Source organism: Callospermophilus lateralis (genome assembly GCF_048772815.1).
Source record: "Callospermophilus lateralis isolate mCalLat2 chromosome 11 unlocalized genomic scaffold, mCalLat2.hap1 SUPER_11_unloc_3, whole genome shotgun sequence".
NCBI classification, from domain to species: domain Eukaryota; kingdom Metazoa; phylum Chordata; class Mammalia; order Rodentia; family Sciuridae; genus Callospermophilus; species Callospermophilus lateralis.
The window spans coordinates 1,210,082-1,354,260 of record NW_027510155.1 but is presented as its reverse complement, the minus strand read 5'-3'; the positions used below and the strand labels follow the sequence as shown (position 1 = coordinate 1,354,260).

The 144,179-nt window shown below is 32.6% G+C and overlaps 1 pseudogene; it reads right to left on the bottom strand.

The window, feature by feature from the left end:
- Positions 1 to 40,882: 40,882 nt before the first annotated feature.
- Positions 40,883 to 119,715, bottom strand: LOC143385818 (cadherin-12-like; annotated as a pseudogene).
- Between the last annotated feature and the right edge of the window lie 24,464 nt (positions 119,716 to 144,179).

The following is a 144,179-nucleotide window of genomic DNA, read 5'->3' as shown; positions in this document are numbered from 1 at the left end:
GAAATACATAATTATTTATTTTTCTGTGGTGCTGACAATGGAACACAGTGCCTCACACATACTATGCAAGTGCTCCACCACTGAGCTTCAGTCCCAGCCCTTCAATGTAATACTGATGCTTACATTGGCCTCTGATAGTTCTTTCTTTTCCTCAACATACCTGTCATAAAAGGTTACATGGATTAATTTTATGTTCACATCCCCTCAGTCCCTAATGTTCTGACTGCCAAAAGCCCAGTTAGAAAGTTTTCAAAAAATAGATGTTTTGTCTTTCTCTTTGCACATCTATTTTAACAACTCTAGACATTTTCAAAGTACATCAATTTATTCATCTGAAAACAGAAGGAGCAAGATGTATGTAGGAAGCACAATGAATAATATTTCATATTTTTTTTGAATAATAGAATCTAAAAATATAAAATATAAATATTTTCCACACATTAATCTCACAATTCCAGTGGCTGCTGAACAGGTTTTAGTACCTGTTCTATATCATCTAAAGTAAAAGCTGTTCACAATGGTCCTTTGAACCAGGTGCTCTCCTGACTCCTGTTTCTTCTTCTATTTCTGTTTGCTCAGTCATTTTGGAAAACTGAGAGCCAAAATTTTCATTCCCATTGTTGCAGTAATTCCTTGCCTGTTCATTCAGTGGAATACTAAATCTTAATTCTGTCTGCACCTTTCCCGCCCTTATCTCTTCTGCTATTGTTTTACTACCCCATGAGTTCTAAGTATTGTCATAGGCATTTGGGCATCTTATAAAATAAATGGAATAGTTCTAAGGAGCTTATAATAAAGAGTATTAGCCACCACTCCACATATCATTTTCAGTTCTTTTTTTTTCAAATTCAGTGGTGTTCGTTTAGAAACAGAGCCATATTTAGAAATCACACTCAAACTTTTCTATAATAATCAATTTAAAATATAATTACTTGATTTTCCAGTAAACATAAATTTTTTTAGCAAATATTGAAGCTTCTCTCTCCTCTTCTTTTGAATCAATGAAAGTTACTAATTATTTTATGTATTGCCTTTTTACCTTTAAAATGTACACTGAATTTGAGGAAGAATTTAATTTGTGCTTTCTGTTTAAACAGTTTCTTGCTTTCTCCGCCCGGCAAACCTCCATAGCCCATTGCTGTTTTATTTGGGGCTACTTCTTTTTATTGCTTTCTCTCAATCTAAAATTACAAATACTTAAAACTCATAGAGATAGGTCCTCCAAAACAAACCTTTTAATTGGGAATACCAAAAGAATTATAACTTGAGAACTTCATACTGTGAAAATCACAGATATATCCTGAAGAGTGGGACGATGAAAACTCTAAATGACAAAAAAAGGAATCCAGCTAAGCTGCCTCAAAATTTGTTGTTCACAGAAACTTATACTGGGAATTTGCCTTTGTTCATTGATGCAGGCAGCCCTTGCTAGGCATCTGTCTTGGTACAGGTGACTTTTTGGATGTACTGCAGGCCCCAGGAACTGTCTATTATTATCTATGTAGTACCGTGAGTGGGACCCTTAGGAAGTATAGGAATTTCTTACAATATGGTGTGTTACAGGAATGCTAAGTGAAAGCTTTTTTTTTTTCTTTTTTTGTATGGTCTTCTGGTTCCACTTTGACAAAGTTTGACAATAATGACTCCATTCTGATACTGATAACATTTCTTTTATAGGAATACTGGCATACTGGCTCCCATATTTATCCCATTTTCAAGAAATTTGTGGAAATGTATTTTTCTCACTGAGGACACCCTGTTGTTATTTTTGTGATTGTTGTTTATTTTTGCATTTGTAGGATCATTCCTTTGAAATCATTTTACTGATGCTTTGGAGAACTTGAATTAAATTTCTTAAAATTAAAGCCCCAAACATTTCACTGTTCTGTCTTAATGCAACTTTTTGCATATAATTCCCTAATTTGTCATAGACTGTAACTATTAAATGTCAGACTCCCAAGAAAGTAAACTCAGAGATGGGGATTTGCATGCATTAACTATAAAATAACAGAAAAATCACAATTAAAGCAGCACTGGGGGTGGGTGTTTAATGGAGTTGGAAAGCCACTATAGAAGCAGCACTGACACATATTTCAAGTTGTAGTTTGGAAACATGAAGTCTGGTCATGTCCACCCTTAGACTACAGGCACTTAGAACTACTAGAATGACCACGTAATTAAATTGAGTTCTGAGACTCAAAATTAATGTCAGGATGTTATCAGACTCTTTTCTTATGAATCTTCTAAGTACATGTGTTTTTCTTAATCTTCTCTCAGTCTCCCAGTTCCTATTCTTTCTCAACTTTCATTAGAAGTTTCCTACAAAAGAATATTTACGTCTTTGCCACATACCAGCACAGTTTGCCATATAAATGCTCAATTTCTGTAGTTTCTTCAGAACACTGATTCAGAGGATTTTGAAATTGCATCTCTTGAATTTATGTGAAAACTGCAAATACAGTTATTTTACTTTTACAGTTTCTGAGTTTTAATTGAGATCAATTTACAAAAGTATATATTTGATCTCTGTATCTTCCCAGCTAAGTAAATAGAGGGTTGAAAATTTTATTCCAAACATCTGGGCTTCTGGAGAAGAAATAGGGTCTGGGAGTTAAATTAGTACTAATGGCTTATGATATCAGTAAAGTTCATAGATGGAGACTCTATAAACTTGAAAGGATGAGGCTTACACTAGTCCCATCGTGATAAGCACAGTAAGATGCCTGATGGGTGGGACAAGTGGAGAGATCATGGAATCTCTGAGACCTAACCACATATTTGGCCCTAAGATTCTCTCTCTTATTTGTTTCTGAGTTTTAGACTTTAAAATAAATAGATAAAAATAAGTAAAGTTATTTTCTAAGTTCTGTGAGCCATTCTCACAAATTATGGATGCCAAGGGGGGGAGAGGGTCATGAAACCTCTGATTTATAGCCAAGAGTTAGAAGCACAACTAATAAGCTAGACATGCAATTTGCTTCTGAAGTGGAGAGAGTAGATGGGATTTCATCCTTAAACCTGTGAGATCTGATGCTTTCTCCAGGTACATGGTGATATAATTTAGTGTCTGCAGAGAATTACAGAATTTTATGGTTTGGGAAACCCCCAAATAACTAACACTAGAAGTGAAGTGTTGAATAGTTGAGAGTACTGAGAAAATACAGTGTTTTTTGTCATTGCTGTTGTTTGCTTGTTTTGTTTTGGTAAAGCTAGTGTACATCATACAGCCAGCCGAGGTGGTGCATTCCTCTACTCCCAGTGGCTCTGGAGGCTAAGGCAGGAGGATCAGGAGTTCAAAGCCAGCCTCAGCAAAAGTCAGGTGCTAAGCAACTTAGTCAAACCATGCCTCTAAATAAACTGTAATATAGACTTGGTATGGCTCAATGGTCCAGTGTCCCTGAGTTCAATTCCCAGTACCATCTCATACCCCCCAAAAAAGTATATTTTACAAATTAGCAAGAGGCCCCGTATGCTCATTCTACCCAGAATCATACTTATGACAGAAACCTGAGATGTTAAACTTTTCAGTGTTCATACTCTGTCACCAGAATTTCAGGGTTCTCTGTTAATTCTCACATTGGCAGTGAGACTTTCACCAGGAGGCTTGGGGAACATGCAATTGGGAACAACAGGATTCAGTGAAGCAGAGACTTAGGAAGACTTTATAGATGACTCCAAAGGCTGCTTTGTTGTTCTTGTGCTGCTGTTGCCTTACTTTTTTCATGCAGGTGTTGGTTGCTTTTGTACTCCTGGTCATGACTAGACTAAGAAGATTGATCCAGTGGATACAGCTGCAAAAACAACAAAGGCAACTTTGTTGTTCTCACTTAAACTTATCTGTAGACTCTAAAAATATTTCTATCTTAAATTTTAAAAAGAAGGAGAAAACCACACAAGTAAAGTGGAACTACTCACTTCTGATGCTGAAAGTTCCAAATAAACTTTTCTTCCTTTCAGTTATTCCTAGTCATTTAAGTAACAGCAACACAAATGCTGACTAAAACAATGGATTATATAGTGTAAGTGTTTGGCATTTATGATATTAGCATGTTATAGCTATGTGGCCACTCATTTGTCACAATTTTGACTTGGAGTGTTTATTTTTGTTATCATACCATGAAAAGGTAGCATTTTTACCAATGCATGCACTAGATAATCATAGTTCATAAAAATTAGGTTACTTAAGTTCCTTACTGAACTCACCTGTTTCACTCTGTCACCTGCATAATTATGAGATTTTTTTAAAAAAGGGAAGAAAAGCATCAAATGAAGAGTGATAAATGTTGTAGAATAATTTGAAGAATATGTATAAATACATAAAATTAATTTATGTTACAGATTTTATAAGACCTTATTTTGTTTCATTCTTTATCCTTCTGTATTACTGTTATGCATGCTCTTGAAGTTCAACTTGTAACTCCTTGCAAGTTGAACTATAAAGAGAGCTCACTATCTGCCTTTACTTAGGACTTCTTTACAATATAATCTATACCCATTATCATTATTTACCCTTTGTAGCAATCAGTTTACATTAGTAGCTGTAACAGCTCACAATAAAAAAAAATTTTTGAGTGTCTTAAAAAAAAGCATAAATTAATTATTTTATAGTTCTGCAAACCCAACCCAAGGCTCACTGAGCCACAACCAATGTGCTGGCAGGAGTATCTTATCTTCTTTTCTCCAATGTTTATGTCATGTCAGTCACATGGTAGAATGTTTTCAAATGTGAAATAAAATAAATAGCTATTTCCACTGTACTCCAAATTTTGGTTTTAGTATATTTAGTAAAATTAAGATAAAATGAATGACAAGTATTACAATAAAGGAAAATAATACCATTCTTCTCACAAGGATGAACTATTTAACACTAAAGACATGATAATGCTTCTCCTGATGAACATAATAAACATATCTTTAAATTACAATTTAAATTAATTTAAGTGAAAATTGTATTTTTTTCAAACAAATCAGAAATTTGTTTGATTTGAACTCCCATCTCTGGAGTTAGTACTGTTCTGACAGAGGCACAGATGTCCAACCCTGCGCTCCCTCTAGTTTGTCTGATGAGGGATTTAATGGATAATGTGTCCTGGGCACTACCTTGATGGTGCTGCTGGGTTCCTCCATTGCCAGGTATATTTGTTGTTTGGGGCCCCCAAGCATTGGGCCCTCCAATCCATTTTTTGGCAATGGAGCCTGATGTCTTTTTCCACGATATCGTGGGTAAACACTTGGTCCTTGTCTGTTTTTTGATAAAGGAATACCCTCTTTGGTGGTTTGAGAATGGCATTCATTAGCCCAATGTCTCCCTCTATGGCATCGTGGGCAAATACCTGGTATTCTATTCCTTTGATACCTAGCTTTGTTAAACCCTCCTCCTATGGGGCAACTCCTTTTAAAATGTCCTGTTTGATCACAATTATAGCATGGTTTTGGCCTGGCATCTAAAGCCTGTTGTACTGCTGCTAAGACTTGTCCTTGTTCATTAATGTCTCTACATAATTTAATAAATGTGTTTAAATCTTTATGTCTCCATGGTCTAATGACCTCTTTGTGGCAACGATTTGCTTGGTCATAAGCCAGTTGTTTTATAAATGGCATTGCCTGTTCTGTATCTCCAAGTATTTTAGAAGCTGTTTGAATAAGCCTATCTACAAATTCAGTGTAAGGTTCATTAGTTCCTTGTATTACCTTAGATAATTGTCCTTGTAAATCTCCATGCCCCTGTAAAGTTTTTCATGCCCTAACCGCATCTACAGCAATTTGTGTGTATACACCAGGATCATATTTAATTTGTTATTGTTGACCCTCATAAGGTCCCTTTCCTAACAACATTTTTAGATTTTTTTTTTTGAGAGTAACCGGCTGCTGCATTTTGCCTAGCTGTCTCTGTGCAAAATTTTTCATTGGCAACCTTCTATAACAAATATTGTCCTCCATTTAGCACAGATCAAAACATGTTAGCCCAATCTGCTGGTGTCATGTCCAGGTTGGTAATAGATTCAACCATACTTATGGTGAAGGGTGCTTGCGGCCCATAGGTTGTTACAGCTTCCTTTAATTGCTTCACTGTTTTGAAATCTAAAGCATGGTGAATTTGTTGCCCTCCTGCCTGTTCAAGTACAGGGCATGCTAATCTTTGGGATCCTGCCTCAGGATTCCGTCCATCAACTACGGGAGTTGAGCACTGCTCAGCTGTAGATGGAGCTGTTGGTTGAATTATGCCCCCTGGTGATAGAACGGAGTTAGTAGCAGCCTCCTGTTGTAATTCCCTGCCTTATGGTTGTTTTTCCTCTAAGCTTTCTTTTTTCAAGTTTTCCTCTGTCTGACTAGCTCAAGAGACCTTCTCTTTTGCTTGACCTAACATGTTTTCTACCATAGTCTGGACCTCTAACAATTTACTTAACAGTCTTTTGTTTTGTTTTTTACTAGTTTCTAATCTACTATAAAGGTAACGCAACCCAATAAGATAGCATAAAACAAAACCGAAACACAATGAAACAAAAACAGAACAAAGAGTAGTTGTATCAATTTTCTCTTTCTCAGGGCCGAACAACTTCATACCTTGAGCCAACCATTTTTCCCAGTTTGCCTGAGAAAATTTTAGGGATAGGCAGCTTGAAACAAAAATAAAATGAATCAAAACAAGAACACACTGTTTTTTGAAATGGTCACCCATTCTTTCGCGTTCCCTCAGGGGCAAGCAATTTTATTCACCTCCAAGCTTCAGGCAGTCCCCATACGGGCCACCAATTGCCGCAGTCTAGCTGGGCACAAAATCACGAGCCACTCAAGCAGGAACAAACTTTATTTTTTGAAACTGCCACCAATGCTCCCTACGCGTCCGGGAAGATTCCCGATGGACCCACGCCATGTTCTTCCGGAACTCCAGAGGAAGGTCCTCCTCCGGAATTCCCTCCTACTGCACTTCCCCAACCAATGGGAACTCTCTAGGAGTCCTGTAACAGGCCGAGGTGGACAGCAGGAGTCCAATATCCATATAAATGCAAATCTTAACATAATCATATCATCTCAATGGCTTGCTGGTGTCACCTAAACCAAAAATGCCATGCATGATATTACTTGGCTGTGGCTCTTAGCAACCATTCACTTTTATCTTTGACTTATTTTATCATTCAGCTCTTGATTTAGGACACCATCTTCATATTTTTTTTTTTACTTTAACATATAACATGAATGTGGTAATAAAATTTCAACGGGAGTAAATTGATTTCCATTTTAATTTTCATTGCTTACTCAGTCAGGTAAAATAGTTTAAAAATTCCAATTATACCTTGAATTCAGTAGTTACTTCCCATTGGTTCTAGTAAGATATCTTCATAAAAATCAAGAAAATTTGCATTCTTTGAATTGAAATGATTCCTTTATCCTGTGTGCTCAAGAACTCCTAAGGCAATCATCTTCAAAGTCTTTTCTCTTTTGGGTGGCTATATACACAGCATTTTATAGAGTCTGTGTTCAGTCTTTCTACATGAACCTAACAAAGTACTTTTTGCAATTACAGCCTAAGGTCAGGCTCTGGCTTTCTATTTAAACTTCCTGGAAGTTAGATTTTTATGAAACAACAAATCACACAATTGCAACTCAATCTGAAATCAACTATTTTGTAAGTATAGGAAAAAAAATCAATTGCCCTGTAAGGGAGATGACAGAAAAAAGCTTGTATTTCTAATATAATGAAAACAATTATCATGATATGTCATAGAGTGAAATAAATACAATAAAATGTATCCCTCTAGATTTTCTGGGCATCTGTTAGAAGAATTTCTAGTCATGTGTAGTATTTCACTATAATAAAGTGGTTTTCTATTAAATAGTTATTTTCATCTCCTAAAGGCAGAATAATAAATATAATATACTATATATGTAACATAAGGTACATAAATCACATTTAAAATGGTACATAAGAATTTTGATATTAAAATGTATGTTAATATTTAAATATTTAATTTAAAATGCATGAGTTCGATTTATTTGTTTATTAAATAGTCATTTTTTAGTTGTAGCTGGATACAATACCTTTATTTTATTTATTTTTATGTGGTACTGAGGATCAAATCCAGGGCCTCACACATTCTAGGCAAATACTTTACTGCTTAGTCACAACTCCTGCCCAAGTTCAATTCATTTTTTTAGCTTGAAATAAATTTAGCATTTGTTTCTAAGAATACCCTACATAAAAAGTCATAGGTAAATAATTACTGGACAAAAAGCAAAGTAATAAAGAGCACATACAAACGCGAATTTTTAGGAAGACACTCTCTGGAGTGCTATTTATGGATTTTAGTCTGAATATATTTTGTGTGCCCTTTTAAATTAATGAATAATCATTAATTTTCACTTACTTTCTATAATTTGCAGGTATGGGATGGATTCTTTTGTCACAAACACCTTCGTTAGAATAAATGTTTCTCGAGGGTTTCCATGTAACCTCAATTTTAGAAAATATATTAAAAAATAAATGTGAAAAAATATTATCCTGCAATGGTTTGCTTTCTCTAACATAAACAATATTGAGTATTTACTATATGATACTTGAGACATGCCAACATAGACTAGATGAAGTTTTGTTTTCCACATAGATTATTTTTCCTCTGGAAAATATGGAGGAAATAAGAGCTGCCTTCAGGGACTCACAGTGCAGGAAGTTCTGACTCTTCTAGAGTACAGCTAGGACATAGGGCAGTTCCAGGAGAGGCAGAACAGGTGAGGTCACTAGAAGGAAAAGCACAAAGGGAAACCTAGAGGGAGGGTTATGGGAGAAGAAATCAAAAAAGAGCAAAGAGAGCAGCAGCCAGAGAGCTCTCTGAAGTCAAATTCTGCATAGCCTAAAGGAATTGGACAAATCTAGATATCTATATTTGCTAGAATCAACTTGTATTTGATGTTATCTAATAGTAATTTTTATGATAATGACAGTACCTAAATATTCTCTTAAACATTATGAAATTATTAAGGAATTGTGGAAAAGTGCCATAATATAGGGGGATACTGAATCATGACATTATTTCCACCTGCACTGAACTTACAGGCTTGGGGTTTCTCCAGTGAGCAATCTAGAAAAGACAGTGCTAAAAACTCTTAGTGGAACAAAGTTTCAATGGTGCTTACATTCTTATTCTCAGATGGAGGGTGAGTTGGAGGTGGTTACAATCAGTGTGCTACAGACAAGAAGGCATCAGGATATAGGAACTGATAATCTATCTAAAAGTTTGGTGATCGGCTTTTCTGTATAATTTTATCTTAAGTATTGTAGGAAGGAACACATGGAACTTGGTTAACATATCTCAATTGTCCAATATTGGATCACTAAATTTATCACAGAATTGTGCCTGGAAGAGCAATCTCTGGCTCTGCTTAGGCTCCCCCAGGCACCTGGGATAATCCAAGAGAGAGTCTAAAACCAGTAAATTTAAAAGGAACCTTGAGATAAACACTGTCAGACCATCTAGATTCTTCTGGGGATATAGAGTCGTTTTCAGAATTCAAAGTTAATAAAGAATAAACTGAAAGGAGTACAAATACCCATGTAGGAAAGAACCATAATATGAGAAGAGTTGTGTTATTCATTAGAAAATTCCAAAGTGAAGGATAATGTAGCAAAGGGAAACAAGTATAAGTCTAATTATAGGTATTATAGTAAAATTGGGAGATAAAAAAATAATTATTTGTGAACTGAACAGAATTATTTGTGAAGAAGCTGGACCATGCAGATCAGAGTAATAAAGATAATGGCCATCAGAGCTCCCCATCTTGTTCAAGAGATCATAAAGTGCCAAGTTAGCAAAACCTACAATACTTCGTATTAATCCTGAAAGTGTCAGAAACAATCATGCTGTAAAAGTGGTAAACTTTTTCATTATTATAGTTGCATTATAATTATATGTAATATAGTGGGATTCATTGTGACATATTCATTTACACATGTGACAATTTGGTCAAATTATCTCCTGTACCTTCAGTTTTCCTCCCCTCTTTCCTCCCTTCCAAATTCACTCTCTCTAGTTTACCTTAGTACTTTTAGTATTATTATTTTAATTAGTGCATTAGTGTTATATACAAAATATGAATTCCTTGTGATATATTTGCATGTGGACATAGTATAATTTCTTGGATTTTGTTCCCTAGTATTCCCCCATGCCCTAACTTCCTCATTTTCTCTGAATTCCTTCCTCTTCCTTCTATTTTTGTGAGCTCACTAACTGAAGTAACAACATTTCCAGATAATGCAATGTTTTTATCAGTAATATTGTTTCATATTTAGTGACAAGATACATATGAAAGTGTCTAATTGAATCAGATCCCTAAAGATAAGATTATATAAACAAATCCATTGTAAACTATTTGACCTATATGATTGAAGACTAGAATTTAGAGTACATAGTGAAGAGAGTTGCAAATCACTTCAGCAAGTTTTCAATTTTTATTATTGTTCATAAACCATAAGTAATGAGTCCACACTGATAATTAGATTGTCAGGAGAAATTTTTGCATTACAGTTTTTTTTCTGTCCATTGTAAATGTATAGCCTATTCTAAAGTGAATTAGTGAGACACAATCTTCACAACTTTAGTGGGATATATTGACATGCCATAGATTTTGTCCTCGTTTTAAATGCACTATTCAATAAGTTAAAGGCAATGCTATATTGCATTATGTGTCATTGAACTTTTTAAGAAAGTCTGGACATACACAGTTATTAATGAAAGAGGAGAATTATACCTTAATTGAAGATGTAAAATCTTCTTGTTATTGTTTGAAGTGCAGACTGGAGTCATTCTAATGCATTTTTTAATGTGGTACAATACTCTTCTTATTAAAAAGAATTAAGGAGAATCCTAAATCCTTTTTGCCCCAAGTTGGATCCACAATGATTTGTGATTTTACTCTCTGGTTTAGTGCCTGGTTATTGTGAAATTGAGTTGAATGCAGAACTATGAGTTTTAAAAGCCAAAGAAAAATCAATGGTAAGGTTAAATTTTTGTTATAAAATAGGACAAGTTGAATAATATTGTTCCTTCAATGGAAATTATTCTACTAGAGAATGATAACTGGGCAGAGTTAAGAGCAGACTTTGATCATTTCACTTAGAGAAATGGCAATTTCAAAGTGAAGTTTAAGGATTTAAGATATACATTGTGAAGCAGGTGCATGGTATTCTGGTTTGAGTCCAGTGAGACAGAATACACTTGTAGGTAGCAAGATACATTAAGTAGATTCATTACTTATAAAGAGGCTGCAAGGGACAACAGAAGTTTAGGATTTATTGCATTAATTTAAGGTAAAAAATGTATGTACATGTTTAAAGTATTACATATTTTCTTTGTGATTCCATGACTATCTACCAGTTTCATGATTTAATCAAAGTAGTCAAATGATTTACCCTAAGTCCATATTTACAGAAAAGATTTATGACAATAAAGTTAATAGGAAAAAAATTCAGGAAAACAATATATATATATATATATATATATATATATATATATATATATATATATATATATATGCAAAGTCATATATAAGTCAGAGAGGTCATATGCAGTTTCTTTGTCCCTACTCTTATAGAAGTTAAAAGAAAACATCCTTCTCACTTGTTCCAAATGGCAGGAGCATATAAGAGAAATTCCTGACCCTGAAAGTTCTTTTGAAAAAAAGTTGATAAAATGAACTAAGAATCATTTACTTTTACTAAAATGATACAAATATTTATATTTTTCTTAAAAATCAAGGGAAGAAATTGCAGGTTATTGTGGATAAAAGTAATTTATGTTCATTAGTAAATGAAGTATAATATTCTTTATAAAAATACAAGGCATCTCAAAAAAAAGTTGGAACACATTCAAAACCAATAGTCTTAGTCTATTATTTTAATTCTCAAATTAGTTAGAAATATTTACACATGTTTTTGTATAATGATGACCCTCTTCTTCCACCATCCTTGCTATTCCCCTTGTATCTCCCTTTCCATCCCACCCCTATTCCCTATCTAGAGATAATCTTCTTCCCATGCTCTCCCTCCCTACCCCACTTTGAGTCATACCCCCTTATATCAGAGAAAACATTCAGCATTTTTTTTGAGATTGGATAATTTAGCATAATCTTCATGTGAATTTGGTGTCAACATACCTTATATGCAAACAGAGATCTGATAAATTATGGTATAAAGGTCTATTAAAAATTGCAATGCAAAAAAATAAGAGAGCTCAGTATAATGGCATAATTTGGCATGAACATACTTTATATACAGAGTTATGAGAAACTGTGCTGTGAATGGATAATTATGAATGTAATACATTCCACTATTGTCATGTATGAAATAAATAAATAAAAAGAAAAAAATACTTACACATGTTCTATTCCCTATGTTTCATTTTCAAGAGTAAAGTTGACAAGTGAAAATATTTATCCAATGTCAAAATAAGATTTAAACCATTTTTCCAAATGTAATATGTTATGTTTAAGGCACTATTGTCGAACAAAATGCCTTTCAATAATTTTGTTCTCTAATACTCCTAGGTCTGAATAGCTATTGGCAAAGAGATGTATCACTGCTATGATGGACAAAACCCAATTTTTAATTTTATATTTTATTCATTTTAATTCAATTAGGCCCATGCAAATAATGCCCCCCATATGGGCAGCACAACTTGCAGTTATAGATATGGATATTCTTCTGGACAACCACTTTATCTGGAAACCTGTGGCACATGCTATCAGTGTCCACTCATAGAATATTGTTCATATTGTTCCTGCACTTTCTGTATACTCTCACCCACAAATAGGGAAAACTGTAGGGAAGTTTATTTTCATGAAATATAGCCTTCAGGAAAGAAGCAAGTGGATCGATAGGAAAAGACTATCATTCTCACACTGCAGTGTGTGTGGAGATATTCTGAGGACAATGCTATTACTGGTCTGAGGATCTGCAATAGGATTGAATCCAGTTGCTCACTCCAATTATTTATTTATTTATAGTCCTTATTCTTTTTTTTCCCTGGTATTCTTCCTTTTCTTAAATGAATTCACTCTTTCTTCTTACCAGTAATTCCTGGAATCATCTCTCATATAAATCCTTGCTTTAGGAATAACTTCTTTATTTACTCGAAACAGGATTAATAGACTGTCACTTCTATCTCTCTATATTCATGATATTCCTTCCTTTTCCCCTCACTAATACATTTGTGAGTCATGTCAATATTTTCATCACCATTGCTACTCAAATATTGATATACTGCCTGACAACATCAATGAATATAAATATTTAATGAATGATTGGTTGGGTAAGTGAATAAATAAATGTATGCATAATCAATAAAAAATTAAACAGAGTAAATTTCAAAACTCAGTGGTAGTTATCCACTTTTCTACTGCCTCTAAGCTGATGTCAGTTTTCCTTTTTCTTATGATTGCTAATTAATGTATTTGTTATCTACTTTTTATATTATTGGGTTTTGTGTTTTTATTTTCTTTTTTTCATATTTTCACTGTTATCTCAAGAGAGCTTATGCACATATTTTTTTTGCTAGATTAACATACTTAATCTAGGTCTTATATAGTGCTTTCTTCCAGTTTTATTCTCAGAATCTACCCTGTATGCACAACCTTCTGATTGTTTTGTTATCCAACACTTTTATCAGTGCACAGTTTTTAACAAGCACATAAGCTGGGAATTGTATTTCCTTAGTTTTGCAAATGAGGTTAAACAATAACAATTTTTAAATTAAATGTTGAGAAAAAATTCAGATATCCTAATGTATCTGAGTCCCAATAGGAAACACACAACACATTCTAATTTGAATAATATTACCAAGTGGTTAACTGCAGAAGCACCTCAAGAAATAATAGTGCATAAACCTGGACCTGATCAAAATTGCAATCAGTGTCCCTAGAGAACTTTTATTGAAGAAATCTAGTTTTCTGAGTTTCTCATACAGGCAGAACCAAGGAAAAGTTACTCTCCCTCTCATTTCTCTGCTTCCTTGCAAGGGCTCCTCATTGGCCAACCCCCGCAGAAACCAGAGGACCCAGGTCTATTCGTCCAAACTATTGAGATTGCTCTGTCAGGATGGTTGAATAGAGCAGGAGAAGTTACAGGGTAGACCTGGAGTAGCAATTAGAAGACCTAATACATACTCATGAATAGAAAGCTCAATTCAAAGCTCACTCCTATTCAGACAAGTTCTACACTTCCAGATCCCCTTTAGCGAATAAATAAAAATATTTTGTAGAACATCTTAATATTTTGATAATTAGTATAATGAAAAATGTGGTAATAATATCTTTCTATTCTGCTTCAATCACATTTAAGATATTATAAGGAAGCTTACAACTGCTAATAGCATGCTAATGCTTAAAAATAACAATACAGTTATGTGGCATTTTTAAAGTTTAGAATTAAAGCAGAATTAATAATTCAGGTATGCGATTGCTCAGTAGGGTGACTATATATAATAATAGCATATTGTGTATTTCAAATGGTAGAAGAAGAGGTTTCTTAAGTATTCATTACAAAGAAAAAATGATAAATATTGGAGAGGGAGGGATATGTTTAATGTGATTCTACAATGTGTACCTATTACAAAACATCACTTGCTGAAACATTAATTGTGTATTTTTGTCTTTTTTTATGTATCAGTTCAAGATAAATTTATTTTAAATAACAAAATTTAAGAATAGTAAAATATTTATGCCAAAGATCCAAAATCAGCATATTATAGTGATATAGTATTCATAACAGCACAATACACAATTGCAAATTTATGAAAGCACTCTATGTGCCCATGAAAGGCAAATGAATTAAGAAAATGTGGCATATAAACACAATGAAGTTGTACTTAACCATAAAGAAGAATGAAAAGATGGCATTTGCAGGTAAATTCATCAAACTGGATAATTTTGCTTAAAAAGTAAAGCAACACATATAATACCATGTGATAAAAACATTTTTCTACCTTCTCAATATCATATGAATATTTTTATTAAAAAATGTAAACTAATTCCCAAGTATGTAATATTTTTTATGTTTTTACTGTATTATTATATTTTTTGTTATGTAGTGAAAAATGAATGTATTTTTAAAAATCATTTTTGTGTTCCTGATATTAAAAAATTATAGTTAGTTTTTTGGCTCTTTTAATTGTCTACTCATTCAATATATTAATTTTTACTATGATCATTTCAGAAATTGAATTCTATACTAAATACATTCAAAGATTGAATACCATTTTTAGACATGGTAAAGGCGAGATTCAATCATGCTAATATAGTTTGTTTAGTAATGGTGATGTTTAACATCACTGTGAATTATCCTAAGGAAATGTTAGGATAATATCTGATGCTTTAACACCTGCAGCTAAAATTTCTAAGAACAAGGCCATTGTCTCTTTAAAGTTGAAAAATATTAACTTTTTCTCCATATAATCTTAAAAGTACATTTTCAAAAGCAATTTCAAATATTTGGACATACTTTTAAAATTTGTTGTAGTTGAGAAAATACTTGCCAGATTCCCACAACATAGTTTTAAGTAAAATATAGAATTTATTTTCTTTAAAATATTGACTCGTAGATAATATTTTTGAAATAAAGTTTTAAGAAATTTGATTTAAAAAATCCATGATTAAACAAATAAAACAAATAACAGTATCCTCAGAAAAATACAAAATAACTTATTTCTTAAAACATTAAATATATACTAACCTCAATATAAAAGTGTTGAGAATACACATTACTTTAAAAAAATTGAGTTTTATTTCTTGGAGAATAAGAAAGACAAAAATATGTTTGAATAAATCACACACTGATAGTAGACCTTGTGTTAAATCCAAAAGGAAACTGATTTCTTCTCATGATAAAGGTCCATGTAATATTTATAATTCTCATCCATTCCTCCTTCTTGCAATAATCCTTGGCATCACAGTCTTTCTCCAAATGACTAAATGGTGCTGCATCTACCCTGAAAACATTACTGGCTTCCAGTTCAGCTGCTTGCACTCTGTTGTATTACGTTTTTCACCTATAAAGTCTGAGTCAGTTAGCATCAAACACACAAATTTCCTCATTGAGAAGGAACATTTAAATGAGAAGTGTAAATATCCCTTTGAAGGAAGCTCTGATTAAGGCAAAGCTCTTGATTAGGACTTATTTTATTAGTATTAATTGATATTAATATTAGTATATTACAAAATATTTTTTATGCATTAATTGACTTACAATATAAAGATTATAGTATATGTTAATATGAAATAAAAGATAAAACAATACTATGCTTATTTAAATTTTGTTTACTGTGGTCTTATTTTGTAAATTCCTCCTACATGATGGTAAAACTCAATGTAAACACATTTGAACTGAACACAGATTATGGCTAACCATATAATCAGACTTCTGCAAAATGTGGGCGTGTGCTGTGATATGTCATATTGCTTTTCTTTCCTTTAATATGAAGATACTACAAAGGCTTTTCTATGAAAATATTTTATTATAGGATTCTGTTTCTCCTAATGTTAAGTAAACTGAACTTTTCTAAGGCTGTGTGGTTTCTTGGATGTCTTTGCAAGTTAAGTACATTCATTTAAAATGTTTTATAATTGTGTAAGTTATAGGCAATGAAAGGTTCTAAATTGTGCTATCTGTGTTTTCATTTAACCAGATATAAGTTGTAAGAAACTTTAGGAATATCAATAATTTTTTTGCACATCTGAGTCTCTCTTTGCCAAAATATCTATCATAACAAAAGCAAAATCTCTAAAACTTAGGTAAGTAAAATTGTTTCAGTTTTGAAACCTAAAAAGAGCTCAGAGAATTGCATATTCTGAACATGCATCCTTTTAGTATACTCTACCATGCTGGGTCAACAGGTGGAAAATGGCATGGACAACCAGAATTTTCTCTCTCACAAATCACATTAATTTTGCAATATGTCTCTTTTCCTACAAAAATATGGTTTATTAAATGTTCTGCTAATTTGATTGGGGAAAGATCTGTAATATTTATTTTCCTATATGTACCATTGGTAAAACCATGCTTTGTCCCTCAACAGTGCTTAATAAATAATTTGATAATATTTTGTAAAGTGAGATTGAATAATGTGATAAGGCCTAAGGAAGTTCAGACGTTGAAACAATTTAAGATAATCAATGATGAGAGAATCCCCCAATATATTTTATTACACACTTCATAAAGTTAAAAAAAATAGTTTATATATTTTTTCTGATGGAATCCAGATTCTAACACAAACATTTATTGAAATATATTTTCAAAATTCTAAATACTAAAAATTAACTCAGATATTGCTGTCACAAGTGAAATAAGAAGTCAATATTCTTACATGTGAATTTATTTTTTTAATTATGGTGCTTTTTTCAAAAATTGCACAATCTTAAATGATTTTATTTTTAGAATATTAAATATGAAGTACCCTTTGATATCCTTATTTTGGTAGAAAGATTCTTACTGTTATTTCTGACAAAAACACCCATTAGGCATTCCTCCTCACTTCTACTCTGGCTGGAATCCACATGAGCATTAAGTGGGCTCAGAACTTCTAGATAGCACCATGATACTTATAAACAGGCTGAACATGTCAAAGAGTTAAATACATCATACTCCAGAAGTTAGTCTATGTTCACAAAATAGTGTCTGGTACAAATACTGGGAACTGAGACTATTTCTTTTTTCTTTCTTTTTTTTTCTTTATTTAATTTATTTATTTACTTGTATTTATTTAAACTTCTTGTTGAACCTCCAGGGAAAATGAGGTCAAAAATGGTCTCTTTGAAGAATCTTTAATTTGATTACTTTTTTAAACTGAAATTTTCTAAGGCTGTGTATTATCTTGGATGTCTTAGCAAACTTCTTATTTTCTCTAAATTTCAGAACTAAAATTGTGTTGAAGAATAATTTCCTGAATGTATTTTGCAATACAACTTACTAAAGCTCCATTTTTCAGCATAATGTTCAGTTATAAACCATAAATAGAAAAGTTCTAACTGGAATTAGACTTAATATTCTCATTGCTTTGCTGAAATTTAAAGGCCCAGGTGCTGCTATTCTTAGATCCTATCACCTGAAAACCTATTTACCACTGCTGAAATCAAATGCAGAATACTTTTACTATCAAAATAGCACAGTTCATTAATAATTTTCTTTCAAATAAACTTCTGTCCCTGGGCTATTACTTAAATACCAAATAATCTTTATTCAGAGCTTTAAAAGGCAACAAAAACACATTGAGAAATGGTTTATTTAGCACAGGTTGTAATGGAACACATACAAATAAAGTCAGCCGCTGGTTCTCATGCATTGCAGTAAATCCCACTGTTTCTCCTCATTGCTCCTATTCAGAGATTACGAACATGTATAAACTATTTTCAACTAATAAGATATTCTCTCTGGAAATGCATTGACAATTACAATGAAACATAAATATTAAAAACAATTTTAAAAACAAGACATGATTATATAAAACAGAGACTTCAACCTTTGTGTTTTTCTCTAATCCTCACTGAAGTACTTTAATCACGCTTGTAATCAAATTGGATGCATAAATTTACTTTATCTATATACTCTATTTTCTATTCCACATCAAGTCACTCTTGTTTCTGGCATTTTCCTGCCGTTTACATCAATAAAAAGCCACACTCATCCCCACGGAGAGCATTTTATTACCAAATACATCTAATTTTCTAAAGTGTAAACAGCTTTGTATCAGTGTTATCCATGCTGTCAACAATTAGCCTGTGAAGCAGCACTATAAAGCACATAGGGCTGATGTTGATCAAATTTCAGTACTTTGACTCAGGATATAATTTTGGAACTAAGTGCCTGAATTGCACTGATAAAGAAACACTATCCTTATTTATCAATGTCTATCTGAGGGGTCAGAATTCCAAATATTCTCAGATGGGAAGTATAGTAGTTAAGACTGGGAAAAAAGGCTATCTTTACTAATAATGTTAAAAATAATATGAGTTTCTTGGAGGTGTTACTCAAAATGTGAGCCCTAATGAAAAGGAACTTATGCTATTTAGCTCTAGTTAATTTTTCACATATGGTGCTGGTAACCTACAGCAGCATCATTTTTTCATCTCTATGTATTTTTAGGAGTCAGAAAATTTAAATTCTTTTCTGACTTCTCCAATAGTTAAATGTTAGCAAAAATACTGACAGTTCTCACAAAAGACTAAACACTATATAACTACTCTTGTGAGCTCTCAAGTAGAATAATAGTTTATTATTTAATACAACACATGTCCTTAATTGAACACTGGTGGTACAACCAGTATGGAAAGTGGGATGGAGATTTCCCAAGAAACTTGGAATGGAACCACCACTGGCCCAGTTCTCCCACTCCTTAGTATATAGCCAAATAACTTAAAATCAGCATACTACAGTGATGCAGCCACATTGATGTTTAGAACAGCTCAATTCACAATAGCTAAATTATGGAGCCAAACTAGGTGCCCTTCAACAGATGAATGGTTAAGAAATGTGGAATATATATATATATATATATATATATATATATATATATATATATATAAATAATGGAAAATTACTCTGTCATAAAGAAGAGTGAAATTATAGCATCTCCCAATAAATGGATGGAAACAGATACTATCATGCTAAGTGAATAAGCCACTCATAAAAAATTCATAGGGCAAATGTTCTCTCTGATAATGAATGCTAACCCACAATAAGGCAAGGTGTGGTGAGATGAATGGAAACTCATTGGATTATATAAAGAAGGATAAAGGGAAGAGAAGAGGGATGGGAATAGGAAAGACAATAAATGAATCAGACATAACTTTCCTATGTTCATATATGAATACACACCAGTGAAACTCCACATCATGTACAACCATAAGAATGGGATCCTAATTTTATACTCCATGTATGTATAATTTGTCAAAATACATTCTACTGCCATGCATAAAGGGAAATTGCATGGAAATGGAAGGAGACCCTCAGTGTTATACAAAATTACATATAAGAGGTTGTGAGGGGAATGGGAAAAAAACAAGGAGAGAAATGAATTACAGTAGATGGGGTAGAGAGAGAAGATGGGAGGGGAGAGGAGGGGGGATAGTAGAGGATAGGAAAGGTAGCAGAATACCACAGTCACTAGAATGGCAATATGTAAAAATGTGGATGTGTAACTGATGTGATTCTGAAATCTGTATTTGGGGTAAAAATGGGAGTTCATAACCCACTTGAATTTAATGTATGAAATATCATATGTCAAGAGCTTTGTAATGTTTTGAACAACCAATAAAAAATAAAAAAATAAAATTAAATAGAAAAATTTAAAAATATATTTTAAATAACAAAATTAAAAAAAAAAACTTTAAATAATATTAGAAGTAACCTTGTGAGTTTCTCTTATTTTACATATAGTATGGATCTAATCTTGTAGGTTATTTGCCTTGAAGTCAAAAGAGTATATCAAATTATGCCCACCAGCAAGGGAAATGTCTCTCTTCCTTTCTCTCTAACTCTCTCTCTGATTTCATTAAAATGTGAACGAATTAAAACAATGAAAAACTTTCTTTGTTTTAATGAAAATGGGTAAATGTAATGCATTAAAAATAAAATTGAGCCTGGGGTTGTGGCTCTGTGGTAGAGTGTTTGCTTGCCTGGACCTACACATGCAAGGCACTGGGTTTGATCCTCAGAAGCACATACAAATAAATAAATAAAATTTAAGTATTAAAACAGTTTATTTTATTTTATTTTAATTCACATACATTTTTACATGAATCAATATTTTAGGAAAAGAGTAAGACAAAATAAAGCAATAATAAATTTTATAAACATCTTTTAATCAAATCAGTATTTGTAACAAAATTGATAGAATTCCTTTCACCATTCATATATAAAACATTTATATATTCATGCAACTAACATTGATATTTATAATTATGAACTTAGAAAGACCTAAAGAGAAACAGAAAATTTGACTAAAATCTCTATCCTTCACTGTTAAAGCACAAATAATTTAATGTGGTTAATCGAATGAATTTCTTATTGAAATGCAAATTTAAACTACATTGAGGACTGGTATTGTAGCTTCGCAATGGAATGCTTGCCTTGCAAGTATGAGGCACTGGTTTGATCCTCAGCATCATTCATAAAATAAATAAGATAATAAAATGTATTATATCCATCTACAACTAAAAGTATTAAAAACAAACAACAACAACAAAAACAAACTACACTGAGATTTTTATCATAATCCAGTCAGAAAGGCAATTATCAAGAATATAAGTAACAATAAATGTTGGCAAGGATGTGGGAAAAAAGATACATGCATACATTACTAGTGGGACTACAAATTTGTGCAAACACTCTAGAAAGCAGTATGGAGATACTTCAGAAAACTTGGAATGAAATCACATTTGACTCAGTTATCCCACTCCTCAGCATATCCCCAAAGGAATTAAAATCAGCATACTATAGTGACTCAGCCACATCAATGTTCATAGCACCTCAATTCATAATAGCTATGCTATGGAACCAACCGAGGTGCCATTCAATAGATGAATGGATAATGTGGTACATATATATAATTTAATATTACTCAGCCAGAAAGACAAATGAAATTATGACACATGTCAGTAAATGGATGGAACTGGAGACTATCATGCAAAGTGAAATAAGCCAATCCCTGGAAAACAAATGAGTGTTCTCTCTGGTAGGTGGATACTGACTTACAATAGATTTGGGGGTGGGCAGGGAGAGAGGAGTGAAGTTCATCAGATTACATGGGGGAGGGGGGATAGGAGGAATGGAAGATGGATAGGAATAGGAAAAACAATAGAATAAATCATACATAACTTTTCTATGTTCTTATATTATATACCACCATTGTAACTCCACATCATGTGCAACCACAAGAATGGGAAGTTATACTCCATGTATGTATGAGATGTCAAAATAACATTCTACTGTCATGTATAACTCAGAAGAACAAATGAATATTTTTCAACCACTGTAAATTCCTAAAAACTCAATTTCAACTTTTTTAAGAAAATAAGGGATTAGACTTTAACAAATTAAAAAATTCAAAAGCATGGCACTGAGATTTAGCTTTGCCCATTTTACTTCTGACTTTCCTCTCCCTTAGTTCTGTGAATAAATTCTTACACTCTATTGTGATCAAGTAGCTATTTGTTGCTTCCAAGTTCATCAAAGTAAAGGGATTTTTTTTCATCTACCAAGAATCTCAGTTTTTTTTCATGTATTTAGTCTTGTTTTCATATTTTAAGTGCTCTCTGTGGGGATCTGATTCACCAAACAAACAAAGCAAGGTTGTCACTGGTCTAGTGGGTGTGTTCGGTGACACCAGAATCAAAGGGCCAACAATGTGAACTGTATGTAATTCACAATTTCTTAGGAAGAATGAATGCTGACTGGGTGATAAACCCTTCTATATTGAAAATATCTTATGAATTGCATATTTGAATAATTTGATAGGGAAATGGAAACTGAATAAATAAAAAGCAGTGAATTATTTAAGTTTCTGAATAATTTAAATCCAAATACAAGTAAAATATGTCAGTCCTCCAATGAAAATTCATCATCTTCTTTTCACCTTCAAGCATGTTCAAAATGTCTTTGAAAGTCTATAGTCATGATACAGCTGTTATCAGTGGGTGGTGGGCTTACCACTGTAAATATGTCCCTACCTGCTGCTGCTTCTCATGGTGACTTTGATTTTTCTTTATTTTGGAGGTCATTTAAAATGTTAATTTAAAAGATATTTTAAATTTAATTTCTTGGTAAAATGTTGTTTTAATAATTTTCCATACATGCTATGAAAAATTACATTTGTTGGATTTGAACAACAGTAATTTATGTTTGCACAGGTCTGGAGGAAGAAGTTTGATATTAGTTCCAGTAGATCAAAACTGAAGTATTGGCAGAGCCACATGCCCCCCAGAGGAAAAGTTGCTCCATTCCTGTTTGCCTTCTGATGATTGGCAACGGTTTTGGTCTGTTGGCTCCGTGCAGCATTCAAGGAGAACATCTTCAGATTTTACCTTACTTTGTATTGACATCACCTTCTCTCCTCTGTTTATCAGACAACCTTTTTCCCTCTTTTATAAGGTCACATGTAATTGTATTTAGAAACCAAGCACAAGCTGAGATAATTTCTCTCAAAGTTCTTTTCCTTATCACATCATTTTGCAGGGAGACATTTTCTAGCATAGCACAATAAAATCTGATTTATCAAAGATCTGAATGTAAACCTTTGTAAGTATATTATTATTGTCTGTAGATTTAAACATTCAGATTTTCTTTTTTCTACTAAATACACTCAAGCACTATGATTTTGAGTTATTTGAATATATAATTACCTGATCAACTATATGAAATAAAATATATAATTTAATTGCATATAATTGTAATATTTGTTTTTTTTTTCAAGATTATCTTTTGTCTTTGATTCTGCTGATGGTCCACTGCTCATTAAACACTTTCTGGACCTTTGCCATATGCTACCCTTAGTTCCATAGGTATGTGGTATAGCAGAAAACAAATGAATAAAAACAATAAGAAAGAAATTTTAAAGCCATAAAAACTTAGAAGTCTGTAGGAACAAGCAAAAGAGTAACTGTGAAGGCATATTGCCTCTAAATTGCTATGCAGATATTATATATTATTTAATAAACCCCACACTAATCACATAGTCCCTATAGCTAGAACAATCTCAACATATATCTTTGTATCATGCTGTTATAGAAGAAAATTCTCTAAAATGTAGGGGTTTAAAAAAGCATTTCTTCTGTCAGTCAACAGTGTGCCTTGGGCCAACTTTTGTGGTTGTTTGCTGGTCTTCTATGATTACTCAAAAGGCTGTGATCAATAAACTTGGCTTGAGCTGTGTGATCATGAGGGCCACGTTTAGGATATTCATGATTTTTCTTCTGCCCATGTGTTTCCGTAGGATCAACATAGGCATTCTCATAAGGTGAATAAATCCAAAGCAAAAATGGAACAGAGCATGCCCCAGGTGCAGTCACTTTTAACTTTTTACACTGCAAGTTTTGGATCCCTATTTACCCAAATCATGTCACATGATGAGGTCCTCAGGCAATGTTCAGAGCATGGATATAAAGAAGCATGTATCATTGATTATTGGTGTTATAATATTCTCCCACATTTCTTGTTTTTTTTTTAAGCAATTTATGCAGTGTCATTAAAAATGCTTGATTATTCCATACCCGGGACCTAAGGGAATCTTTAATTATTTACAGGAAAGATTTTATGCCCTTGAAAATGCTCAATTTATTAGTGTCTACAGCTTCATACATGAAATATTATTACATTGTTTTAAATTAAAAAGGGTCTTCTGTTTACCCTTTGGAAATTCAATATTTCACTCAACAAAATATTTTGGAACAATGATATTACCACTGTACAAGAGTTACTAAGTTTCTTAGACATGTAAGCCAAAAGAAACCAGAAAATGTGGATAGAAAACATACTTGGATGAGACTGTAGAATGATATGCTTTCAAATAATGTACTTTCATAATATCTAACCAAATAGTTTCTTATTAAATCCTCCTCAAATTTCTCTCATATCTGAATGTTCTTGTTAAAATTAACTACCTGTTCATTATTTTCTAACATGCTAAATTTTGTGTTAAGCATAAAGAAAACAATTGAATAGTTTATTACTTCATTTATTCTTGTAAGAATTTGTTTCCTGCTTTATGGACAGAATACTAAGATAAGTCTATACATGCCATACTCTGAACGGAAAAGTAAAACAAATCCAAATGCGATTAGTTAAAGAGAATTAGGCTACATAATAAAGTGAAAGTGTCACCTCATTAATTTTACAAAGATAAAATTCATGAATAATAATTGTGTTTCATGACATTTATTGACTACTTTGCATGGATTTCAAGAAGGTACACTAAGCACTGGGAAAATGTGCAATTGATTAATCCACCATAAGATTAAAGAATAGAAACACAATTTCCTTCAGATATCTAGTATATATACATACAATCTGATGGAATTCTTTTATTTTAATAGAATGGAGAAAATAAGAATGAGCCACATGCGGTGGCTGGAATGCCAGTGGCTTGTAAGGCTGAGACAGGAGGATCCTGAGTTCAAAGCCAGCCAGCAAGAATGTGAGGTACTAAGTAACTCAGTGAAACCTTGTCTCTAAATAAAACGTAAAATAGGACTGGAGATGTGGTTAAGTGGTAGAGTGGTCCTGAGTTCAATCATCAGTATCAAAAAAAAAAAAAAGGAAGAAGAATGACTTTATAATTTTTACATTTCCTTGTATAATATAACATCTCAGCCTACTAAATTATCAATAAATATTTGTTGCAAAAATAAACAAAATGTTGAATTATTGAATATAAAGCTACCTGCCTATTTAATAAAATGCTAAAATTTATAAAAATTATGACTTGAAATAGTTTTATATTGTTGTAGGCTATTTTTAAAATGAACCTGTTATCTGATTGGATAAATGAGTTTTGGTACAGCTACTATGAAAAAAGTTATTTGTTTATCTGAAGCAAAACATTTCATATAAGCCCAAGAAAAAAATCATTCTTAAATACTTCAGTAACTTGTAGTGATAATCTTAGTAACCTGAGCCTGAAAACTCGCAAAAAAAGATGGCTCTATTAAAGAAGCTTTATACCATATATTTTTTTGTGTGTGTTATCTAAAGAAAAAACAATTGAATATTTGTTACTTATGTTATATGGATGTATTAAGACATGAACAGTTTTGTGTCCAAATTATTTATTGTTTATCTGGCCTAATTCATGTAAAGACATATAAAAATGCCATCATTTTGATTTTTCCAATGTAGCTTCTGTACTGACTGGCACAAAATAGATACACAAGAAATGGTATTTCTTGAAAGAATGAATAAATGACAATGACAGCACTCAAGAGAATATTAACATAATTCCGATAGTGATCTGAAAACCCTGACAACTTGATAATCAGCAAAATAAAAGATAGATAAATTCTTAGAAGAAAAAATATAAAAAAAAATGTATAGTGACTTGAAAAATATCTTCCTTAGAGCTTTATCCGTTAAAATAATTTTCAAGAGTACAAGCAGTATAGTATGCTTTGGCTCAGATACTATCAAATTGACACTACTGAAAATTGTGCAAATGCTATCTATAAGAGACAAGGGAAGAAGGATGAAGTGGGAAACTGTGGAACAAAGAGAATTACTAGTTACTCTATAAAGCTGCAAGTATGATTTTCTGCAGAGATTAACTAGAAGGGTGGGTGTGTGCCAGTGAACGTAAATGAAACCACCAGATAATTTTTAAACAACTTCTATAACAAGTGACAAGAGAAACCGGCCAGGGATAAGTAAGTGATTATCAAGCTTAGGCATGTCAAGAAGAGACAGAGAAATGAAACTGGAAGAGCTTAACTCCTGAAGAAAATTCAACAAAAGCTCCTATTAGAGTTTTCAAAATTATTAACTTTGAGGCCGTGGAAAATTGTATAACATCTAGTGTCTCAGTTTTCACACCTGAAAAAAAAAAATTAGACGTTCAAATCTGACCACAAACAAATTGACAAAACAGCATATTTTGCTTTTCCTTCAGAGTGAAAACTGAATCTTAAAACAAGACTTTTGTTAGGGAAGATGTTTGCCTGTCTAATTGTACTGATTGTCAATGAGAGTGGCTTCTTTTGACAGAAGGGTCCACTTCAGAAGTGAAATGCCTGAGAAGGAAAGGAACAGACATCAGAGCAGATGAACTTCTACATCTTTATGCAGAAACAATTCTTTGTGGAGTTTAAAACTGAGCATTTTTTTTTCTGATCTCATTTTTATCATTTCTGTTTTTGTAAAACTGGGCTTTTTTTCTGATCTTTGTTTTTACTGTTACTATTTTTATTTTACCTTTTTTTAAGAGAGAGAGAGAGAGAGAGAGAGAGAGAGAGAGAGAGAGAGAGAAGAATTTTTTAATATTTATTTTTTAGTTTTTTGGCGGACACAACATTTTGTTTGTATGTGGTGCTGAGGATTGAACCCGGGTCGCACCCGCACGCATGCCAGGTGAGCACACTACCACTTGAGCCACATCCCCAGCCCACTGTTATCATTTTTATTGGAAATACTTTTCTCCTCAGAAAACTTACATAAGAGTTATGTAAGAGTTATGTAACTGTAGGTGCATTTTAAACTCAAGCTGATAATAAGAGTTATGTAACTGTAGGTGCATTTTAAACTCAACCTGATAATTTCCATAAGGTTTTTGTGTAGATTAAATGAAAAGATGGCAGTAACTGAAACATGAATGTTATTGCTTAATATTCATTCAAATAATTATTCCAGTCGAAAATTACATGTCTATATTTTAAAATGCATTTCACTAAGTCCTAAATATTTTTAAATTATGAATTGTGCTATTGTTTCTTTATGAAGTTCTCTTAGAACTCTATAAATTAATCATATTATTTTAATATCTACAAGGTAGCATTCCTTGAGAGATAAATTCTCTGAAACAAAATACAGCATACTTATGAGAACAAAGTTTTAAGCATATCTCTAATTTGCTTTGTGAATTTGACTTAATCTTTTTTAGCCATTCAGAGATGCCATAATGAGGCTGGATTTTTAAGGGTAATAATTTCAGATTTTTTTCATTTTCTATCTACAGCTGGAACATTCATATGCTGTGTGCATGATGTATTTTTATCATTTTAGTTTGCATATTTAGTTTGCATTTTAGTTTGCATTTTTCAAGAATTTAAAGGAGTTTATAATAAATGCTCATTATTAACCACTAATGAGCAAAGCCTAAGGTTTTTCTCTGCTCATTCTTTGTGTCCATAGTTTAATAATTTGTTGAGAAATGGCATCTTCCATGTTTTATTCCTAAATAACAACTTGGTATGTGATATTGCCATAATTGAACAACTGTGTATAAAATAGCCAGCCATAATATACCAAACCCTACTTCCATTTCATAATGTTGCGGGGTTTAAGAACAGTACATCCAACATGTTTAATATTTAGAGGAATGTGTATATGTATACACACACACATAAACAATGATATTTCAAAAATCATCTGAACAGGCTATTATAATTGAATGTTCAGCAAATTTTACTTGTTTTTTTCTCATGTATCATCAGCAACTCACTTTTATTCTAGTATATATTTAGGCAGGTCTAATTTTCACTTTTTATTTTAACTTTGCATTTTTGTATAGAGAAAATTTAAGCAACAACTTATAAGAGTATATGTTGACAATGAATGAAAAAAACATTTCTGAAATACAAATAGAAAGAAAAATAGTTTGAAAACACTAAAGAGAGTAAACACCAGATAAGAAAATAAAATTCTTTGTCACAGAAAAGTACTTTAAAAAGTCATAGACTTGAGATATATTTTTAGTGAAACATTGATATTTAATCAGAAGAGTAGAGAAATCTCCTAGTCCCTCACACTCCCCAAATGCAAATGAACTGTAGTATAATATTTCATATAGCCAATTAAAAGTCATAGATTATCAGAGTAAAGAAAAAAGAAGTATTGATATTTTCTATATAAATACTGAGTATACAAAAATAAGAAATGGATGCAACAAGATGTGTTTCAGATTTTGGTTTATTTTTTGTATATTTGAATATTTGCACGTGCATAATGAGATATCTTGGGGATAGAACCCAAACCTAATCATAAAATGTTTCATTTGCAATTTATATTCATAATCTCTTGGTATTTTTGTACCATATTTTTAGAGTGCATATAATTTGACTGTGACTTCTTCCATGAAGCCTATTATGACATTTCAATTTGTGGTGTCATGATGGTAATCATAAGATTTTAGATTTTGAAGCATATTGAATTTGGCTTTTCAGATAACCTGCACTTGAAAATAGGTTTAAAATTATTAAGAGGTAAAAATAAAGAGGTAAATGTATGCAATGCTAGCATTAATCAAAAGAAAGCTGTATTAGCTATACAAAATTTAGAAAAAGCTAATTTCTAAACACAAATTTTCTGGCATAAAGAAGGACATTTATCAGGTGTTAGGAAGGTATCAACCCTCCAAGAAGAACCACAATTATAGATAAGTGAATGAGGCAAAAGAAACAGACATGGGAGAGATAGAAAAATCCAAAATTTTAATAGGAACTTCCACATCTATTTATTGGATAGATATTTACAAATCAAATTGGTAAAAAAGTCAGTGAAGATATGAATGAGATGTATCTACCTGTCCATTTTATGTAATTGACACTGAATATTCCATCCAAAGACAGTACCATGCACATTCTTTTTAAACAGGTATGGAACATTAACCAAAATAAACCATTTTCTTGGCTAAAAACTTGCCCGAGCAAACTTATAAAATTAAAAATAATACAAAATAAAATGCAGAAGTCAAACAAAATATTTTCTAGATTTTCAGTGGAATTAAAAGTATAAATCACTTGAATCAAAGAGTGAAATATGATATATCAAGAACTATGTAATGTTTTGAACAACCAACAATAAAAATTAATAAAAATAAATAAAAGTATAAATCAATAACAGAAACTTGGAAAAAAACTTAACTGTTTCTACATTAAAGATTCTTCTCTAAATAATACATAAACTAAGGAAGTTTTCAGAGAAGTTAAAAATATGTAGGACCCAATGGAAATTAAAATGTATCCTGTTAAAATTTCAGGGACACAGTGTAAATTCTCTCTTCAGAGAAAAGCATGTATGAAGTTGGACCACTGTGGAGTGTACCTGCAATCCCATCTCCACATAAACAGAGAAGGAGCATCAGGAATGCAGGAAAAGCCTGGAAAACATATAAAAACCCCACCTCAAAAATGCATATATTTAAAAACTAGTTAAACTGATGTTCTACCTAAAACATCATAGAAAAAAGATTAATATAAACCACATAAGGTAAAAGAAATAGTAACATTTAGAACAGAAGGTGGGAGTGGTTGCTCAAAACTGTAATGTAGCTACTAGGCATGATGAGGCAGGAGGTGCAGGAATTCAAAGTCAGCCTGGGCAACACAGTGAGACCCTGTCTTAAAATTTTGAAAAAAGGTGCCCAGGGATATCTCAGTGATAAAGTGCTGCTGAAGTCATTCCCAGCCCTGCAAAACAAAAACAACAACTATAAATAAAATAAAATAAAATAAAATAGAGCAGAAATAAATGAAAATAGGAAACAGTATAATAAAAAATCTGTTTCATTTAAAAATATAAATGACCAATTTATTTTTATTTAGCAATCAAACTAACCATGAATAAAAGTAATAAGACAAAGATTAGCAACACCAGAAACAAATTAAAATTGATCACCATTGTTGTGAATTTGAGAGGCATAGAAATTATAACTAGTGAATACTGTGACCAAGCCTAGGGTCACAAATTTTATATCCTTGATACCAGAGTCCTATTGTAAGACACAAATAAAAACAAAAACAAACAAAACCCCACCTCACACAAGGAGAAATAGATATCCCTGAACCTATTAAATCAATTAAACACACAATAAGTTTATACTAAAAATGTAACAGGTCCTGATTATATCACTTGGGATTTCTTCCAAACTTCAAGTAAGAATAATACCAATTCTAAATAATATGTTTCCAAAATATACAAAGATATATAATACTAGCTAATGTATTTTATGAAGCTAACATTACCCTAATATCAAAACTACAAGTGATATTCAAAGAAAGGAAATCCAGGTTATATGTATATAACAAACACAGGTGATTCATTTCAAGTCTGCTTCGATATTCAATATTTGTAAATGTTATCTACAATGCCAATTGATTTACCAAGAAAAATCATTATAATCATACAATGAATAGAAAAAAATATTGACAAAGTCCAACAATCATTCTCTATTTTTTAAAAAGTCTCAATAAATTAGGAATAGAAAGGAATATTCCTAACTTGATTTTACCTAAAAAAAAATTATCTAACATAAATCACAATACAGGAACATGACAAGAATATCTGCCATAACTATTTCTTCAACATTGCAGTGAAATTCTTACCTAGAACAATGAAATAAATAAAAGGATATATTGATTTTAAAGGAAGAAATAAATATTTGTTTATTTGAGTATGACATAAATGTCTATGTATATAATTTGCAATGTACAAAAATCTCAAATGATTAGCAAATATAGCAATATTACAGGATGCAAGTTTATTTAGAATGAGTCAATTGCTTTCCTATATACCAGTGAACAATTAAAATTTTTAAAGTTTTATATGCCATTTACAATACACACCAAAAAAGAACCATTTGTGTATAAATCTAATAAATTATATACAAGGTCTTTACACAGACTACAAAAACTATTAAATAAAGTAAGAGACATATAAATAAATTGAGAAGTAGTCAATGTTTAAGGATTAGGATATTCATTTTTGTTGAGAAGTGAATCCCTTCCAAATCAATTTAAAGATTTGAGTCATTACAATGAAATTCTAAGAAAATTACCTCCTGACTATCAACAAATTTGTTCAAAATGAGTATTAAAAAGCAAAAACCTTCAATGACCAACACAACATTGAAAAGAAAAACAGGAGTACTCACATTCTCTATCTCCAGACTTAAAGAAAGTGATGGTGATCAAAAGACTGTGGTTTTGTGAAGGAGTAGACACAAAGATCAATAGCACTGAACAGAAAGTCCAGAAATATACTCCTAAAAGCCACTGGACTTCTAAATATTTTCCCAAGTAATTTGAAAATGTGTGTTTACACAAAGACCTGTATGTGAATCTGTATAAATCTTTATTTACCATCTCTGAAAGCTAGAAGCAACCAAGGTGTCCTTCAGTAGCCAAATTGATAAACTGGTACATCCATACAGTGGAATGAATTCCATAAAAACAAATGCATTATCACATCACACAAAGTCAAAGATGACTCTTAAATTCATATTGCCAAGAAAAACATCCAGTGTACAAGGGCTACACAATGTATTATTCTATTTATATAACAGCATGGAAGTCAAAAACACAAAGATAGTTCATAATTTATGTTTCACAATAGTCTAGAGAAGTCTCTGGAGATTACGAAAGTGCAGCAGATTTTCTTTTTTAAAGCAGTAAAACTATTTTGTTGAGACTAAAATGGTAAACTAACAACACTATAAATATGTCAAAATCTATAGACCATTATATTACAAACAGTAACTTTTAATATGCAAACTAGAATTTTTATTTAGGAGATAAAATGATCTAAAAATTGAAAGAGAATGTGACAAAATAATCTCACTGTTTGACAAATGGTCAAAACTGCATTACTGGTAAAGTTATGATGAGTGACATTGAAAAATCTAAGACTGAAGGCTAAAGAATTCTGATAAAGTCATCTTATGGCTTAATAGTTCTTAAACACTATACTGGGATTGAAGAATTCCTAAATGGAGGACCGATGCTAAGAGGTAGTTTTCTCAGTAATGGAGTGAACGTTTTTCATAAACAAGAAAGACTACAAACAATGATGTAGGTGGTAAAGAATTATAGATGTGATGTTACCCTGACTCATTCTGAGCCTAATGAAGCCACCACAGATGGTTACACACTGCAACACTTACAGACAGATTCTGATCCTCACACATGTATTTTCTTGTTCTATTATCTGAAGACCTGAAACACACACCTGGTAATGAGAAGCACTTTTATCTTCCCACAAATTTGTAAGATAATTTCCAACAAAAAGAAATAAGCCTTTTTGAAAAAATGGCTAATTCCAGAACTCTGTCAAAATAGTTTATAAGACAAGACTGGAGATTGCAGTGGCAGACTGTAAGACAGTGTTCAGAATATACTAACAACCAAACACACACACACACACACACACACACACACAAAAAAAAAAAAACTATTGAGGACATGCAAAGGGCTATATGAATGAATGGAAATAGGTTTATGAATAAAGTAACATTGAATTATAGGCCAAAATATCAAATATCTATGAGTCCATTGTCATATAAATAGATGACTAAATATATAAATTGAGTATAGACACATATCTCATGCAAAATTAAAATGTTTTATGATGAAACTCTGCTCTTAAGTCACAGAACATAGCTCCATGCCTCTTACATGTGGTCAACATGAATAAACTCTCTTGCAAGAACTGCATAAGGATTTGGGGAAAAATAGCAATGTACAATAAGAAAACCTGAAAAACGAACTCAGCAAGAGGATAAAAGTTAATATCAACAGTGATGTCATTTGAATAGCATATCATTCTGATCTATGTGAAGAGAGTGGCACTTTATCTCTCTGTTCTTCCCCAGAACACATCCTCAGTCAAATCATGAAGTGAAAATATCTGACCAATACCCAGTGAGGGACAGTCCACAAAGCACCTGATCAGTAATCCTTCAGACTTCCAAGAACCTGTGAAGTAGAAATCTGAGAAACTGTCACAGCCATGAGAATCTTAGAGTGACCATATGCAATGACAACCCTGCATGGGATCCTGAACGGTGAAAGCACATTAGGTAAAAATAAGGAAAAATACATATTTTAATTGACTGAAAATTATCAGTACTGGTTCATGACTGTAATCCCAGCAGCCCAGGGAGCTGAGACAGAAGGATTTTGAGTTCAAATCCAGCCTCAACATAGTGAGGACTTAAGCAACTCAATGAGACCCTGTCTCTAAATAAAATACAAAATAGGGCTGTAGAAGTGGCTCAGTGGTCGAGTGCCCCTGAGTTCAATCTCTGGTACCCTAACAAAAAATTATGTAAGAGTAAGGGAAACTAAATATAGGGTATTTATATGTATATATACATATATGTTCATATTTATACATATATAAGTTTTCTGCACTTAGTAATTTTAAAAGTTTATTTTTAACAGTTGTTTTATTACTATAACAGCAATACAATGAGAGAGTGGCAATAGTATTGGAAATAAAGATTATTCATATCTCGGTGGAAGTATATTGACATAATAGGGCAAGTGATAGGAAGGTTTTTTTTTTGTGTGTGTGTGTGTGTGAAAGAGAGAGAGAGAGAGAGAGAGAGAGAGGGAGAAAACAAAGAGTTTAGAGTACATTAGAGTTCATTTAACAACAGAAATATTGCATTCAGAAAGTGGAATATATAGATTTGGATCTAATGAATTCAAAGCCAATGAATTGCCAGGAGTATATATTTAGAAAGTAGCAAATACTACTTACTTATGAATATGTTTTATATATAAATACATATATATATATATATATATATATATATATATATATATATATATATATATATGCTATAGGAATTATATGTATGTATGTTGTGTATACAGATATACACACGTAAATTTAAGAATTCTTTGAATGCTATTTTCTATAGAGATAAAAATTGCTTCATGAAAGAACTCCAAATGTTGATGATACCAAAAACAAAGAAAGAAATGAAAACAGAGTGAGCACTCAGTGGAATTACCTCTGTAGAACATGTGAGGGTATAAAATATTTTAAAAAAAGAATTAACCGAGGGGTGGAAGCAGAATTTGAAGATGAGAGATGACAATGTGCTTAAAACCATGGAAATCACAGGAAGATGAAAGGAAAGTTCGTTGGAGGGTTTCAATTTTGAAGTTACTAGTGAGCTTCAAAAGAGACAGACTTCAGGCTGTTAGTCATGAGTGAGTGAGGTAGGAGAGTACAGTACACTGTACCTCATTACTGACTGAAGTGTGCATTTCAGAATTCTGTTAGGGTCCTGGCTCTGCCACTTGCTTTTGTCTAAATAGAGGCCTTTCATTACATTTTTAAACCTGATATACTAATTTACAAAATAATAATGATAATTAGTGTCTCATCAATGTATTCTAATAATTAAATGTTTATAGTATAATTGTTAGCATAGTGTGTGCTCAGTAGAAACTCTATTTTAGTTGTTGCATTCTTTAAAAATGGTTACAGAGCAGAAATTTGGAAAGAAAAATTTGATAATTGTTACTGACCATCTTAAATCATTCAGTGACCATATATATATAGTAACTTTCAATCAGGTCAAGCATCATATTCAGTGAATGATGTATTGGGAGAAATATAAGGTAAGTAAATTACTTTTAGAATTTGTATCTTTAGAGTTCCTAAAGGTTAAGGTAGAAATGCACTCAAGGCAGCTAAAAAGAAATGATGTTGAACATAACTGCATTGAAAAATAAAGGCCAAGGTTGTATTTAGATGACTTATGTGAATGCAGTAAAAGGTATAATGCAAGGTGGTTTCATATATTTGGATTACTGGTAATACACACATGGATATCTTCAATTTTGTAATAGAGTTCTATTTGTACTGGGGAAAAATATTGTGTCATTCAGTCTTGACTCTTGGGTAAGATATTGCATATCAGAAATAATGATGTTATTTTCTTGATTAAGTATAATAATATGTTGTATTATGAACCATAATTCCAAGAAGTTCCTGTTGTTTTTATTTTTCATTGTAGAGTAGTAAATAACAGTGTTGTGGTTGGAAAACCAGTGAGAAAATACCAAGAATGGAAGTTAACATTAGATTTATTTAACTCTTCATGAATAAAGAACTTTATTTCCTATTCATTTTTTATTTCTCAACTTTGCACAAGTTGTTTGGGTATCAGTACATCCCATAACATTAATTTTAAAGTGAGACAATAAAAAATGTGATTAAACATAAATACCTAAGGAATTTAAGAACTTTGGAAAAAATGGAGATTCAGACTGACTGTTATAAAAATATGTGCACTAAGAATTTCAAGAAACTTGAACAACGTGGTGGTTCATAATAAAATTTAGACTTATTAACATGCAATGGCTAATATATAAGTGTATTATTTATATAGTGTAACATATATTGACCAACCATGAAGATTTAGTCTCACTGTTTTATAACAAATGTCAGAGACAAATTATTAAGGTTTTCCAAGTCTTTATATAATTGTGACTGTTTATATGTCTCTGCCATAATTAGACAGAGTGATGAAGATAAATAACATAATGTTAAGGAAACAAATATTTATGAATCATGTAGATCTGCTATTTTTATATTATTCGTATATGCACATCAGTGTATTTGTATTTTTACACAATAAAGAATGTGGCATATTGTCTAATAGCAGTCAAGAGTTTTGGGTAAATGACTGGAAGTTTGGTGGAACAGGGATGTGTGAAATTATAAACTCCAGAACTCATATTGCTGCTGTTTGAGATTCTATCTTCTCAACAGAACACTTAAAAGTTTCAGAATTTGTTCATATCATGTTTGGCAGAAAACTGAAATGAGATCTGAATTTGAAATGGAATACATTACAATTAAATCTATACTTCTTTTTCCTGTACTCATTTGAAGCTCATAATGTATGAAAGAATAAAAAAGTGTAACTGTTTTTAAAAAGAAGCTACAATTAACATCATCACAGAAAATGAAGACTCATTTAAATATGACTCATCTAAATATAAGAGCAGAGCAAGCAGGAAAAAAGAGAACTACCAAGAAAATTATTATCACAAAAATAGGATAAAATATTAAAAGATACAAAATTAAATATAAGACAATGAGCCATTACATCCAGACCACCAAACAAACAAACAAACAAAACAGCAACAAAATAATGAATACCAGAAAATCTGCCAGAAGGGAAGGTTCTGAGGCTGCATATTTACAGAAGCCCTCAAATATCTAGTCCTAAGAATTAGGAAATTCTCATCCTTGGCTCATTAGTATGAAATTTTGTAACTCCGAGGGTAAGAAAAAAATTTTAATATCATCCAACACAAACCATTTCACATACACATGAAAGAGTAGTGCAATCATGTTTGTCTCTTCAGCTGAGTTGTATGCCAGAATATGATAGAATACTTAAAATAATGAGGAAGGAACGATTACAACAAGAACTGAATATCCGGACAAGCTGCTGTAGTTGAGGAGGCAAAAATAGATATTTTCAAGCAGGGGTTGATTTATACAATGATCCATTGTACAGGCATACTCTTTGGAAGGATACTGAGACTGTTTACTGATTTTTTATCGCCTCGTTTTTATTTCTCGTCACAATTTGACCACCTCACATATAATACATACGCAGTTACATCTGTTATTAGTAATTCTCAGTTTTATACAATAGCTATTGAAAATTTTGCAAAGATTTCTATAGGGAATAGTGAATATCTTTTAATCTTTCCTTTCGATGATTCATTTTTCCTCTTTGCCTCAAGATCTGGGCTGTAGCTATTTTCATACTATTTTCTCTCTCTTCCTATGCACACCTAAAGAACTTCTGCATCTGTATTTTAAAAATGGCTCCTTTCTGTGATAGAAGTGGAAAATTTTAATGTATGATCAATCAACGACATACTTCAAAGATTTCTGTAATTTATGACTTAAAGATCTCTATGAGTCTCAAAATTTTTTTGTAATCCACAAATGATTTAATGGACTTGTGATTATAGCTAGAATTTAATAGCCAATAAATTTCAGAGGAAGCTTACAAAACATTAGGGTGCAACAAATTAAGTTTACCACAGTGACCACTAGAACATTGAGAGATGAAGAAGGAACTTGCCTCCTTGGACATTACTAGCCAGAGACAGAATTTGGTAAAAAAGCAATTTTATATTATTTCTAGTGTATCAATCACAAAGTTTCACTGCTGGATGTTGATAAATATTCTTTGAATAAAATCAAAGGTAGTATACTTAAAAATTTATAAGTAACATACTTACTTATATATAATATGTACATATATATTTCTATAAAGATACATATGCAAGACAATAAAATTATAGTTTAATTATAGTTAATAGTCAATATTTACCTATATAAATATAAATTATTAATAGTTTTATATTGCTTAAAGCTTGAATGAAGTTTTGTGATTGTTAATATAAATTTTTTAAAAAAATTGACTGGGTTTCTGGTTCAGTGAGAGAGTGTTTGCCTGCTACATTGAGGTACTGGGTTCTATATTCAGCAGCACATAAAAATAATTTAAAAATAAAGGTATTGTGTCCATCTACAACTAAAAAATATTTAAAAATAAAAATATTGATATATTAAATCTATTTTTTGTCATAGCATAAAAAGTATTCTGTAACACTTCTAATTAGTTAATACTAACAGATCTCTTTCCCCATATCGATTTTTCTAGTTTCCCATTGTAATGAAGATTATTTCCATCACTTTCTTTTGACATAATTGGGTGGTTGGCTATTATAAATCAAATGCTTTTTTGGTTGAAAAAAAGTTTGCTGTGATTATCTGTATTATTGTTATATGCCAAATCCCTATGCTGAAATCTATCTCCTAATTTGTCTTTGCGACTGCATTCAATGCTAGGGACCTAGAAGAGATAAGTAAGGTAAAAAAAAGGTTACATGACTAAGACCAAATCTAATATTCAGCAGGTTCTTTTAAAAAAGTAAATAAAAACATAAACACAGAGTGAAGACAATGTAAAAACACAGAACAAAGAATTTATCCTAAAGCAAAGAGAAATGCCTCAGAAGAAACCAACCCTCCAGAAGTGTAAGGAAAAGCACCTCTTGTTAAGCATTTCAATCTTTGATATTTTGTTAAAGTAGCCCTACCACACAAATAGTGTTGAAAATGTAAAAGAGATAGATGTCCTAAAAATAAAATTTATTAATATGATTAAAATAAGATCCACAAGTTTCATACTTTTGCTTAGTATTTTAGTCACATGGTTTCACATAATCTGCCCCTCCTAATTTTCTTCACGTCACATGGCTTCTGTTGAATGTAGATCCAATGATATTCCTTTACAAAATGTCAAATGCAATAATTTCTGCCAATAATAATCATTTCAAAAGGGAATAATATTGGACATTAACCTTCTTCAGGAGGTTTTTCTTCATTACATAGTGAATCATGTTGTGTGGGCAAATCTAGAAATTATCTTAATTTTTCTCTTGGGAAAGATGATGATATTATAAGCTTCCTAAAAAAGTATGTAAATATTTCCCAAAGTGTACTATATTAGAAAGTATTATACTACATGAATATTGTAGTTCTCAGGAATGAGACTGAAGTAAAAACTGGGTGATCAGTAGAGGAAAGCAAGTTCGTCAGTCATTCCTCAGAAGGAGAAAAGGAAACAATGCAACTGGTAGAAAGAGGAAAAAGATGGGAAATGCAGATTTAAAGGATCCCATTGCATAGCATCAATAATAGATAATTTTAAAGTAAGCATTTGTGTGTGCATATGGCTGAGTATAATTTACCAGTTATTCATATTTCCACGTGATTTTCCCATATGTGAATTCTTGGTTTTATGATCTTGTAAATGTTAAATATATTCATAGATATTTTAAAACTATAGTTAGATATTGATCTTAGATTTCATATGGAACTACAACAACTTTAATTTTCTAATTAAACATAGTGTTTATCTTTCAGAAGACACATGTATAGGTTTAATATTGAGAAATATACAACTTTAATTAGTTAATATCTCTTATGTGCATTTCTAAATAGTATACAATCCAGTTGAAATTAACATGAGTGAAGTTTACTAATATGCTCATTAAATTGAATATTTCTTAGGAACTTGTATCAAATTAAAAATCTATTTACAGGGAAGTTGTAAAGGATAATGAATCTGAGGATTGTTGTTTGTGAGATAGCAAAGAGTTAACTCTGAGCTGTAGTATAGAATGGCATTCACAAAGTACATGTTAGTAAGTGCATCAGCTGACTGATTTTGCATTTGTGTCCCTTTTAAGATTTAGTCATTGGATTCAACATTCTGAAGTCCCTGACTTATTTGTTCAATAACATAAAAAATATTTAGAGATGTATTGTACATCTAGCCTATGTTATTTGATATGTATTTTTTTCATTGGCCAAGAAAGAATCACTAGAATGTAATAAAAATCTAAGAAACTGTAATGAATTGCTCTTTCTCTATTTAAATTAATAGTTGTTGTTCCCTTTGAAAATATTCATAGAAATAGAAGCTGGTATTTTATCTACAACTGAGAGTTTAAATGATTTGGTGACTTTTTAAAACCAATTTCCACACACCACTACAGTATAAAACAAAACCAATATTTATTTTAATGTGGAATTTTAGCCCTGAGGCCTCCCTTTATAAAGAGGGATTTTTTTCCATTTCTTTTTTAAAATTTTATTTTTTTGGAAAAAACTAATATATTAATTAACATTCTTTAATATGAACTGATGTTACGATCAAACATTGCATTTCAAATTCATGGGTTACATATTTAATTTGATATTATTATATTTATTTCAATTTTCTGAAAGGGTAGGAAAAGCAAATATGTCTTGGCATACAGTTTTAAAAAGAAACACCTTTGAATTATAAGAAGATGGAGATCAGAGTTTCCTTTTTGTCTCAAAAGGAATGAGAAGAGTCAGCAGGGTGCTATTGCTCCTTGAAGATGTCTTTGTTTATTCCTCTTTATCACTGAATCCTGCAACCACATCACAGCAGAGTGTAGGGTACACCACTTTAAATGATAAGAGTTTCAATAGGCACTTTAGTGGAATTAAGAAAAATCTAACACTCTTCCACCGTGATGCCACATAGCTATCTTCGTTGTAGGTTGTCATGTCAGTAAATCGTATTTAATAGGCCTGAGCTTGTCTCAGCGTGTTTCTGAAATAACAAAACAAAACAAAGCAAGTACATATTATAGGATTTATCTTGTGACAACAGAATAAACCAAAACTGACAGTGTGATAAATACAGCCACTTGCTAGAAACCAGATCGTCAAAAGAATCCTGCATTATAAAGCCTGTGTGTGTGCGCGCATTGATGTCTACTTGTGTTGCTCCTGTTAAAAAATCTTTCCTCCTCTGCACCTAGCCTCCGCCTCTCCCTAAGTGACTTTGTCGGGGTTGTAGCTCTCTTCTTCATGGAACATGTCAGCAAGGACCTTGAAGCCCGCTCCCCAGTCCGCCGGGTAGTCGTAGTCCTGGTCAGCATCAGTGGCCAGCGAGTCAATGGAGCTGAGCGACCTGGCTAGCGACCCTGCCCCCTCGTAGGCGAAGGTGGCCAGCGAGTCATAGGGCGGGGCAGCAGGGTCCAGGTCGTGCTCCTGCAGCCTCTGATGGATGAAGTCCCTGATGTCCGTGCTGTCTTCCACCAGGGGCCTCTGGCGGGGCAGGCAAAGTGAGTCTGGCTTGATATCCCTGCAGATTTTGTTTTCTTCGACTGCTGTCGGGTTTCTCAGCGCCCCATGTCGAAGGCCTGCGTGTCCTCCTCTCCACCTCCTTCATCGTCATAGTGAATAACGTTGTCTCTTATGTCTTCCTTGGAGGTCATCAAGGTATCCTTCTTCCTCTGCCTGCACAATGCAATGTACAGCACAACTATGGCTGAGAGGAGACAAATTGCAATTGGGGAAAAGAAGGCAGATGAGCCATTTATCATTCCAAGAAAGTTAAAATTGATCAAGGCATGCTGTTTCCAATCTTAGATTAAAAACACTACAATCAATAGGAGCACGTATGTGTTTATGTTTTTCTCATTGTCTGAAGTCAACAACTTTATTTGGAAATGATAACAAGAAACCACAGAACAGTTATTCAAAATATCATTTTTGCCCTTATATTTCCATATTTTAGATTTCAGTTTGACAAAAATGCCGGGGTGGGTGGGGGTGGGGATGTTCTAACCATACAGAGTTGTAAGAATTGATACAAAAAAAAAAAAAAAAAAAACTTAAATATTATCATCATCTGCAAGATGTAATTATCATGGTTAATTTCCAAATTGTAGTATTCTCATTTGGAAATTGGAAATTTGTGTTTTTAATGAAATAAATAATTTTTGAGGTAATCAATTAAATATAATTAGGGGAGCAAAATCCTTTTGATTTACAATGGAAGAGTCTGGAAGACTCTTGTCATAAAACTAGAGAGTAGAGAAGAATACATCATGATGAAAGTAGGTTATTTCACTTTCTCCAAAATTAGAGTCAGGGCATTGGAAGAAGGGAGGGAACCTAGGGAGGACTTCTGTACACTGAGACTTTGAGAGAAGTTTAGCAGCTCTGCACTTTCCCTATGACTTAGAGAATCCCCAAACCTAAGAGACTGTTGTTTGATTGCCTGGGGAGTATGTGAGAGACTGAAAGCCTCATAGAGAATTCCTGAATGCAAACTGGTTTAGGAGTCATCATGGCAGTAAAGCAGACTATTATAGACTTCCCTGAAGTCCACCTAAAAGAAAATCAAGTAACACTGAATTCTTGGGCTTCCCATCAACTCACAAAGGAAATGAAAATGGCAGACCTAGTGAAGTCTGTGATTGGTTACAGAAGTCAAAGAATAGTGGATATTTAAGCAGACACCATGGAAAGATGAAGAGTGCCAATATTCACTACTCTGTTCGAGTGAATTCACAGCCTCTAGAATAGCACAGGTATTTTGCAGGCATTAGGAAGCATAGAATGAAGGAGTGCATGGTAGATTTCAGGGCTTTGTAATGATGAGCAGACATGTTACTTGCTACCCTGTTTCAAGGTAGCAATACAAATAGACCAATACACTCCCAATGTGCCTTCTCATTTTAATCAATTAAAAATAATTAGGGGAGCAAAATCCTTTTTACTTATATTGGAAGAGTTTGGAAGACTCTTGTCATAGAACTATAGAGTTCTTTCATCATGATGAAACTCGGTTTTTTCTCCCCAGGCAATCAAACAAGTCTCCTAGGTTTTGGGATTCCCTAAGTCATAGGGAAAGTGCAGAGCTGCTAAATTGCTATGGAATTACTCTGGCATTCCAGTAGTCACAAGACAAATGAGCAGAATGAGAAAGGAACACTTGATTTGAACTTAAACCTAATTGATTATGTTCAATTCCAGATGTTAGAATTTTTTTGAATGTGCTCTTTTAAGTTTTATATCAACAGCACAAATAGATACTAATAATTATTTATTATAAATTATAAGGACATAATATTTCATTATGCTTATGAAAGTTATTTAGATGTAATTAATAATACACATGTAAATTGGACTACAACTTTATCATTCAAGACAGCATGAACATTTGACTCAAGGCATGTTCCCACAAGGTATCATTGAATTTCTTACTCCATGTTCTACCTCCTACAAGTGGTTTAACAGTTTTGCTTTCTATCCTATAGTTACTAGAAAGTGTTCATCTTTTTCAGAATATTTTTTCCTGAATGGAAAATATGCATATACAAACTTATCCCACAGTGCCCAGCAGTGTATCTGTTGTAATTTGATTTTAAAGAGGTGATGCAAAATTGAAATCTCTCTGTACTAGTGTGAATATGGCAATAAATTAGAAAGTGAAATAGAAAAGCTGAACAGTTGATGGGAGAGGCAAAGCCCTGAAATTGGTTGACAGTCACTATCACAGAGATGGTGAACACATTTTACTTCAGTCCTTTTCCTTTGTTGTGTGCCTAGATATTTTAGTCAGTTTTCTTCAGAGTAGGAATAGTTAAAATTTTGATGTGAGGGGATGTGGGAAAGTTGGAAGAAGAATTGCTTCTGAAAGGCAGTTTTAACTGAAGAAAATAAAATTTGGGGATTCCTTTATATTCTATTTCTTTACTGCCCTTTTCTTTCTTCTCTTTTCAGAATTTGAGAGCTTTTGTTCACCTAGTACATTTCTTAGAAGACTATAGGATCTTTTATTCAATTGTAGTAATTACTAGAATATAAAATGAATTGAGAAATTGTTGCCAAAAAATAGATATTTTTAGAGAGAATCTCATTTTGCAAAGGCCACAAACTTGAAAATCCAGTTTTATATTTTAAATTATGTGACTTATGAGGGATTAAATAAAAAATATATCTCATAAAATATTATAATATAGATAAATTATAACAAGAAGTGACAGCTCACTGAACGAAAATCTATTTACATGATAAACTGAGAGGGAGAGCATGCCCGCTCAAGAAAGAGAGAGAGAGACAGACAGAGATAGAGACATAGGAGTGTGTGAGGGAGAACTTGATCAATGTTGAAACTAACCTAAAAGTATAACGATACATAGTAGGATTGCAATTAAAGTGCCAGTGCTCAATCCAACAGGCAGAAAAATTGCTTCCACATTACAAGACAGGATGGTACCGTCAGAGTCACACCTACAAACATGAATAGTCATTGTGTTTGTACTGCTCTGGACAGGGTAGCTGCTGTCTTCTATTACAACAGGGAGGAAATACAACTCTTACTGTCTGCGGCTGTATCCATTTCTTCTGGTTTCAATTCCAGCTGTGCTGTCTACAAAACAGGACATTCAGATAACATGGTTACTGTGAGTTTCACTTCAATTCTTTAAGTTGATATCCACTAAGTATAAGAAGACCTTCTTGAATTGGTAAAATGCAACCTTATATTACTTATGTCATATATCATCATGAAAGCTGCCAGAAAAATAATCCTTAAAGAAGGAGGAAACACTAATCTTGTCTGCTGCAAGAATTAGCTTTCGTATTTGGAAAAAAATACAGAATGTTTTATGAGAAAAGAAGTCGTTGGGTTACTCTTTTTTCTTTTCTTATATGAAAATATCATTGAGGAAAAGAATATTTCCACACATATTAGCATAACAAAAAAATTAAAGCATTAATCTGTTGAATATCTTATATAAGAATCTATTCTTTAAAATTCATTAAAAATCTATTGACGGAGGCTATGGTTGTAGCTCAGTGGTGGAGTTCTTGCTTGCCTAGCATGTGAGGCATTGGGTTCTATTTCAGAACCACATAAAAAAATAATTAATTAATTAAAGGTATTGTGTCCATCTGCAGCTAAAAAGAATATTTTTTAAAAAATCTATTGACTCTTTCAGATTAAACTTGTGATTTTTCCTGTGTTTTACATGGATCATTTATACATAAACAAATAAACATGTTTATATACGGACCCCCCATATTCACACATTCCATAGCCATGGATTGAAAATTTGAGAAAACAAGCAATGGAAAAAAATTTCCATTGCTATACATAAAGAGTAAAATTGACTGTTTATTTTTGTATCATTTACATTGTGTTAGGTATAATAAGTAACATAGAGATGATTTGAATTTTTCAGAAGGCTGTGCACAGATTATGTGTAAATACTATGAAATGCTTTATAAGAAATTTGTATTTCTGAAAACTTTGGACTCTATGGGTGTTACAGTCCTGGAATTAATCCTTAACATACCAACAGACAACTGCAGGTATGAGTGTGTGTGTGTGTGTGTGTGTGTGTGTGTGTGTGTGTGTGTGTATGCATGTGTAGGTATTTAAATGTTTTCACTCTTGCACATCAGAAAAAAAAAGAGAGATGGAAAAATACATTCCAATTATAAATGTAAAAATACATAACAATTTGTGAAAATCATGAACTATTACCACTTTAATGTAATTACAAAGGAAAATCATTTTAACTTGAATAAAATTAATAATAGTGATATTTGTAGAAATAAAAGACACCAAAATTCCATTTCATATAAATTTAATTAATGTTTCAATTGAAAATATTATTTTGCATTCATTTGCTCTTTTCTTATATGTTTCTATTCATGAAAGCATAAATTTTAGTTTATTTGAAAACTCTTCATTATTATTTCCAATAAACTCCCCCAAATGTTTTATTTTTACAAATAAATTGACATGTAGTTTATTATTTATCAATATATTAACATTCATAATTCCTACTTGAAAATAGATTTAAAAAATTAGAAAAATATATTACTCAATTAAATATAAGTCTGTTAAAAATGTTATCATTTCCATTATGTTACATTGTACTGTTTGTAGATACTCAATGGAGCCAACAGAAGTTACTGAAAAATGGAGTACCTTGATGAACAAAGTATACATGTGATAAGATCAGGGTTTGTTTTGGTATGATTACTTTGTTATTATTACACACATAACACTTTAAAATTGAGAAACAAAACTTTAAAATGCCAGGTGTCTACTAGGATACTCCCAATTAAATTTACGTGTCAAATGATTGTGGGGACAATAAGGATAGAAAAGTGGAGACTAGTCAAAGCAATGCTAAAATCTTCAGCACTTGATGTTTTTCTACATGAATCTGAGGAAAAGGAACAAAGATTAAGTGTTGTAACCTGAGTGAAAATAATTAATAGGTTTATTTGTGTAGCAGCACTGAGGATTGAACTCAGGAATGTTCTACCTCCCAGCTACTTCCCCAGCCTTTTATGTTTTTATTTTGACACGGGTCTCGCTAGTTTGCAGAAACTCAAACTTGTGATCTTTCTGTCTCATCCTCTTGAACAATTGGAATTACAGAAATGCACCACAGTGTCTAGAATCTTTTGGGATATTTAAAATATTTATTTTCAGTTTATTATTTTTTGAAAATAGATTGCATGAAAATTGTACATTGTCAATAGTGAGAAAAAAAAAGATACAGTAAACCTCATTTCCCCACTTAAAACATTTTCTGTACCCTAAAAAGTGTACAAATATAGCTTGCAATAAAGAAGAGCAATAATTGACATTAAATTCTGTAGCAGGTATATGTGCAGTCTATAAGCAAACACTGCTCCTGAGACCAGAGGGTCTGGTCCATATTATCATGATTATCTTGGTCTTCCAACAAAGATGAATTAGGGGGGCATAGCAGATACTCAGAGTGAGTAAGTGATATGAGCGTCAATCTTATGATCTAGAAATCTGATTTGTCTGCATTATATTCATGAATTAAACCAAGGGCATCCTGCATTGGGCTCTATGAATTCTTTCTCCATCCTCTTGTCTTCATCTTCACAGCCAGTCTCACACAATAATGCAAAGGTGCAAGGACTTATCTTTTCTCCCTCTCATGTCTTTTCCATATTACATAAGACTGAGCTTCCCAAAATGAAAATCTGAACATGTTGTACTGTTGCATAAACTTTTAAATGACTTATAAAATTACTCTATTTGAATTACTATACCTTTAGCTTATTTATAAATAGTGTGAACATAATGACCTGATTTGTTTTGGACAGCTCTATTTTAGATGGGTTGCTCTAACTGAAAACTATAAATATTGTCTACTTCTGTTCTCAGAAGTGTTACCATTTTCATGATAAAACATGTGGTTGTTTTATTCATAAAATCCTTCAACTTTGGGGTGCTGTTTCATGTACAGCTGTTCTTCAGTCATTCTCACTCAACTTTCTTTGGTGACAATACATGGGTACTCCAATTTCTTTTTCTAATTATTTAAAGCAAACCCAGTTTTCTCAAAACATCCTTGGGCGTCTACCAATAATCACCATCATTATCATCCCATATAATTTAAGTACTTAGTTCTAGAAACAGAATTTATTAAAACTTTAGCTTCTCACTACCCAATATTATAAAAATTGGCATTTTAATTCTTATTTTTTAGCATATAGAAATTTTGAAGCCAGGAGCAGTGTGGCACATACCTGTAATCCCAGTGGCTCAGGAGGCTGAGACAGGGGGATTACAAGTTCAAAGCCACCCGCAGCAAAGGCAAGGCTCAAAACAACACAGTAAGAACCTGTATCTAAATAAAATATAAAATAAGGTTGGGGATGTGGCTTAGTGGTCGAGTGCCCCTGAAGTTTAAACTCCAGTGGTCACTTTATTTATAAAATCAAAAAAAAAAATTAAGAGATAAAAATGTTAAAGCAAAAAACAAAAACAAACAAAAAGGCAAAAAGCAAAACTAAAATTTGCAATTACTTAATACAGAACACATAAACCTTAATATAGACAGTTCCCAACTTCATGGTTAAATATTTTTAGTCCATATGTTGTATGAAAGCATACCCATAGTATGAAATTGTTACCCTTTTCATATTTAGTATGATATTTAAAAATTTCATGATATATTCCAAACTTTATTCTAATATAGACAATCTGTTAGATGATTTTGACCAACTGCAGATTAACAAACTGTTCTAAACACATTTAAGATAGGATATGCTAATCCCTGATGTTTAGTAGGGTAGGTATATGATATGCAATGTCAATTTAGTATATTTTCAACTTTACGATGAGTTTATGGAGACATAATCCTATCATACATTGAGAAGCATCTGAAATCCAGTATTCTTTATGTTTTTTGTAGTGGATATAATAGTGTCACATGCAATAGTAATAGCAGAAGTAGTAGCAATGTTGGCCAGAATAGTTGTAGAAAGTAAGTGTAAACATGGTATATGAGGGGATAACTAAAATTATAGTGGCAGTAATATATTATAACCATTATGTTTTATACTTTGTATACATGAATTTAATACAAGTAGGGTGAAGTTCTCATCGTTTAGTACAATTTTCTGGGCGTCAACCATTTTGGTATGGCCTGGGAATCATTCTGATTACAATATCTACATTAGTAACCAGTGCTATACTGAGTGTTATTAAAATAAAACAGATACTATAGAGTTACTATTTGTATGTACAAGAAATATGCATGGGAGCCAAAGGATATATTTGATAGGGACAACTTTCAATTTGTCTGGTAGCTTTTTACATGCATGGCTCATTCAGAGACATTCCTTTGTATGGTGGAAATACATTGGCCTTCTAGATAGATCCATATAGATTAAATATTTAACTTATTACTATTTAGGCAATGTTGGATTTCTCATATGTGGATTTCTTTATTTTACAAAATTGAATGCTTTTAAGAAAAGTATTGATTCCTCTATGTGTGCCCTTTGAAAAAGCTACTTGAAAAAGGTAAATCTTTAAGTGTTTATACTTACTTCTGAAGTCACGGACTGTAAAATTTGGTTTGATGGCAGCCTCAGGGGATAATCTAAAGGAGAACTGCTGCCCAGCAGGTGAAAGATCTCGATCTGCAGCACTGACTGAATTATCTGAAACAAAGTTAAGATTAAACTTGAAGTCAATCAGTTTTGAAAGGAACTTTACATAACAGGTTTATAAATCCATTTAATAAAGTATGCTACAGAAATTATACTTTTTGAATTCATTTTAACAGGCCAATTACTCACACATAATTTTTTTAAACAATTTTCTAAATGTTTACAGGTTTTAATAGCAGGCTCAATTATAGGAAACAGCTTAATTCTAAATCAATATATGTGAAACTGAAAAGCTTAACAGCATTGAAAATTCTCACTAATAAGCAAAATGAAATTAAAATGTACTTGTTTGCATTTTAAATTAGATGAATTAAATTCTTTCCAGCCTAAACATGAAGCTGCTTACTGGAAACAAAATATTTGATTATCTAAAAGTGCTAGAAATAGCAAAATTTTATAACTGTTGTTTGTTAGAATGAGTTTTATTTTCATGTATAAAACAATGGGAAACAAAGAAAGAATGTGTATATTGTTTCTGTTGTTAAGTTAATTTTTCTTCATTGGTTAGGAACAAAAATATGTTTTAATATAGATTTCCATAATAAGCATTACAATCCCTATTTCAAAAAATGTTCTTCACTGTCACCAAAAGTAGCACATAGTCTAGTTAAATTCCTGATATTTCAGTAAGATGCTCTTAAATTTGAAAATAATCAAAAAGTAATTTCTCAGAGCCAAACTATTACATTCATAATTCACTACATAGATAAGCAAGTTACAATGGCTTTAAGTGATTAGACAGTCAGCTCAGTGGTAGAGTGCTTACTTAGCATGCACAAGAATATGGATTCCATTCCACCAAAAACAAAACAAAACAAAACAAAATCAGAATGGCTTCCAGGCACTTTTGAATCAACATATCCAATAGCTGTGTGCCAGAAAGACTAATTTCAGGAAGCATGTGTGGGAAAAGACAAAGGATGTGTGCTGATCAGAGGATCATGCTTTTGAACTAAATTTCAATCTGGCAGAGGAAGACGTTATATTCAATTATGGTAACCTGCCATAATTGTGAAAAATCTTCATCATATGGCCGATGCTATTAAACTGATGCTTTTGATTTTTGTTTTATTTCTGGTTTTTATTCCTGATTAAATCCAGTCTCCTGACTACATTTTACCTTCCCATATATTTGGGCACACAGAGAGATACCTAAATAATGGATAGATGAATCACAGTTGTTATTGGCATTTATGTATCAGTGCAGCATTAGTAACAAAATTAGGGATTTTGGATTCTGGATTTGAAATTTTAATTTCTTACCATAGTGCAAACTCTTTGCACAGAATTTATTTTCCTTGTATAATTGTCATAAATGAGACTTTTATAATTCATCATTAGACAATGGAATATGATAATTTAGAAAGAATCTTGATACATATCCTGAAAAATTAACTTTTTTGACTCAGACCAATGTACTCCAATCATAGAATTTCACCCCTAAAAGTTCTGTACATTACTTAGGGACCAATATTTGATTGTCAATTTTTATTTTGTTTTCTTAATGTTGTTAGCTAGTGCCACTATTAAATTAAAAAATATTTAACAACAAAATATCAAGAACATATTTTTGAAGAAAGAAAATCATCTTAGGACAGCATATAGAAACTATTAAAGACATTCATTTATCTGGAAACGTTATTTGAATAGCACTGCCCTGAAGAAAATAACTCTCACATAAATTTTCACAGGCTTACATAAGACCAACTTATTTCCTACTATTTCTCTCCTTTTTAGAAAAGTATATATATATATATATATATATATATATATATATATATATATATATCTCCATATATGTATTTTATATATATTCAAGAATAATCCAGAAGAGAGAGCTATTTGCTATGCATGGTTTGTAGGCCAGGGGCACTATAGTCGGGTACCCAAAGCAGAAAATGGCAATATATCACACACCCTGCAAACTCAAGGGACATTTCAGTACTGTGCTTTGAACATAAGTATTGAGGAGTAGGACACAAAAACCCAAAAGATATTTTTTGATATAGAGTTCGCAAGAACACAACAGATTTTTCACTACTTTGTCCACAAATAAGAAAATCTGGTTGATCTCTAGTAACATGGACTTGTATCAGTATTTTAAAACTTTTACTTTATTAGACAAATAGAGCTAAATAGAGCTCTGTTACCAGAGGCTAATTTCATTTGGAGCATTATAAGATTTTGATTAGTCTGATATTATTGATATTCCTAAGTATCCAGAAGACAAAAATGGCTTTTTTATATACTTTGGCACAGTGGAGCTCCTCAAAAGTGAAAAAATATTTAATTTGTAGAAGTTTTGTAAACTTCTTTTAATTTTCCAATTATCAAAAAAATTAATTTATGCTCAAATACTTATGTAGCATCTACTATTAAAAACACTGGAGCAGAACAAGCGAAACAGACATCCATATTGTGGATGCTTTCAAGGTGATAAGTTTTAATCCATTCTGTGACTATTATAAATTAATGATGCAGATTTCTTATTTGAGGTAACATGATGAAAATATGTAGTAATGTAATTCATTTAGTGATTTCCTCACATCATCTATGAATGATTGGGACAACACAGTCAATCTAGAAGTCTCCATGCTTATGAAAATGTAACTTTACTCACCAAAATGGTGTCTGCTTGACACATACAATTACTGAGCACTTGAAATGTTACTAGAGTGAACATGGGCTCTAAATTTTATTTAAATTTCATATAATAGTTATATTGATAGTACATATCACTGGTGCACAGCTTTTGGACAAATAATCTACTAAGTACTATTACATGCACAAATTGAAAGACAGTAAATTTTAAAGCGTGCCCTTTAAAAATATTGTTTCAAATGTAAAATTTATTTCAAGAATTAAAACTCATTCAATTTACCTAAGTAAGTGGTTATGTTATTTAAAAGTGATTGAAGTTCACATCAATATATCAGCATAGAGTGTTTGCTCACAGTTAAGTTCTTTAGAAAAGCCACAGTAAGAGAGTACAAAAATGGCAGAATGCATAATCCAAAGAACTTGCTAGGAAATCAAAACTTTATTTCCCATGGGATTATTTTCACATCCATATTCACCATAATCCACTCAAGTTTAATATCTCTTATGATTTATTTTATGAGGACTTGTTCTGAAATATGAGCATATGCACATGTATATATGTCTGGACTTAGAGTTGAAAATATACATATATGATGTGTCTTTAAACATTTTTTTTGGCATGGGGCAGTGGGTTCTGGGATTGAACCCGGGGTTTCTTTACCAATGAGTTACATTTCACTTTTCTCTTTTTGAAATAGGGTTTCACTAAATTTCTGAGGCTGACCTCAAACTTGTTATCTTCATTTTTCAGCCTCACAAGTCAATGAAATTACAAGTGTAATTGGTGTACCACCAATAGTTTTATATACTCTTGATTCACACTATTTGTAAGATACCTTTCCTGGTTTTGCATTTTAACAGACGGCTGTCTCCTATGGCACAGATATTTCTGGAGGAAATTCATTGACATCTAAGACATTAATTAGTATGTTGACTTTGTTGGTTAATAATGGATTACCTGTTGAAACATAAAAACATAAATTATGATTAAAATTGTTTTAGTTATTCTTTCTTCAATAAAGAACATCAGTGCAACACTGATGCTTAGGTGTCAGAACACAAACAAGGCATATTACCAGGGTTCATCCCTGAAACTCACCATTAGGTAAGACCAACCACTTAGCTGGCATTTTATAAGTTCAGGGCATTTCTGGTGGAATGACTTACCTATCTTACCAGGATTAGTTCACAAGAGTAATCTTTGTCATTAGCAATATTTTTTATTAGATTAAAAATATAGTTTTCTAAGTTTTACAAATGTAGTAAAAATTTTACTCTCTGCCATGTTTTACATCTTAAATTACCCTTTTTTTTCTGATTTGGGATGTAAATTAAAATTTTTAATATTTAAATGGTATCCTTGAGGAGCTGGCAGCACATTGAGAATAAAATATCCATCAAGTAGTTGAAAATGTGAATTAAAAAAAAAAACTATGAGGAAAAATGAAGTAGAGAGAGAGCTTGTAGCAATATTTCTGAGGAGGTATTTGATGAAGTCATGGAAATAGGTGAGATTTTAAGAGAGAGAGAGAGTGAGAGAGTGTTGAGAACAACATCAACAATAACAACAGCAAAAAATTGCACAATAGCCCTTTGCATGAAAAATAAAATACACAATAGTCCCCTTAAATCTTAAAGCCTTTCAGAACTTGGCAACAGACCTTTCAATTCAATCCAGTTCAACAATTGAGTGCTTATTATATCAACAAGAGAGAACAAGAAATAAAGACACATTTATTAGTCAGGGTCCTTGATTGCAAACAACAGAGACAAAGCTTGAGGCAATTAATCCGAAGAGGAATTTATTGGAAGGATACTGGCTAACTCCAAGAATAATTGGGAGATCTTAAGAACCGTTTGTAGCAAATGTGCAGGAGCTGAAGTAGATGAGTGAAAATTGTAAAAGAACCAAACGTTTTAGGAACTGATTTAACATATACTTGACCTGTACATAAAATGCATTTATCTTACACATTTTTGTATATTCCTGTATGATTCAAACGATATATAAATTGTAAAAATATAGCAACTGAGGTGGGAATCAGCCCTACTGGGCTACCCACTATTGAAACTCACTCCTTGGAGGCCAGCTATGTTTTCCCCAGATCCTGGAAGGAGTCCACAGGCACTTCATTGAAACTCAATGAATTGCACATTTTCCCTGGGACATTAATTGAGAGCCAATAAAGCAAAGACTCAGAGAGAAGATTAGAATGCATCTAGCCGTGGGGATGGCATGGCAAGCTGGCAACCGTGGCAGGGGTGACTTCTAATAATCAAGCCTGGTTTGGCAGGCCAGGTTCTTTCTGTGGCATCTTCTTAGATGTAATTCTGGCATGCTTCACTCATCTACTTAAATTACCCTTTTGAAATTAATCATCTCAGAAGTTTCTTCCTGAATAAAAAAATGATGAGTATGAAGAAGAAAGAGAAATTGATTTACATAAGTTATAATTAGAAAAAATAGCTTTAAGGGAGTAAAATCAAGGAATATCATAGAAAGCTAGGATATCTTGAAATTACTTGTTGATTATATGAAAGAAAAGAATAAGCAAACTTTTGTTAGAGAATAGGTTCTTTCTACAGTATCAAAATAAATCTCAACTGAAAAGGTATCAGTTAAAATCCCATCACAGGGTTTGGGATCAACCTAATAACTTACCCTTTGCTACCTGTCATTTGCTGAAGTATGCTCTAAATAATTTATTACAAAACATAAAAGTATTACTTACAAAACATAAAAGTATTATGTTATAAATAATTAGTTTAATAAATTATAACATAATACTTTAATATTTTGTAAGTTTTAGCTTATAACATACAAAATTTACCTTTAAGATTTTACAGATGAATCAGTTGTCTCAAATTTTTAAAGGCCTACCCAGATCACACAGCTAGAAGAATGGGGAGTTAAAAATGTAAGTCCAGGAGTATGAAAATTGAAAGACGTATATATTCTACCATGCATTCTGTCTTGATTCTTCTGTAGAAGAAGTTAAATTCTTCTATAGTGTTATTGAAAATTCAAAATATTCTTATACACCTCTATCTGGAAAGCTTTAAAGAAATGGGTACACAAATATTTTGAATGACTGATTGTCATAAGTCTATAAAATTCAGTAGAAAGAAATTTTAAAATGTTGAACGTTAACACAAAAAATATCTACACGTTGCCATATGTCACTGTGAAATCTACTCATGTATACCAGTATGGACAGAGAATATATGAAATGAGGATACTTGGTGTAATTATGAAATATATGTTGTTAATCTTGAAGAATGATTGTGAAAATACATATGATGTAGACATTGATATTGGTGAAAGCATACTAACTTATTTGATAAGAAAAACTTTGGCTTAGTTTTCAAAAGTTATTGAACCTTTCTTATTCAGTTATTTCACTGAGTTTCCCCATATAAAACACAGGATATCAATAAGTCCTACCTCATAGATTTGTTGTATTAAATAAGATGATGTTTTACATAACTTTCAATGTTTTGGTGAAATTCTTATTATTCTTATGACCAGTTATATTCTGTGGAGATTAGCTAGAGACAGTTATTTTATTAGTACTTACATTTATGTAGTGCAGAATAGGGATAAAAGTCAGTAAATTTGCTAAACTTGGTTTAAATTTCTAAAAAAAAAACTGTATATCAACAATAAAAATAAAACAAATGCTTAATACTTTAAAAAGTAAACAATGAATCAACAACATTCTAAAACACATTATACAGATTAACTCGTTTATGGTTCATGGTAACTATTATATAGACACTATCATCAACCCTATTATGCATATGGAACTCTTAAAAAAAATGGCGAGTTGTGACTTTTCCAAAAACCACAATTGAAGGTAAAAATGCTGACTTGGAATCAGATGTTCTGGCTCCTTAGTGCTTCTCAATTCTATTATTTATTATTATTTTTAAAAAGCACACTGATAATTATACGGCCACTTAAAATAGATAAATGATTTATATTATGTCTTAGATTTTGCTGTTAAGAAGAATGACAACCTGTTCAACATCTGGACAATGGGAAACAGTCTACTTCCTATTTTACATGCTAAAGTGGGTTCAAGTCCAGAGCCCACATGAAGAGGAGAATTTCTTTTCCACTTTTTTCTAGGGTAGGAGTTTTATTTCATTAGGTTAGAATGAGAGGGATTTTCTTCAAGAGGAGACAAGTCTTATCCCTCAATTGTATTTATCTTAACAATCTACTTTTATAATATATAAAAAGATTATCAAAATGAATTCAGGCCTACATTCATTTATCAAAAATTCTGGGTATTCTTTGAATTATTGAATTATTGCCCTAAAATGTCATTTTAGTTGATGTTTTCTATGAGTAAATTTTCACAAAAAAACATCAATACTGTAATAACTTATTATTAATACTGTTTCTCCAGGGGATGCTTTAAGCGTTTTAACTAAGACAAATCTTTGTTGTGTGAAACAATTCTGTGCACTGCAGGACACCTAGATTTCCTGAAATTAAATGTCAGAAACCAGCATTGCAAAGGCCATAAAATAAACATTCAATCAAGGATAGAGGAAAAACAATAAAAACAGCATGTTCATATTGCTGAAAATGAGTAATGGGTTTATGGATTTAATTCTGTTATTTTTTCTCTATTAAATACATTTTTAATTTTTCATAATTAAGGGCTTAAAAACAATATACTGAATTCCTTAGTGCCAAGCTAGGTAGGAAGAACATCTCTGTTTGAGAACTACTGAAGTCTAATAAGCCTTGAACTTTTTGCCATAGTATATAATTTATAAAAGTAATGCAGCATTCTTTCATTTAGGTATATAATTTACTAAAGTATGTTGACAAAGTAATGACATATATTCTTTCTGACCCATCTAATCTATATTTCACAGAGCAATAATGAAATTTCATTTAACTTTGATTCAGCAAGAGTATAATGACCAAATATTTGACAACAAAATTATACAGGGTTTAGTTATTATTTAATACTTAAAAAACAAATTCAATTGTTGGCTTAGTAAACATTAAACAACTGAGGTCACACATAATTGTGATGTTCCTAATAGACCATTTAAATTTCCATTATCATTAGTCTACTTTGTTTATATTTTAATTATCTGCTAATTAATAATTTGTGGTCCATTTATGATAACCAAGATATAATTCTGGTCAGGTGCAAGGTGCACATATGGCTGCTTTGAAGGCTAAGACAGGAGGGTCAAACAAGCCTCAGCAATAGCAAGGCACTAAGCAACTCAATGAGACCCTCTCTCTAAATAAAATACAAAATAGGGCTGGGGATGTGGCTCAGTGGTTGAGTGCCCCTGAGTTTAATACCTGGTACCAAAAAAAAAAAAAAAGAAAGAAAAAAAAAAGGAAAAGAAAGAAAGAAGAGAAATAAAAGAAAGTATTCTGTATTTGTCTCTCATGCCTTCAAAATATTTTGTCAGATGTTTGTCCAAATCCTAAACGATATTGCAGTCCGTTCTCATGCTCACTCAGTGAATGAGAATTAGAATTGCTTATTCATTTTTAAAGTACAACTTTAAAATAAGGAAAAAGAAAAAAAAAATTACCAAAATCAGAATAAAATAAGAAATATATTTTAATCATAAACAAAACAAAATATTCTAAAGAAATATGATGTTATTTTATTGCAAAAAATAGTAAAAAAAAATTATGGTCAAATTCCTATAAAGATTCAAATGATCAAAACTGACAGAAGAAATAGGAAACATTTGTGTTCCTAAAACAGGTATGAAAATTTAGGTATAATGAAAAATCTCTTCACAATTAAAAGCCTTTTTCCAGATGTCTTTACTAGAAATTCTATCAAACGTTTAAAAACCAAATAGTGTAAATTCTTCAAAATAGAGGAAACATTTATCACTTGATAACAAAGCCAAACAGAAACTTCACAAGAAAGCAAAAGTACAGATCAGTATATTTTATAAACAAAGGCCTTTACCCCCTAGCTCAGCAACAGAGCCCACTTCAAGCCCTACCTGGGCGTTACTTAAAGGGAATGGGCAAACCCCTAAAACCCAATCCTTGCCTTATTTGGGTGGAATATTCTTTAATATCTTTTCCCCAATAAGCAGAAAGTTTCTCCGTGTGCTCACTCTTTTGTCTTTCCAGGGCTGGAGCTGACCCTTGGGTTCACCGAGCTGAGCCATCCTGTCTTATGTTTCTGTACTGTGTGGTTAATTAACCATTTTCTTAGTTATTGATACAGTCAGCTCCTTTGATCCCTGCTCATCGCCAGTCCAGCTAGGTGGTGATAGGAAAGGGGAACATTCTCAAAGCAAAAGCTGGGTTGGTCCTCTCAGAGAATGAGAATATTTCCTTTCCTGTCTTTATTTTTATTGGGGATCCCAGGGAAGTTTCCAGAGAATCCTACCCAGGTCCACCTCTTGTCTTGACTGATAGCAGGATGACATTGGACTTTCAAGTCCTCACTGTCATCAAAACTGTAGGTCACTTTGGACCAAGCTGCCTGTACTCACAGGAAGCTGTTCTTATAGATTCTATGATTTGGGTGGATCATACTTTTCATCCTGAGTTACAGGATCTGGCATGTGTAAAAAGCCCACCTTTTCAGAGAGAATAATTTGCATTCTAATTGGCATTTGGGTCTGCATTTTTCCTTCATATAATAGATAGTGTGCTGAGGACTGTTAACATATTCTGTCAACTTAAGCCAGGCAGGACTGCAGGTAAATTGGTTTTTAAAAAAGAAAGCATGTGGGAATTAACACAATTAGTACATTTAATAAAATTATTCCCTTCATGTTCCCATAACTCTAGTCTGCCTGTTATCAATTGGAAATTAAATCAGAAATCTTTTTTAGAAACAGGTCACTAGTGACTATTCTTTATATATAACATTGATAATCCTAGATAAATAAGACTATTACCTAAAGAGAATGTAAAATTCATGTAACTGTACTATTCTCTCCCAGGTCTTCTCAGTGCCAAGTGGTTTCATAGAGAGCAAACCGAAGGCGATACATTTATGGAGAGCTCTCTTTTACATAGTACCTTGAGACTTTGTACCAGATTTAAATTTGCCATAGTGTCCTAGTGATCTACAAAATTTTAAAATTTTATATCTATGAATAGGTGAGAAAATGGGCAGAATCTTCCCTAAGATTTCTGCAGAAGCCAAAGCAGAATTCTGAGTCTCCTCAGTGTTTTTATCAAATCCTGAGATCTGAGATGTCTATGAAGGAACTGAAGAGCAAGAAGGCATGCTGCCTGAGATTGCCCAGGCAATTATCACCTCTCTTCCACAAGTCACCTCATAATGCACTCCAGCCACCATGCTATGGGGAAACCCCTTTCAGAGCCAAGAGAGAGTTTTGAGGTATTCAGCTCTGTAGATACTCAATAAATATAGTCAAATAATGCAACATTTCTTAGAACCAAGTGAGAAGTCTAATACAAAATGTTTTGAAAATTGTAAAGTTCTAACAAATACCAGGTTCTGGTTATATTAATAAACATGGGAGCTACTTTGCTTCCTTATTTAAAAATGACAAGAGCTTTAGAATAGCTATATCAGTGAAAATTCCATTTTGTGATTGTGTACTAAATTATAACTACAATAACTTCAAAATTGGAATTGTAGCCTTTTATACCAAAAACTGAATTATAATTGTACAAACTGAGTATGACACATGTAAATGAGTGAATAATAAAGGCTTTCTTTGGCTTTCCTCTTTAAACCAGTTCACTTCTAAATTGCAAGTCAAGTTAAACTATGTTTAATAATAGCTCTGTTTAGTGGTGTGATCTGCAACTAGACTGAGCAATCCATAAAAAGGATTTAAATTATTCATAGATGCCTATGGTAAAGTCAAATATTACCTTTTGTGCTTCTGGTTACAAAATGTGATCTCCAAAGGAAAAAAAAATCCCTAACAATACCACTAATCTTTTTATTTTTCATAATGAAAACTGTATGAAGAGTAAATTTTATATATATATATATATATATAAATTTAAAATAATATGAAGTATTAGATACTTTGAATTCCTTGAGGACAAGAACTGTGCCATATTTATCTTGACATTTAGAATATAACACAGTGCTACTACATGATACTCAATTAAATATACAAACAAATAAATATAGTATTAAAAACAGACTAGGCTGAAAAGCTAAAACAGTTTCTATGGAGTTGACAAGACAAGAAAACTGTATGGATCACGCCCCACTGATTGCTTGGTTCTTAGTGTATGTTCCCTGAATTAATCCATGCTTAATAAAATCTATACACCTATCAATTCTATTTTACTTTATGTAAAACCATTTGTAATATAAAAGGTTATTCTCAAATTACTGCCTCTATAATAATTACAACAACATTAGATTAATATTTTATGATCAACAAAGAATAAGAAAAAAATGCTAAACATCACTAATCATCAGGGAAAAAAATGAAAACCACAATGAGGCATTTCATCATCCCAGCAAGAATGCTGTCATCAAAAGACTAAAGATAACAAGTGCTGGGAGAAAATAGAAAAAAAGGACCCCATGCACATTGTTGGTGGGAATGTAAACTAGGTCAGCCATTTAGGAAAACAGAATAATAATTCCTCAGAAACTTCAAAATTGGGCTACCATATGATATAATATTTCCACTCCTGGGTATATACACAAAGGAAATGGAATAAGTATGTAAAAAAGAAAAAATACACTGCCACGTTTACTGTAGCCAAGAAAAGGAAACAACAGAAGTGCAACACTTGATAAATAAATAAAGAAAATTTGGTAGATATTTACAATGGAATATTATTCAGCCATGAAAACAAAATGAAATTCTATTACTTATGACAATAAAAATAGAAATAGAGATAATTATACTGTATACTTCAGAAAGCTAGAGAAAGGATTCTGTTTTCACCATAAAGAAATGATTAATGTCCAGGCAATAGATATAGTGATCCTGATATAGATACTACACAAGTTCAAAGATTTTGAGATATTACTTGTTATTCCACAAATATGTATACTTTTTAGACCTTAATGTATTAGTTAAAGATAAATGTAAATAAAATTAATAAATGAACAATAAATAATTGAAATATTTGAATTTTGAAAACACATAGAATTCACTAATATTAATTTTATAATAAAGATGATTTTATACCAAAATTAATGAACAAATGTCCTTTGGTAAGTAATTAAATTTCTGAAACACCCAGTTACAGAGATTTAATAAATCATTAATAGTTTATATTTCTATGTAGTTTTCTTTCATTATAATCAACTAAGATGCAAAAGCAATAAGAATATAATGCACAAAATAATCAGTTGTGTTTTAGCCTTCTATAATTTCTTGATTATTCAAAATGTGGTTTATAGCTCCTAAAAATATTTGTTCATTTCTATGCATTCATGTCTTGATTGTCCTTCTACCTCCTCATCATTTTTTTCTTCTATGGGCACATTTTCAGTTTACTTAACTTTTTTTTTCATACTCACTTATAATCTATTTTGCTGATAAACACATATATCTACTGAAATTGAGCACAGCACCTCATATATGCTAGGTGAGGGTTCACCACTGAGCCTCAACCCCAGCCCCACCAAATATATTTTTTAAAGCTAAACTGTTACTGAATTATGACAAGTATACACAAATGATGGCAATGATTTGTATGAGGAGCAAGCATATTCTACCCTTTATGTTCAAAACTAAGCTCAGAATTTGCAAAACACCGTTATTTCTGTTTCTCTGTTCTACATCAGTTTACTGCACCCCTTACTCTTATCTCCTACCTGAAACCTGACCCCTAATACTGATGTCTCACTCCAAACCCTGTATTTTAACATTAAATGAGTTTCAATTTTCATCATTTTAATCTTTCCATTTTCACCCACTGTCAACGCTTCATAGAACACTCAAGTTTTTGTCTTAAATTATAACAAAATTATTTATTAGCTTTTTCTACTGTTCTCCAAACCTGCTTTTCTTAAATCCTTTTAATTATTCTTCAATCAGCATACATTTTCAAAAATACAATTCATACTTCAATTTCATTTTTTCAGCTTTTACCTCTTCATAATAATATTGAAATATCACATAGGCTGGAACAGAACACAAACCTTATTTTTTTCTCACCTTGATTATCTTTATTATAGGGATGAGAAAAGTATAGGGAAAGAGACAAAGACAAATACAAAAGAGTGTCACCTTTTACTCACCCTAAATATTTTCCATATACTTATTTCTTTTATATTCAATTACTTTATTCTTAGTATCAGTTCTTTTTCCAATCAAGAATGAAATAGATGATATTTCTAGTATCCAATATACTAAAATTTTAATATCTTTTCCCTGACATTATAGTTAACATGCAGCAGTATTGTGGAGGTACTCCCTGATACCTTTCTCTCTGCTCCCACAGCACCCTCCTTCTTTGCTTTCTTTTGATTGACATTTTAACATGCTATTTTTTTACAGTATACTGTGCTTTATGGTCATTATTCCATAAGCCCATCTAATGAAGTTTTTTTTTGTTTTATAAACATTAAAAATGGCATGTTAAGATACACTAAGGAATAAATAAATGAAAAAATATTAAAATATTGCTGTTTTATTTATACTCATGATGAATAGTTTTGAGACTCTAATGAATAGAAGGTATAATGTAGTGTTGGTGACTTAAATTGTTAATATGTAATATATTTCAAGAAAGGTTGAACATACACAATATATTAATTACAAACATATCCATGTAGTTCATAATGAGTAATATACCTTGGAATCAAAGATGTATAAGATAAAGACATTTCTTCTAAAAGTTCATGCTAAATTGATAATATCACTCTACAAATATATTAGATATGATATATCATGTCAATGTAATAGTTTTGATATTTTTTTTCTATTCTTGAACTCTGTCAGGTTAAAGGAATATTTCTGTGTTAATGGATCTTTATCATATTTGTATAAATATATATTTGTATATGGATTTCAGCAATTAGGTGAAAAGTTCATCATGTAGTTTTTACTTCTTGAGAAAACTGATACTAATTAAGTAAAAAATAAGGCTGAAATTAATGTTGTACATGTGATTTTGTTGAAGCAATTATATTGATTTAAAGTACTCTTAAGCAGTTTGATTATGTTAGTATAATCATAAGCAGTTGAAGGTTTAAAATAAAATATAAGCTCTCACAACATAAATTTGGATTTCATTATATTTGCATAGCATATAATAGTTAGCAAAATGGAAACATTTCTAAATTAAGTTGATGATCGAGATAACATTAATGATTATTTTTTCCATGTTATATGATACACTGCAGAGCTTTATGAAATAGTTTGAAAACTTTACAAGTGATTCATTCTTCACAGTATCACTCTTAGAACTACTATTGAAATGTTGCCAATTCTAGTATAAATAAAATTTATTTTCATTTGAGAATACAAATTAGTTTCAAATAGTTACTTGGGGGAAGAAAAAAAGAAAATTAGAAAATGGTAGACAAACTACCTAGATTCTACCAGGAATCTATGAAAAGGCTTCTATGAAAAGTAAGAGAAGGTTAATTATCTGGGCAACTGAAAGAAGAAAAAATGACATGGGCTTATAATCATAAGCAATTGCTCCATGCCATCATCAAACCTCATCTATGCTGAGTAGTGACAGGTTTCACATTTTTATTTCCCTCAATTTGTGCTCATCTTTAGGACACTGGAGAGTTTGGCAACATTCCCTCTGTACATCCAACTGTCCCACAATGGTTGCAGTATCTGATCTCAACATGAACTTTGATGCCTCTATGACTTTGCTTAAGCAGTTTCCCCACCTGATGTTTGTTTAATGACATAGGGTGCTTGTTTCCAGTACAGGTTTCTTGACAATAATCCCAGAAATTCTGATCCAATGTGACTTGAATGTACCCAAACATCTGTCTAATAAAAAAATTATCCCAGATGACTGTGATACTTGTGATCATAGTTGGGGAGTAGAGGAACAATAGTAGGAAAAAAAGGCAACCCAAGGATATTAGTTTTCAACAGCATGCATAGAAATATTATAACTTTTTTGAAAAGTGATCCAATCAACGGGGGAAGGAGAGTAGGAGAGTACTGCTGGTCAGACACCACAAAGAATTCCAACTCACCCTTGTCACCAGCTCCCTGATCAATCACAATGAACCAGATAATACACTGTGAGGCAGTCAGTGCTGGATTAAAGAAATGCATTCCAAATCCACAAACAAAAAAAAGTTGGAGAAATACATGCCTTTTAGAAAGGTGTGAAGCAAAGGACATACAGGTAGAAACGACAAAATGAGGGTAGACTCAAACATATTGGAAAAACTAAATTCTCAGTGAAGCTTTAGATGGCTGAATGAGACTACAGACAATCTTTCCCCTCTATTCCCTCTGTACATCCAACTGTCCCACAAAGGTTGCAGGATCTGATCTCAACATGAACTTTGATACCTCTACGACTTTGCTTAAGCAGTTTCCCCACCTGTAATCCCCTCTTCTCCCTATGACAAGGTACATTTTTCTGTATGTTTCTTTAATCTTTAAAGTTTTATGTGGTGGTAGGACTTATTGTTCCTTGTTCTTACATGCACACAATGTATGTGTGTGTGTTTTAATGTTTTAAACACTCAGTTTAAATTAAAAGTTATATGGGATATAGTGAGAACACTTTTTATTTTGATTTGGCATTCAAATCATTTCACCAGATATTTGCTTCTCTAACAAAATTTTCAGGACTTAGAGGCCAGATAATATGGTTCCTAAATTTTCTTCTTTTTAAAATAACTTATTTAGTTGCCAAGAGTCACATAAAATAGTCAACCTTTTTAAAATGGTCTATAATTATCACTGCCTTCTTTTTACACACTTGCTTTACTCTCTGTTTTTACATGTTGTTTAGATTTAGTAGTTTGCCTCTACTGAACCAAAATGTGGCAAAAGTGATGTGATGCAATTTCTCAGAGTAGGTTATAGAAAGTTCAATTTCATGGATTTCAGGTTGAGGCTCAGTGGTAGAGCGCTTACCCAGTATATGTGAGGCACTGAGTTCGATTCTCAGCACCGCATATAAATAAATAACAAAATAAAGGCCCATCAATGTCTAAAAAAAATTACAAAAAGGATTAATTTTGATCTTTCACACATTCTCTGTCTTCTGTGTTTATTTTGATCGCACTGACTGAGAGTTGTAAACTGCCCTAGAAGCTCTCATTTACAGGAAACTGAGAACATCCTGGAAACAACAGCCTCTGAGATTCTAAGTCTCAAGTCCATCATCCTACAAGAAACTGAATCTTAATATCACCTATGGAGTGAACTTAATTAAGGTCTAATGAGAGAAAATTTAGAGGATTCATTTCACCCATGAATGAGTAAATGAGATAATAAATGTTGGTGTTCTATATGACCGAATTCTGATGCAATTGGTAACATAGCATAATTATCTAATATCCCAAAGTTAAGTAACACCACACCTTTAAGGAGAGGTCTCTTTTCTACTTTCTCATAGGCTTCCTCTGCAAAGACTGAGAACCTGCTGACAAACAGCAGTGATATGCTTGAGAACACATTTCAAATCTTCATCTCTTAATGTGTAAATATGATTCCCAGTCTCATGTCCATCTATTTTTGGAAAAAGTGTTACTGGTTTGTTTTTATAGCATAGCCAGCCCATTTACAGAACATCTGTACTATATTTTTTATTCAAAATGCATTTGAAAATTACCATGACTATTGTTATTACTCATTTAAAATAAAGGAAGGAAGCAGAAGTTAGTGGATACGCATCCCAAAATGCATTTTGGAGAGTCAAAGGGTCCAAACCCAGGTTTGTCCTCTTTAGCTGTGTGGTGCTGGGCTACGAAGAAATGTCTCAAAGCATTGATTTCTTAACTCCTACACCATGGATAGTAATACTAACCTTGAAGTATTATCAAAGGGGACCATATGAGTTAATGGGTACACAAGTATTAGAATAGTTTAACTATTTTATTATTACTTCACCTTGTCTGAGAATATAATTTCATCGCTAGTTTTTTGGCATACAGAGAATCATTTCAGAATATTCTGCCAGGGGCTGGGGCTCAGTGGTAGAGGACATATGAGGCACTGGGTTCAATCTTCAGCACCACATAAAAATAAATAAATAAAATAAAGATATTGTGTCCATCTACATCTAAAAAATGTTTTAAAAAAGAATATTCTGTCAAAAGGTCATTTATTTTTACTTAAATCCTTCATCACTTTAAAACAACATAGTGGTCAGTCAACCCTTTGCAACTTCTTTCTAGTGTTTACTTAAATATGAATTTTATGGAATTAAACACAATTTTAACATTTATAACTTATTTTAATTCATTAATTTGGTTAATTTCTATCTATACTTTCACTGCAATGTCCTTAAGAATTGACATTATTTATAGTTTTCTCATAACCTACAACAAATGATGTTTGCACAAATGGTTATTAATATAGTAAATAAAATAAATGCATAATTCATGTTGAGCTTGAATTATAGTAAAAAATCTTATAACTTGATTTTTCTGTACATATGTAAATCATATCACATGTTCTATATTAAGTAAAATAAGTTCTAACATAAAAATATCTTCATGCAGACACCTTAAAAATTGATTACCAAACAATTAAATTTAAACTCATGAACTTACACAAATATATAAAATATCACAAAAATAGCATTTAGGAAAAGAGTTCATTGATTTTTTTTTTACTTATTTCATAATAAATGAAACCAATCCATGTTATTATTTGAATATCAATAAGAAGAAAATTGTCTCTTATGTAATTTGTATATATTATAAATATGAAATCAATTATAGGACGTCAGTGTCATGGTCACTTACCCTCTTTAACTAAGGGCATTTGTTACATTAACACCAAAATATTTAGATACATTGGCCTTTTGAAATTTTCTGATAATTTGAATGAGGTGAAATTTTGAAGCTTCCCTCTCTTTTAAAATTCTTGAGAATTATTTGGACTTCTGACTATAGCAACACTGATAAATGATTGATTTTTAATTAATTTAAAGTTGTTCTGTCATTGTACCATTTCACTTCACCTGAGAGGTTTTAATAGAAGAGTCAGGTCAAAACATATACTAGTTCAACCTGCAGTTTGGTCTACTTAAACAATTTCATTCTTCATGCAAGAGCAAGTATTGGGTGTTTATTTCTCATCCATTCACTATGATAATAATATCTGATCAGTGGGATAGCTTGATCAACGAAGTCAGCTTAAGGAATTGGAATATGAATCATGTTTACTTTAAAAGTTCATTTGCAAAAAATAAAGACTCAAAATTAGCTTTTATTATGGAATCTCTAATTGTCATGTGATGATATTTTGGCATCTTTATTTTGTCCTAGAAGACTTCTTTGATGGGTCTAATATACAATCAATCGTCTTTGAACAGATACTGAATTCCTCAAAATGGAATTGATGGTCAGTCTGTTTTAGGAATATTAATTTGGCATCACTCTCATATTGTGTGTGTGTGTGTGTGTGTGTGTGTGTGTGTGAGAGAGAGAGAGAGAGAGAGAGAGAGAGAGAGAGAGAGAGAGAGAGGAGTATATATAACCCACGTAACTCTCATGAATAAGCATGGCTATACAACTGTTGGTACCCAATCCACAAAATCTACTTTGGTGAAGAGTCCAGGGCTCTAATCTTAGGTTTGTCATCATTAGCTGTGTGACACAGTGCTATAAACAATTTGAATTCCTTTACTCCTATACTGTAGATAGTAATACCTTGCAGGTTTATTGAGGAAATTGATTTCTTAGACACATGAGATACATATGTACAGATGTATCTTATATACCTAAGTTCCAGTGCTGACTATTAGGGCTAAGAAACTACTTGTTATCCATAAACTAGGATTTCCTTACTCGCATTTTGCTAAAATCTACAGCTTACAATTTTGGAGAGCATGTGCACTAATTATAGAGATAAGTAACCAAATATGGTTCTATAAATTTAGGAAATCTAATTTTTCAGTGACTGAAGACTTTTATTTTCACACAAGGGTTTATACTTTCTTCCCTGTTTCAAGCAGTTGAAGCTAAAGGCTCTAAAAGGAGGCCCTGGACATTATTTTTATGTCTATTCTCACACCATTACCATGGTTTTGTAGCTACTGGGAGAAAGAAAACTTTTATAGTATGGTAAAGATTACCAATGGATTATGCACAAACATTTAGCTTGAAGTAAGGCAGAGGTCTATTACTCCTACTTCAAAGTGATTTTAGCAAGACTCACAATGGCTTTGTATTAAATAGTTTAGGAAAATAATTTTCATAAATTAATTGTCCTCAAAATTCTATAGAAATTAATCATTGAAAGTTATCAAGAGGGAAGAATTAACCTATGCAAGTACAGCAGATACAGAACAGAAAGGAAGAAAGATGTCCCCCACAAGTGAGACTACAGCAAACAGTGTACAGAGAATGTAGGTGGAGGGTCCACCAAGACTAGCTGACTGGTATTCAACTCTACAATAGCACATTCGCTCAAGTAGTTCACTTCATACTCTGTGTCTGAGTCTAGCTGAGCAAGAAGGTCCAATCTGAACAAAAATGACAAGAAAAAGACATTGTGGTAGCACAGCCTGTAATTTACCTTGGCAAAAGTTTTTGAGTTTTCGTAGGGTACAGTGGACATAGCAGATAGGAACTGGCATGGAGAAATTATACTGTAATCAAGAATTATACTGTTATCAAGAAGGCTGCTTGACAATCAAGAGGAAATTAAGAAAGTTTAAGGTTTACCATTGTGTGGTGGTATCTGATTCCTATGCAAATGTCTCCAAAAGCCCCCAACATTAAAGGATCAAATCACACAAGAAAATAATTGGCCTTCAAACATTTACCTTTACTATCAGTGCAACTCAACGCTAAAAGTGGTGGGACAGATAAGAGGAATTCATGCATTTATATTTCCTTCACTCCCAACCCAAGAGACCTGAATGTCTATATCCTTATCCCCACATTCTCAAATATACAAATTATGGTTTCTTTGGAATCTTCAGTGATTTATTTCCATTTTACCAAAAAACAACCTTGACATGGAAAGTAAAAAATAACATTTTCATGTTTCTCACAATTCCATGAGTTAATATTAGTTTCACAAGGCAATGGGGAGTACACTGTGGTATTCATCTAGCAAGTGGAATTCATCTAGAAAGTAGATTGGATGAGGGGTTTCAAGACTGACATAACCATCAACTGACATGTAGTGTTGGAAGGCTGAACTGAGCCCCAGTTGTAATCTGAGCATCAACAGGCGATCTCTCTTTTATGGCAGCCTCAGAATAGCTAGACTTTCCACATGACAGGTTAAAATTTTAAGAGTTAAGTATTGAAACAAACAAGGCAGTAGTTATTTAGCAATCAAGAGTTACCTGAAAGTCGTGAAATTGGCTAACGATATTCTAAAAGCATGGGGTAAGGTATCTGACTGTTCATGTTGAGCCGCAGTTGTTACAGATAAAAAAATTGTTCCACATTTATGCCCCCACCGAGTTGAGACTGATCAAAACCCCTCCACAGAACTATTCATAGCTTCTCTCTGATCTGAAAGGTGAAATTAGCTGCAAAAGTGTTTTAAATTTACACCAGATGCACAAAACAAATGAGAAAACAAAATGAAAGATACTTAGGGATTTTCCAAAACTTTTAGGAAATCATAAGCAGAAGAACTAGGGGAATGCATTTCTGTTGAAAACAACCAAGTAAAAAGAGTCAAATGTCACATTTCCACTCTAATTGATTACTTAAAGAAATTTTTATCACATTCTCTATTATACTGTTAAACCATAATAACTACAATTAAGCTCAGTTGACAGGATTCTATTTTGGACCAAGCAGAAATGAACACAAGGAACAATTAAAAACAATTATAGGGATTCTCTGCAGCTCTTTGCAGAATCACACTTAAAAGTGTATTCCACAGTTACATTTATTAAAAATGTATTCTAGTTACAGGAAAGAGACAGGGAGATGATTTTTTAAATGCTCTTCTTGATTTCAAAAAATATTTTAGAGTGAGTAATTTTATTTGATTATTATTTCTTCTTGACCAGCCTATGAAACTCTTAGGATCATGCATGGCAGAAAAGCTGTCACTCTGGTGACTTTTTGAGAGTACAGAGTGAAAACGATGAGACCTCACAATGAAATGCTTTTCTAGGTATTCATGCGATAGTGCAAACAGGGCTCATTGGCAGCTGTCACAATATCTCTGGACTTATGCTAGGAGGAAAAGGAACAGGTTTCTGAGTTTCCCCGGGAGACCACTCAGCTGTTATTGCAAAAATGAAAAACATCTCAGCAGGTACTCATTTAAAAGTGTTAAATCCAAAGAACTGTGGTATAACATTGATTCTGTCCATGCCATACTTACTAACTTTACTCACAATTATGGAGAAATTATACTGTGCAGTGCTTTCTCTGTCTAGTAATTCATTAGTGGCGATGGTTTTTTCTGTTCCATCTATATTGTAAAGTAGCTGTCCCCATCACTCTTCCAATTTATGAAGTACCTGCATGTGAAAAGAGTAAATGCAAATGTGCAATGATTACACATTAATCATAATGGCAGTTAGGCTAACTTGACACAGTTCCTTATTTTTCTCCCTGTAGATATTACCCACCTTGCAATAAAGAAGAGTGTAAATGACAGCTTCTTTATTGCAAAGTCAGTATGCTCAAGGGGAAACTGGAAATAATGAAAGATTTAGTACTCCTGCTGTTCATATTATTTTAGGGTCTTGACACCTTGAAAGCTCAGCAGAGACTGAAATTCTAAAGCTGACCATGGATTTCCTTAACCTGCTGAATACTAAACTTTTTTGAGCAGTAAAAAAAAAATCCTTAACAGTGGCTGTGAAAGGGCTTTGGATGAGGGAGACTTCTGCAAACAATAACAAAAATCTATGCCAGAACTGAGGTAGAATCTTGATTTTAACACAGACAGGGGAAAAAATCACATTATGGAAAATGAAGGAAAAACTTTGACAATTTGGTGATTGTACAAAAATATTTGTCTTTACACAAACATAAAAGACCCATTGCTGTTTTATTATACTATATGTCAGGACAACTTTCAAAAAGAAGTGGTGACCTTTGCTAATGATGTCTTTTTTATCGTTTTTATTGTCTGACATATTTGGTAATAAATGTTGCTGACTTATGTGAAGCAATAGGAGTAGAACATCCAAGAAAATGAATAACAAAACAGAAATTTCATTCACTTAAGTCGTTAGGAAATGGTGAACACATGAACTGGTATGTTATCAATTATAATAACAAGAGTTAGCATTTTTAAAGCTTGCCATATTTCTCTCGATGTTGATAAATATTATCATTAATTCATACAGTAGCTCTAAAAATATATTATCAATCTCCCCACTTTACTTATGAAAGTATAGAAATGAAACCATAGAAACAAGGAAGAATTTGTCCAAGTTTCCATAGATTCAATGTTTTATCCTGATATTTGAACAAGTCAGTAATGATCCCCATATGATCATCACTCTGTATTATTACCAAATTGACAAGGGATATTATAAGGAAGAGCTCTGCTAATCATATGGTGTGATGCACAGAACATTTACAAACATTATGTTTCTGGCAGGGGAACAAAAGATAGGTTCATAACAGTGGCTGAGAGCAGGTGACATTATTGCAGCTGGCCCATTAAAATACCCATGCCACAAAAAGTGATCCTGTCTTCATCATGAAAATTCAGTTAAGGGAAGTGTATCTCCAAAGAGCAGGTTATTATTCTGGCAAGCTTGTTATTATTCTGATAAGTTTGTAGTTCTCATGTCACTGCAGTCAGAGATCAAAACTTGTTTGCCTTTACAAATGAGATTTATGAACTAAACTTGTCAATATTTGTTAGTAATTGATTTTCCCACCTGAAGTTACTGAATGTAATGGAACAGGGTATAAACCGTGCAATTAATCTTTTTATATCATGGCTGTTGATTTGAGGTGTGAGAATGCATTGAAGCCATGTGATTTCAATATAATAGCTTATCTTTTAGGAATGCTCTCAAAAATATAAATGAAGTTAAGTTACATTTAAAAGTCAGGAAGCATGAGGATATAATAAGTCTAATTCTCTCTGTAGCATGTTCTTTTTGGAACAAGAAAGAATTGTCTCACAATAGTCCTTTTAAGCACTTCTATTCAACTAAATATATGCCTAACTGAAGAAGAAAATTGCGACTGAATGTGTTTATCAGCTAGCATTTTGAAAAGAATTTTCAATGCATACTAGGTTCAATCAAGCAACTCATTATATTTGCTGAGTGTACATCATGCAGTAGACACCTTGCTAGAGCTGAAACATGAAAATTAAGTAAAATAAACAAGAATTGGGGTTACACATATCAACACATGATCTTAATGACTGATAGAGGGATAGGGAAGACCATAGGAGAGCCAAGAAAAGGCAACAATTGTAAAATCAAATGGTTCAGGCAAGACATCCTGTGCCTGATGTTTGGTGGCACTAGAAGGATATGGAGAAATGATCTTGAAAAAGAGACTGAAAATCCCAAAGTGAAAGGGAAAAGATGGTATTTTAGAGAGCAATGCAACTACACTATCAGACCTGTGAAAGTAGTATAGAGAATTATACATTGTTAGTAATTGCTACAGAAAATACTTGAGAGGAACAATAATGAGAAGATGAGTGATTTAGGTCAAAGAAGACCTTAGACATACTATTAAGGAAGTAGGCCACATGCTAAGGGAGATCAACACTGCTGAGCAGTGCCACAGGGGGCTTACATTTAACCCCTAGAAAAGTAACTTGTTGGATGTATTTGAAGAGGATGAGACTGTGAGCATTTCTGGATCTCCAAAATCTTGACAAAAGATGGAGAGTAAGCAGGGTTGTAAAGAGACTTGATTCAACAGGCTTTGAGGAGTGATGAGGAAAACTAGGGACACTTGCAGCCCAAAGAAGACACAAGATACATTAGCTGACTTTAAATTGGTAGAAATGGACACGTGCAGGGGTGACAGAATTACTTGTTATGTTTTGAGGGAATAGGTAGGACTGAAGAAGAGAACATATATAAACACAGATTTCAGATACTTAAAGCAAATATGTTTATATTAGAACTGTAAACATTTATAAGGGGTTTCCTCAGGAAATAGTACACACTGTGGGCGATTTTGGAACTGCTCCAGTAAGTTCCCACTTTGCTAAAATGTACTTCACCTTCCATAAACTTTATTGAGATATAATTTATATGCTAAAAATTTCACCCACTTCATCCGTAAAGTTCATTCATTTTAGGTATCATGAATTTTGTGCAAGAATGTGGTAGTTTTTAGAAAATATTTTAAATTTATTAACTCTATATGTATATATTGTTATGTGTTTAATTTTCTGGAAATTTCATTTTTATGGATAAAAATTGTGATGGGGTCAAGGAATAAAATAATTCTGTCCCTGAGAAGTTTTTAATGATAAAAGACATTCTCTTGCCTCCTGTTTAAAAGTCATTTGTTCTTGTGTAGGTAGACCTTGGTGCATGATTTATATTAGGTACTCTCCAACGTGACAGACAAGAACTGCTACTTTATGTTATTTTTAAATTTAAATTCATCATACATTTCTAAGAACATTTTAGAATACCTCTCCAATATATTACTTGATAATACTTTCCACATTCATTTTTAACTTCATGTACACACATGTATTAGTGTTTTAACAGACATATTTGAGAGTACCTTACAGGTTTTATATCCCCTGGATCCTAAATATTAACATGTTTCTCCAAAATCAAAGACAACTAATTTGTCCCAATATTGTTGAGGGTTAATGTTAACAATTTGGTTAGTCCAGAAATAAATACTTACTAATACACTTAATCTCAGAATAAAGTAAAAATAAACAGAGGTGAGTTCCCTGTAATTTTAGGCAATTCTGATGCCCAGCCTATGGGAAACTACAAGTCAAAATTAGTGGCTTTAACATTTTTATGGTTTAGATATTAGGTATCGCCCAAAATATTATGTGTGAAGCAATGCAAGAAGGTTTAGAGAAGAAATGATGAGGTTATAAGAGTCTGAACCTAATCAGTGAGTTAGTCCCCTGGTGGAATTGGCTAAGTGGTAACTAAAGGCAGGTAGGGTGTGTACGGAGGACACAGGATGTCTTTGGGGTATGTATTTTGTATTTGGTAAACGGAGTCTCTCTCTTTTCTTTTTCATCATCATGTGAGCTGCTTCCCACTGTCACACTCTTTCATATAATGTTCTACCTGACCTCGAGGCCTAAGGAATAGAACAGGCTGTCTATGGACAGGACCCCTGCAACTGTGAGTCCTCAAATAATCATTTTCTCCTATAAAATTGTTTTTTATCAGATATTTAAGTCACAGAAATGAAAAAGCTAACCTTTATTGAAATCCTATGCTAAGCGGCAGAAGGAGACCCTCTTACCAAGAAAGGTCACTGACTAAATGTTTTTTCAGGGTCAATTAATCTGTGTTTACAGACTGACTTCACTTCACCCACTTTCATATTGCCCCACACTCCATGGCAGGCCCAGTCTGATAGGCAGAAACTTTCTCAGCTCTCCAAGATCAATATCCCTGAGCCCTTCCCCTATCTATGATCTTTGAAGTCCCACAGTATCAGATTCACTGAGGAAAAGATGGGATATACTGCAAAATGATATAAGTGTGTTATCTATACAAAAAAGGGTTGAGACATTTGTGAGGCCCAAAGAAGTAAGGTTGCCTAGTGTAGTTACTTGCTACAAAATGTTGAAAAAAAATGCGTGGCCATTTGCACAGAACCAAGGACTCAAATTGGATAACTTTGCTACCAGAAATTTATAATCATACAAATTATGTTTCATCAGATTTTATGTAGTTTTATATTTTCTGCCTTTTGATTAGATTGTTTATTCCTTTTACATATAAGGTCTTTGAATTAATATTGAATCTGCGTTTGCCAGTTTTTTTTCCATAAGTTTTGTTTCTTTTTTCCTCTATTCCTTCTCTACCTTTTTTCTTTTTCATTAAGTGAATATTTTGCATTGTAATGTAAATCCTTATAATTTTTTTCATTGATTTATTTTTTCTTATATCTATTCTGAGGTTTGACCATATACACCTTATCAGATTCAAATTCCCTAACTGAATTCCAGTACTATCTAGAAATATTGCTCCTATATATCTATGTGTTTTTATTAAATATGGTATAAACATATTTACACCAACCTTTATGTATCTATGTCACAAGTCTAATAAAACATGGTAATAATTATGAAATATGTCTATTAAGGCTTAATAAAATCAAGTAATTGGAGAAGAGCTTCAGATCTCTGGGTTCTCAAGGACTCTGTTTCAGCCTGGGCAAATTCTTTGAGCCAGTGCTCTAGGCATTGGGTGTAGACAGCAGCCTGTGGACTTCCTGTTCTGCCTCTCATTGTTCAGGGTGTTTGGGCCCCACATTATTAGTCTCACTGGGGTAGAACCTCCTGCTGTGTGTGATACTGACTGGAGGAGAGATGCTACTGGTCCCTTAGTCACACTCACTAGAAATTTAGCTTCTGAAACCTGGAGGTGGAGGGGATGAGAAATATTGGCAGCCTGACCCTCCTAGCAAACCATTATCTCTTGATTGGCTACTGAAGAGAGGGAAGACATGTCTCTTCAACCACAAATACCCAGGGCAGGCATTTCTACCAAGGTAGCTGGGACATAATAAGGAGGGAGGTAGTGGCTTTGGGTCCACTGCCAAAGTCTGTTGCTTTTCACAAATTTTTGTTTACTTACTTGAGTAAATAGTTCTTCTTGTGCTGTTAGCCTTTAGAAAAGTTCTGAGAGACAGTAACTAATTGTTTTTTATTTTGATCATTTTTTTAAAATTTTAATTTGTTTATTTGTTTTACCAAGGAAGGCCTCTGCAGAGTTCCACATTGGCCATTCATTAAGTGGAATCTCCATCAATTCTTACAATTCTTTTCTTCCTTTATATTGCACTTAACCTGCATTTTATTTTTAAAATATTTCATTATTTGAGACTCTACCCATCTTGGAAATGTGAACATCTTTCTTCCATTTAATGTAATATGTTAGGGTCTGCAAACAAGTCAAGATGGCGCCTGGCATTTTGCCAGAGGGAGTGGTTTGTGAAGTAACGCCAGAGAGCTATTAAGTGTGGAGATTCCTTATTGGTTGACTGCTGTATCTAGTTTATGTTAATTAAGATACGCTGTGTGGAATGTATATATACCCCTCCTATTGTACAATAAACGTCTCCCACTCCTGCTGTATCAATCTACACAAGTCCCTTGTCACTCCCCGGTTATTTTGCTGCAGCCGGACCCCAGCAGATGGTGGCCCATATGGGGAGCCCCAGGACACTCTTGGGTAAGTGACAAAAAAAAAAGCTGCCCGTCCATAGATAGGAAGGGAGCAAATCTGCTCGTCCCTAGACAGATAGGGCGAGAGGACAAATGGCCATTTCGAGAAAATGGAGAAGATTGATACAGTATGTTTGTGTCTTGTTTTTTCTTGAAATGTTGTATTGTCTTTGTGATGAAAATATGGAAGGGGTGAGAAGTAAATTACTAAGAGAAGAAGGCACCCCAGTGGAACCAAGAGGAGTTAGGGCATGTGTTGATGGAAGTCCAGGAACTCTAGTCAGAAAGAAGATAGTTCAGAGGAGCAAGGATTATCAGGAAAAATGTTGCAGCAAAAGGCTATTACTGAATCTTTTCATTACTGGAGGGTGCGTGAATTGGCATGGCACGGTGGCTGCCATGTGCGTGAGCCAGTCATGGCACAGCAAGGACTTTCCAACCGGTGGCAGCAGGCTCTTCCCCGCCCCCCGCGCCCGGGGAGCAGGACGCCACTGCGAGAGCCCAAATCCAAACCTGACCCAGAGGCACAGTCTCACAGGCTCTTGCTCCCTGTGCCCAGTGGCAGTTTGAGTCTGGAACACTCCCGGACTCTCCCTGGGTCCATCTGGGGCTGCCCGGGATGCTGCAGGTGGAAGATGGCCCGCATCCCTGAAGTTTGATCATTTCCAAGGCTGGTAACTACAATGGTTCCCCCACACCTGGAAGCTAATGAGTAATGAGCAATATTAAGGCTTATTTCAAATGTTAAAAAAAACCTTGAGATAATGTACTAAATTGTTCAGAAGGTTGTTTTCTTAGTGCCTGCTGGAATACTACAGGATTTTCTTTAGCATCATTGCTGGAGTTCCTGCCTTTGTCCCAGGTGGACAAAGGGTCCACCTGGGACAAAGTTCCTGCCTTTGTCCCAGGAGGACGAGGGTGGAAGAATTTCCAGTGTTGCTGAGAACCAAACAAGACTTCGGATCAAGCTAGCTGCCTGCAGAACTTACCTGGACTGTGATTTAAGCTAGCTGCCTGCACAACTAACCTGGACTGTGATTTACCTGAACTGTGAGTTAATCTATTGAGACACTGCTTTACCTGGACTGAGACAACAAACTGTAATCTACAACAAATTGTAACTCGATATCTTTGCTAACAGTGTCATTGCTCGTATTATTTTTCCAAGGGCTCCTTGCATGGAGCCATCAATTGGCTTGGTATTGTGGCATTTTGTATCCTCCCCTTCTGCTTGTAGCAGATTATTTATGGTGTTTGTGTAAAAACCACTATGGTCATTATTTAAATTAAACAAAAGGGGGAAATGTTAGGGTCTGTAAACAAGTCAAGATGGTGCCTGGCATTTTGCCAGAGGGAGTGGTTTGTGAAGTAACTTCAGCGAGCCATTAAGTGTGGAGATTCCTTATTGGTTGACTGCTGTATCTAATTTATGTTAATTAAGATAAGCTGTGTGGAATGTGCATATACCGCTCCTATCCTACAATAAACAATGGCTCCCACTCCTGCTGTATCAGTCTACACAAGTTCCTTGTCACCCTCAGGTTATTTTGCTTCAGCCGAACCCCGGCAATAATATTCAATTAATACGGTAGATTCCAAATAAGATAACATAGCTTGTATATATTTCCTGTAGGTGATTCAATCTCTTTTCTTTCCCACTGCCTTTTAAATTATTTAAAAGTAGAGACTAGTTTTGTGCATCTTTCTGTTACCAACTGCCTGGGATAGTAATCTCCACAGACAACTTGCAACTTACATTTTGCACTTAATTTGATGCACAGAAACAATTATTCCAGTTTATATGACAGCTAAATATTTCCACTGGAAGGCAATAAGACATTTTAACATGTTTTATTCAGGAAAACCAATTTATTTTTCTGATTTGCAGAAGAATTTATTAGCTTTAATACTCAAATTCCTAAATCCCAGAAAGAACTTCACATTCCCAGACAAAATAAAAATTTACCATTTTACTTATACTTAATACTTGGAGACATTTCATAATTTACAAATTTGATTCAAACAGAAATACAACTTTGTGTAGTTAATTACATACATTTTAAGTTTTTTGACAACATATTAAATATTCAATGATTTGTATAATGTATGCATAAAATAATATGTCAGGCTGAGGACTTAACTCAGTAATATAGTACTTCCCTAGAATGCACAAGGCCTTAAATTCAGTCTACAAAACAAATAAAACCTCTAAATAAATAATAAATGTGTCTACAGCATCCTGTATCTTGTTACCATAGTAAGCAAATTTCATTTACTTTGCTCAGTTGACACTGACATATAAGTGCACTGCATAAATTGACTATTACTGAAATGCAATGAAATAGTTTGAAGAACACTTGTTTTCTGGACAGAATGAGTGATGTAAAATATCACTCATTCTTTTTACAGTTAGGTGTGGAATCTCTCTTTTTAATGCACACTATTCTTCATTTCTACAAAATTTGGAAAATAATATGTACCCGACTGTGTAACTGTCTTGTTAAAAAGATAAAATGTGTTGCTTAGACCCAGAATCACACGTGTTAACTTGCACTGTGTGTTTGTGTGTGTGTGTTTTCCCTTTCCTCTGTCTGTCAACATTATTTCATTTAATTTCCAGATAAAATATACTTCCATACCCACAAACTTATGCTTAGTTCTAGCATCAAGTTATGCTATACATTATCTTCAACTTTAAAATACCTGAACTACGAAGCTCCACACAAATCTCTCAAACACAAACCATGAGCACAGATTCTCAGGCTCTGTATTATAAATGGTTTCTGTGTTTGGCTCTCATTCACCATTTTATGTCACCCAGTTTTTAGATTGTCCCCTGGTGAGATTTGGTACCCTTTTCTCTGGATGTTCTCCTATGAGGAAGCCCCCTGACTTCTGGAATATGGCTGAAACTTATACAGACTAGTATTTTTCTGATGTCCTGCCTTCACATGACTGACTGAATCCAGTGCCCAATGAAAGAGTAAATGTTGAACAAGAGCTATCATTTTTTATTGTGATATTTTACCCAATATAACAATTGGGAGACCAGTAGCAGAAAAAAAAATTGCTATGATCTAACTGACAATGAAACCACAACTATAATTTTTGAACATTTCCAAGAAGACATGGCATAGTTTCTAAATATAGAAGGGCTTTTCAGGAGATACACGTTCCTAGAAACAACAATCACACACTTTGAGTTTCCTAGAGTCTTCATTAAAATCTAAGGATAGATTGATATTTACTTGCAACTAATCCCAGCAGTACCCTTTTCAATAAACAAGAGACATAACAATAAAGTATGTTTGTACCATCTTCTACTTACTCAGTAATAGTTGAGATTTAAATGAAAAACTAAATACTTATGATATATAAAACAATTCATACAATTATTCAATGACTATTGCAAAGAAAACTGGTTTAACAATTGAATAGAAATAAATTAAAAAAAAAAAAACTAAAACAGTAACCTGACCTGTGAAGGCTACCTGATAGAGTACAGTTTTTATTACTTCTCCGTAAATGAGTTTTGAGAAATGCCTCAAAAACTTTTATTCTCTTCATTAGGTAAGCATTCCCCTTAAAATTGTTTCTTTTAATTTACCTAAATAACTTCCTCTGAGTTAATGGAAATGCTAACTTTGACCCTGTCCTAATTCTCAAAACATTTTGTAAAAAGTACTTGATGGTATTGAACTATACTAAAACTATTACATCTTATACTTAGGTAATAAAATGTAAAAATAATAATTCAGGTCAATGTAGAAAACAGTCTTTTGTTTAGGTAATAATTATATATCAAAATCTCTTCATTGTTATCTCCTCTAAGTTGCTAATATTTGGTTGTTGTTGTTGTTGTTGTTGCTGCTGCTTTTGTGTTTGGGCAGCTAATGAAATGAAAGTCAATTGAATCTATTTGCAGAAACATTTTAATGAAAACTTCAGCCATATACATCAACACTCAGAGTGTAATTGCTTCCTTAACAATAACAATTAAGCTTTAAACTTTTTTCTTAGAGATCTCAGTGTTTATATGAACCTTTTTAGGCAAATATAAGTTTAAAAAGGTTCATATAAACACTGAGATCTTTATTTCTTTCATTTATTTATTTCTTTATCTCATATTTCTCCTTATTTTTAATTTTTTCTTAATAAATTCAAAGTTGTATCTCAGTTTGGATAGTTGATTGTTTGTTTTAGATGTTTAATGACAAACTAAACACATTATAAAGTTAGAATGGTTAAATAGTTAGCACTCTTGCTGGGACGTGGGACACAGTGAAAGGGGAGGCTAAGGAAGAAGGATTGTAAGTTTCAGGACAGCCCAGGAAGTTCATTGAAACCTTGTGTCAAAATAAAATAAAAAGAACTAGGGACATAGCTTAGTTGCAAAAACACCCTGGGTTCAAGAGAGTATTAGAGAGTAACACACACACACACACACACACAGAAATGTTTCACTTCTTTGTTTAAATATCTCATTTGGATATAAGTAATATGCTTAGAATAGGTGTCTAAAGAGGTATAAATATAAAATGTGTTAATAAAATTATATATATATATATATATATATATATATATATATATATATATATATATATATTAGAGAGAGAGAGAATTTTAATATTTATTTTTTAGTTTTCGGTGGACACAATATCTTTGTATGTGGTGCTGAGGATCGATCCCGGGCCGCACACATGCCAGGCGAGCGCGCTACCTCTTGAGCCACATCCCCAGCCCCTAAAATTATATTTGTTATGTATTCATTTTCCTTTAATTTTCTCATACTTTCCTTTTTTTTTGTTGTTTGGTATTGAGGATTGAACCCAGAGATGCTTTACCATTGAACTATATGAACTATATTTTCATTCCTTTTAAGTTAAGACAGAGTCTCACTAAGTTGTCCAGAATGGCTTTAAAATTGCCATCCTTCTGCCTCTGCCTCCTGAGTACCTGGGATTACAGCTGTGCACCAAAGTGACAGGCCTGTTTTTGTTGTTGTTGTTGTGGTTGTTTGTTGTTTGGTTTTTTCTTAAACAGTCACACATTGTATTCTAACTATGAATCTTTTGATACATGTGCATGTCAGTGTTCAGACTCCCCTGTACTCTGCCATTCTCTTGTTCTATGTGGACCATGTACTTTGTCTTTAGATACTCTCAGAGAAAGATTTTTTTTTCCTTTAAAGAAAACATCATCTGTTCCCAGAGCATTATATGTGACCTTTTGTTCAATTTGTTGAGACCTTGAAGCAGCTTGCTGTAATGGTGGAAAATGTGGTTTACACCAATACTAAGCTTGGGTTCTGAACTTGATGTCTTGAATATAAAACACAGATTCTCAGCTTTGTTATGTATTGAAACATACAGATAGCAGGGTTTGATAATACAAATAAAGAATGTGCTTAATAAATGTAGGCATTTCATCCCTAGAAATATTTCTGACTCTGGATCTTATGCGTCCTTCATTGTGCCGTGGTACTCAATTCAATCCAGCTATTTTCTGAATTCCCTGCAGCACTAAATACACGTTTTGCCTTTGCTCGTGTTGTTCCTATGAAGGGTCCTCAAGTCCTTATGAGTGACATCCATCACTTCTTTCCTACAAAATCCTCCTGTGTTATTTCTTTTGTCTAACCTACATGTTTGAATTGATGTTAATGGTGGTTTCTCAAAAATGAAAATAGCAAAACAAGAGTTTTGTATTTTGTTTTGTTGAGTACATAAGAAGTTCCTTTCATTAGAGTTTATCAGTGAGTTCCCTGTTCAGTCATAGGGCCTTGTACTTACATGGGTGCACTGTATTATTTTATAAGAATATCTGACTGCTCTTATTAACAATATCCAGGCTACAGGGTAGACATGGAATTTCTTAATTTATATCAATGAGTGTTAAACATACTTATCCTGAAGTACTTTCCAGATAGCTTCATCATAACTACTTCATATTAGTGCCTTGAAGTAGTATATGTTTGTTCAGGTCATCATTAATTTTATTTACTGTCTCTAGGAGCCACAGCAAAATGGTCTGAATCTGTTTGCTATTTTATCTAAAGCGATTTACCATTTGTGTCTTAAAAGCTTATATTATGTTTTAAATAATTTTTTATTTCTTTTATTTCTTCTAAGTAAGCTTGATTTCCTACAAAACTAGACATGTGTACTCTTTAGTTAATTTACACTAAAATTATTCACATTCTAATAATTCATTGAATGGTTTATGACAGATTATTTCATGGACTAATTTCTTTAATTTTCTAATGATTATTGACTGTTACCGTATTTTTTCAGGAAAATATATGATGATTATTTACTATGCATTTAAAATAACTAATTATTATAGGTCAAACACATACATACACAATTTCAAATTAGTGTGACAAAAGAATTATTCTCCAAAAGCAACTGAAGAAATTATAGAGAGAATAAATGGAGCCAAGTGTTGTGGTACACGCCCATAATCCCAGCAGCCCAGGAGGCTGAGGCAAGAGGAGCACAAAGTTAATGCCAGTCTCAGCAAAGGTGAGGCACTAAGCAACTCCTGTCTCTAAATAAAATACAAAATAGGGCAGGGGATGTGTCTCAGTGGTTGAGTACCTCTGAGTTCAATCCCTGTTACCATCACCCTGCACACACACACACACAAACACACACACACACACACACACACACACACACACACACACTCACACACACAAGATAGAAAAGAAAAGAAAGAGAATGGAAAGGGTTTTTTAAATGTTTGCTCCCTCAGCACTTGGAGATAAAGCAAGTAACCTGAACCACTAGCAAAAGGAAAGCATAGCAATTCAGGTCCATGATACATCCCATGTTCACCTGGGTGGTCAGAACTCCTGAGGAGTTACCTAAGGCAAAACAGGTTGGCCTCTGAAATAAATCACCATCCTTTCCATTACAGTGACACTGCGTAATTGAATGTATTACTAAACTAATATAAAATTTCTTTGTAAATTAAAGCTAATTCTTTGGCTATTTGTTCCAAGGCTTATAATAATGAGAACTTGGGGATCTAGCTGTATTTCTTCAAATCTTTTGCCATCCTTCCTGAAGACATGATTTGATCTTCTGGTATCTTGATTTCTCTCTCTGTAAAATAATATCAGCTATTCTATTGTGTGTGATTTGAGACATGTGCACATCCCAGAACTAGTACAAATTAAATATGATGGTATCATTATATGTTGATAGTCACTTGCTACCAATATAAATAAATTTTTATTTGGATATAAGGTTTGAGGGAACAGAATTTTTTTTCCTAGTGAAAACAAAATAAGCAATGCATGCTTGTAAGAGTGTTGTTGTCATTTTGTATTGTCAACTAGAAATATGGTATTTGAGCAAGATTCAGAAGGACCAATAACATGATAAGAGCATGTCTACAACAAGTATACCTTATTGTCTCCCAGGGGCGGGATCCTGCTGAGTTTACAAGCAATGGTTACCCAAGGTGATTAGGTGAGATCACAGTTATGAAAATCAAATCACTGATAAGTTTTAAAATGCATTTGAACAATTATGAAGACATGATTTAGCACCACTTTTTTATTGTTCAAAAAATCACATTCCCTATCACTAAAATAATTTCTTATACTCCACTTCTTTTCCTTCAACCTAGACTTCTGCTTTCACAGGTACCAAAATGATATGCATATTTCATTGCCAATTCCAAATTACTGGAAGAACATTTAAGAGGCATAGCGTAGTGGAAGGAAGTTACCTCCATCATTGGGAGCAAGGCTATGACAGGGATAGTGAGAGCAGGACTTTTTTTCTTTGGTTTTCTGGTCACCCCGAGGTGGACAGACATTCTATGCCCCAATTTTCCACTGCATAAGATACTGAGATGCCACAAGTCAAAAGCATCTTGGCCAAGAATCTGTGAACTGAAATCGTAAGCCCAAATAAGTCATCTTTCATTTAAGTTTATTTTTCTCATGTATTCTGTAACTTTGATGAAGAGCTGACTAACATGGTACTATTTAACAATAACCCCCAAAATGTGCAAGTGAAAACCTACTTGATTCAATACTTTTAGTGAACAAGCTTTAAATGCAATATACAAAGTTAATATTTTTGAAGTAAAACATGTATCCTAATATGTAATGCAATGTTATTAATAAAATGTAGTATGCATATGCTTATGAATATATGAAAGGGCATTTTTCCAAATCTATCATAAGCAGCATAAGCAGAGGTGTGTGTGTGTGTGTGTGTGTGTGTGTGTGTGTGTGTGTGTGTTGGCCTTTTTTTCTTAAGGGCTTACATACATGAGGATTTTGATATTATATTTATAGAACTTATGCTCTAATGTCATAGCAAAAGGAAGTTTGATCAATCTCTTCTCAGAAAAATTAATTTCCTCCCCCACTCTTTTTTTCCCTTTGTGTAAAATGATTATCTGTTCTTAGCTTCTATAAATGCAGTTAATGAAAGCTACATGCCATCAGCATATTTGCAAGTAGACTTCATACAAAAACCAATTTCAGAAAAATAATTCTCTTGAGGGTCCTAAATCTTAAGGATAGCATAGTTGTGACAAATTCAAATAAGGCAAACTTCCCAGAGATTAACACATTCAGCTGTTACTGCAGTTTCTAAATTAGTGTCCCCTTTAATGCTTTGTTTGCCTTGAGTTTCTTTGAAGTATTTCAAATCAAGTATATAATATAATACAATACAATTTTTTATGGATCATGACCATATATCTTTATATAAAACAAATTCTTATAGTGCATATATTCTTTAAATATATATATATATATAATATATATATATAATAATTACATATATAATATAATATATGTATCATATTATATATAATACAATACAGAAACCAGACTTCCTTTAGCTATGCCCCATCTGCCTACAGTTACCACCCAATAATCCACTCAAGTTATTATTCCATTAAATATATTAATCCACCAATTATCTTCTAGCCCTAATCACTGTCAAAAATCCCTACCTCTGAACCACTGCTTCATGGAGTGAAGTTTCTAGAACAAATTATAACATTAATGTTTGAGGTATGTTGGATTCATCAAGACCAATGCAGAAGAGAGGGGATTGGTGGATTGTGATCATATCTCAGCTACTATTAAGACTGATACAGAAGAATTGTGAATTTAGGTCAAGCTTGGGCAACATAGTAGAACCCTGACTCCAAATATAAATAAATAGATAGATAGATAGATAGATAGATAGATAGATAAAAATCCAGTGAAGAGCAGTGTCTGGCCTTCTGAAGTTTATATGCTGAAGGAAAAGTAACAAATCACATATGCAGCTCATAGAATGTGGCAGATTAATCTAGAAATATTTTATACCACCACTTATTTTAATCATCACAAAATTCCTGCTAAGGAAGATAAAAAAATAGAATGGACATTTTTTGAACATGTAGTATCTCCCCATCCAATTTTATCAATAATTAAAATAAATTTTATCTGTTGCCTTAGCATGCCATATGGGAAGCTTGGCTTCACTTTTGTGTCTCTTCCCACATGTGCTTTGTGGATAAATGTGTATTTTTGCCCATCTGATTAAATTTCTGGTGTATTGAAAAAGTTGCTAGTAATAGGTACACATGTTGCAGTCAGACTTGCCTCACTAGAAATCATTTTTATGACCTTTATTGTAACATGTTCTACCACAAAGGGTAGACAATACTAGGGGCAGAAGAAGAGAGCATTAAAAGGCAAAGGCTGGAAGAACAAAGGGGAAAATATTTACAAATTAAACTAAGACTACTAGGGAACTGTGTGGTAAATTTGCCAGGCAGAAAATCAAAGCCAATCTTTCTTTGAAGCTGGTTTAGTTCTTGGTGATGGCATTACTTCTGGCTTTACTGTGCTCAGTGTAATGATAATAATAATAGCAGTAATAAAATATCCAGAATAAAAGATTAACACTACTAAATTTTACCTTGCATAGTAACACTGTTAAAAGATATTAAACAAAGAAAAAAAACCAAATAGATTGTACCCTAATGTGTCAAATAATTATATATTTGATATTTAGTTTTCAGAACATATTTTCACTATCATTGTTAAGTGAGCAAACATGTTTTTACACCAAACGAAGATGACTCAACAGGATATTTCCACAACTGGCATGATTCAAGTTTTTTTTTTTTACTCCATGAACATGGACCAGTTTCATGTTTTCAAAACAATTCTGTCTTCTGACAACTCTCACAGAATCAATTACATCCATCTTCATCTTGGAAGCAGGCACTACTCATTAGAAGAAAGACTAGGGTGTGACTTTAAAATAAAGTGGCATTGCCCTGACTCCTATGACATAAACAATGAACTTGAAAGCCCACTTGTGCAGGATAATTTCTCTGAAATGTATCCTTCTTTTCCTTCTCATACCAGAATCATGAATTTGACAATTTTCCTGGGTTTGAAATTGTCCCTTTACCTAAGGATGTGTTCTACTTATATAATCTTTAAATTTTTCTGCGTGAAAGGGTTTTGAAGTACTGCATTAGAAGGACAACTTTTGTTAATGTTTTTTGTATCATCATGTAATTCAACAATTAAAAAATTGAATGTGATTTCGACATATGCAATTGGACTATTACCCCAATTCTCTTTTATTAAACTGTATGGAGTTTTAATCAGTGGTTTTTTTTTCAATGTTTTCATTATTTTTTTGTTACAATCTTCAGTATTTCTTTAATAGCTTTACACATTTATTAAAAAAAACTATAATTTTGTTTGCAAGGCATTTTCTACTCATTCTCTTTAGATTAACTGGAACTGAAACATGTTGCAATGTTGACATGCAGAAAAACAGCCTGAGCCCCATGAGTAAACTGGCCAGTACTTGACCTGAAAAGTTAGGTATGCTCATTACTATAATTTTTCTCCCTTTTTGTGAGACAGATGTGCTTCTTTTAGAGTTCTGTCCTTATCACAGATGTGCTATAGAAAATAAAGAATCTGTTGTGATCTGAGTGGCTATGCTCCCCTTGTATATATATTGATGTTTTAACCTGCAATGTAATGGTATTACAGGTCAGAATTTTGTGGAGTATTTAGGTTCAGAGGTGAAACCCTTATGGATGGTATTAGGGACCTTTGCATTTCTATAAATTATGGGCATTCAGAGTCATCCTGCATAAGGCACAGAAAGAAGAAAAGAAGTATAAAGAAAGTTTCTGTCTACTTAGAGAACAGGTATGAAATCACCAACAAGTGTTGTAGAAGGTAGATGGTAAAACCATTCTGTTGAAGTTCAGAGAGAAATAAAGAACATACTAGGAACTGGAGGAAAGGCAATATTTATTATCAAAGATCAAAGAACTTGGGGAAGTGTGTTCACATTCTAGCATTTTGTGGAACATAGAACTTTCAAGGTGTGAAACTTACTATTTAGCTGAGTTTTCTACACAAAGTGTTGGAGAAGAAACTTGGTTCATTCTAATTACTTACAGCAAAACGTGGAGGGAGATTAACTAAAGATGGAATTGTTAAGCCAGTGGAAATCATAATCTTAAAATGTGGAAATAGCTCATCCATACTGTAAAACATGAGAAAGTGTGTTGAGAAGAGCACAGTAGGGGTTGGCAGACTACTAATTTGATAAAGGGATTCCTGTGGGTGTGAGCAACAGACTCTAACCACCATAACAACAAAAGCCAGGAGTCATAACAACAAAAGATGTCATCACAGCAGCAGCAGCTCTGCCAAAAAGGACTGAAGAAACCAGTGAGAAAAATGAAAGAAGGCTCGCAGACTTCCAAAGCCCTACAGTACCTTCAACTGAGAACATGTGCTTTCCTTAGTTCAAAAGAAGGACTCCAACATAATCTAACCTTCCTAGGGCTAGGGTCATGGCTGCCTTCCCAGTGATTTCACAGTGTAAGATCAATGCCTGTAGAGCCAAAGGGTGAGGATGCCAAATAGAGGGCTGGGAGGCCACCTTCCTACATGGGTAGGGCCAACGTAGAGAGCAACAGCATGTGTAGAGTCCTGCTCAGGAGTAGGGGTGATGTTAGCACCCTGGTGAGTGCAAAAGCCTGGAGCTCTGCCCCAGTGGTCCAGGAGGGCAGAGGACTGACCGAGAGAAGGTTTATTCTTAAATCTTAGGGCTGAAGGGAGTCTGGCCTGCTGCAGTACACATTCACATAGGACTTGTCATCACTTTTGCATTGCCTGCTTTTCCCTTTTTGAATGGTGATGTCTGACCTAGGTCACAGAATTGTATTTTGGGAATACATAACTTGTTTGGTTTCATTGGTTCATAGCTGGAGGGAATTTTTGCCTCAGCATGAATCTTACCTTGAATCTCAACCATATTTGGTTTAGATATTATTTAGCTAGACTTTGTACTTTAGACTCAAATGATTATGTTGGAATAATTTGAGACTTTGGGAGCTCTGGGGAAGGAATGAACACATTTTGAAGGTGAGGACAAGAATCTTGATAGGTCAGAATGGAATGTTAAGGACATAGTGCTTGTGAACATCTCACCCCCTTAAGTCATGATACAAAATCTGAATCTCCAATATGATGGTATTAAGAGATGGTGGTGATTAAGCTGTGTGAGTGGGGCCCACATGCTCCTAAACAGTGGACCACAGAGAACTTTCTGTCTCTTTCTGCCTCATGACCACTGAAGAAGATGACCACCATCTTCTAAATATTCACCAGATACCAGACTTGCTGGCACCTGGATTTTGAAAGTTACGGCCTCCAGAAATCTGGGAAATAAATGTTTATTGTTTAATTCACCCAATCTGTGGTAATCTAAGACTACAGCCTAGACTGACTGAGCACCCCATGGGATAGATTCAGATGAATACAATAAAAAAATACATGCTTTCAAACCACTTCTTCAGACTGTGCTATCTACAGTGATGTGCTTTCTACCACTGAATACATGACAAAATTTTTTGGTATTTACTTACCACATGTCATAAAATCTTAAGAGATATGTTTATTCCTCTCTATATCAATAGAGTATTTTTGTTTTAAAAGACTACATAATGTTTTCTTAATTTGGTCCAGAATAGCTTTTATTGCTGTTCTTTATTGGTTCTCAAGAGTTGAAGATGTGTAAGGTCAGTTAGCAAACAACAGAATATGGGAGAAAGTCTCAATCCTATTGCAGGATCAATGTAAGGAAAGGGGATTTTATCATCCATCCACAGTGCTATTATAAGTTATAGCTTTATGGGATGGAGGGAAAGAGGAAGAGAGGAAGAGAAGGAGAGAGAGAGAGAGAGAGAGAGAGAGAGAGAGAGAGAGAGAGATTGATTAGTGAGGAGGTATTGATAGGAAAGAGCTCTGTGCAAAGTCTGGGTTCGGGTCAGTTAGCAAACAGCAGAATATGGAAGGAAGTCTCAATCCTATTGCAGGATCAATGTAAGGAAAAGGGGATTTTATTATCCCTCCACAGTGCTATTGTAAGTTATAGCTTTATGGGAGGGAGGGAAAGAGGAAGGGATGGAGAGAGAGAGAGAAAGAGAGAGAGAGATTAGTGAGGAGGTATCCATAGGAAAGAGCTCCGTGCAAAGTCTGAGTTCTGGGCAATTCCTTAATTCATCTTACTCTTGGACTGACTAAATGTGTTTCCATTGTCTCAATCTCACATTCAGAATGAAAAGTCATTACAATAAGAAAAAAAAAATTGCTTTCAAATAGCAAATGACAAAACCATCCATTTTTAAACACTAACTTTGGGGACAGAATTTTTAAAATAATTATAACATGGCTGCTACATTCTAGGCACTGTGAAAGTGTCTTAAATTAACTAATTTGGAAAATCATTCTTTGAACTTCATTTATTAAATCTTTCATAGATTAAAAATTGAGATTTGTTAGTTTGTGTGACATATCCAATAGCTTATCTGTGGTAAATGTTGCAAGGAGGACTGATACAGATGTTTTGTCCAAATCCTACAGCATTTCCTCTATTCTTATATATAATTTCTAGCATCGTATTCTATATGTGAATCATGATGCACTTTTGGTCAGAAAATTGTTATTTGCTTGTTTTTGTTTTGTTTTCAAGACACATAAAAATAAAATATTTCTTATTCTTACCTAACAGCACTACTGCCCACATCCACGTCTTGTGCAGTTACAGCGCCAATGATGGTCCTGACAGGGGTGTCTTCATAAACTTCCATGGTGTAAAGTGGCTTGCTAAATACAGGAGGCTCATCTACATCCAGAACACTGATCTTCACTGTAGCAGTGTCTTTGAAAGGGCCAGCAGAGTGAAACCGGTGGTCAAGGTGAAGGTTGGAGGCCTCTACTTTAAAAGTATATGCCTTCTTCGTTTCAAAATATAAAAGCTGTAGTGAGGACAAATCCAAATTGAAGTGTTACATTTTTATAGAATGTGGCATAAACCATGAGCATCATTTCAGAGCAATGCAAGTTGGTATTAATTATACTGGTTTTGAAATGTCTCACTTTTATAATTAGTGTGTAAGTAAAGCACAAGGTCAAACTTTCTGGGTAACTCATAAACATAATCTTTTGCACATATTAAATTTACATAATGTACTTATGAGCATACATACTAGATAGGGGCTACACATTTTATAAAAGCAGTTTGAAATCAGTTAATAGTTTAAGGAAAGCACTTCTCACATCTTATCTAATGCTGACATCTAGTGGAAGCAAGCAGTGATAAAGAAATGGAACAAAAATGGAATTGTATAATTGAAAATTTCTAGATTCCATTTGTAAATTTGGCATAACAGCACATTTTTAAGCTCATTTTTCCTATTGTGACATTAGTATCATTTTCTTTTATGTAATTATGAATTAATAAGTCGTTTTATTAGAAAACATTTGTATCAAGATTCAAAATCACACACACACAATGGTAATTATGAAGAGTGTTGGTCTTTGGTGTTCTCAGAACTGCATATAAATACTGGTTCTCCCATGCATTGTCAGTAAGTATCACCAAGAATTCAGGCTTCCAACATATATGAACAAATTAAAGAAGGCATTGGAACAAACATACAAGTCATTTTCCAGATTTTCAGTAATGCTCAATTTTAACTTGCTACTATTTACATTCACCCTCACTGTAAATGTTAGTTTTATTATGAAAGTAACTGAAAATGCTATATTCCAGAAATATGGTGCTACTATGCTGCTTTGTTAAGTGATAAGCTTAAGTGTAATGACTCAGACTTCTAATCTCCAAGGAAAAACTAAGACAACACAAATTTAACATTAACAGTGAATACGGGAACCCTTAAGTTTCTGTTTGCTAAAGCAGTTCGCTATAGTGTGACCACAATGATTTGCTAATTGCCTTGTCAGCATCTGTTCCTTTATCTAGCACACCAGAGGAAACTAAAGGAGGTTTATTTTCACTTTTAAAGACATGAGTATTATTTTATGTATTTCTTCTGAGAAAAAGAGAAAAAATCACTTATGTATTTAAAAACTCTCACAATTCAATGGAATCTGCTATGGTAAAATCATTTATAAGTCTTGTATATGCATCAAGTAAGTCTCCTCACAATATTTTTAATGCATGAGAACATACACTTATTCCCCTTTAATTATTCCCTTCATTTTATCAAGTTCATTATATTCTTATTCCTATTTTTATCTTTGTTCTATGCAAATAATTGATTTGACTTTCTGATGATTTAGTCATACCTGTTAACATATAACATTGATTTCTTTCAGTTTTTATTACTTTCCTGTTAGAAATGTTTATTTCTCTTAAAACAAATAGAAATAAAATTGATAATATGGCCACTGGTCCCATGATTAAAAATGAAATATCTAAGAAAGCATAGATAGAGGATAATCCCATGATGATATTTTGACCCATCTAAAGCTTGACTCTCATGCTTTGAGAAAGGAATCAGACTCAAGAAAATACAGCTAATTTCCAGAAAAATATGTCAAAATGTTATTTAAAACAAAAAGAAGAAATCAGTACAAATAGTGAGAATGAACAGTTTCGAATAAATAAGACCAAAACAAGACAGGAAACATATTTTAAATATTAAGGACTATAATGGTGAATATAAGTTAGGATTATTATGTAAGTTTCTGAGTAGTGAATTAGTAATAATTTAAATTCTTTACAACAATAACTTTTGTTTGGAAAAAGGAAGAAACAAATAACAAATTAAAACTTTCAGCACTGAATTAGTTAAAATATAAAAGGTTCTGGCAAGGCAAGAGATATCCCCTTGGAAAAACAGAAAGTACAAAGGTAAATAAGATTTTTTTTTTCTCTCAGCATTCAATAAATTATAGAATAAAGGCATGTTGTCTAATGGAGAAGTTTGAAGAAGCAATAAATTTCATTTAAAACACCCTAGTAGTTGTCTGAAAAAAAGAGGAAAAAAAAGTAAGTTGAAAGAGTACACTGGCTAATTCAAATTAAAGAAAATACAAAGTTCTTCTTGCATGTAAAAAAATAAGTGCTCCATAAATGTTAAACAATGTATTTTCCTGACAGTGAACCCTAACATCTATCTTAGAGCAATCTAATTTTTACAACTTTGGAGTCCTTGATTTCAAAGCAAACTGAGTTGCCCCAGCTCAGACTTATTCTCTTTTGGGCTCCAAATCCACGGCTATCCTAAAATGTAGGCATTCTTACCAACAGTTTCCCATCTCTAATTTTCCTCTAGATGTTGAAATGCCTCTGACTATCTGTACTAATGTGTATATTTTTATATATAGCTTATATATTGTATATATAGTTTTATTTTCCCTCTTAATAATACATTACATCTGTCTGGATGAACTTGACTCTATACTGGTAAACCGATTTCAAGCCAGAGACAGAAAGAGACTTCTGAAACATTTTTCGCTTTTTAAATTTTACTTTTATTTTTAGGATATAAGACATGATGTATGTTTTTAAAGAAGTCCTGGCCTATCACAACAGGTAAGAATTTGGCAGTGAGGGAAATAGAGAGTGAGATGAAAGAACCTTTTTGTACATTTAGATTTTTTTTTTTTTTGCAACCAAAACGTTATTTCCTACGAAGATCAAAGAACAGGAGAAAATTGTAAGAGAAATGCCACAATTATATTCTATGTGGACTTCTTCACTACTCTGACCCTTAGGCAAATTCACAAAATGGTGTAACTCTGAAAGAGCAAAGACTCACCAATCATCTCTACTTGACTGTACTCACCCATCTGACAGACCAAAGCCATATTTGGAGGGAGATTTTGTAATCAACAAAAATTCTAACATTTGATATAATTATAGAACAGAAAAGATTTTTTTTGGTAATTGCTAGAAAATTGGTTCTATTTTTGATGGGATTAAATAAATTTTAAATATTTATTTTTTACACAGTACTTTGAGAATTTTATGACATTGCTCTGGGCATATTTAATTCAGTGAGCCTTTCTAGAAGAATAAGAAAAAGACTGACTAAAGAGAGTTTAACTGAGCAACTTCTTTGGATTTTTCTGTAACAAAGTTTAGTAAGATCAGAACTTTTGGAAAACAATTCACAATATAGGAAATTGTGCTACGTAAGACCGTGACTATGGTGAATTGGAGAATGGCATATTTAGTTTCTCTCTGGAATACAAAGTGAAAGAAGGGTCAAATTATCACCTTTTACTTCTTTTTGTTACATTGCTTTCTTTACTCTTTGCTGAAGTCCAGATAATTAAATATACATAAAATGTTCAGTGACAAATAATTTTTGTTTCACTTAAAAGGAGGATAAGCTATTTTTAATATTAAATATCAGAATAACCCCCTGGGCTCTTTTAGGCCTCCTCTTGTTTCCAGATAATGTTGAGTGGAAACAGGTACCTATAATTACAGATACATGAGAACTGGAATAAAACAGCTGTGGCAGACAGAATTCTGAGATGCTCCCTATTTTTGTCCCCATTGCCCCCAACCATTTTATGTAATAATTCTGCTCCTTAGTGTGAGGGACTTGTGAATTAAATGGCATATTACTCTTGTCAACTTGTTCAGTTCTGTGGAAAAATTAATATGAATATAGAACTAAGGCCCTTAATCATTTGACATTGACTGAAGACACATTCTGGTGATGTCTGACCTAGCAAATGGTGCAAATGATTCTGGCTGGACTTTTTTTTTTCTCGGTGGTGCTGGGGATTGAACCCAGGGCCATGTACATGCAAGGAAAGCACTCTACCAACTGAGCTATATCCCCAGCAGCTCTGGCTGGTCTTGAGCAAGTGAACATGTGAGCACAGGAGCCAGTGTGGCAAGTGCCTAAAGGATACCTATGAGGATTGAGACTTGATCTCAGCCAGGAATTAACAAAACCATCATAAAACCTCAGCAAAGTTAATTCTGCAGGCAACCAGTTAGCTTGGTAAAGAGTTCCAACCTTGTATCAGATTGCAACCTCAACCCACACCTTCAATTCAGCCTGAAAAGCCGACAGTGAAGGACCAGGGATGTGGCTTAGCCGTCTTCCCATCTATAATGTTATTGCAGCAGTTTTCATGATGAGCATCTATCAGTTTTACCAACACAGTGAAGGGAACACTGCAAAAATGAACAAAAAACAATGTATCCTTGGCATTAAGGCTGTACTCAATCACTTTGTAGGTCTTCACATTCAAGAGAATAGAAAACTGTGAAGGGACACAAATGAGCGAGGAGTGTAATGTTTTACAAAATGTACTAGTCCCTTTCAAGATAAGGAGTTAGAAAACAGATTTAAATCAGACTGAACCATGATGAAAATACATTAGAAAAACACTCTTCCAAAGCAAGTTTATATACCAGCTGAACAATAAAGATAAGATGTTCAGAACACATATTATTTTGAAAGAAAGTCAAGTTTTCCATGAGTTAATTTTATGATCAATAAAGTCAATTCCTCTCTGAGAGAAGACATGGGAAATCTTATATATATAATCTCCATTGAAGAAGGAATTAAATTCAATATTTCACTAAAAATAATCAAAGATTTGATGAATAATTGATGTTCTTGTACCACATGAGAAAGTCCCTATAGTGAAGAAGCATGCAACAAAATAAAATGTGGATATTTTAAATACAGGCTTTACTTTTGACAGTGTTCACAGTATTTCTTATACAATTAAAAATTATATAACTATAAATAAAAAATTGCCATTTTATTTAAAGAATAAAATAAACACTACATCCAACTTATCTCTAAAAATATTACAACAGAACTACTTATTTAAAATGCATTTAGTTTTTCTTTGCAAAGTTATTGCATTCCAGTCTTTTGTAATACTGAAAATATTTTGATGGTCATTTAGCAAGTACCTGAAAGACCATGGACATTAGTTCAATGTCTGTTTTTTAGTGACAATAATTTCTGGAACAAATCTAGTAACAAAGACAAAATAAATCAAAACAAAGGCAATAATGTCAGGGCTTCTTGCTACACATTGTCAATAATAATTTTCATAAAATGACAAAAGGTTTCATCAAGTATTATAAATGCTTAAGTGAAATATATGTGTCACATACATGTACAGTATAAATCATTCCTATCTGGAGAGGCCAGTTATTTTTTTTGTCACATATCATTATTCATTGCAATGAAAGTATATGCTTTTCAAAATACACCATAGTTGAAAATTAGCCATGTGATTTTGAAAAATGTATCCTTCTTCCATGCACTTCAAATTTCCCATTAATGAAATCAATAAAACACTGCTTTTCTTAAATACTTTGCAAAATATTTTGAACTTTATATAGTACGTAAGTGAACATGAAATGTTTTTTGTCTTATCCAACAAAACATTAATACCCTATATATTTTAGAGATTTTCTTTAACAAACAGGACAAAACATAAACACGATAAAGGACTTCAAATAAGAAAAATCAGATATGTCATAAATGAGTGTCATAAGTACAATAAGTGCTATTGCAGAAATGCTGAAATTTTGTAAAATAAAGTAAGAGACAACCAGTTTGGGAAGAAGGGCTCAAAAAAACCATTGATGATAAGCAAGGGAGATAATACTAAGTAACAGGAAAGTATTGAAATTCCTGTGAGCAAGAGACTTCCATGAGAATGTGGAACAGCTCAACAACTCAGGTAGACACCTGCAGTGAATTTGGTGTGGGTGAAAAGGAGCTTGTACATGTGTGTGACAGTGTGTACAGAGGCTGGTAAAAGAAAATATGCAGCCTGCTTTTGACCTTTCCAGCAATGGGGACCAGATAAAAGTCTAAGTAAGATAATCAGATGTAGTTTCCACCCTTCATTCACAGGATGAAGGAGTTCCTGAAGGAAGATAAGGGGTGAAGCTGGCAAATACTTAGCAGTGTTGGATGGGAGTATTAAAGAAGGATATAAGCCACAACATTAATTTCTGCTCAGAAGAAATCACTGGCTAAGCTCATGCCCTGTTTTTGGGAAAAAAAAGGTCTAAGGGAATGGTAGAAACCTAAGAAGCATTCTGGACTTTTTGTTAAAAAAAACTAGAAAGGACAAAAATAAGACAGGTCACATGTTTATTGGAGAAAAAGAAGGAATATGGCTTTATACATTTTGAGGTTGAAAAAAGCATTAAGAAATATTCAAATAGAAAAATCTGCAAAGCAGTAGAAAAATTGGCCTTGGATTTGTTAATTTGGGGTTAATTTAGAGTTGAATCTATTAAGAAAAGTTGGGCAAGGTATTTAAAGAATATAAACAAGGTTTAGAAATTAAAAAAAAAAAGAGAAAGACAAATATTTGGAAAAAAAACAGGAACATAATATTTGTAGAAACAACATAAGGAATACCCCTTTCTCTGAAATTAGGAATGTCAGAGTTACTAAAAATAGAATTTTTAAATTTTATTAATTTTTTTGAGCATATAAATTAGTCTACAATTTATTTTCATTTTATTCCTAAGAGATATTCTAAAATTTACCACATGATGGTGCTGTTACCAAGTCATATAGTGTGGAAATAATTCTCAGTCATATAAAATGATAAAATTAATGAGTTTTACTGATTCATGAGTAAATATAAAATATAGATGCCCAATGGAACCAATTGAGGCCACAGCCTATTTATAAAAGCATTCTGTTGAAAAGTCAAATATTTCATCTCCTATTTAAAAATCTTTCTACTTTACATTTAATGTGATCTTTAGTTATGTAAATTCAAAATAAAAAATGTGCTAAGATAACATCAAACTGGTTAAACTTTTTAATTTCAAAAAATGTTTTACTTATTTTATAGTAAATAGGCCACTACTTCATCATTCTTCATTTTAAACAGATGCCACCACTACTTTGTAGTTCTTAACAGACATTTTTATAGAGATGGTACAGGACTCTTTCTGAAATTCTGCAGGATATTAAACTGTTCTTTGTATAACTGAAGTATTCACTCTACTGTTTTAATTACCTAAGTTTTCATTCAGCAACAAGCAAACCAAAGTGTTTCTCAATATATTTATCCATTTAGAGTTTTTTAACTAATGTAAATTCCTCTTCATTTTTATATTCAAGGAGTATATATTTTATTTTTATTTTTCTCATAGGGAGTAATTACTAAGATATAGTTTATTTGTCTTTTAAATATAAGAAATTTTTTGAATTTAAAACAGCTGATTTTCTCATTGCAAATATATCCCAGCTCCTAGATTTTAAGATGTGATTGAAACTTTCAGAAGCATTATTCTAGTTTTTCTAGTGTTGGTATTGCTATATTATTCAAAAACACATAAGAGAATTTTAATTTGTGTATACTTTGTTCAGTGTAACATGCAAGAGTAAAGTAAGAGTTGGTTTGGGTTTTTACCAGTATTGTGTGCTTTGGAGAGATTTACAAATTTTCCTAATTTTACTCTGAATTCAATGTAATACACTGAAATGACACCTTTCTTCATTCTCCTCAGCTTATATAAACCTGAGTTTCATTTTTATATATCCTCACCCTACAGAGGAAAAGGAGAGAAGTATACAGTAAAATAAAACTAAATAAAAGATTTTGAAGATAAAACAACATTGAAAATATGTGCTTCAGAACATTGAGCATTTGAATGTATTTTAAGTGGGTTAAAAAAAGAGAAGCTCTGTTAAATTGAATAATATATTATTTCATTCCTCTACTGCTGCTTAAAAGTTTGTCAGCCAAAAATTTAAAATAACTCATCTTTAAAATACAGCTATGTATTCATATGTAGGATATAAATTTATGGATTTCCTAAATGTATTTAGTATACTTAAAAATATGATTTATGTAGGAACTGTCAAACAATAATTTTAAGGTCATATGGAAAATTAAAATACCACTGTTGATGTTTACATTCATATTTATTTTTGCTCATTTCATTCTTCAAAGACCAATAATAAGTGCAAGATAAAGTTTTCTGAGAACCTACTGCATGTAATGCTTGAATAGTCTTATTACATGAGCTTTAACCAAAAGGATTCTGTATTTTAAATACAGCTGTCATTTTAATTTATTTTGAGTTTTCCATGCACTTTATTCAGCTGAATATTTTTCCATTATTCCTTTTTCATAAAATCATACCACCATGTTTGATAAAGATATATATATATATATATATATATATATATATATATATATATATGTGTGTGTGTGTGTGTGTGTGTGTGTGTGTGTGTGTGTGTGTACATAAGCACATTTCATGCAATCCAACACGTAGATAGATGTTAGATAATTCAAAAATTGTGTTGCAAAACTTACTTCTTAGATTTAATAGATGTAGTCTATTGATTGCATTTTTTTTTTCAACAGAATAGGTTACTAGGTAGAGATTGCCCCTGGTGGATCCTTATTTAGAGATCACAGCAAGTTACAACATTGAAAGTGACTCCAAGTATTCTGTCAGGCTTTGTAAGTACTGAATTGTTTGGTGTAATTTTCTACATGATAAAAATAGTTATAACAATATGTTTTGACTGTTTCTTTAAATTTAGCCAGAATCACCAATTCTCGCAGTCTTTACTTCTATGAGCATCTCAATCTGTTTCTTGGATTAATTTCAGTGATCTTTTCACTGGGCTTTTCTCAGCCTTACTTAAGTAAGTCTTACTTGCTTAAGTCTGATATTCCTCAAAGCATACAGAGTAAACTGACTCTATTAGAACAGAGGTGATTTACGTATAACTCCCCTCATTATTACCAAGCTCAGAGTCCTTGACCTGACCTACAAGACCTCCATCATGGGACATTGAATACCTGGTCTCCAATCAACATTCCTTTTATTCACTGACCTTTCCAGTCTCTTTGTCCATCAGTCCCTCCTCAGAGAGAGATTTTGCAATTGTTGCTTAGTTTTTCTGAACACATGTAATGTACACAGTTGTTGTTCATCTGTCTGTCTTCAGAAATATGCTTATATTTCACCACAGCCCCAAAGTCTTCTTGACCTTTACTATAAGACTGCCTTTCACATTCCTGTAATCTCTTTACCTTGATTTATGTCTATCAGCTTGAATCTATCATTGCTGATAGAGATATTTCATGTGTCAATTTTCCGATTTTCCCAATTGAATGGATGGAGCTGGAGAACAGGGAATGTCTATCTTTGAGTCCAAAATGGATCTGGGACATGGTGGCTACACCATAAATATCCCTTGAATGATGAAGGGAAAGGTATAATTACAGATTTATTTGGACAAGGAGTTTTATGTCAGTAAGAAGAATGATTAATTTACCTCAGGAGGAAACACTGTTTTGTCTTTTTTAGAGATACATTTTTCAGATTGATTATCTGCATTATGTAATTCAATTTTAGTAAGACATTTCCATAGTTTTATAAATCTCAAAGTCAATCCAATAAAATTTTTTTTTAAATTCTCAAAAATTCAAACAAAAAATGATGTAGCACCTACTCACTATTAATCTTTCCTTGGACTGAAAATGCATTTTTACTGATTAATAATAGTTAAGTTTTTTATAATTTATAACTGCAACACTTCCTTAAAACATTATATTTTTGACTTCATAAAATAATAAAAAAATATAACACTATTTTTTTCCAAATATATTTAAAAATAAAGATTTTTCTGATTGACATCTAATCATCAGTTACTTACAGGCATGGATGAAAAATAGGTGTCTATAAAAGTAAATATAAAACATATAAAACTACATTGATGAATATAAAATACTTTTATAATAGCAAGATGAAAGAATATTTAAATGTAGATATGCATAATTTAGTATTAATTCTGTCACTCATATTAACTTTGTAAATCTAATTAATTTAATGGTTAAATTTTAAATTTTAAGATACTATTTATGATCATAAATGGTAAAATATTTTCTACCATTTTTAGTATTATTAGCTTATTAATATTTGTTACAGTTGTTTCATTTGGATTGATTTTGAAAAATATTTAAATATTATACTTTTACATAAAATTAATAAGAATATTCACTGATACGTTACTGAGTAGAAAAGAGAAATACTAAATAACAATAGAGAAATACACAAGAATCATACACCTTTTTTCTTTGTGTATTTCTCAAATTCAGCATTAATGCATAATTTTAGATGGTATCATGTGTGTTAACTAACTTCTGGACTAAGTACAATTTATGTACATTTGTGGGAATAAAAACAAAATGACTATATGAAGCTTACATTTACTTTTATGATGATTTTCATTATAATTCATAGTGTTTCTTATTAAAATTCAGAGCTCCTAACAAATATGAGAAGAAAAGACTGATTAATAGCACTGATTTCAAAAATATTTCTTCTGGATTGAAATGATCATAAATAGTAACAGAAATGACATGTACTGCAGTTTGGGGTTAAGAGAGTATACATTTTACAAGGAGAGGAGGAAAGAAGACCTAAATTTAATAAGATTCACTTTTTTGCTATACTTCACTTCTCAAAATTCATTGTTTTCTTCATTATAATGGAAGCAATCTACATGCCTCCAATGGAATCAGGTTTCTTTCTCACATTTACACACTCCTTCATGTGCCACTACCCAATAAAAGACAAAACTACATATTGGGCAAGTAACGATTTCTTTCAAGGGTCTGAACAACTTTGCTGTCCTCCTCCACTGCTCTTTCCACTCTCCCTTTCTTTCTCTTGCTCTAAAGTTTGGCCAGAATCATAATTCTCTCAATCTTCACTACTATTAGCATCTAAATCTCTTTCTTGTATTATTTCAATGATCTCTTCACTGGGGATATTTCTAGTCTTACTTCCTAACTGATAAAAGTAAAAGTCTCTGTAGGCTTTTTTCTTACAAAATTCTCAAGTCCATTATTATCCTTTCTTATTTCTTCCACTTCTGCACTGAATAAAACTTACCAACAATAGTGTTTCTCCACTGTGATATCAACTCTCACCAATAATGTGCTAACTTAGATATTTATACTCTGTGTTCTCCAAAAAGTCATGAAATGTCAAGATCAAATTTGGTAAGATAAAAGTTATTGATTGTTTTTTTCATTTTTAAATTGATCATTTTTGTACATACATTGCTATAAAATTAAGTAGAAATTAAACTCTGATAAGAGTGTTAAAAAAGTACATAATCAAATTATTAGGCTTCAATTTTCAATATAAATCCATATTTGTTAAATCATAGTATAACACTATCTGTGGGAGTGAATATTTCATAATTATTACTTTTTATTTAAAATACTACTAATTAAAGGAAAATTAAAATTGCTTATTCTCTTTCATTTTTTTAAATTATTTTTAGATAGTAAACTGTCAAAACCTTTGTTTATGTACCTTTTTCAGTTTGATAACTCCTTCTTGTGTATCCTCATCTGTGACGATGTCAAACAAATTCCCTCCATCTCCGGGAACAATAGTGTACTCAATTTCCGCGTTTTGTCCAAAATCAGGATCCAGAGCTCTTATTTTTCCAATAGCTGAGCCAACAGGAGAAGATTCAGGAACTTTCAGATGGAAGATGCCTGATAAAATATATGCAATTTGCATTGACAGAGAACTAGTAAAGGAAGATTATCAGGTTTGAAAAATGTAGACTGCACAAAGTAAATCAAATTTGGAACATTATAGAGCAAAATGCAAAGGCAATTTGCTGTCAAGGATTATGATTATATGTAATAACTTCATTTTCACTTCAGTAGACCTGCTTTTAATTTTTAAATGGGTATTATAAATAATAGAGTGTGCCATATTAAAATTACTGTGTGGAAATATTTTAATATGATGGATATCAAATTATACCTTCTATGTGAGGGTAAAGTCTTCATAATTGTCACCAAAGTAATCAATACCAATAAAATAGAATCTAAAACACAATAAAAAGATATATATATATATATATATATATAGATAGATAGATAGATAGATAGATAGATATAGATATATATATATAATTAATAAATTGATAATAAATAGATAATAGATAGATGGATAGTTATTTATGAATTTGAAGGTTATGTATCCAGAAAGTAACCATTACAATGACTATGAATTTATCTTACAATGAACTGAAATGATAAGCTGTACACTAATACAAAATTCTACCTCGATGAATTTAAATAAGGCATATTGAAGACAAAGATTCAGTTCATTTTTTTATAGGAGAGAGAGAAAGAGAGAGAGATTTTTTTTAATATTTATTTTTTAGTTTTTGGCAGACACAACATCTTTATTTGTATCAAACCCAGAGCCGCGCACATGCCAGGCGTCAGCTCATTTTTAATACATATTAACTTGGCATACTTTCTAATATTTAAACTGAGTACATAAAGTTTGAACTCCCCAATTTTTTTCTTTTTCTCATTAAAGGAGAAAAAATTAAAATGATCATTTTTACCACCAAATAGAATACTTACATTACATGAAATATGTACTGGATCAGAAAAATATGTAAAAAAAAAGAATACTTATCTGTGGAAAATATTCCAGAACTATGAAAATAGTAGACATAATTTAAAACCTTTGTCAAAAATTTAAGGTTTAAGATAAAGAAAATAAATAAGACATACTATTTTTTGAACATCTCATCAAAGTGAATATTAATGGGGTAAACAATAATATTCAAATCAAAGTTAAAAAAAAGAAAAGAAAAGGAGGAAATTAAAAGTGCAGATGCTAAAATGAATGAAGAAGTTCAATGTTTAATTTTGATACTGGAATTCCAGTTTCAAATTCTATAAATAAATTTTGAATGTCACTTTCCCATGGACAAACAAAGTGCAGTGATTAAGTTCTTTTAGAATTCTAGTACATATGTGAATATTGAGTTATGACGGCACTCAAGATTTTTCTTGCATGGTGAAGTTCACTCAACAAATTACTTTTTAAAATTATAATTATTTGCTTCAAGATGGCATGAAAAATTATTAAATTAAGTCACTTCATTTTTCATTACCAATTATTTTTATAGAATATATAGTTATTTCACAATCAGTTGGCAAAACTTGGTAATCTCATCAGCCCTGGTAACAGTTAAATATTGCCAGCTACCCTCTACCTCCCAAATATTTCCCATTTTTTCTTGTAAATTATTTTAAAATCTGCCTTATTTTAACTGACATCGAAAGAACATCACCTCAATAGAACACACATTCTGTCTTAAGAGGGCTAAATATCCACCTATATCTTGTTTATTTGATGCACAAGAAAGAAGGTATATATATATTTGGGGTTGGTACCAGATATTGAATTCAGGGGCACTCAACCACTTAGCCACATCCTCAGCCCTATTTTGTATTTTATTTAGAGACAAGATCTCACCAAGTTGATCAGCGCCTTGCTTTTGCTGAGGCTGACTTTGAATTTGCAATGATCCTGTCTCAGTCACCTGAGCTGCTGGGATTACAGGCATGAGCCACTGTGTCCCACTAGAAGTTATAATTTATACTGACCTAAAATAATTGTGAGTAAGTAATTAATTGTTTAGTATTATACATGTAAGATGACTTTCTAAAAGAATACACCATATACAGTTTAAATAAGTAAATATACAATACAAACAAATGATAATAAAACTTTCTAATGACAATGTTGGAGCATTAATATAGACTTTATTAAGGAATCATATTTAATGAAAGTCATTGTAATTGATCCAAGTAGCCATTTCTCATAAACTAGTATTATTTTCATTAGGTTTTATTTGCCAAACAACACAGTTGCTGCCAGATGTTCAATGTTCACTAAATTCTAAGCAGGGTTTGAAACCTAGGCCACCAGATCAACTAGAAAAATCAAAAATGAAAGGATTAAATGTTGCCCAATTGTCTCCAAGAAGGATAAAGTGGGAAGTGGGACATGCAAGGGCAATCTGTCTTTTATCAAAAAGTGACAAGTACCTAGTAGAAATTAATGTGACCATTGTCACCTACATTCTTCAGATCACAAATATTTCTCAATAAGTACAGATTTGAGGGACTCAAATCTTGAATTTATTTTTAGTGTGGCAGTAAGGCATGGGGCATAGTCACTCAAGTTTTACTCAACTTCTCAAAGAGAAATTTCAGAGAAAAGGAACAGAGCACAGAATATATGAGATATTTTTCACTTCCTTTTGATTTTTTTTTCAGAGTAGAAATTAGAAGTTTATTAAAGGACTGCACAAAAGACTTCTCCCGGAGGAAGAAGGGGACCTAAGAAGTGGAATCCCCCTTTTAAAATTTTTAATGCCAATTAAATGTAAATATGATTTATTAGGAAGTGAGTCTACAACATTTGATTCTCACTGTGTGATTGGGATAAAAATCAGTAGAAACAATAAAAGCCTTAAATTGATAGTATGATTAGTCACAGTTCAATCTCATGGTCCATCAGTGTTAGAATCTTAAATTTTTTGCTGAAAAAATAGAGAAATGGAGGTTTAAGTTGAATGAGTACTATAAATCTCCCTCTAATAGGATATTTAGTTAGGAAATTTATTGTTAAACATTACAAAGTAAAGGGATAAAAATTGATTTGAGAGCAATAGCATGATGCTCTATACAGGGGATTTCTGTTGGGTTGGTGAGGATACCTCCCTGAGGAGTGCATGGCAGGTGTTGGATGATATTTTAGGGAAATAGGAGGATATAAAGAGCATAGGGTATTTCTGCAGACACTTTCCAATATATTCAGTGAGAGAAGCTTCAAGTTGCATATTAAATTTCATAAGGTAGCTTTTCATTTGAAAAGTATAGAAGCAAAAATAAATAAATTGTATATTGAGAAAAATAATAAAGACTAGAGTCATGTCTACTGGATAATGGTTAGTGAGTATGGAAAGTCTAGCCAGAACTGAGACCCTCTATTGTGAGAAAAAGCACTTTAAACTTTGAAGGGTACCAAATAATGCAGACTAGAGATGAAATAACCCCCCTTGAAGACACTATGCTGAGATGTGAATTTTATGCTTTCAAAAAGAACACTTTATGAGGCCATTAACAATAAATGTGAAGATAGCTATACTTTGCAGTACTCTGTCAATATGTTATAAGTTATCTAAGCAGTTCTTTTTGAGAATTGTCATCTCAGAGCATTCTCACAAATTTCATTAATATTTAATGGCTTTGGAAAACTTGTGGTAAATTCAGAGTGGCATTGTCCATATATGGTCGATGTAACAGCATTTGACTAATCTGTATCCCTTAAAATTAAGACATAATAAAGAAATTATTTATCACTTACATTTCTTCTGTGCATCGAGGTTTTAGTGCATGTACTTAAAAGAATATAAATAATGTTTTAATTTACTGAGAAAATATGATATGACCAAATATATTAAATGAATGAACAAATTATAAATATCATAAAAACTTTCAGCAATGTGAAAATTTTTTTAAAAAGATGAAATAAATTTTTACAAATTTACTTTTGAAATACATTTTATATTTAAAGCAATAAGTCTTCAGATAACAAAAAAATTGTGTAAGAGCTCAACATTCAACTATTTATAAAGATCATTTGTATATGACAGGTAATAATTGCAGCTTAAAAATACTAGAAGTTCATTGGATTAGATAAATGAGAATGAAGGGAAGGGAGAGATGGGAATAGGAAAGACCACAGAATAATTTGGACATAATTTTCCTATGTTCTTATATGAATATACAACCACTATAACTCCACATTGTAAACCAAAAAAATTGGAAGTTATACTCCATGTATGTATAATATGTCAAAATATATTTTACTGTCATGTATACCTAGAAAGAACAAATTAAAAAATTTGAATACTAGAATGTTAGGGTCTGCAAACAAGTCAAGTTGGCGCCTTGCATTTTGCCAGAGGGAGTGGTTTGTGAAGTAATGCCAGAGAGCCATTAAGTGTGGAGATTCCTTATTGGTTGACTCTTGTATCTAGTTTACGTTAATTAAGATAAGCTGTGTGGAATGTATATATACCGCTCCTGTCCTACAATAAACGGCTCCCACTCCTGCTGTATCAATGTACACAAGTTGCTCGTCACCCCCCCCCCCCCCGTCAGTTTGGTGCAGCCGGACTGCGGCACTAGAATGCTAGAAATATGAAATGTTTAAGAATAAATTGATATGAATTATTAAACATTTTAAGAACTCAAAATTGTATCCTTGAGCCCACCTAAATAATTATACTATTTTTTTAAAAAGTTTACATTTAATATTCAGAATGTGTATATGCATATACATACACAATCACCTAACTGTAGATTACATAATTAGATTTAGACATGGAATTGTTTAAATACTGATCCTGTATGCTTTTTCCTTGAAATGCCATCTAATTGCACCTAATTGCATATGATTTGATTTCTTACGCAAATGTAATAATAGACAAATAATGTAGTATGTCAAGAACATACCAAGAGAAAGCAACCAACATCGTTGTAAATTTAAAAAAATAATAATAACTTTATAGAAACTTTACCTATATCTCTGTGACCTTGGGCAAAATATTTAGTGATTCTTTTATTTGTAAGATTGGTGTAATAATAATTTTGATTCATCTTGTAGATTTATTTTCAAAAATTCACTGGTACAATAGTAAATAAAATTTAGTATTATATATATATATATATATATATATATATATATATATATATATATATATATATAATAACATACTTTATATTATCCATTACTACTAATTAAATTTTAAATAATATTTTTATTGATAATGTCCCCATGAATATGCATTATAATATTTTTTCTATATGAATAACAGTAAGAAATAGAAAGCTGCATACAAATGTGTGAGAATGAAAAAAAGAGAATGCTGAAAAATTATTTTATATTTTACTAAAATATTTATTTTCTTGTTCTGAAAATTGGAGAATTAAGGAATAACAAAATATTTTGATAGTTTAGTAATATTTTAGGTCCTCTGTCTTCAAAACCCTAAAGCAGTTTTTTAATAAAAAAAAAAAAAAGTCCGCAAGAATAGACCTTTCTGATGACAAAATTGAATTCAATCTGGGCTTAAATCAAACACATTAAACATCTGTAAATAGAACCTCAGGAATGACAAATCTATCCCAATTCAGTCTCAGAATGTCTATGAGACCAGTGACAATAAATTTGAAGAGAACTAGTGTTCGTTCTACTCTACTGATATAAGTTTTCTAAAAAAGTTTTGAAATTTTTCATCTTAAATTGTTCACAAACTTATCATTACCTAAAGCCATTGAAAAACTTGTATCAATTGAAAGAGAAGCATTTTCTAGCAATGATTGACTTAGTAAAAGTGCAGGTTGAACACGTTTTAAAATGTCAAGGATTGGGCACCAACAACTTTACTATTTTAGTTAAATTATTTCCCTTTTAAAATACAATAGTAGAAAAAAAAATAAAGGAAATTCAAAGAACTCAGAAGAGGAAAGGAAAACAAAATGTTTGTAAAATCTAGTGCAATTTAGAAATGTTTATATCTAATACAATCTCAGTTCTCAACAACTAAAAGAGAAAAGAACGTTTACAAAGGTTATAAATGTCCCTTCTAAATTGTACAAGCATGTTCATGAATTGTTAAGTATATATCTAAAATTAATGGATTAAGTTTTATAAATTCTATGTAATGATAGCAATAAATCTTTTCTAAGAGTGATAAGAACTCATCCATCTAAAACTTCTGGTTCTATGCAAATAAGACAATGCAAAAATATAGGGCCAGATGTAAATCATATTTATATAGTAAGTTAATTACTTAGCATGCCTGTAATTCAGGTAAAAGATTAGGTCCAACTGCAGCTTCTAGTAGCTTTGTCCACAGGATGATGAAGACAATATAAAAATGGATAAACAGATTTTTTATAGTTTTGTCTTTCTCAGAATTCAATAATTTTCTTTTGAATGATTATATAAGAGCATAAATTTATACATATTTTGAGGTTCCCCATCTTATAAAAATATGTATATATTGTGTAATGTTCAAATGAGTTTAAACATATCTAGCAGTGTTAACAATTTAATGTCATTGAAGAATTTAATTGAAGAATCAGAAATATTAATCTAGCATGGCAACTTCGAAGGTCTGAAGCAATGTTTATAATTCTATTCCATGTATGATATTTAGACTGAGAGTGTGAACTGAGCCAACTTGATATTGGGTCTGTGAGGTCATCTAATAGGAAACAATCCACAGAACCATCAATCCATAGAATCAAACCACAGAAACAACCACATGAAAAAGCTAATAGGCTAAGAATTTCCTGACTTATAATTTTCTTTGTTCAGCTACTCCCACTGTGATCTATCAACTCCAATATCAGAAGGACCACTGGTATATTAATCTGTATAAATTCTCATCTTGTTCCTGTCCTTTCCATATCCACTTGAAAAGTTTGATTTATCATTTCAATAAAATATTAATGTGTGGCCTATATATATTCCCAATGCCCCCCACCTTTTTTGTACAAGGGATTGAATTCAGGGATGCTTAAACATTAAGCCACATCCCCAGCCCTTTATAATATTTCATTTAGAGACAGGGTCTTGCTGAGTTGCTCAGGGTCTTGCTAAATTGCTGAAGCTGGATTTGAACTTGTGATTCCCCTGCCTCAGCTTCCCAAGCTGCTGGAATTACAGGATAAGCCACCATGCCTGGTTTCTGACATTCTTTTATTACTATTTCTGACAAAAGACAACCCTTAATAGTCATAATTAATCTTCTAAAGAGGAGAGATGTATGACTAAAAAAAAACAAGAAAGAAAGCTAGATATTGGTTTAAATTATGATCATTAACCTAGAATTCACCTTCCTCATTGCTTGCAAAGTATGCAGATGCTAAAGTAACTACCATTCTCTTTTCATTTCTATTTTAAACCAATCCACTCTCCACAAACTCAGCTTTACTAACTTCACTAATTCTTTTCCCAGATAACGACTGTGAACTGTATTTCACAGAATGAAATTAGAATGGTGTTATGTAGATTTTTCACTTTCCCAAACCTGCAAACAATCCCTCATTAATATTCCTTTTATTGGAATAGGTACAGCATGTTCATTTTTCTCCTTCTTCCCCTCTCCATTTCCTCAGTGAATGTCTTTCCTTGGATGAAAACAATGTTGAGCCAGAACATCATCTGCAGTAGTAACTACAATATAGTGGTCAGTTTTTTGTTTCCTATTAATTCTCCAAGATATTACTCCCCAACTGTAGGATACAGCAAAGCTAGGGGTTTGGTGTGTCCTTGTTTTAAGGTATAGTTTTGCTTCTCCAGGTCTGATTTAGCTGAGTGGCAGTGAGTGAAGAATTCTTGGAAGCATCTCATCCTGCAACCCCCAAGAGCAAGGAATTGCCTCTACTTTGATAGAACACTGCCTCACCCTCCAGATCCCTCAGTGATGCACTCCACGCACAGATTCTCAATATGAGGAAAATCTCCTTTGTAGGACTTAAAATGACTCTTGGGTATTTTTCCCTTCTGCAGCTACATCTTTACCCTTCCTTTTGTTATCATGTAATTATTTTTACAAACAGCTTTCCTTGGGTACTTCAACATTCTTAAACATATGGAAAACACTATCCCAAGGATTTGCTCCCTGTCTGGGAAAATAACAGCAGCCATTGTGATCTGCCCTGGTTGCTGAGGAGGCTCTTCTCTACATACTTGAGGCTAGGAAAAGAGCAACCACACTACTTACTTTGATTATATGGGAACTCTTCATCACTCTCTCAAAGAATACCTCAGCATAAACTTTTTCTATTATTCCCCATACTCTATAAAAAGTGTTTTTTTTAAAAAAAAAAAAACACACACAAAATATCTTCTTCTGACTAATGACTCAACAGTCTTAAATGCATCCTGACATTTTCATTTTAAATTCTACATTTGACTTTGGACAATACTTGGCTAGATGATATTCACTGCATTTTAGCATCATGGTAAAAATTTCAATAATAAACTTTTATTAAATCTGTAAGCACCCCCCTCCCGCTATTTAGCCAATTTCAATTGAGATATCCTTCATCTTCCCTTCTTACTATTGAACTCCAGCAATATGCAAATACTGGTACAATTTATCACACAGTCTGTTTTCACAATCAATATTCTTCTTAACTGAGATATTCCCAAGAATAGACAGTGTTCATATTTGATTATTTCACAAAGGTTTTCTTTTGCTCCAAACTGACTCCAGGCACCCTTTTAATTATTGTCCCCTTTTTAACATAATTTCTCCTTTATTGTCACTGTGACCTATTTCTACCTAACAAGCAAGCCACATGTAGACTTAGGCTGGTTTTTGAAGCTACTATTCTGTTAAAGATTTCCTCTGATATTGGCAGTTTTATTTCTTTGTCATTAAATTCTTAACAATTTTTGGGCATCATTCAACCCTCTTCATCATTCCCTCTTTTTTGAAGCACACTTCTAACATCTCTTACATTCTCTATATAGAGTTCTGGTTTCTTCCACTTCACAGCTGTCCCCTCCCCAATGCCCTTTGTTATGTCCTCAAGATCAGATAAAATTTCTGCTGCATGTTAGCATCATATGGAAAGATTTGGATACAATGCTGCAGCCCAAGAATAACCCAAAGAGGAGTTACTTTAGTGGTTCTGTGTTTAGACCTGAATAACAAGATTTTTTACATTCCTTCTGGTTCTATTGACAATCATGGTCAAGAGCCATTGTCTCCAGCCGCCCCTTTGATTTTTGTCTTCTAGTTAATTTCATCTATCCTCTTGACTTCATTTACTCTATTCACACTATTTTTTTTATATTTTAAATTTCTCTATATACAACTTCTGAGTTTCATACTTGGCAAAACATTATGATGTTCCAAAACTTCAAGGCATCGGTCTTGTTGCATTCCACATAGAGCTTATAGGATTGCCATGTCCCCCAAAAGATATCTAATATGCAATGTCTCAGCAAGTAGTATTTCTCCTGTTCCATAAATTAAAATCCTCCATTGATAGAAAATAAATACTACCATTTTTTTATCCAATAAAATTGTTCAAATCTATACACATATTATCATTTTCACAACTACCACAGTCTTTGCTAACAGAGATCTCACACATATTTCTTCTCTGTATTACTGTTATTGTGTGCTAACTGAGTCTCCCATAGTACTTCTCTCTGAGGTACCTGCAATGTCTTCCTCATGCTCTTCTGCAAGAAGAGACAGGGTCATGTCTATCACTCACAGGGAGTGAGTACATTATTTTCTGACACAGAAATAACATGGAATAAATGTATAAAGCTTTTAGAAAGTCAATGGACATAAATATGAAGGAAAGAAAGACATTTTAAAATACATATTACCCTTTAAGAAGAATAAATGTTTTTAGGAATCATTTCTAAACTGCTTTACATTTTGTAGCATGTATCTAAAATCTTTCCCATCAATAAATATTTTTATCATCACATTAGAACTATGATGTCTATACTGTTATCATAATTCCCATTCATACCCTGGTAGGGTGTGACTATGAACATACATATTGAGTAGGGAGGGAATGCAGGTATAAGCCCTGAGTTTTAGTGTTTGTCAACTTCTATGGCATAAGAACTCCCACCACAGACAATTTCAAGTCAACTATGTGTCATCATTGAACACAGTACTGGGAGATGTGCCCTATAAGCTCAGATAATCTGTTCAACACCTGTTTCAGGTATTCTAGGTTATGAGAAGGACCAGTCAAGTGGCATCTCTGACCCACAGAATGATTACTTTATTTGGTTTGTCCACTTGGTCTCATTTTACTACCTGAAATCAATTAAACTGAGACAATATTTTGTTAGTAAGCAAGCTTTTAAAATACAAATAACTCAAAATTAATACTTTCAGCCATATTGAAGCATGTACATTTCAATAATGTGTGACTTAGTGGGTTAGGCATAAACAGGAGGGTTTCTATTTTCAAAGTTTAAAGAGCACAGTCAGTGAAAATATGGAGAAAAAGATCATCAGGAGATTTAAAAATATTCAAAAGGGGATGAGGCTTTAAAGATAAAATTAATTTATTTTTACACTCTTTCTATGCCTGTAGTGCAAAAAAAGAAGGAAAACTGACTACATTTTTTTTCTGGACTTCTGATTCTCCTTTCCTTTTTACAAAGTACCTCTATGCAAGTATAAGTTTTACATCTAATACTGCAGTTATAGTAACTACAGTTTCAATAAACATATCTATATTTCCCTACAAATCTAATTGTCCTTTATATTTTTTTTCAAAAAATTGCATTGGAATTTCAACAGCCCATTTATATTACTTAATTATTATCAGAATAAAAATCTCTTTCACATTCTATAATATATATATATATATATATATATATATATATATATATATATATATATATATTCAATACATATGAATTATATACTCACTATTCCTGTTACATGGTAATAAACATGATGTAGATCTTGGCAAGAGTTCACATCCTTTCAAGTGCATCAATAACTTTCCATTGTTCATTCATCTTAACAGAGTGCATTTAATATTCCCTTAAATCCTCCTTTAAATATGTAAACAGTTCTTTCAGTTGACTTTATCCCTATAATTTCTGATTAATCAAATAAGATATAGCACATTAAGAATTCTAACATATATTGTCAAATAACCTTATCAAAATATTCCACAAAAATAATACAAATTTTCTTATGATTTAGAAAAAAATTGAGCACCTTTAAACTAAGAGCCTATCTGGGCATGGTGGCAGATGCCTGTAATCCCAGCAGTTCAGGAAGCTGAGGTAGGAGCATCACAAGTTCAAAGTCACGCTCAGCAAATTTAGGAGGCCCTAAGAAATTTAGCAAGACTCTGTCTCAATATAAAAATAAATAAATAAAAATGGCCAAGGACGTAGCTCAGTGGTTATTTGCCATTGGGTTCAATTCCTGGTACCAAAAATAACTAACAAAATTTTAATAAATATTTAGACTTTCAAGACTGGGATTGTGGCTCAGTAGTAGAGCACTTGCCTTGAACCTGTGAGGCACTGGGTTTGATCCTCAGCACTACATAAAAACAAATAAAAATAAAGATCAATATAGATATAGATAGATATAAAAATACTTAAAACAAATAAATATTTAGGCTTTCAAATTCAGCTGACCTCATCTATTTATTCAAAGGATTGGTTACTCATGAATTTCCTTTTGAGACTTTAATAAGATAATCTGGAAGAGATGAAGTTTTGTAATATTCTCTCTCATGGCAGAGTTTAGTTTCTTTTAGCCAAAACCAATTCGTTAACTGACAGTCCAACTAGCTGTCTCTTAATTTGATTTCTTAATGGCCATCATACTATCATGAATCATGTGCAAATGCACTGGCTTTTCTTTTTTTCTATTGCCTGTATTTGACTGTTGGACTTTCCCTGTTTAGTTGTCCGTGCCTGAATGTTTCACTAGCTATCACTACAAATCTCTTCATGTATAAATATCTGACTATCATTTATTTTTTCAGGAATGGTTTCAATGCACTCTTTGATTTTTTTCTCTCTCCCCCTTCTCTTTCTTCTTCCTTCTTTCCTTCCTTCCCTTTCTGTCTTTTCACTTCTAATTTTTCATAGTTCTATATATACAAACCTTTAAATAGGATGTCATGTTTTGCAGTGCTGTAAGTATTTCAGTATAGCTTTGGTTTCCCACTAACACTATTATAATAATATTATTTAAGGAATCAATGTAGATATCACTTCTTCCAACATTTCCATTGTTCTGTAATGATGTGGATTCCCATCCAGTACATTTATATATATTGTGTTCATAAGTTTATCACTGTTTTTATTCCAAGTTGTGTGATTGTCAGTTACTTAAAAAATCTATACTTGGTGCTTGAGGGAAGAAATTTAAAAATTTATTCTCTTTATGCAGATTCAAATAAAAAATTATATTATTTTTACATTATTCAATTACTTCAATTCATTACTTCAATAAAACTGCAGTTTTAATTATTTTTCTATTGAATGATATATTTTATTACATCTAATATTTGTTAATAAGATATATTTCTTACATATCAGAATTTTGTTTCCAAGGTTTTTACTATTAAACTTGGTTCTGTGTTGCTCTTATTAACAAAACAGTTTCAAAATCCAGTTTCTTTGTCTATATAGCTCCTAAGACCAATAATAAAGCAAAAATGAAGTAGAGAAATGTGAACCATATGGAGTTAAAGGTAGCTTTAGGATTCTTTCACAACTATGGTTAAAGACCGTCACTAATGTCAGAAATTTAAGTAATAAAGACTTGATCTGCTTTTTTTCATCTTCTCATAACTTCATTTTCTTTTCAAGATTTTTCATACTCTAATGATAAACAGAGCATGATTTCTTTAATTCAGTTATTTTTTCTCTTTGTGTAAGAGTTCATGTATCACTTCTTTGCTTATATATCTTAGAAATATTTCTTTGTGGCTTTGATTTTGAAAACACTTTTTAAGAATTTTAAAGCCTTTTTCGATGGCCTTTTGCTTTCTCCCCTCCATCAAGCTCATCATATTAACACAAAAGCCATCTTCTTGCTGAAGTCATTTCTTCATTGGTCTTCCTCTTACTTAACTTCTTTTTTGAGTCCAGAAGATCCCCGTGTCCTTTCCACTCTGTTATTGAGATATCTCCAGGCTCTGCTTCACTTACTGTTTCTGTGGGCTTTCTCTACACTACTGTATACTTCAGTCCTTATCACATATCAAAGCTATTTTATCTAAAAAGCAATACTTGGCATTTTGTTTTATGTTACATTATTGCCCTTAATGTAATTTATGTTACATTATTGCCCTTCTGCAATAATGTAACATCAATACATAGTGTATACATCTTACAACTTTGTAACATTTGTATCCAACTTACTCCAGGCTCAAAGGCTTTGATTAGCCATATTATGGGAGTGTTATTAGGTTTTGTTTGTTTATTTTTTTGTGTTTGGAGAATAAACAGGTCGCCTGCCCTTAGCCAGAATTTCCAGGCAAGATAGGAAGTGAGGTGTAAAAAATGCACTTGAGAGTAACAAGGAAGCTTGTGAAAGGAACTGAGTGATCCTCACCATATGCAGATGAGTAGTACAAGGCCTTTTCTGAACTCAAAGGCCAGGAGATATTCTATTTTAACACATATAACACATATTCTGAGACTGTGTGTATGCTTGTGTATATATAACCACATAAATATCAATGTGTGTATATGTTTATACTCTTGAATTGACCCCATTTCTTAAGTAATTTGATTTCATAATATATACTTTAGATCAGCTTGTTAGATGGTTTAGCCACTTAAAATTCATGTAATAGAAAGCATTAATATTTTTGTAGCTTACTTACAAATAAAAATCCTCTAGAGATATCCCTGATTGTAATAGATAGGAGCCATATAACTCTCATGCAAAACATTTTTAAAAGAAAATACTTTCTCTTCATATGATTTCAGATAGAGTTCTTTTTGTAGGTATCAGGTTATTTCCACTTCTCATCCAGTATTGTTGGTTTCATTTGTGGACACTTTTCTGGGTTACTTGGAGGAACTTTTTGGGTAAACATAGGCATCAAAAATAAATTTCCACTCTAGAGAGAGAGTTAATTTAAAAATGAAGTTCCTGGATGAATCTCTTTTACTTTTTAAACAATATAGCATTGCAATTTTATTTCTGAAACTGAGTCATCATAAGAATTAAGTGAGAAGGAACATCCAAATCATTGTCACACAACAATTTCTATGTTGTGTGAAACATAGTAATTTATTAGTCAATACCATAGTCATCATCATCATTATCAGACTGAGAAAAGTTATAAAATCATGGGGCAATCAATTTTAAATCAACAGTAAAATGACAAACTATTTTCATAAGTTTTATACAAATACATTTGCCATTTATGGTTTCCCATCTCCTTTTATAGAAGAAAATGGATGCAAATGGGGGCTTAATAAGTCATACATGCATATGAATACACATTGCCATAATGCACTGTGATAAGTAAATTCTAAGAAATTATGTTGTGCATGTTTAAGCAATGGAAAAAGTATGTCAAATTCATCTGAAGCAAGATTTTTTTATCATAACTGCTTAAGAGTCATGAGCAAATATAGCTAGTCTGGGGAATTCTCCTTTAAGTTATTTATGTAAGAAATACATGTTTCCTTGAGATTAACATTCAAATAGATATCATTTCAGTTCATAATTTTATGTCACATTTGCTGTTTAATTGCTCCATATGAGAAATGTTTCTGCTAAATGAGCACTGGCCTCGAAAGAAATGGTTTTACTGTGTATAAATGTATTCTGTCTTTTCCTCTGACGAATGTAATTCAAAATGATGTTACACTAAAAAGGTTTTGACACAAAGACATGTAAAACTTCAGGCAGTTGGACTAATTTTTTATTCATGCAAAACATGAAAACATTCTTCCTTCAAATAATTCAACAATATCTCCCACTTATTATAATGCTAGACAGTGGTTCAAATGTGCATGTAATACAATCATAAAATAATTTGATCACAGTGATCTGCTAGGTAATTTTCTATTGCCCTCTCATTTTTCTCTTTATGAGTATAGGCAGTTTAATATATGTTATGATTTTTTAAGAGGTGCATTTAAAATAATATTGTTTTAGAGTGGCATATAAAGAAAACCATAGTTTTTATTTTTAATATCATGTTAAATTAGAAGAATTGTGAACTTCAGAGTTAAAAAACTTGTAACTTCAATTCATTGTTGATAACTGAGTATTTATCTCTCTAAGGGTCCATCTTCTTTATAGGCAAAGTGATAAATATTAATCTAATAATGTTATTGTAAAAAAGAAGATAAGACAGTAATCATAAAGTTCATGGAATAGCTTATAAATGCTCTAACAGTTTCAATGCTCTGTTCTTTCACATATTTTCTTGTTTAATCACCTTTAAAAACACAAATTGAAACTTGAATAAATACCCAACAAGCCTATGAACCTATCCATATTCTTTTACCCCCTACATACGATCTAAAGTTATCTTTCTGTTTCAGTGGGATCTAAGCAGGAATTTGTGTCTCCTAACTATATGTAGCTTCTCTTGAATCAAGACTTTCACTGTGTATTTTCCAGGTCTATTATCCCTGCCCAAACTTCTACAAAATACTCTTCACCCATACCTGTAGGACATGACTTGCTGCCTGCTTCCCGGACTTGGGGCCGCACATGTGGCTGGGATGGCACCTGGCAATCAGCCAGTAGGTAGTGTGGTGGTGACAGAAAAAACAGACCACCTCCAGGATAGGTCCAGTACTCTTCCACCCTCGTGGACAGCTTATGCCTTCCCTTACAGAACATGGGAAGGGTGTACAAGTGAACTCACCCCACCCCTCTGACCTTTATCCTGATTGGCTCCTGAGCATTATATTAGCTGTGTGTACTTCCTCAATAAACAAGATCCTGCTTTGAAGGTCTCCCTAGAGTGTCTGATTGTCTTTCGGCGAGGGAGGGCAGGGTGTGGGCGCCTGGGTGGCGAAGGCCAGTCAACCTTTGCCTTTCTTGGCTCATCCTGGTCAGGGCATGCTTTCCCCATATCTCCCGCAGGTCAGGAGGAAACCAGGGGCTAAAACCCTGACACATACCCACTAATAGGACATCTTTCCACTGGTTGTGGTTTTGAATTTCTGACCTGGAAACACCACTATCACCCATATAAATAAGAATATAACATTTCCCAGAGCGTATTTGCTACACTATAGATTCCACAGGCTTTATATACACAAAACCTGAATCTGAACCCATGTTTAATATCCCACATTTTACATGCAAACAGAATAATCTCTCAATCCATACTGCTCAATAATCTATCACAGCTTGCCGAATTTAAAGCAGACATAAAAAATTAAAAAAAATAAAACAGAAAGAAAGGAATAAGAAAGAACTACAGGAAAAAAGAAAAGAAAAAACATGGATAGCTTTTAGAATTTGAACCATATTCTTTAATGAGATAATATGATAGGTAATCAAAGTAATTATTTGTTTCTCCTTTTAATGTTTTTTTTCTGTTTCCCTCAATAAAAAAGAAAAAATATTTCTTTAAGGAATTTTGTGTTATTGCTCATAACGTTATCTAGTAAACTTTGTTATATACTTTCCATGTTCTAAAGTTTGGTGTTATCTTTGAAACAAATTCATACATTTTTTTAAATTGACAGAAACTATGTATGTTTAGCATGAATCACATGGCATTTTTTAATATGTGTCCTGGTAGAATGGTTCAATTGACTAATCAACATATGCATTAAAGTATAATGATTTCTAAATGCCATTCCAAACATTTGGCAATTAGACTTTCTCATTACTAAATAAAAATATATACCAATGAAGAAAATATAGGTTGAAACTATAAAGAAAAAAGTGACAAAGCATTCAAATATGAAAACATGTAGCCAAAGCAATAAAATATACAATTATTTAAATATTCTTAGTGCTACAGATTTTAGTAGATGAACTCCCTAATTGTCCTTCTGAAGTGGAAAAAGAAAAATCATTTTGGTTTTTAAACTCTCTAGACAAAAATACTACCTGGTGACTTAATCAAATTTCTTATAAAACTACTACTAAAACCATTCAGCATCAATATTCTTACTCTGAGGAACAGAGAAATAATTCCCCAAAATGCACTGGGAAGTGAATAGGTAATGATTGGTGTTAAATGTAATACTGTAACAGAAAACTAGATGAAATACAAGTGAGAAATACTCATTTTCAAAGGGAAACACAGAGTTATAGAGAGGATACAGGTGTGAACCATTCTATTATCAAAAGAAACTGTAGCAATTTTCACCTATTGCAAAACTAAAATGAAATAACTAGTCAGAACTAAAATAATAAAATATCATCAATATCATCCTATTCACAAAAGTATATGAAAATAGTTCCATGTGTATATTTACAAAAATGGAGTCACAGAATTATTATGTTAAATATATAATAAAAAATATGATGGTACATGTGTTATAAATATGATGCCTTATATCAGATTATGTATATTTGTTTTACGTCTTAAGTTAATAATGTATCAGGGTAAGATCCCACCCAAATAACTATAAATATTTTGTTTTAGTTAACATTGATTTAATAAGTCTGATTGTTCAATTATTAACTCTATTTTCTCTTAAAATAATATGGGATGTGAAATACATTGAAATTATAAATTCTGAAGTCATGCAATTTTTATCTGTTGACTTATGTTCCCTGAAACCAAAAAAAAAAATGTCTGGGAAATGATTTTAATTGCTAATGCATTATATAACATTGTAATTCAATAATTTCATATGGCTCTGCAAATTTTGAGTTAGGGTAAATTACATACTTTTGGGGAAGCGAATTGGATTGTCGTTGACGTCACTGAGGGTGATGTTGACTACTGTTGTTCCAGCCAGTCCTCCTAGTTGTCCTCCCATATCTTTGGCTTGAATGAGAACTTGGTATTGTTCTTTGACTTCTCTATCCATGTTTGCCAAAGCTGTTCTAATAATACCTTGAGGGGGAAATAGTAACAGAAGACAAACATCACAAATCCTGTACTTTCCATAATAAAATAGGTTGCAACCACAATAAAATGATTCTATGTAGATTCACTAGCAAAGCTATGCCGGTGAGAAATCATGTGTTATTTAAAAACACCTTAAATGCTCAATACTTAAGATATAATTTAATTTCGGAAACAACCCTACAATGAGATATAGAGCAGCAGTAAGGAATTATTTAAAACTACCATATTAGTTCTAAAATGTAACTAAGAACATTAGGTTAAATTTTATTTATACAAATGTGTCTATTTCAAATAAGAATTTTTTTAAAAAATTGGTAAACATAATCATGTGAAAAAATGTACATGGTCAATTTGTGTTGAGTGTTCACTTTCTAATGATTACCATTTTCTTCTTCACTTTCATTTTCTAGGATAAATATGCCACTTAGTTTTTTTAAATTCGTGAATAATCTCCTTTGCACATTATATTTTGTCTTTCACCATCTCCCTCAGTTACTTTAGCAATAGATTTTTCATTTAGGTATCATTAAGCTTTATAATTGCTGGGACTTCTGTCTCCTTTGTCACCAGGTCCTCCAGCACCTAGGACAGTGCCCGATATTTGGAAGGAACTCAACAGCTGGTTGACCAAATAAATGATTGTTCGAGTGAATTTATCCATAATTACATTTTTAGTCATAAATTTAATGGTTCATATGCATATTAATACATGATGTTCAGTTTCTACTTTTGTGTCCAAATTTAGAACTAATTTATATTTACACTTATTCAAAAGGAAGTAAGTAAAAGCCTTCAGCATTCTTTAAAAAAAAAAAAACTGAATGCATTAACCTAATTCCTATTTTCAGTCAATGGTTTTAGGGTAAGATGGGACAGCCTTTGCCTTCAACCTGTGTGGCACTAATAGTGGTGTTTCGTAAGGGAACAAGTATGTATGACAAAGAGTGTCAACAGGAGCACATAGCATTGAAATCACAAACCAAATATACATCCTCATTTTATCTTTACTTTCTACTTACTATCCAACTACCAAATGCCATTTTGAAGCCTATTCAGATTTAACTGCAATCTAAAATTTCTTTTGACACTTGGAAGAAATAATTATAAAATGACAGCCTTCATTTTGCTAATGATGTTTTATTCAAGAATTGGTACTGACACCATTTTGATTCAATCTGTTTGTCTCCAGCTTAAGCTCCTGATGCCTTATTTCCAACTAAATCTTACAACTAAGATTTTTCATCTCTAGTTTTTAATGTCTCTGTCCTGCCTACCTTAACCTGTGTGACTTCTTTCTGAGTTATGCATTCGGCAAATTTTAGATAAATCCCTGAGTTTGATTCATATGTTCATCTGCTTACTGACTTGTTCTTTTATTCACTAAGGCCTAGCTTTGCACAATTTATTTTAAATATAATAATTACAAATATATATAAAATATTTTTATTTGTTTAATTCGTTTGTGTTTGAAAATCCTCAATATCAAATTAGAGAGAAAGAAAAGAGAGAGAAGGCAGGAAAGAGAGAAAAGGAGAGAGAATTTTGGACTTGTTTCTTTCTGCTTAGTGAAGTGTATAAAAAAGCTATGTACTGAAATGAAGTTAGATCAAAACATTAAGATACAATTGCAAAGGGGGTAGATACATATAACTCACTTTCAGAATATCTGTTTTTTCCTGTGATCTTTTTTCCCCCTGTGATTTTTAATTTTGTCAAGTTGTCCCCATGGCATCTGCCACCCTACCCTCTTCGTCTGCCCTGGGTATGATAGGTGACCTGCCTTCTGTTCCTTGCCCTCTTTTGGTACCATGCTGCCTAACTAACTATAAGGTAGTACATTAAAATTTTGGAAGAGCAAGAATATATGTGATGATGAGAATGATGCTCTTACCGCCATCACTTACATTCAAGAAACCACGGTTCCACAAAAATAAAATGCAACATTTGCACATTTTTGTAACTTGTACAAATCTGGGGAATTGGGAAGACTATAATATTGAAAATGAAAAGAGAATTTTTCATTACATCACTTTTTAAAATGCTGAAAATTTCTCTTTGAGGAAATTATTCCTGTTATGGCCACTTGTGTATCAATCAATTAAAATATAAAAACCAATCAAACAAGCAAGAATAGATTACATGGTTTTGATGTAGGAGGACTTTGCAAAGAACTGAGCTGCAGTATTTCCATACCAGACAGCAGGAAGCAGAAGAAAATGCTTCAAGCCAACTAAGTTTTCATGTTAGTATTAGTGTCCATCCTATCTACCTTCCTTTTGGTATTTGTATATAGATACAGTGGCTGACTTATAGTAGAGCAGTTGAAAACAAACCAATGAATTTTATAGAACAGTATAAATATTTCACAAAAATGATGCCACTTACTTTAATTCATCCCATAGAATTCTAAAATAAATCATTTTATTGGATAAAAGGAGACAGAGATAATTAATCCTGGGATGATTTTAATATCTTCTAACTGAGGATATTTCTAATGTATTAATCAAGACAACTAGAATGGGAAGAATATTGTTACATAGTTTCTGCCAATATAAATGGACATATATGATTGAGATAGTTTGACACATTTAAAATAATATAACAAAGAAAAATAGTCTTCAGAGAGTTTATTTTCTTTGGCAATAGTCCCTCAATCTTGATGAATGTCTGATTATTTTATAAAATACAGTAAATGTTCCAAGAATGCCATTTTGAGATGAAAAATAACACAATATTATATAGGAAAAAATATCATAAACAGTATCTGTGATCATCTAGTATATAATTTTACAAAAGCTAATTTTTGAATGAAGAGGTAAAGTTCAGTACTAAGACATGGGACCACAGATCAGGCAGGCCTTGTACTAAAGTAAACATTTCATTCACCTTTTGTTATTAGAATTGAGGATATAATCTTCTTCTCCTGCTCTTCCTCCCTATCCCATTTTGAGTCACCCCCCTTATATCAGAGAAGACATTTGGCATTTGTTTTTTAGGGATTGGCTAACTTCACTTAGCATTATCTGCTCTAATGCCATCCATTTCCCTGCAAATGCCATGATCTTGTTATTTTTTAGTGCTGAGTAATACTCCATTGTGTATAAATGCCACATTTTTTTTAACAATTCATCTATTGAAGGGCATCTAGGTTGGTTCCACAGTGTAGCTATTGTGAGTTGTGCTGCTATAAACATTGATGTGGCTGTGCACCTGTACTATGCTCTTTTTAGGTCTTTAAATAGGGAAGAGAGACGGGTGGGAAAAGGAGGGAGAAGGGGAATTGCATGGAAGATGAAAGGAGACCCTCATCATTATATAGAATACACATTTAATGTTGTGAGGAGAAAAAAAAGAAGAAGTGTGTCACATTAGATTGGGTAGAGAGATGTAATGGGAGGGGAGTGGGGAGAGGAAGGGAGGTAGGAAGGGCAGAAAATAAAATAGACATTATATTATTATTATTACATTATTATTGCTATATGTATATACGTGACTGTATGACCAATATGATTCTGCAACCTGTACAATCAGAAAAATGAGAAATTACACGCCATTTGATTCAAATGTTTGAATTGTCAAGATCATTTTACTGTCATGTGTAACGAATAAAAAAATAAAAATAATTAAAAAAAGAATTGAGGATATAATAGACACAATCAATTGCTGCCTCCCCTCCCCTTCCCCCCGCCCCCTGCCCCACAGATCTACTTTAATGCTTTTCTAGACTTTGCTCCTTGGCTCCAGGAAGCCTTAGGTCTATTGGCAGTGTATTGTCAAGTAAAACAGAAATTGGCCTGGGCTTTTATTCCCATAGTAGCCCACATACCATTCCTTCTATCCCAGGGGCCCTCACTAGATAATGCCTGTGTCCCTAGACCCTCTCTCTCCTTCAGTCTTAGTGAGCTAACAGCACCCTCTTGTTATTCCTTCTCCAGGTACTATGTATGCCTTAGTGATTCTCTAAAGTGTGCATGTGCTTTAGCCAATTGTAGTTTAATTAAACTAATCTCAAACTGTCCCATAGTGGCATATGAGACATATGGGATGATAATTCATACACTCTCTGTACAGTTCCTTTCAAAATTTATATTTAATGGGTTTGTGTTTGTGGGAGTAAAAAGCAGATCATAAGGAAGTACACAGTGATTTAGGCAATTTCACATGATGATGAGTGTTGTGAAGACTATAAGAGCAAGTGCCTTGGACGTGGGGGTGTCAGAATAATCTCCTCTGAGGAAAGACTGTGGAGATGAAATCTTAGAGAAGAGGAGGCAGATCTGGATAAAAACAGGGTGGGGCATTCTAAGGAGAGGAGACAGCAGAGCGTCCCTACATCAAAGCCCACTGGAAGAGCCCTCAGGCCCAGCACATGAGAGAACATGACATGAAACAAGACTGCAGAGGGGCAAAACAGGCAGACAACTGTGTTATTCAAAGACAAATAAGCCTTTTGAGAAAGCATCATGAAAATTATGTGATCACTTTTCAGTATCACAAAAAGTCTTCTGACATCTATTTGGTGACAGTCCAGAATAAAAGCACAATTTGGGGGACTATTATGCACAATCCCCAAGTTATTACAGATACTACTGGATTTAATATAGATTTATTATTATTGTTGTTGTTGTTACCATTACAGTTGTTATTATTATTATCTGAGACAGATTGATAGATTCATCCTGCTGTCTTTCATTTTCAGCAGTGTAGTGACTGTGTCAATCAGGGGGAGACTGACATTTCTAATTTGTGGGTGACCATGGTATAGTAGCATTGATAACCTAACTTTTAGTCTTGGACCAATCATGATATTACACATATATTCAAAATGATGGTGATTTAAAGAAAGGACAAGGTGGTTCGGAATCATTTGAGCAATGCAAATTCCAGAATTGTTATATTCCCTATAAACAGAGTTGGGATAGAGAAACTCTCAGGAGAAATGCCTTCACTGCAGTCATGCACCACCACCAGTCATAGATTCTGAGAGGGTGGCATTTGAGGTTCACACCTTGGAGCACTCCACCTCTGCTATCCCAGCCTTGCCAGGCTACCTGTGCCCCTGTACTTTTCCAGACATCTCACTCCTATTGTCTCTGTTCCACAGATGGCAGGCTGCTCATCTTTCTCGTTCCTATGTTAGTGTGTTTTTCCTAAGAAGTCATTTCTGCCTCAATAACCAGCTCCATCTCTGACTCATATGTGACTATATCCAACAGGATTCAGGCACAGATGTCCGTTATTTATGGTACACACTTGCTCTTTTTTTCTTATCTTCCCTCAATAGAAAGAAGGCTGCCAGAAGACTGAAAAGATTCTTAATAATTTTTATGAATGTATATCTATTTTCCTGTTTCACCTTTATTAATACAACTCTCTATATTTTTCCTATATGTAATAAAGGTAAAATTATTTACTTTCACGTAATAGAGGTAAAATAATATGCAATATTTTTTAGTGTACTTGATACTCATTATTTTGAAACCACTTTCCTTTATGTTTTGTTGCCTGCAAATCAGAAAATACAAGCATGTTTTTTTCTTTCCTTTTATTCAGGGAAGATACTCAATATCCCCCATATCAATGCCCTGATTTAGCAATTCACTATGGTCTTTTCCCTGTGTAACTATTTATTTTGCAATAAATATCAAATAAATACATAGAATAAGGTTCATTGCAAAACCCTTTTACATTCTTCCCAATTCATCTTCATGTCACTTTAAAGCTTAATTCCGAGACAGAAATTTCTATGCTATATTTTAATCAATCTTTATCGTGTCATGGAAGAAGAAAATATTTTCAAAGACAGAGGGAATCAGGTTATTTTCTTCCCTCCAAGTCCTAGAGATTTAGAATAGCATTATAGTTTGGGTTTGGGAGATGAACAACAAATGAATCCCATCATTCTCCATTCACTGAGTAATCTAGCCCCAAGAAGTCCCCAAGGCCACCAATGTGTTCTCATTAGAGCAGCTATAATGGTGAGTTTCCAATGATCTTCTCTCTGAAGTCTTCAGAAACTGCAGGACTCTTAAAGTTTTCACAAAATCCCCACCTTTCCACTGAGCTCTCTGATTGTCTCCCCTTAACACCCTTCCTGACTCACCGGAGGTCTCTACCTTCTCTTCTTGCCTCCTGCAAATGTTATCCCATCGTAGGTTCTTAAAAATTTTCTCAACTTCCTTCAGATTTTTTTTCTCAAAGTTATCTTTTAAAACATTCTTGGTCGTTTGATCCAAACTCTCCTGCTAAATTTGTTTCCTATTGATTCTGTCACCAATTACCATAAATATAATGGCTTGATACCATATCAATTCTAGAGGGTCTTGTTAGTCTCAAGTCCAGCTGTCAGCAGTGCTGTGTTCCTTTCTAAACATTTTCATCTTCTGGAGGATGCCTAACTGCCTGTATCCTCATTCCCATTTACCATCTTCTGAGGCAGCAACAGAAGCAGCATCTTTAATCCTTTTTGACTCCTCTGATTCATTAAGAAAGACCCTTGGGAGTACTTGGGTCCACTGAAAGGAAACAGGATGATCCCCATCTCCATAGGAGATTATCTGATGGATAAATTATACCTGCTACTTAGCTCTTCTTTGCATATAGTATAACACATCTGCAAGTTCAAGCAATTAACAACTTTTAATACTCGGGTTAGGTCATTATTCCATGAGAGATACTACTCCTCAGCATTTCATGACCATTGTCATTTTCTCTTTAGTTCTTATTGCTATTCAAAACCCTGTTTATTTTTCTTAATTATTCTCTTTGGTTTGTGGTCCCCAACAAAATATCAGTTGCTGAAAGCAAGCTTTTTTCTCTGTATTTTTGGAGAATACTTACTTAGAATAATGTCAAGAATACAGTAGCCACTTAATAAATAATATTTTAAAAAGTAGATTTTAATAAAGTAACAGTTAATTTACCATATGGAAAAAAACATACATACATTTTTTTTCAAGACAGATTATTATTTAATGTGTTTTTAAAAATTCTGGTCACTATTTGCAGAAAAGAATTTCTGATATAATTTTGAATGGGATGAAGAATTTAGTTTGGACTTAGCTGTATTATAATTGCTCTATCATGAGAAACATCTTGAATAAGCATTATTTTTGACCAGAGAGTGATCTCTTTAAGTAAATCATAGGCTCCAGGATTGACCAAGTAATAATCAACCTTTACACAAGTAATAATGTGGAGAAAGCAGTATAAAATATATTTTATATATAAGCCTGTTAAAGATAGATGGCAGGATAGGAACAATAATAATAGTGTAAGAACTAAGAACTTTAGCAGCATAATATATATTTCCATTTTCAATTTCACAGCTAAGTAATTAAAAACACTATATAAGAGATCTGGTTTTTGTTACCAGTTGATTTGAAAAGTCACTGAGTTTCATTTCCTTTTAGACTTAATTGGCCAAAAATGATGCATTTTTAAACCATATTGTTTTGATTTTATCTCTCTGACAGAAATTATCAACAAGAACAAATAAGAAGAAGAACTATTTATTAGCAGCTCACAATTTCAGAGGTCTAGTCCATCGCAGACTCACTCCATTGCCCTGGGCCCAAGATGAGGCAACACATTATGGGGGAACATGTTCGGTGAAGGAAAGTTTCTCCCCTGTGGCTGGGTGAGGAAGTAGAGAAAGAGAAAGCATGTGGCGAGGAAGGGCCACAGGGAAGATACACTTTCAGGTCACATCCTTTAGTGATCTATCTCCTCCAGTCACATCCCACCTGCCTGTAGTTATTACCCAGTGATTTAAACTAAGATGGACAGATAAGTTTATAGGTCTCATGGCCAAATAAGTTTACCTCTAAATATTTCTGCATAAACAGGAATTTTCAGGAAACACCTCATACCCATGCCATTATAGATATTAGTAAACATTCTGCATCCATCACTGCATACATGAAGTTTATATGAACTTCATGTATGCAGTGATGGATGCAGATGTAAATGTTGTCAACAATGTATTTAGATAATAAGAAGAATTAACAAGTTATTTTTAACAGGGAACTCCCACTATAATAGGCCTTAACAGTTCCATAGGACTTAGGAGTCATTTTCCCCAGGAGATGTTCCTCAAGAAGTTTCACCCCTCTAATCAGTCTATATCTGTAGTGTCCATTAGTAGCATTATTCATCATAGAAAATTGTGTCTTACAAAATTCAAATATAACCTTCTGAGGAGTTGATGGGCTCCACCCAGTAGATGGGAATCTACTTGATTCATCTCAGTATCACAGTGGCCAAGAACCTGCCAGGCCATAGGTTATAAATAAATGGACATTAAAAAAAATATTAATTTAACACATTACCGGTCATGGTATTGATCTATGGTACCAAATCCAGTGATGTCAAGCTCATAAGATTATGACACATCCCCTTTTTACACACACAAACAGTGTATTTAGATGAGAGAGCCATTGAGAGAGCTTCTCCTCGAAAGCAACACAGAATGAAACTAATTCCTACCAGCATATTTTACATCCCTGTGGAGTATTGTCTTTTCAAGGCCAAACATTCTTAGATCTTTCTGCTTATTCTAAAACAAGGATAGTGGAACTCAATTACACTTCTCTAAAAGAGGGACAATGCCCAATACAAGGGGATCTTTTTCTATGATGCATTCATGGCCAGCTAATATTGCTACACATATGCAAAACATTGCAGAATAGCTAAACATGTGTGCTTTTTTATCTTAATAATGGTGTGTTTCCTTGACACATTTTTCTTCTTAATATGTACTGCATCTATTGATTTTCTTGCCCTTGGTGTGTCCATAACGAGTCCTTGTTTTACTGTTTTCTGGCAATTCATTCACTCTGGCTAACACATATTGAAGGAATGGCTACTTTGTGTGAGCACTCTTATCCTTGAAGGATGGATATATTAGAAATTTAAGTTAGACAAAATTATATTATGAATTAATATGAAAATAATTTTCAAGACACAAGATATCACAGGCATTTGCATGGTCTTATAAAGTATTGGTTCAAAACATGTGGTATGGTCCATGCTGCAATATTAGTATGAAGTTTAGAATACCAAAACACTTTAAAACCTAAAAAAAAAGCTTTAGTAAAAACATAAGAACACATAGGATATAGACTTGAAGATTATTATATCTGAATGAACGATGATAGACTCAAGAACAAAAATCTTGGTAAGGTCACTGAACTAAGGAGGGTCACACAGCCTGGAATATCAGAACAACAACAACAACAACAACAAAAAAAAAACAAAGTAGCTCATGCAACTGCATTTTCCCTTAACTGTTTTGGTATAAATTATATAAATGATGCATACATACACAAATTCTAAAAGAATTTAGAAAGAACACATGTTTCAAATTTAATGTAAATAAATTGGCCAAAAATTTCTGGATATAGAATACTAGTTTTATATCTATACCTTGTTATTTATACAATATATCTGTCCATTGTTGGTTGCATAACAATGTAAATATACATAATACTGCTAAAATTTGCATTTAAAAAGTTAAAATGTTGATTTTTTATATCTTGTATAGAGACAAAATTAAAGTCTATGGAATAACAAATATATTGAAATTGATATCAATATGCTTCCTCAAGTAGGGCTCAGATATTTTAGAAAACTACAAAATATCATCACCATATGATGCACATTGTAGATATACAATGTGGAAATCACTAGTTAATTAATGCAGACTAGTTACTTGGAATCATTTGGAAAAAAACTAAATGCATTAAAAAATGTTAAACATTAATTAATGCATTAGATTCAGTTATTAAGAGTAATATTTTTTGTTCTAACTTGAATATCTCTATTATTAAGGTTACTATGTTCAGCAGTATTCTGATGCCATGCATTAGATAAAATAGTACATTATTTTGCTTTTTAAAAAATATTTTATAACTTATAAAGGCTTTCCATTGCTCTTTAAACATTAAGTGTAATTAAGCATTATGATTTATATAATTAGCTGATAAAAGCTTATGATATTATAATATATCATTATATGATACAATAAATAATTCAATGTCTTATAAACATTAAATATAATAAAATAATGCATGTTTTATAGATGTACTTACATTTGGATTTTTACAAATATTATTGATTTATAACTTAAGGCATATATATGAACATGCCTATAGCAAAGTATTTCTTGGTCAAGACAAAAAATTATCAAATAAATAAATTTTAAAAACTACCCTTTCTTGATTTATTTCATTCAATAAATTAATTTATACTAATGTCATGTGTTTATATTTAGGAAAAAAATCTTGCCATATCTACTCAGAAATGTTAGGAAGGCTTATCAAAGTGAAATATCAGTACAAACATCAATTTTATTTTCTCATGTCTAATAAAAAAATATAAAAATATTTATCTCTTCCTAAGTATTTATGCACTAGAAGTTTTGATGAGACTCTTCCTTTAAGAATAGTTTTAAACTGTTCTCTACACTCAAATGTGGAAAATTTTAGATAATATTGGCTTTTCATGCTTTTTATTTAATAACAGCAAGAGGAATCATAAAAAGAAGCTATATGGCTGGAACAAATGGAAAGTATTTCTGAGAAATTGCAATTATCCTTGATTTTTTATTTATTCTAATCTACTACAAGGTGATAAATTTGACAAAAAGTCTTTTTAATGGTTTTTGTGCATGAAGAACTAGTTTTCATTCTCTTAATGAAGTGTCTCATCATCCACTCTTTTCCTGTCTAGTGGTCTGAGGCATGGCTACTACAAAGACTTCTGTCTCCACTGAAAATCAATGCTTCAAAAATTTATTATGTACTTTGTGCCAGAATTGTTTCACATTTACTTCTATATAATAAGCATTATACAAAAATATAAACATGAAATTATAAAGTCATAATGTGTATTCATATATTATGGTGTAGTGTAATACTTTTGAAATAAATTAGAATTTATTTAATGTTAACACTGCCCAAGTAGACTCAAAAGGAGAGCATTTGTCTTGAATCACATACTTGATATATGTATGTCATTAATTTGACTATAGCTAGTATATTCTTAACACAAGTATTTAGTTTATCTCTGTATATTTTTTTTTCTTATTTTCAGTTAGGTTTTAATTATATCCACATCACCTACAGTTTTTCTTAACAGCATAAAGTCATTCATCTTTCATTGGCCACCCTGCTTAGGATATAAACACACGCAGTCTATAGAGTACATAATTGCAAACCAATGAAAGTATTCTAAAACTGACCCTCTTTCTTCACAAGTTGCTATATACTTTTTTTTCTTTCTTTTGTCTCTCAGGAGTGCTCCTCAGAGACTGAAGTAATTCATATTTTCATTTCTTATCAGATTTTCAATAAAAGTAAATTTGGATATGATTTAAAACTCTTTAAGAAAAAAATAGACCAGGGGCTGGGGTTGTAACTCAGTGGTAGAGTACTCACATAGTACATGTGAGGCACTGGATTTGAGCCTTATCACCACATTAAAAATATAATTAAATATAGGTATTTTGTCCACCTACAACTAAGAAAATCACATTTATATGTATATATGAAGAAAAACTAATGATCCAATCTAATGAAAGGATACATTTTAGATGATGTCCCTTCATCAATCCTTTATATATTCTGCCCATTTTCCAAAACTCTGTAATTTCTTGGAAACTTTGTGTCAACATAAACTTCATTGAACAACATCCTCAACTTTTTTCTTCTTCAATTTTCCCGGTTCTTCTAAAATAAATAATTTTCCCATAGTTAACAATAATCAAAAATCTTGTTTAATAATGTTATTGACATATATCTTCCTACATTCACTGCCATATTTACTGTAAAATACCTTCTAAAGGTTACTTCCCCATTACACACTCACTGGTAGCATTTCATGGTCTGAGTTTCAATCTACAATACTCTGTCTAAACCAGAGGAGGTTTTCACCTTCTGGATTCTCTTCCCCTTATAATTGCTTCTTGTTTTAATTAGCCTTTTATCTCTGTCCCACAAATACTCAACAAGAACACCTTAAAGAAAGGAAAATTTATGTGAGGTTCACAGTTTCAGAGGTCTCAGTCCATAGATGGTCAATTCCTTGCTCTGGGCCCAAGGTGAGGCAGCATATCATGGGGGGAAGGGTATGGTAAAAGAATCCTGCTCTTCTCCTTGCACTAAGGAGGCAGAAGGTGGGGAAAGGAAGATGTACCCTTGCAGGGCACATTCCAGTCATATGTCTCCTCCAGCCATGCCCAACCAGCTTACAGTTACCATCTAGTCCTTTCAAACTAAGATGAACTTAGGTTTCAGATCTCCCAATCCAATTACTGTACCTCTGGACATTGCTTCATTAACAGAGGAGTTTTGTAGCAATAACTCATATCCAAACTATAACACTTCTCAAAGGAATTCTTAAAGGAAAGATGTGTTCTCTTTACTCTCAACTCTTTTTTTGGGTCTAGACAAAGAAGAAATTCACTATATTACTCTCAGCTTCAAAATTTCTGTTTCCCCCTTTGACTTCATCACAAGGGAAAGAAGTGAGCATTGACAGTAAGTTCTGTAGGTCCTGCATTTGTTTCCAATTTAGTAGAAAAACAATATGCTTTGTTTCTAGGCAACATTAGTAGATGGCTAATTATTAATAACATATCTCATTGGCATGCCAGATTTCAGCACATACCTCTTTTAGGAAATATATTTGGATTATATCAATAAATTGTATACAAATATATATACATAGATATAATGTGTCTTAAAATTTATAAATTTAATATTTTTCATCAAGAGTAATTGATCTGCAAATTTTAAAGATAGTTTATTTTAGTATATGTTGACAATTCCCATTATCTTAAGCTAACATAAATAATAGTGCCCAATTTATTTTGCAACTTATTTAGTTGCACTATATAAGAGGGGATAGAATGGCTATCACCTGGAGTTCCTGCTTTAACTCTCATGTGACATGGAATACCTTCTTCATTCACTGGTTAGAGTGGATGACTCTCAATAACAATGTATTTAGTGTTCAAAAACAGACTGCTTAGAAGAACAGAAATCTCATGTCATATATCAGGGAAAATAGGGGTGAGGGTTTCCTCAGTGGTAGATCACTTGCCTAACATGCATTAGATCTTGGGTTTAATCCCCTGCACCACAAAAAAAAAAAAAAAAAACGGGAGGGATATAAGATCTTTCATGTGCATATGTTCCTGCCCTTTCTACATTATCCATATTATATTTGGCCTTTAAATCTGCAATTTAGGTTAGGTTGTTGTTGGGTTTTTTTTTTTTTTTTAGAAGTGTGATGGCTTTGAAGACACAGAATACAGAATCAACGGTCTTCATGTCTGTCACGCTCTCCTTTGCTTTATTACAAACGTGTCTCTTGGCTTTAGCCAGCCACTTATGACACTTATACAGACAGCAAAAATGATCTAGGATTTCATCATGCACTGATAAGCCAAAAAATGGAATGTAATTTAATTCAGCTAAGAAACCTGGAATGAAAAGTTATTTAGCCAGATATTAAAAAAGTAGACTTTTGAAAATTTAAAATAAGACAACCAGAGAAGTTGTAAGTATATGTGAAAATGTTTAGATTTACACAAGTCACTATCTATAGCAGATAGGTGAGATGCTAGTTTCTTTGCTCAGTATGAAGCTCACAGAATCTTTTTTGCTGTATTAGAATAGGTGATTTCCATGCCAAAAATTAATTAAAGTTTAAATATTTGAAGGAGTGGTGATTAGGTTTTCTCTAATAAAAAAATTACCTGTCTTGGGATCAATAGAGAAATAAGGTTGTCCCTGAAGAATGCTCTAAACAACTCTGGCACTGTTTCCATAGGTCGGGTCATCTGCATCCGTGGCCTTGACCTGGAGCACATATGCACCTGGAAAATAAGAGAGTGTGATTCTAGCTTTCTTCCTGTACAGAGTTGAAAACCATTTCTATAATTTGCTGCACACTGTTTTCCTTTGGAATTTGGCATTTCTCATGGATGTCATGAGATATTATGCCACTGAAGAAAATTTAACTGTTACCATCAAAACATCATATAACAATACATCAGAACCACAGTGAGATATCACATCACCCTATTACAAATGGCTAGTATCAAAAAGACTTAGAGGCTAACAAGAGCTGGTGAAGATGGGAAAAAACAGAACTCTTGCTCAATGCTTGATAAAATGCACATTAGTACATCCATTTGGGAAATTAGTGTGAAAGATCCTCAAAAATCTTATAACAAAACAACTTTTTGAACCAGTGGTTCTAAGAGAAATATATCTAAAGAAAATGAAATCAGAATGTGGAAGTCCATCTGCATTCCTCTGCTCATTGTGGCACTATTCACAATAGCCAAGAAATGGAAACAACCAAAGTGTTGCTCAACTGATGAGGAGATTAAAAAAAATGTTACAAAGAGGATAATAATCTGCCCCAGAAATTAAACCCTGTCCCTTGTGGCAGCATGGATGGAACTATAGATCATTATGTTAAATGAAATAAGCCAGGCACAGAAAGACAAGTATTGCATGATATCACCTATGTATGGAATCTAAACATTTGATATTATAAAGGTGGAGAGTGATATGGTGGTTCACAAAGGCTGGGGAAGTCAGAGTCGTGGAGAATAGGGGAAATGTTGATGAATATTCTGAGTAACAAGAGGAAGAGCAAGATGCTCTGGTGTGGTACTGCATCTAGGGGACTATAGATAACAATAACATATAATCTAAAAGCAAGAAAAAAGTATTTTTAAGGTTTCCATCATAAATAAATAATAAATATTTGAGGAGATTCATTAATTTGATTTAAACATTTCACAATTTTTACATGTGTCAAAGGATAACACAACATATCATTAATATATATAATTGCTATATTTTCACATATGAGTTAAAATAAATTTAAAAATGTGGAATCATAGAGCTGTTCTTCAAATAGCACATATTTTAAACATCTATTTTGAAAGTTAAGTCCATTTCCAGTAGATAGATCATTGAACTGAAAGTTGTCAAGGTAGTATTATTGATTTCTACACTAAAGAAAACATGGACACCACTTATATTAGCGCATCTGCTTACTGTGGATGCTTTAATTTCATCATTAGAATATCAATAGCTAAGCTAAAAGGTTTAGAGGCTTACTGAACTTTAGAGGTTAAGTGATTTGCAATTTCAGGTTACAAATCAGCAACTGCATACACGCATTAGGAAGCCTTTAATTAGAAAAGAATACTTGAAAAATTGAAAAACCATATTTAATTGCAGTGTCAAATAGCTACAGAACTCCTCTTAGTCTCAAGACTAAATTAAACTGAGGGTTCATTGGCATTGAAAAACACTGAAGACAGTCCAAATTATCTGCAGCTTTACTCCTTTTTTTTTAAATTGAGAATATTATTTAAGTACTAAAGGGAAGTTGGAGAAAATTTTTCTGTATTTTTCTCTTATCTACTTAAGCACATTCATAAATCAGTCTTCAAGAACTTTTTAAGTACTGCTTCCCAATGTCTTCTTCAACATTGTTATTCTTAAATGAGTAAAAAAAAAATCAAAGATATCATACATAACTTGTAAAAAATTATATTTTGCTTTTAATTAGAAATATCTGCTAAGCATACACACACACACACACACATATGTATATGCTGAGCAGGGATATGTATATATATATATATTGTGTGTGTGTGTATGTGTGTGTGTGTGTGTGTGTGTATGTGTGCATCCTAAGTTTTACTGTGCACTCTATCCCTTGGAGGCATTCAGAGTAGTTGCTGTATTTGGGGAAAGCACAGTTGGCCCTTTCCATTCAGTTATTTATTTAGCCTTTTCTCTCAAGTTGGTACCAATTTGAACTTTGAATAAACTAAGTCTTATAATGTCTAAAGGAATGAATCCACTCTTCACCATTATTTTTTTAAAAAGAAAAGTATTAGAGATTAGAGTAAGAAATGCTAACTTTCCCTGGGCACAGTGGAGTGTACTTCAAATCCCAGCTCAGTAAGAAACTGAGGCAGGTGGATTCCAAGTTCAAAACCAATCTCTGCCTCTTAACAAGACTTTGTCTCAAAATACAAAATAGAAGAGCTGAGGGTATTGTACCACAAAACAAAAAATCAATAATAAACAAATAAATAAAAATTATAAAATAAATGGCAACTTTTTGTAGATATTCAATATCAAATGCTTTTGCTTAATATGCTTTGGTATATTCTATCAGCAAATGAAAAACATGTTATAGCAGCCTTTCCCAGGGCAAGAAACTTCTAGAAAGAAAGGAGGAATATATTGCTAAGTAGATAAGAGTGATGAGTAGTATTTTCCATCACCAGCACCAACATTTCCATGCCATCAATAGTTGCATTAATCATACCACTAATCATAATGAAATCATAATTACACACATACACACACACACACACACACACACGAAATTTCATTATTGATTAGTGTTTGCTTCTGTGAATCACTATGTTCCTGTCTTAAGGAGTCATCAAAACTGGTCTTTGCTCAATGTTGTAGATATGAACATTTTATCAAGAATAAATTTTCCTCTCCTCAACAGTGATTTTTACTCTCAGATTCATTACCTATATTTCTTTACCATACATGTGTTTTATAGAAAAGCCTATCAATTTTAAATATTACCCCAATCCTAAATATGAAATTGCAGTTTGAGAGGTGTGAATTGTTCTACTGTATAGGTATATTTGAACTTAAAATATTTTTTAATAAGTAGCAAATAAAAATATTTAACAAAATATATATATGTAGTAATAAATTTAATAAAAGTTTGCCAAACCTATACCACATGCAATATCAAAGAGGAATACAAATATAATCTTGTCTTTCTTTTTACGTGTCTGTTTTTAATGTTAATATGAACTTCCAATAAACATGTTGAAGAATTTTTTTTTCTTGAAATCTAATATTAAAATCTTGTGTGAATCATTTATAAAGTTTGTCACTTAAAAGAGTGAGAGTACTTCATTAATACATATAAGTAGCAGAGATTTTTCATTCAATCCTATTAGTCACATGATAGCAAGAATACATGTTTCTCTACTTGAAGCACATTATTAAAAAGAGCTGTCTGTTCAATTTCAGAATAGGTGAGTCCTGGCTTGCTATGTCAACTTTCCCATGCTTTTCTCTATACTAACACAAAAAACAAAACTTTCACGTTGTTTCATGTTTCATGTTGTTAAGAATTCTCAGTTAGAGGGCTGGAGCTGTAGCTCAGTGGCAGAGTGCTTGCCTAGAGTGTGTGAGGCACTGAGTTTGATCATTATCAGCCCCCCCCCCAAAATAAAATAAAATAAAGGCATTCTGTTCATCTAGAACTATAAAAAATTAAAAAAAATAATTCTCAGTTAAATTTAAGGAATATTTATGCTTCTAAGCAAGACTACCTTCTTCAGTGCTAAACTCGCACACCAGTTGTTCTTAACATTATTAATTACTAAATGCCCAGGAAGTAGAAAAACATTGTGGATTTGAGGTGAAGGCATTTAGTGTGCAATAGGGAAATAATATACTAATCAATGATTTGCACTGAAAATGGAGGGGTCTTCTATGTTGACAACAGCCTGGAATTTATTTCCTATGCCTCAAATTCAAATACAATAATACAACATTCTAACTGCAGTGCAGAGAGAATGTAGTTCACAGACAAAACATTACTTTATAAATGGTTGCAGATAGTATGCAAAATGTTTGAGGCAGAGTATCAAATCACTTCAAGTTCACTTTACACTACCCTAATCATTACAAATTTAATAGTGTATTTTTAGTAATAGTTAAGCCAACCCTAACATATACATATAAAACAAAGAGCAACAGAAAAATTGAACATGGAGTTGTATTATACAATAATGAAGAAAGAAAATGCATCAGGGAACCCAATTGAGAGAAACTGAACTAAGTAAGTGTTCCCTAACATCTAAATGATCATATTTAGAATTCATTTGAGATCCAATTTGGATGTGGCATTAGTAAGACTATGATAAACAATAACAACAACAAAATACTAAAGGCTGGGGTGTCTTAAACAACAGAAAGCAATGTTCTCACATTTCTGGAGGGAAGAAGTCTAAGACCAAACTGTAAAATTTTTTTTTCTGGTAAGACTTTTCTTCTTCCCTTCCAGATGGCCACTTTCTCACTCTGTCCACATGGTCTTTCCTTTGTGCTCATGTGAACTGGGAGAGCTCTGCCATCTCTCCATCTCTTCATCTTCATATAAGGTGACCAGATCTATCAGTTTAGGGCCCCACCCTTATGACTTCATTTATGCTTAAGAACTCTTGAAATGCTGTGTCTTGAAATACACATGAATAGTTTGGTATTGGACATATAAATTTAGGGGTGGATTACAATTCAGAATAAAATTGAGGAATGTTTTCTATAGTGATCAGGAAAAAATATTTGAGAAAAATAATTTATATGGACAAATGAATAAAATGAGGTAAAATTTTTGTACTTTTTTCTAGTTCATGTCTTTTTTTAAGAAAGGAGAGAGAGAGAGAGAGAGAGAGAGAGAGAGAGAGAGAGAGAGAAAATCTTTTTTGTAGATGGACACAACAAAATGCTTTTATTTTTACATGGTGCTGAGAATCAAACCCGGGTCCTGCCTGTGCTAGGTGAGAGCTGTACTGCTGAGCCACAGTCCCAGCCCTAGTTCATTTCTTTAGCAAATAAAATTCTATATCCTTATTGTATACAGAGTGATGTTTAAAACATTTGCATACACTATGGAGTAGCTAAATTGAGTTACTTTTAATATGCATTACTTGACATACTTATCAATCTTTGGGTTAAAAAAACCTTAAAATTTGTACTAATTTCATTAGTGATTTTCAAGTATATAATACAGATAGTTTCTGACTTAGTGACAATTCAACTTAAGACTTTTTGTTTTAGTTTCAAAATAATATGAAATTTGTGCATACATTCATTTTACAGTCAGTAAAAACCATACTTCAAATTGTGAAATATGCTCTTTGCCTGAGCTAGTGATACACAGTAGATAGGACACCCCCTTAGTAATCTCAGAAGCATCAACAGCAGGCAACAGCTCCCACAGGCAACCATGTGACCAAGAGGGTAAACCACCAATGCTCTTTTTTGGATATAGGTATAACGAATTAAATAAAATATTCAGCACTTTCTTATAAAATAAGTTCATGTTGATTTCACCCAACTCTAACCTAACATAATGGTTCTTAACATGTTGAAAGCAGGTTTAGGCTCAACTGTGATTTTTGTATGTTGAGTGTATTATTCAATACTTAAATTATTTTCAAATCACAATGCTTTCATTGTATGTAAATCCACCTGTACATTGTTATTAATTACAGTCACTGTGTTGTACAGTACATCTCCTGAATATATTCAACCTGAGATTTTGACCAAGAACTCCACAATCCCCCTCTTCCCAGCTCTTGGGAACCACCATTCTACTCTCGGCTTCTATGAGGATTTTTGAAGAAAGTTTATTCCACGGAGAGACAAACTCTAGGGCTAAGTCACATTAAATGTGCTGAGGGATCCAGGAAGCACTGAGCCACACTCACTGGGGATAACAAATGACACAGAAGGAATAATAGAGAAAATGAATGTGTATGGCTTTCCAAAGCCATTGTTAGGCCTATCCTACTTCTCCAACACGTCATGTCATTGTCTTTGTCTCATTATAACTCATTGTACCGTCTAAGTACCCAATTATCCCTGTTTCAGCTTTCTTTTATATAAAATATAGAAACATGCACACATTCTCAAACCTTACTTTGCTCACTCAAATCTTAAGTAGACATCCTACAAAAGCACAAAAAAAATTCTTCTGATTTTTAACTAATATTTACTTAGTGAGTACTCATTTTAGAAGTTTCTGTTTATTGTCTCTAACACAAATAATTCTGAAATTGGAAAATTCTTATCCATTGGCACAGCTCAGTCTAAAGGCATTTGAATTCAAACATATCAATATCCATTGTCAAGTTGTTCTACAAAGGACTATACTAATTTACATTTTGGCCAATGTATGATTTCTAGCATTCTCATCAGTTCTCATATGCAGTTGTGTTTTGACTGCACTTTGGTAGTCCATCACCTTATCTTTATTGTTATTTCTATCTTGTGTATGCGTTAGATACACACACACACACACACACACACACACATGCACACACACACACATATATAAATTGGTATCATATTCTTAATCATCTGTCCTTTACACATTATGTTATATATTAATCGGCAAATTGGTCATATATTTTCTAGCTTATTTTTATTTATTTTTTTACCTTTAGTTTTTTATTTTATCTTGGTTCGTGATTTTTGTGGAACACCCTTTTTTGGTTTGTTTGTTTTTCCCTTTAGCATTACTAGGGGTTTAATCAAGGGATATTTTATCACTGAAATACACCCCAACACCCCTCCATTTTAAAATTTTGTTACAGAGTCTTGATAAGTTGCCAAGATTGGCCTCAAACTTGTGATCCTCCTGCCCCAGTCTCTCAGGTTGCTAGAATTAGGTGTGAGCCACCACAACAGGGTTCATGAAACTAGGTTGTACTAATTAGAACTTTTTATGCATATATGTTAACATATTGTGTGTGCATGTACATTACATACATACTTTAATATATTATGCTTTGTCCCTGGTGAGATTAAGTTGTCTTTATTGTCTCTTCTTCATAATTTCTATCACAGTGTATATGGGTTCTGGAACACAGAAAAGACTAGTCACTTTCTTTCACAATGGAACCACATAGGCCTTGCTTCTGCTTGCATATGTCTTGTGATAATTATTTTTATTTATTTGACTAAGTTAAGAGTGATATCATCAGTATCTGAAAGTAATTATAGTATCTCTACTGTCTGCATTTCATAACACAGGAATTGAAGGTCAATGCTAATATCACTGTCTTTGATACTACCACAGATGACTGTAGCAAGACAATGGTAGATTGCAGTCATATTAATTCACAACTTCAACTGAAGTAGTCATTAATTTGTTGGTGCATGAATTTATCCTTTCAGTCAACATACATTCTATTGTATCTACAGATATCACTTTTAACATACAAGAAAGCATATTGCATAAACATATATTCTGCCAATGCCACTTTTAGCATGAAAATTTTATATTCTGCATATTATATTACTTGCATTTTGTGTACTTAGTAAATAAGTACATAAACTTGCTAGAAATGCATAGACAATTTAAGTGTATTAAATCTAACATACAGTTTCTATAAAATTTTTCTTTAAAATATCCCCAATGTATAGGAATATTCTATTCATCAAATACATCCTTTGCTGTTTATCATTCTGAGACTGCCTAAATCCATTTGCATCCTCACCACTATGAAGTAAAAAGCATCTCAAATGCTTGGGGAAAGATTAGATTTATCAAGAGGTGCATCATATCTTTGTTTTTTGTTTTTTTACTTTTGCCTTAGGTACATTGTATTAGAACATTGTAAATGTTCTAGACATATAATAGGATGTATGGAATGATATACATTCTGACACTTATTCAGCTAACATTTGAAAAGAAAAAATACATAAAATTGAAAAACCATGAATTTTATTATCTAGAAAAGTGTATGTAGTATATACTATTTAAATACATGTAATATAACACAGAAATTTATGTTTTTTTCTATTTTCATCACCTATAGGCTAACAAAGTTTAACACTAACATGAGTGATGAGCTCTTCCCTTAATATTAAATTCTCACCTGAATTTTATTTTCTATGTATTAGACAAAGTGACTTTGGGACGTATTTTTAAAATATAATAAAATACAAAAAAGTAGACTATAATAAAATTGGCCCACTATATATACTTGAATTTAGAAGTACTCTAATTAAATGGAAATGTGATCTTATGAAAGTTGTTATAATGATAATGTAATTTCAGTGCATGTGTAGTACTAGAGATTAAATCTAAGACCTCACACATGCCAAGCAAGTGCTCTACCACTGAGCTACATACCTTTATTTTTATTTATTTATTTTTAATTTTGGGACAGTGTCTCAGTAAAGTACAGCTGAATTCCAACTTGCAGTCCTCCAGCCTGTTTCCTGGATTGCTGTGATTACAGGCATTTGCCATCATATCCAGTGAAAATACAATAAAATATGAGAGAGAGAGAGAGAGAGAGAGAGAGAGAGAGAGAGAGAGAGAGAGAGAAAGCATTCCCTAAACTGTCCATACACTAGCACTATTTCTATCACCCACTCTTCCATGCATGCAAAAGTAGAATTCTGTGGAATCAATAGGCTCAAGTTTAAACTACGTAATTTTTTAAAAATTTTTTAACAATGATTATTTCAGGATTGTATACGTGACTCATTTCAAGCCAACAAAACTCAAAGAGCTAGGTGCTGGGACTTTCTAGAAAATGTTCTCTTTATTTTTTTCTCTAGAAATAGGTGTGTGGATGTCTGAAATTGATAGTCTTTTAGAACACCTTGGGAAGAACTTGAATGGAAAAAGTCAATCAGAAGAGGACATAACCCTAGAATTACAAGAATGGAAATAAAGTTTGTTTTTTTTGTTGTTGTTGTTTTTTTTTTTTGTTTTGTTTTTACTAATGATGCCTGAAGCTCAACCATCAACACTTTCTATAATTTGAGACCAGAAACCATTTTTTAAATGCTACTTTAGACTTTGACTTAGATTTTCTGTTACTTCTACACAAACAATATTTTGCAAGTTATTTAAACCCTATTGGCCGCTTTTACCTCAGAATGGAAGTATAAACTGTCCAGTCTTCATTGAACTCATTAATGCAATAATTCATGTAAAAATATGAAAAACTCTTAAGTGTAATAACTGGCACATAGAGAAAGCTTATCACGACAGTTGTCACAGTCCTTTAGCATTGCAATGAAAGCATAGAGTCTTCCTCTATTTCCAGTAATTTATTGTATAATTTGAGATGGAATTCTATCAGAACTCCTCTCACAATAACTTTTCTATTACTGCAGCATTATCTTTTGGGTACAGGATTTTAAACATATCACTGCTCTTTCCAAAACCAGGCCCAGGCATAGCTGTAGTGTGAACATCAAGACAGTGTGATTTCTGTTTTCCATTCTGAAATTTACCTAGTCAGCACCTCCAAACTCGATCTATAGGACATTTGTGTTTTTCTGCTGTCCAACAAAAGTTAGAACTTGGCTGCTTAATTTTGGAGACTAACAAGTCTGAATTGCTAAGAATTGGAAATTTTGTGTTACACTTTGACAGTGTGATGTCACTGACAGTTCACCTTAATTAAAATCCTGGTTCCCCTGAGACTCCAAATATCTGTTCAGAATTTAGAACTCAAAACAGCACTGCTTCAGCTTTCAGGTACTGCTTCCAATCAACTCAGTTTGCTCTCAAGAGAGAAAGGTGCTCCTCATGTTTCCTGGTCTCTTTGAAGGCATTTAATTTGGAGGTCCCAATCTTTCTTCATGTTATTTCACTTTATGGTTTCCTTAACATCATCAGTTAACCTTTTATATAAAATCACATTTAGCTCCCTACCTGGAAAGGTTTCTGTGCTGTAGACTTTTACTCTAAAGCTGTATGTTCTACTCCTTAATCTCATTCCTATTAGGTGCTAGGTGCTAGACCTTGGTCAACATCCATAGTTTTCAGTTGTTTCAGAAGCAAAATTGCCAGTAACTAGAACAAGATAAGTCTTGATTGTATTCTAGAATGACTTTTTTTTTAGAACTTATTTTTCAAATTCATTCCAGTCTATTATTAGTGAATCATTGATAAAATATGTCCCTCCTATCTGATATTATTTTTAATTAAAATATTAGTTTCTCATCTAGATCATAGTATTGCATTTTTTAATAACCCCAAAGCTGCTTGTTTAGTACCTAGCATCAATTCTGTGTAATTCAATCACACTTGTCTTTTATGTAAAAATGTAAATTTGACTTTGTCCTCAGCAGTATCTCAGATGTTCTTGTGAACTGCCTCTCCCAACACCTCCAGGTTCATCTCTCGCTAAGGACTCGTGTTTATGCTTCCTCTGTAAGATAACAGTTTCCTAAGAGATAGTGCTGCTCCATATTCTGCTATGGATTCATGCTGTTGTTGATGTTAGAAATATTTTTTTTGCCTACTTCAAAGACTGGATCAGTAGCTCCTCTTACAGAAACTCACTTCCTATATGTTCAGAATGTCTTGGTTCCTGTCTATCCTTCCCCTACTGTGTCTTCCACCAGTCACCTACAAACTGATTCAGCTTTACTTTCTTTTGGAATCTCAGAAATACTATAGATTTGGTTTATAATACGTACTTAATACGTGTCTCTTGTGTAAGTTAATAATGGAACAAATGTGTCTGGCTAAAAAAGTGGTTTCAATCAATTGATGTTAGAAGTTTTCAATGAAGCCTTAGATTCCTTGACTTAGCCTAAAGGCTCAATGTTC